We start from the raw sequence: 144,179 nt of genomic DNA, 5'->3' as shown, positions 1-144,179 counted from the left end.
TTAGAGAACAGATCGTAATATTATATATAATATTTATATATAATATTGTTCTATCCAGAAAATTTTATTCTTTTATATTTTTGATCGAATTTTAATATAATGTAGGTAAAATTTAAAAAAATTGCGATTCAAATGGGAAATGCTGCTAAAATTCTTACCACCATTCCACGTGGTCACGATTTGTGCAGTGACCATTTTTAATGTTTATTTGTCTATATTTAAGGCTTTAAATGTTATTATTATAATGTAATTACATGATGATACAAAATGGTGAAAAAGATAAAAAAATTTGCTACCACCTCTTTAGTCATTTTATTTCAAATAAAATGAATTATTTATCCTCTAGTTGACAGATTTGATTGGATTTGTATTGTGATTTATTTAAATGAATCGTTCACCTTGATGGATCATTGTGCCTATAAATCTAAAATAGTTTGAAAAATCGCAACCCGCTTAAATAAGTTGATAAATATCAACAATTTTATTAAAAGGTAAAATTAAATATATTTTATAAACCGTACGTTATTATTCGTTCAATTAATGGCACTATAGTATAATCAATTGTTTTCTTGCGTAATCTTAATTAGAGTTCTCTTTGATTTAATTATCTTTCAAGTTTTGAAGCGTTTAGAGCTAAAAAATGAATGATTTTGTTTCGTAGTATCACTAAAAGTATACATGTAATACATATTAACAGTAATATAAAATAATTGCTTTTATTTTACCTTCAATTAATCTTAATTTTTTTTGGGGACCACCGAACACCGACTCGTCAATTATTCTACGACTCAATGCAATCAAGGAAACAATACAAAATTGCTTTATTATGGTTTAAGAGGTAAATGAGTCAAAGGATTCACACGGACAACTCATTAAAATATGTCATAGGATTCTGTGGTTGTCTGATGACGGTGGCAATTTATCACGAGGCAGCATATAAATAAAAATATTTGTTTTTCATTCGTTAATTTAAATAGGGTAGGCATTGTTACAGATTGCATAATATGAGTTATAATTTGTATATCTTCAAAATTATCTGTTTCATATCAACTTTCAGTACCGACCCAAAATATTATCAACTGTGAACATGTACAGACAAAAAGAAAATATTCTTATCATTTATTATAAGCTCTCGTGTTCATAATATCATTTATTCACTATAATAATTATTATATAAGGTTTTCTATCGCAAAATACAGTCCCATTTTTAGTATTCATCAATAATAAAAAACTTACTAAGCCTATATCGTAAGCGTAGGTAAGTAAATATTTTCTCCATTACGGTTACTATATTCCATCTTGACTAGTAATATATTAAAGTTGTAAAAAATTCAGTGAATATGTTCACTTCATTTTATGACGTCGCCAGCGAGCGGCTCAAGCTGCAATCAACGGGGATTGAGAGTCGATATCAAAAGAGGAAAATAAACTGCGTCCCGGACAAATTACTGACTAAAACGACGTCACAAGTGTGCAGATTGCATCGCTTTCGTAAATTAATATTTTGTGCCTATCAAAATAGACTGTAGGATCGTTGTTCATACTAATATAAATAAAGTAACACGAACAGCAAAAAAATAGAATCAGGACCGGGATAACGTGATTTATTAAGACACGGAAATCAGATTAAAACATGGTAGCTCAACTGTTGAGAATTTTTTGAAAATTAAAATAAATTTGCTCTGTGCCCATCTCGAGAAGCAAAGCAAACTCTTCCTATCAGTAACCGTACAAGTTAGCCACTAGACAAACGAGGTAGTCAAGAAACTTTTTTATATCAGAAAATATATGGCTATTTAGATTGTAGGCGATATTAAAAAACTTTACCTTCAATACACGCGACCGGAATCGTACTCATATAAGACATTGATGGTATTTATACATTTTTTCGTTTACATAATTAAATTAAACAATTTTATTTGTTAAACGTCACACTATAAGCTCAAAAATACAGACAATATAAAAATAATTTATACTGTTTTAAAAAAAAATCTTAATTGTACTACGTCGTTATTATATCTATCTCTTAAGTTTTTTTAGGAAATTACATAAACATTCATTACAAAATATAAGGACTACACGATGATACAGATATTAGATTAACATAATGGCTACCAAATATACCAGAAGTAATTAACAATATTAATATTTAGTAAATGTACTTTGAATAGGCTCTTACGTCACTTCATAATTTAATTAAACCTGATACTAGCACCTGTCCAGTGTAAACAGTCGAGAAGAACGGATAAATAATAAATCAGTTGCAATTTTTTAGAATTTCCAAAACGAAACGTATAATAAAAATCACTCTTCGTATTTGTCTGTCCGCTCTCTTAGCTTAAATTCTCCGAATCTATCTGTCTGAAGCCTTATATTCTCCATATTATTCTATTGAACGAACATACTTCAAATTTCGAACTCATAAATGTGACCCAATATCGAACGTATAACTTAATTAATTGGCTTCGGATTTCAGAGGTTGATTGTTAATTGCAAATAACGAATTTTTTAGACACGTATTAAATGAAATAAATGGGTTCGTTAATTTATTTACCCTTTTTTATTTTAAACTGCATCAATGAAACAGGTACTTTACTTCTTTATTTACATAAAAAATTATGCATTTCAGGTATTTTATATTATTATTATATAAGATAAACAAAAAGTAAATAATTTTTTATAATAATATATATATATATATATAATACTTTATTAACTGTAGAAAATGCATCTTTACAATACCACTAAATATCAAATAATATAACTTTATCTGTTTTATAGGAAAATGTTACCAAAAATATATTTATTTGTAACGTAAACATTACGGAACCTAACAAATTTAACTATATGGTTCCCACCGGATTAAACCGAATTAGTCTACAGTCAAATATTGCAGCAGACATTTGTGAAAGATGTTAAAATAATATTCATTGCGACATTTAAAGCGTTTCCACGTATCCTTTGACTGACGATTCTAAATGGCTGAACGAATTTGTGTAGTTTTGCTAAGAATTCTCACAGAGCACACTCTAGGGAAGGTTAAATATCCAAACGAATTCATTTGAATATATTATATAAAATTGTGCCAATTCGCTTTTCTAACTTAAATGCAAGTTTCAAAATTTCATTGCTAACATTAAGCTATTTAACATTGATAAAAGATTATTGAATCTATGTTTTTAAATTAATTCTTAGTATTATTGATTTTTAAAATAAAAGTCTTGCAGATTGCAGATTAAAGTTTCCATATTAAATTAGTTAAGTAAAGTACGAAATTCAATCTCTTAGTTAAGTAATCCATTAATCAACAACCAGCCAGCAGATTAAACTCAACGTTTATTATGATTAAGCCAGAACTTATTATTCGAAGCAAGTAAGAAAACAATAAAATAAAAAATATAATCATAATCGCTACAGGAACAAGGCTCTGCAAATTGAAAAAGTATATTATACCTTCAGAAAGTAAAAAGTAATAATTGAAGTGGTTCGTTTTATTAGCCTCATCGGCCATAAACGCGCTCAAATGAAATATCCATGACTTTTATTGCTTCCATAATGCGATGAAAAATTCACAAAACGGGATTGCTTTTAAGGAGGTAACGACTTCAGACGTACTTGGCGACAATTGAGAAATTGTTACAATAAAAGTTCACTACCAAATGGATCTAGACAATGAGTGTATCAGTGGTCTTATATAAACAAATTATGATTACATATATTAATATTTATAGCAGGAGCCGAGGTTTATTGACTAAAACAACTGAATCTAAAACGAGAACTACTGGTGGTACTAAGAAATACTGGTGGTAAGGCTTTTAGCAAGCTCGTCTGGGTAGGTGCCACTCATTCATCAGATATTCTACCGCAAAACAGCAGTTCTTAATATTGTTTTGTTCTGATTTTTAAGGGTGAGTGAGCAAGTGTAATTCTGTAATTGCCTGTGCACAGGGACATAACATCTTCGTTCCCATGGTTGGCGATGTGAGCGACGGTTAAAATTTCTTACAATGCCAATGTCTAGCGTTGGTGACCATTTCCCGTCAGGTGGCCCATATGCTCGTCCACCAATCTATTAAATACAAATAAAAAAAAATCTAAAACGAACATCAGACTGGGACAAGTATTAACGCATTTAGTGCATGGCGGTGAAATATGTATATGATGAAATTCCGAACAAGTTATTATATATATTACATATAAGTATATATTACATATACCTTTTTCTTTAAAATAATAGGAGATGAAAACATAAGCGTTTTCATCAATCATATTCTTTACTTGTCTATCCATGCAGATAAATTATATGCATCGAATACACCACTAAACATTGGGAAAACACAGGCTCACTCATCCTTCAAACTGAAACACAACAATACAAATAATAGCTTCGCGGTAAAATATTTTTATTTGATTATTGAGTCTTTACTACATATATAAAGTATGCAAGGCGGCTTTATCACTTACATAATCTCTTCCAGGCAACCTCTATAAAAAGAAACATATTTTTGTTTTTTTTGGCAGGAACATTAATCGGGCAATCAATTTATAATTAAAATTTCTTAAATACTTAGAAACTTATATATGAGAGTGGGGAAACCCTACTATGTAAAAAGCGAATTACGAAACCTTTAAACCCGCCTATTTCTCCTCGAATTATCTTAACATGTCATTTACTGACAACGAATGAAAAGTTTACTAATTACTTTACTAACGAAACTAAAAAATAGCATGTGATTATTGTATTATTCAAAATATCGTTAATGACACTTATCACATTCAGTCTTTTAAATTATATTTTAACATCTTTGTAAGATGTTAAAGGTAAAAAGTAAAAAGTCAAAGGTAAAATTACTTTAAAATATCTCAGCTTTAATCCTACGAGATGAAAATGGTATGTATATTAATATCGTAAATCTAGAAAAGCCCTTAAAAGATATCGTATCTTCATATTACGCCTAAAATTTTCTATATTTTTCAGTTAAAATTTAAATTTCGAAATCACGTTCTATATTTGGGAGAAGAGAGGGTATTTTATAGGGAAAAATCAAACATTTTTATATCGAGATAAAATAAGAAAAGACATTCAGATCTTGCAGTTTGTACCTGTAACTCATTGGGTCATAAGGTTACACTTAGTATTTAAGAATGTCTAAACATAATCATTTAAAAGGATAAAAATTACTTTCTTCTATCCAAGATTAAATAAGGAAAATTATTCTATTTAATTATTTTTTATTTTTAACGGAGATAATTTAAAGGTATAATAATTGTATAATGATAAATTAATAGGGCTTAATATGTGCTTTGGATTTCATACCACACATTTATTGAAATCAGTTTCTATCAACTGACGTACATATCAACCTGGTTTAATACTTAAATAAAAATAAACTTTTTTCAATTTTAAATTCAGTTCGAAATTCGAATTCGAATCTTAAATTCGTCACAGAAATCAGATACATTCATTTGAATGGCAATTTTTTCAGCTGCGACGAATTTCAAATGAACGTTAGTAGATGTCACTTAGATATTCGACCGTGGCCTACAATCGTATAGCGAATCTCCTCATTAGGTTATATAGTTCTATAGTTAGTATAGGTAAATAAGGTAACCTAATTTTATAATTTATAATTATAGGTATTTATTTAACTGCACCTGTTGTTGTTGTACATCTATGAAATTTTTAAAGGTCAAATTAGGCCATTGTTTTTTCCAACATTCAGCTTATGATAACTATTTTCTACGTTCAAGTCCGCTTATAATTCTCCAAGCAATCACAACGGATATAAATGAAAAATATTCAGTTATATCGGTCGTGACAGATCAATCTTTTTCTTTAAAAAGTTTATATACCAATAGTAAATATTAAGCCAGATATAATAATATTGATTACAGTTTCATAGATTATTATATACAATTAGGAATTACAATTATAAAAATAATAATTAGATACAATATATACAACAATAATTTTTATTATAAATTATATAATAATAATTAGTTACGTTTAATACTAGAGATATCCAATAATTAATCATGACGTCTATGACATGGCACCGTGAAGTCGCTCGCTAACACCAGTTAAGCCAGTTCTATCTGAACTTTAAGCTTTTATAACGATATAATCAAGTGTACTAAAATTCATTAATATTCCATACATAAATAAATAAAAGAATATATTTTAAAAATTTATTACTTTAATACTTTTAACCAGTTTAATAGATTACATAAAAATGTTCAAATAATTCAGTTTTATATGGAATTTATTTATTTAGATAAACTTAAACCAAGTTACATATTATTCTATAAATGAAGAATTAAATTGTAATAATTAAAAGGGAGTAATTAAACGGCGTCCTTTCTGTATTGCTTGGCAGCGGCATACAACTTTTCCTTGACATCAGGGTAGCCTTGCAATAAATCTTGCCAGTCTTTATGTCTTAAGAAAACCATGTCAACCACCTGGAATCGTAAAGACAGTTCGATTCTTCAATCATTATCTTTCGCTCACGTTTGATATATTATTACCTTATTACATTACATAAAAGCCGAGATGGCCCAGTGGTAAGAGCGCGTTAATCTTAACCGATGGTCATGGGTTCAAACCCGGGCAAGCACCACTGAATTTTCATGTGCTTAATTTTCGGCTATATAATAAATATTGATTATAATTTTTAGTTGCTTACAACTATTTTACAATAAAAATAACAATTGACTGAAAAGTCGGATCTTGAATGTTTAAATTTCTGCTAGATAAATAAAAAAGTGGTATAAAAAATAAAGTGATGTCGAAAAAGCATTTACCGTTCGAGAGAAATACGAAAATTGAAACGGCGTGTTTGGAAAAAGCCCTGGTAACAGTCCAAAATATCCGTTCGTATTCAGCACAGACAACATTTTCCTTTCACCACTGTAATGAAAAAAACATCAGTGACCGTTGAAGCAATACATGTACGATTTTGTAGATTTACTGATGAACGCTCTTCAACTGCCGTTTCTCCTAAATACTTATTTAAATCCTGAGCCTGATGCCCAAGACAGAACATTTTGCAAGAGTGAGGCCACACGGACATTGCCAGTGTGTTACGTCGTCACCATGATTTCAACGCATCGATTGCTAGACGATCATTGCGGTGTCACAACGCCTTGATACCTGTACTACGTCATCGCAGCGATCAGCGTGTGGAGTGTTTCATGACAGTCTTGAACATTATAAATAATACAGCGCTACACTGCGTTGCCACTCCGACGCTACGACGCCCCGTCCCCGCTACGAGGAAGCCAATTCTTTTAAGAAATTGTCACTTTATCGCAATCGAATTAAAACGTAAGCGTTGCCATTCAATCGTTTCCATATTCTACTAAAACAACAGTTGCAGTTCCGTTGAAGTTTGATAAGTCATGTATCGTCACCATTACAGATTAATAGAATTAACCACCTGGTCTCCTTATACGAGCGCCGCGTTGCATCGTCAAACGGAGTCGCAGCGCACCGAGTGCCATACTATGGAGATTTGTATGAAATACAACGGAGATTCAAAGCTAATCGCAATGCAGAACAACGCACCCGTGTGGCCTCACTCTTAGTATTAATTTTCTAACTAATTGATCTCGTACTCGTGACGAAACCTGCTGAAAGGTGTTCTGTCATGCGACTGTACCTATTATGTACAGCAGTGAAGAAGCGGCGTGCAATAAGTAGAATATAGTAAGGTTGTTAATATTATCTGTGATAGTCCAGCAGAAGTGCATTTAAGATTTGACAAGACTTGTAATAAACGTTCTATATTTAAAATGCATAATACACAATTAACTTAAAATAATGTCAGTGACAATTGAAAAATTATCTTTGTAAATATTAATAAAATAATGAAAAAAATGTATACGATATTTCGTTGAAATCTAAAATATAAAACATATATGTTCGTATGTATAACAATATAATATATAAAGCTATCAACGTAAGGAATAATATTATATTGATTGATTCTATCGGCTTATAGTCATTAATTTTACGGTTATTATCAAGGGTTCAACAAAGCAAGCTATTAGAGAGACTATCGTAATATTACATGCTTATGAACTGATACGACATTAATAGAATTAGTATTGAAATATTAGAACGAGAAGAAATATGAATGCTTACTTTTTATCGGTGTACCACTTTTCAACCTCACCTTCATGAATAAAAACCATGAAGGAAAATATATCACCCTCCTGAACAATGTATTTACCTATAACAATATTACGCGTTATTTAAACTATACAGAACAAAAGTTTTTTTCTTTATAGGCCGCCCTATGACACATTGGCGATGTAACAAATATTAACCGTTCCTACTATGCCAATTCCGCCCATGCGTCACCAACTTTGGGAACTAGATGTTATGTCCCTTATACATGTACTCACCCTTCGCAACGCAACGATACTAAGTATAGCCGTTTGGCGGTAGATAAGTAGGTGATACCTAACTCAGACATTGGACTAATTGAATGAATTGAATTAACAGACAAAATTGTAATTATAATTTAAATATTGTATTTTATACGGAAATTCATAGAAACAATAAACTACACAAACAAATAAACTTCAATAAAATACGTATTATTACCTTAGAACTTGGATATATGTATGTAAAAATTTGTTATTTCAAAAATTTGTTTCATAATGTTAATTTGCGAATCTATCATTAATAAAATTAATTTATTACCAGGAAAAATCACGACTCTTCGTAATCTAACAACCAATTGCCGATTGAAATATTCTGGAAGATCTCGGAATAAGGGAGCCGAGTTTAGGTGGTGTATATATAACGATCCAAGTAAGTCTTCGCGAAGACAATTTGGAGCTTGATGAGCTAATTCCGGAAGCCAATTACCTTAAAAACGTTCAATAGAGATATAATTATGAAAATAATATGAAATTGAAAGTAAATATTTCTTGTCATCGGCTTTTGGAAGCATCGTCCACGTGCTTATTAATGGCAAAAACGAAGCCAATCTAATTAGATTTTGCAATTGCTATCGCAATGTTCATCATAACCAAAATCAATTGTAATCGCAATCAGACTAATAATACGCAAAAGTGTAAAACAATAAATTACGCGATGTTTATTTAAAATATTATAATAATCTATATTTATAAAATCCTTTGAGCTGATTGACAATCAACACACGGCCAAAACTACTAACTACTGACTACTGAGTCTAGAAAAATGATATTTGAAACATATATTTATTTTATAACATAAGCATCTGTTACGATTATTCTTTTAAAAATGTTCTTTTAAGGGGGAAAATGGGAGGAGTTGCTATCTGTATTACCTCTCTGTCTTTGCCATAACTGCTTCGTATATTCGCGTACCGATTCCAAAAGAGCGGGAGATAAGCCACTATGCCGAAGACTCGTAATTAGTATATTGACGTCGTAATCGTACGCGTAAAGTTCTCGAAACTTCGTGTAAACAGCACTAATAGCTACACTAAGTATCCAAATTTCTGTCGGATAAATAATATAGTTGATGAACAGTTTGTAGTAAATTTGTTGCAAGTTAAGTGCAACTACCTGAAACAAAATACAAAGTGATAAATTGATCGAAATATGAAATAGAATAAGTTTTTATTGAGATCCATAAAGACACGTAGCCAACAAAATGTGTATAATTATTCTGTAGATGTGTTCGTCACTAAGCTACTCCAAAGTGACTGGAACGATCATGATGATGTTTTTCGTGTGTTAGAATGTGTTCCTGGATGGCCTTAATTAGACCCGTTAGGTGGCGCTGCGATCGCTAATCAAAATATTTTTAATAACAAAAAATAAAACTCCTTATTTCACTCTTATGATGCAGATAGTATGTATAACTTGCTTAATTAAATCTTAATCTGCTTAAAACTCGACTCAACTTATATATCTTATAAATTTAAAAAAAAAAACAAAAAAATAAATTTATAAAATAAATGAATTACCCATCCAATCATGAAAAAAAAACTTATATTTAAGGACAAACATACAAAGAAAAATTCTCGATTTTAGAACTAAGGCTTTCGCTGGCGTATGCAGAACACTTCACGAAAAATTCATCTCCATTGCATGTATATTTAAGGAACGCATAAAAGACACCTTAATACAAAAAATAATTTTCATTTATTAAAATTTAGACGAATAATTTAATGCAACATGATATCATCATACTTACGATATCCACTTCCGTATGAGTGTATATAATTATAATGTACAACATAGCAACAATGTAATCCGCAGTCCATTTTATCGGTACAAGAAAACTAAATTTGTTTTTATTATTTTCTTCGTAGTTCCTTGTTATTCGAGCGCATCCTACAAATAATTTAAAGTAAGGGTAAAACAACATCAAACGCACTAACCAGTGTAAAATAGCTTACTTATTTTTTATTAAAACACATATTATATATGTATTATAAAACTGAAGTCGGTGACGGATTCAGCGACACCTTTATTTCATCAAATGTTAAGATGTATTTAGATATTAAAACATAAATCCTTAGATATTAAGGTAGGATCTTGATATTATATCTTTGAATGCGACCATTAAATTTTGATGGTAAAACTTTGCGCAAGCCCGTCTGGGTATACCATCAATACATAATTTTTTTATCACTTAATAACAATACTCAATATTGTATTTAATTTTAAAGGCTGAGCGAGCAAGTGTAATAACACGCACACAGGAGATAACTCCTTACGTGTTGTTCGTTCACATGTTTGATGGCGCATTGGATTGTAAGGAATGTTTAATATTTCTAACAGCATCAATATTTATGGGCGGTTGTGACCACTTGACATCAGGTGACTTGTTCCAATTAGGCTTACTATTAAATTAAAAAAATACAAGGAAAATAATCCAAGTTAGTACCTCCAATCCTTTGGCTAGGTGAACACCATTCGCTGTAATCAATAGTTACATTTATATGTGACGGTACAGCTGGTATATCAAAAGGAAACTCCTTGCCTAAAATCATAACTTAACCTTAATCTTGAGAATTCTGCTTGCATTAGAATGACTGTATAGTGACAGATCAGCCTTAAAACGTGACCGTTCAGTACCTATTAGTACTATTTAATACCATTGTTTAAATATTTGTTACCTATGTTATTAGCACTAAACTTGAGTTAAAAAAAAGCCAGCCACACTGATGTCAACCGACCATTTGTGATTTCCTCATAAGAGCTCCGTATTGTGCATTTGCCTTTGCACAATCATTTAGTACCTATTTGGTACCCGAACATATTTTTTATTGGTTTATTAAATCAAAAATAAATCCCCTCCCCCCAACGCACGGGTGAAAACTAGTTACTTAATATAATATCGAAACCGAAAGTCCTACGGTAATGATCAATGATGGAGAAATTAATTTTATAATTATTACCTCGACACGCCACATATATCCAGCCGCAGGTCATGCAATGAAGCAGAAGGGTCACTATTATAAATTTTAATAATATTGGAGCAATTGTGCTCTGAAAAGCCAAAAACAATGGCTTTACTCATAAACGTTGCTTAGCGGCTGTTTAGTTAAACACTGATTTTGCTCTGTTATTATTGATTTGACACTCGAAGGAAGAAGACACAGCATTGTTTAACTAAACACCGCTTGTAAATCAAGCCATAAGTGATTACTAGTATCATTAACTTTCTATCTATAAATATTTTAGAATTAATTGTAAGCTCTGTTTCTTTTTAAATGTATATCTTCAAAGTATTCTATTTATTCTTATCATGATTTTTAAATAGAACGATTTTTTGTATAATCTCTTACATTGTAATATAAGGAAATAATAGTTACACTTTTGTTATTTAATATAGATAGGCAGTCTGGCAAATGTCCAATCAAGTGGCCAATTTGCCCGTCTGCCTACATATTCTATTAAAAAAAATGATAAGTGGTTAGCACGGTGCATAGGCATCGGCACTGCAAGATATATTAAGAATCATCAACACCGACAATGTGCCACCAACCTAAGAGAGCTAAGATTTTATGTCCCGTGTGCTTATAATTACATTGGCTCACTCACACTTCAAACTGAAACAACAAGGCGATAGAACCGAATATTGCGGGCTTAACCACGGAAACCATTGAATTTTCATGTAGTTAATTTGTATTTAATATATTTCAAGCTTGACAGTAAAGAAAACGTCGTAAGGAAATTTACTAATGGTAGATAAAAAAATCCCACATGAGTATCCACTAAACCGCATTGAAGTAGCATGGTGGAATGTATATTTTTTTATAGTATATAGGCAGGCGGACGAGCATATGGGCTACCCGATGGTAAGTAATCACCAACGCCCATAGACATTGGCATTGTAAGAAATATTAACCATCGCTCGCATCGCCAATGAACCACCAACCTTGGGAACTAAGATGTTATGTCCATTGTGCCTGTAATTACACTGGCTCAATAAGCTTCAAGCCTTCACTCCACAAAAAGAAGACAGCTGTTATTATGTTACTTCAGTTTTATATGATATCAACGCAGAAACTCGATTATGCTGTTTATATTTTTATATGTTTAAGCTCCTACAGGAGTGATATGATAACTATGTGACCAAACTCCTAAAAAAAATTGATTAAAAAAACACCTCAAATCCCTTGCAGAAGTGTTGATGAAAATTAAAGAGGAGGCGCAGTCTTAATAGCCTCGATAAACTATAAGCTCTATAACCAGTGAAATATGTTGTTATAGGTAAAATGAGAGATACGGCATCTACATAAAATTGCCACTTCTTCAGAATACCCCATCGTACAGGTACATCTAAACATTTTCCTTGAATCACTAACAGATCGGTCTAAAAGAAAACAGGTAATCAATATTAATTATTAAAATATGTATTATATTTGACCTTTTCACTTTGAAATATAAATAAAAATGCAAAAAATAAAACAATTAATACGAACTGGCGATCCTTAAAATATAAACGTAATGCTTACTGAGAAAAAATCAGCCACCATGTGAAGTAAATGGACGATATCCAAAATCGTGAAAAAAAATAGCATGTCCATATTTTTATCGTCAGGCAGCGTTATTAAAAAAAGGACCAAAAAGGCTGACACGACCGGACCAATCATCCATGTAAGGTACAAAAATCGAGAGTACCAAGTACCAGATCTTGCCTTCATTCGTTCTTTCATCCACTTTTTTAAAAACAATATGTTATTATTCTTTATATTATTAATTTAAATTCATAAAAAATGGCTACAAGATATGTCTTCTCTTAATATATAAAATTAATGTTTGACGGGCCGGTTGGCGTGGTTGGATACTTGCCTTTCACAAAAAAGGTTATGGGTTCGATTCCCACCCAGGACAGACATTTGCGTGCATGAACATGTCTGTCTGTTAGTCTGGGTATTATTATCTATATAAGTGTGTATTTACAAAAGAAAAGTAGTATATGTAGTATATCAGTTGTCTGGTGTCCATAGTACAGGCTCTGCTTAGTTTGGGATCAGATGTGGCCGTGTGTGATAGGTCCCAGAATATTATTATTATATTATATGTTTAATTCGATATGCGCTCCTAAATTATTCATTAGCTTTGAGACAAAAGAATTGTATATTAATTGTCCTCCAATATAAACGTTTTATTTAAAGCCTTTTTGTGCGGAGTCAAGGCAGGTATCTAGTTTATTATACAACAGTTTACCAAAAACTGCAATATTTTGTACATATTTTTTGTCAAAATAAATTAAAACTGACTTCGGACAAACTTAGGGTTATTTCTATACGGGTGTTCATAAAATACGTAAAAAACATTCATATAAATGTATACATATGTAGTTGAATTAAAATCTCTTTTGAAGTTAAAAAGTATAACTTACCGGAAATTTGATAGTTTTTCGCCGTCTGAGTAAATACCTTATTGTATTATAAGGATTTTCTATTACTATATTTTTAACAGACATATAATCGTATTTTGCTTGCGGATTTTTGGCAATATTTTCCCTACCCTAAAATCAATGAACATCACTTTATAATTCGTTCATTATTAGTAACAACACTATTTATACAATATTGAATTTTTAAGATACGATTAGTAACTTTGCTTATAGTATGAAATAAAAACCAAATTGGCATATAACAGCCTTACTTATAAACTTGGCTTAGCCGCTGTAAGTTAAACTTTGATTCGTTCTTTCTGTCATTGTTTATTTGACATTCGGAAAGAGAAAACAGAGCACAGTTTCACTCTAATGACCAGCTAAAAACGATTATAAGTGCGAACTTGAATAATTTTTTTTATTGCGCTTGGATGCCATCTTCCTCATCATCCTACTAGTAGTCAATCAAACATGAATATAGAGGTCCTTAAATAATAAATACAAATTTATAAAAACATTTTAAAACTTTCACCTTGTCACCGATGATTTCCTGAAAATCTTTTATAGGTATCTGTAGAAGGTCAGCGTATTCAGTGGACTCGGCTGAAATACGTAGCGGTCTAGGAGTAGCTTGGTCTAACTGCCCAAATATGGAGCCCTATGATATAATATTAATATACAAACTTAGTTTTTATAAAAAATATTTTAAGCAAATGGGCATTTTATGATCATAAATTAGAAAAATACCAAATTTTTAATCAAATTTTAATCAAATGTTCAAGAGATAGGAATAAATGTTTAATTATCTAGTTTCCAATTTAAAGTATGTAAATTTAAAATATACCTTCGATAGTATAGCTAAATCTTCACCGTCTTTTTTAATCATAATTTTTCCTCGGTGAACGATGAAAACGTAAGGAGTAAGATCCATTTGTCTAACGATAGTTTCGTGTGGAAGAAAATAAAGTTGGGTGGAAGCGCTAGCCAGATCTCGTTCAACGCTTTCGACACCGCACAGGAGACTGTCAGTAGCCTCCACGGCCCTGATTACAATAAAAAGTTATAAGTGAAATCATTTTAAATATGTACTTTTTTATATGTAATTTTATAACAAATATATTTTTCAAATAGATAAGCTGACAAATGGGCCTCCTGATGGTAAGTGGTCAACACCAACACCCACAGATATCGATACTATAAGAACATTTCTTACAACGTCAATTCGTCAGAAACCTTGGAAGCTAAAAAGTTATATTTCTGGTGCCTGTAGTTGGTGATAGAATATATGATGAGTGCGGCTTAATTAAATATGGAGAAAATAAGTCTTCTTTCTAAGATGAGCTCCGCCGAGAAAAACTCGAAAGGAACAGCAATTGTGTATATGAAAACGACTCCGTCTCTTCATTCTATATCTATGTATATATAGGATAAATTTACATAAATCGGTTTCCCATTGCCCAATTATCTTTCCAAAACATACTATTATATTATTCAAAAAACTAATGCTCTACTTACTTTTGAAAGAAATAGTAACTCAAGTCCTGTCTAAATATAACGCCTATGCGTTCATTCATTAAGCTCTGTACGTTTATTCCTTTTGTTCTGTAAAATAATGATTTCTTATATAATATAATTCTTATAAAGATATGTAATTAAAGAGATTTAACTTAATTACCAACAAATTAATCAATTACAAGCATTATATTATATATAGATGTTTACTTTACCTTAACCACCAATATCTAAAATGGGCTACCGCTCGTTTGATAAGTTTGTTATCAACTCTCTCCGCTTTCAAGAATCTTCTCAATTGATTTACTCCATGTTGGAACAACGTATTACCGCGATAATTTAATACAAGCAAAGTTAAAGAGTAACACATAACATACCTAGAAAATTTTATTTTACATTAATCTTAAGATTGAGATTAATACACTTCGTTACCGTTTGACCGATCACCACGAAAATTTGCACATAATGTATGTATGTTTTCATGGGAAAGGATGTTTTATGAAAACCACATTGTTACTTTGTAACTGCGATAAACCGCCACTAGTTGATACTTCAGCAATCAACTTTTGACTAATCGCTAAGATCACTGGCTTATTATACACAGACAAAGTTAACTGATTTGGATTAATTATAGGTAATCAAATATGGGCCACCAACCATAGATAACGGTACTGTTAAAAATAGTAACTATCCCTTACATTATAGTCATAGTCAATGCGCCATCAATCGGGCATTGTGCCTTTAGTGAAAGTTACATCCACAGTATTAATGTCTTTTGGCCAATATTAATGGATAGACGATACAAATACTATTTTTGACTGCTAAAAGGCTATTCATGTAAGTAACAAGCTGGGTCGAAATGTTTCATTATGAATTGAATTTCAATAAATAAAAATATAAACACAGTATATAATTATTTCACATCCAGGTCTTTCAACAATAATTTCTTACGACCATTTACCAAATTACAAAGCATAAGCGTCAATTTTAGTTTACAGAACATAATTAATATGAATATAGGCTGATTAATACTTAACCGAACGATTTAAATGTATACTTCTTTTTTTTATTTGAGCCGAGATGGCCCAGTGGTAAGAACGCGTGAATATTAATCGATGATCGGGGGTTCAAACCCGGGCAAGCACCACTGAATTTTCATGTGCTTAGTTTGTGATTAAATTCATCTCGTGCTTTACGGTGAAGGAAAACATCGTGAGGAAATCCGCATGTGTTTAATTTCCCTGAAATTCTGCCACATATGTATTCCACCAACCCGCATTGAAGCAGCGTGGTAGAATAAGCTCCAAACCTTCTCCTCAAAAAGGGGAGAGGAGGCCTTTAGCCCAGCAGTGGGACATTCACAGGCTGTGACGGTACGGTTACGGTTATTTTTAGTATTATTCGCACTTACCAAAACATACATCCAAGTACGAAAAGTACGCATCCTACTCCGAGATGTTCACGATTTATTTGAAACTTTCCTAGATTAAATCTCATAAAACCGCTCTGAGCAAGGTTTAGACTTTCAGCGTAAACCTAAAAAAAAAATTTGAGTTCTAAAAATAATTCGACTCGAAAACTATGCTTTTTAAAATGGTAACCTAAATTACAAAAAAAAATAGATAGTCAAAAGTTGAGTCGAAATATAAATAATATCAAATTATATAAAATAAATAGTTATAAGAGTGATATTTTACCATATGTAGCTGATATGTAGTTGGGTTTTCGGATAGTGGAAGATAATTTGGCAACCAGCAATGATTTCGACGTGACATTCTCTCAAGAGTATAGTTTTCGCCCCATTCAAAATTTATACATTGACTTACGAAGTAGTGAGCCGAGCCAAGCATGACAAGTACCGAAACGACCTGCCACTTCACTATCTGAATTCATTATATATCAACTTAAGTAAATAGGAATGACAAAATTACAAATAATGCCTAAACATGTAAAAAATCTTAAAAAGATATCTTCAAATAAATTTGAGCCCAATTGACCCAATGACTATAATATGTCAATTTTAATCGAAGGTTGCGGAAAAACCTCTTCAAATGAAACTACTGAATTTTCATTTGCTTAATTTGATTTTATAATTTTCTTCGTTCTCGGCGTTAAAGATAAAGGTCATGACAAAACCAGGATGAAATTCTACCACAAATAACTTCTCCCTAAGAAGAGAGGTGATCTTTGCCCAACAGTGAGACATATACACGCTGTTATTTTTTTCAATTATTTTTAATTTATTTAGTTTAAGAAATAAAACAACAACCAAATGTCACATACCATTAAAACTGCAAAACTTATGTTTGGCCTGTCGGCTAAATAATTAAAATATCCCATGATAATATACATATGTGCGAATTTACTAATTGTGTCCAATAACATCCCATTGCTTTCGTTGATGGTTTTTGTGGTAAATAAATTAATAATTTGATAGCACGGCAAACATCCGATGAGATCGAAAACAAAACCACGACTGACATAGTGGATAATAGTTTTTTGTAGGCTTGTAATTAATAAGCCTCGTTCATCGTAATAACCCATCTGTCGTAGGAAAAATAAACATTATAAAGCTAATATATATATATTAAGGTGATGACAATGTTTGGGTCGTTTTCAAATCAGCGGAACCATTTAATTTAATTTATTCGATTTTCAAAAAGGTGTCAAATGCTTAATAAACTACCGTAACCTAACGATTTTAAGTCTAACGGTATTTTCACAAGATTTGAATCCTATAAATTTTATCAAACATTGTCTTTATAAATTAAACATTACGATACAATAATAAGACAAAATCGTTACTAAGAAATACTTACAAACATTTTTATACCAACATCGACGAGTGAAATAAAATCACATATCTCACTTAACATCTGAAATGGCATCTTGATAACAGCTCCACTTCCACCTTGTAAAGTTTTAATTGATAAATAATATGATTGTGTCAATTATTTAAAAATCGGTAACTTTGTTAACTTAAATGAAATTAAATTTAAATTGGAAAAATACCCTGAACAGAATTTGTTGCAATGGAAACGGCTACGACAATTGCGCGAAATAACATCCAATGGTGCATAAAGCTGAAAATAGAAAAAAAAGCACTAAACAAAACCAAATTTAAAATTTGAAAAAAACTTTGGCCGTCTCGGGACGCCGGGATATAAAACACCGAATGGTTACTCAAATAATTTATAATAGAATAAAATCAATAAAAAAATAAATAAATAAATAAATAGAATAAAATCAATATATATGGATTCAATCAGATAAAAACAAATGAGATTAATTTATAAGTATTATAATTATATATAGCAACTTAGCGGTGCTATGGAAACACAATATATAGCAGCGACAGATACGAGAGGGTCATCAATTTATTTATATACCGTTTGCCATTACAGCATATATACAACTTTATTTAATTTTTTGAATACGTATTGTTTGAATAATTGTGTGAATTTATCCACATTATCGTATTTATTGTATATTGTATTCATATTGTATATTTGTAATTTTAGTATGTATTGGTAATATTAGGTCCTTATATATGAAATTAGCGTTTTGTTGTACTGACCACTTTGATCTAAAATATCTCCTCTTTGGTTAAGAACTCCAAATTCAAATTTATAAATTCATTTAGCTGGTGCATTTGAGTTTTGAAAACAGTCATTCATTTGATTTTTCCTCATTATTTTTTTCTTTGGCGTCACTTATTACCGCACAATAGAAAACATGAAATATCGGTATATTTACGAGTACGAGTTCTACCGTGGCACCAGTGCTGCAGAAACATCTCGAAGGATTAATGATGTGTACGGTGCTAGTATGACAAAAGAAAGCACGGTACGTTTTTGGTTTCAACGTTTTCGTTCTGGAAATTTCGACCTTCAGAACCAACCCCGTGGACGGCCGGAGACCAAAGTGGAAAATGAAGAATTAAAGGCTATTGTGGAAGCGGATCCATCACAAAGCACTTCAAAGATAGCATCAGGCTTCAGGGTAAGTGATAAAACTGTATTAATCCACTGAAGCAAATCGGGAAAGTAAAAAAACTTGAACGATTGGTACCTCATGAATTGAGTGAATCGAACTTGCAAACACGCGTCGACTGCTGTGTTACTTTGCTCAACCGACACAATAATGAAGGTATTTTAAATCGAATCATTACTTGTGATGAAAAGTGGATACTGTACGATAATTGGAAGCGCCCGTCGCAATGGCTGAACCCTGGAGACCCAGCCAAACCCTGCTCTAAACGAAAATTGACTCATAAAAAGTTACTTGTGAGTGTTTGGTGGACTAGCGCCGGTGTCACTAACTACAGCTTTCTAAAATCTGATTACGGCAGATATCTTTTGTCAGCAACTGCAAATTATGAAGAAAGAACTAGCTGCTAAACAAACGAGATTTGTCAATCGCTCTAGGCCACTGCTGCTCCGAGACAACGCAAGACCACACACTGCACAACAAACACTATGTTATATGAGCTACAATTGGAATGTCTGCGACATTCACCGTACTCCGCGGACCTTGCTCCAATCGGTTAGCATTTTTCCGGCATTTGGACAACTTCTTATAAGGAAAAAAATTCAACTGCGATGCGGCAGTCCTAACCGCCTTCAGAGTTTATTGATTCTCGCCCCCTCGGTTTTTTTAATAAAGGGATCAATGAACTACCTATGAGATGGCAAACGTGCATAGATAACAAAAATAAAAAACGCCAATTTCATACGTACCTGGACCTAATATATGTATGGATCTAATATAAATTTTTTTATTGATAGATGTGTATTTTTAATGACATTTACTTATTAGTTTGTTACAGATATATGTTATTTTCTTTATTATTATTACATGCACCACCTACCTCATATTTTATGATTAATTTTTTACGCCGTTGGTTGCCTGGAAGAGATCCTTATGTAGCGATAAGTTCGCCAAAGTTGTATGCTACTCATAATTAAGTTTTATCCATGTTTTGTAATTTTTTTTTTAATCTTTGTGGTGTACAATAAAGGTATAAATAAAAAAATACTTTATCCCGAGACGCGCCAATTGATATTACACATGAAAATAATTACATATATACATTTTTGCTTAAACTATGTTAGGATCTTGGTAATAACCCTTACTTACCTTGATGATGGATTTATGAAAGCATAACCAATTTCAGGTTTTTCTGTTTCATCGGAAACCTTTGGCGTACTTTTAGGTATCTCTGGATTATTAGATTTTCTTGCATGAAAGATATGTTGTCTAAGATTTTTTTGATACTAAAATTGTAAATATACTAATATCAAGTTTAAAATTAATTTCTCTACGTACATTGTACAAATTTTATTTTTAATGTTATCATGATTATCTATAGAATACATTACCTTTTGATGTTTTTTTATATAATCTTGAACTATAGCATCAATTCTTGGAGAAAATTCTTCAATGGTGTGCTGAAAATGTGCCCATTCGTTTGGATAGTGTTTAAGTATATTATTAAAATCTTGAGTTTTTATATACAAAACCTAAAAATCAGTTATCAACTGCTTAAAAATTAAAGGATTACATACTTTTTATAATTTTTGTAATTCAAAATGTATATAGTTTTATATTTTTTAAATCTCCAGACACTTACTTCGCATTCAGTGTATGCACTTAAGGTTCTCAAAGAAACGGTACCAAAAAATACTCCAAAAGATGTAAGCAATTCACCAGGATAGTACTTTATTCTTACTAACTCACCCTGTTCGTCTGGATATTCACATAAAACGGAGCCCTTAAAAAATACACCTGATAAAATTATAAAACTCAAAAATATATATATAAAAGAAAAAACTAACTTGCACGATCCATGAGACGTTTTTACATAGTAACCCGTAAAGAATAATCGTCGAGTTCTTGGGGAGTACCAAAAATTTTCCTTTATAAGCTAACTCTCGTATAAGGGCAGGATCAGCAGATATAAAAGCTCTTGATTCCTTTATTACTCTTTCTGCAACTTCGCCATGAACTTTCCAATAAATATCGTAAGGTTCATTCTTTAAAAAATTCGGATGCATTACATCCATACCATTATAATATTTCCAATGACATATTAAATATCTATTTAAGCGCTTGAGTAAGTCGGGATGTATTTTATGATGTGTGTAATGGTTTTTAATATTTGCCACAAAATATTGATAATTACATCTATCCCTATATTTCAAATATAGAGATGCAACCAAATCGGTTTTACAATAAATGTAAACTATAAACGAAATGTAGGTGATTAAAAGTGCTGCGTAAATGTCCATCAATGTGCTTGGAAGGTACTCATAATATAAGAATTCTAAAGTCCATGCTAGCGCAACAATAAGCGGATGGAGTCCTTCGAAATCACATCTGTCATCAGATGTTCCTTTTTTACAAAATACTTCGCCATAAAAATAAGATGTCGTCAAATTTTGATTGTTTTTGTCAATCATAAAAATAAAGTAGCTCATGATATAAACGAAGGAAACGTTTATCAATGTGATTTTATAACAAACATCGTAAACTGGATTCTTATTAATTTCCCATTCAGTAAACAAAACGTATATCTTGATTAACCGATTAAATTGACAGGCAGCATAAAACTGGGGTAAGCCACAAATTAGTACCAAATTCTCTATCCAAACAGTCGATAGAACATCTAAAACGAATCTTGTACTTTTACAGCGAGCGAACATTACTGTAGCGAAATTATCTGTGATGTTTTCATTTTTCACTACAGAAGTCAAAAGTGATACTACGATATCAAGGATATAAACGAGGTCAGTCCAAAATTGGAAAAACTTAAACCACGTAGGTATGTCATTTCTAGTTATGTATGGAGGATGCAATAACAATACCCAAAAAACTGTAACAGATACGATTTTTTTCCATATTCGACCAAACGTGGAATCTGGTACGAAAATCCATGGAAATTTAACATTAGAGAACATGGAATTCATTTGTAGCTGTATATCACTGCACAGCACTAACTGACCAATATATTTTGCACAATGATAAACAGTGTCTTCTGCTGGTAATTCACATTTGTCGCCTTCTTTCTTAGAAGATCGCTTTTTCCAATTGGATACAGCGTCAGAAATTTCCCACCAACGTCTTTTAACCCACGCGATTCCTTCGTCCTCTGCTCTATCTAATCCTCTAACATGTTGCTTACACGTGTACAAAGTATGAGCATGCCTAATTCTTTCCTTTGTCAAACGCAATATCATACGACGATCTTCTGGATATTTATGTAATGAATTCAGAATATCAACACGAGCTATAAATAAAACTTCACAATAAGTCAGACAACGAACAATAACTTTTCTCTTTGAAGCAGGGATAAAAAAGTTAATATCACCAAATATTGTCCCACTCGTTACAGAAATCAAGGCTGTCGATGCGTCATCCATAGAGATTAGTTGTACTATACCAGATTTTACATAATATAAATGCGAATTGCAATGTGGTCCGGTGTACAATCTTTCACCAGGCAGCTTATAATCAAATCTAACGTATTCACTAAGCCATCGTTTAAATGGAGCTGAGGATTTTCTTAAAGTTGGGCTATGATAAAAAACTGACCAAACTAGATCTTGTCTGATGTCAACCCTCAAATATCTGGGTAACTCTGTTATTACTTCCGGTATCCAAGTTATACCATTTCGTTTGTGCCACATAAGTTGATAGAACTTTTTAACCTCAATATAGGCTTTCGATGTTGGATTACGCCGTTGTGTTTCCTCAATAATTCTATTTACATGTGGATAATATATACATATTCTTCGAAATTTTAATAGCGCCTCAGCTACCATTTTTGGAAATACTACAAAATTTAGTAGGATATTTCCTCCAATTAACAATATGCTAATAATTATGTATTCTAATAAGGTTGAAGGTTTTATTTCATCAAATTGCCTATTAACAACATACGATAAAATCATGGATCCTCCATAAACGTACGTGGAGAAATAAATGTCAGTCTCGTTCAGCTAAAAAATAAAGTTAATGAAAACGAAGAAAATGTAATACTTCGTATTCAATACATAAACAACTATTACTTACTTTATGAGTCACGTGAGCCCGCCAATCATATACTCCAGTTTTACAATTTTGACAAAGACCGTGATATGTCAGTAAAAGTATAAAGCAAGTAACACAATTTATACTTATTGCTAAGATTATTGTAAATCCGCAAATTATCCAGACAAATTTATGAGTTGTTATTAAAGAAAAACTATCTGCAACTCTGTATATTCTAAAATAAAAAAGCACTTAAGTCCACTAATTTATATATACATTACTATTATCATTAAGTATACATAAATAACTTTATTTATATATAATCAAGAATAAAAATAAGTTATTATAACTAATAAACTTACATAACGAATTCAGTAAATGAAAGTATATTTGGCCATATGTCAACTGGGGAACAGACATCTTCAGCCATAATGCGATAAAAAGGAATTAAAGACAGAATATCAAGTAAAAGCAGGAACGCTGACTTTGGCAAATATTCCCGTCTCATAGCTTCTTCAGTAACTTGTCTAGTTAAAACAGATATTATCAGCATTTTAAAACATATTAGTTTTATCTATTTTCTAATCAGTCTAGCAATTTTAATAATATGTTTAATTGTCGTGCACTTTTTTGTTTATTCTAAGTTCATGATAGAATTTACGCAAATATAAGCTTATACATTTTATAACAATAGATACATATTATCTTAAAAAGATCAAGCAAAATATTTCTGTACCCTTATTCGAATTTCATCAGTTGATATGGTGGTAGGGCTTTGTGCAAGCTCGTCTGGGTAGGTACCACCCACTCATCAGATATTCTACCGCAAAACAACAATACTTGAAATTGTTGTGTTCCGGTTTGAAGGGTGAGTGAGCCAGTGTACTTACAGGCACAAGGGACATAAAATCTTAGTTCCCAAGGTTGGTGGCGCATTGGCTATGTAAGCGATGGTTGACATTTTTTACAATGCCAATGTCTAAGGGCGTTTGGTGACCACTTACTATCAGGTGGCCCATATGCTCGTCCGCCTTCCTATTCTATAAAAAAAAAGAATAAATTCACTTTGCGATTCAGAAGATTAAATTACCTGTGAAGCATATGAAGAAAAGTATCAAGACCATAAATAGTATCACAAAAGTACAAATAGAGCATCTTAATAAACGCCAATTCAGGTACTTCTTCCATCGTCTCCCAGCAGTACACAATGGGGTAAACCGACTGAATAGGACCCTGTGAATTACGAAATACAAAAAAGAAAAATATGTAATCATTATTTACTGATCATACGAGAAAAAAAATCATCAAATCGTTTATCGAATCTTCTTTCCATGGATACTTCAGATTAGGAAAAAAAAAATTATATTGATTAATTCAATAGATATCTAAAGCAAATCATAGAAGATTACAGTATTTTTATACAAAGTGAATTGAAAAATTGGGCGTGAAAATATATTTATTAGCAGTTTACTAGAATGGCTGCCAAAAATACTAACATATTATGTAGTATTTTTCATTCACGCTCTGTTTGCCATAAAACGTTTTGCCTAATGGATTCGCTAGACATAACAATAAAGTAAATATTGAACATGAAGTAGATTCGTGTTCGTTGAAAATAGTTGGGTAGTAATATGCCCGGCAACCAGAAGAGCCAAATATATATATTTATATTATAGGTAGACGGATGCGCTATCTAACCGTATCGAATAATAGGATGGAACGGCAATCTGACAAGATTGTAGAATGTGTAGGCGGACGACCCTTAACGTGCCTTTAGAGGCATGGGGGTGCAACACTGCCAATTTTCAAATTACAAAGCTGCTCCTAAAGTATTTCTTGGCGGAAAAATCCAATCACTTATTATTCATATTATTAGGGCTGACCTGGAGCTGACACCCTACAAACTATCTATAAAACCAACGAGGTCGTCCATTACTATTCGGTATTTATATTTAGTATATAAATGTGCCGTTTTAGTTATTAATAGAACATATTAATTGCCTGGTCTCTGTATCTGTAATGAAGTAATTATCGAACCTGCCGAATAAGACAAAATAGCAGTACATTTTTACTAAAGTCATCGTCATTCGATCCAATTATTCTATCAACAATTATAGCTTAAGGCTACAAAAAATCAATAAGTACAAAATAATAATAATAATAATATCCTGAGCCATTATTCACAAACGTCCATCTGATCCCAAATTAAGCAGAGATTTTGCTATGGAAACCAGACTGATATACTACATATACTACTTTTTTTTGTAAATACATACTTATATAGATAATTATACCCAGACTCAGGGCAAACAGACATGTTCATGCACACAAATGGCTGTTCTGGGTGGGGATCGAACCCACAACCTTCGGCGTGAAAGGCAAGTATCTATCAACTACGCCAACCGGCTCGGCAAAATATAAAGGATTACAAAACGACAACATTTAATTACTTACAATAGTTGTTTTAATTATGACTACAGCAATTACGATACTCCTGAAGACTGGGTGGAAAGGCATGAAGAGTACATTACTCCAGCGTATAGAAGATTTTTCTGTATCTCCTTCTTCATATTTTTCATCGAGGTCACTTGAGTTCTTTTGATTTATCATAATTTTTTTCCTATAATAGAAAAAGTAAAAAAAGTAATTTTATACCAGTTAATAAAACCGACTAATTTCTATTATTGAAGTAAATTCAACGATTGACAGAATAATGAAACAAAAAAAATATTCGTTGACATTGATTACATTAGAATTTTCTTTTTATACATACTAAGTTAAGCCAGTATGTTTACATTACATAAGTACATAATATAACAAAGAGAAAAGAAACATTATGCTTCATATAGGGGAAGTTTATTTAGATTACATTTAAAAACCCGATGTAAATTATATCAAAAGAGTAAGTATAATACTACGAATTATATGCATTATTAGTATGTTGTTTGCAATGCGGTACATTTTAGGTGAACATTAAAGGTAGCCTGCTTTCTACGAGTATGATCACAAGACGCTACGACGCGCGACATGGCTCCATCAAAAGCGGGAGCACGCATTATCTTAATTAAACGCTGAAACGGTAGGATCTTACTCACGCGGCTTGTTTGACGAGCTTGTTTCGAGCAATCCTTCATCAAAAAATACCACCGAACTTTGAATATATATTTCAAGATGTGATTAAACATGTACTTAATCTTACTTTACACTTGTAACAATAAGCTCTAATAATAATAGAATTTATTGCATTTTATTTAACTATTCATAAAAAAATATTCCATAAAAACACTGTGATCACACATTTTTAATCATTTTACCGAAGCTAATGTTTCTCTCGTAATATCTCATGTGTAATGAAACTATCAAGAGTCTATTTGCCCATTTAATAAACGAGGATCGAGCGCCTGTCGATGTCGATATAGTAGAATCTAACTATAAACACACAATTTCATTTTAGCTGTAAGTGATTATCTAAAATCAATTTACTCTTGTGGTATATAAAAGTTATTTTGACAAATAATAATAAGATATTTTACAATATTATGAATCATTATGCAAATAATAAAATAAATATAATATATATAAAGTATTTATAAGTTTATAAAGCCTTTTTACTCAGTAAAAGCATTGTGTATGATACAAAAGCGGCTCCATAGAGCCATCAGTTCATGAAATAAATTGTTCCCGATCTATAGCGATTTTTTCACTACAGAATTTGTCCAATCACAAGGCGCCATTATGTTACGAGTAATAGGCGTATTACCTCTCAGTATGGATGCAGAGGAAATAGCGCGATCTCACGGCTGATTGCCTACGAGTTATAGAAGATTTGCGATGTATGCCTGCGATGGAATTGAAGGCGTTAAGTGGATAGGTCTCATTTTAATATTGATTGGAGGCACTTTACGCTCAGATATTTTGCTGTGTCATCCTGTTTGAAATATCTATCTTGAGATTGTACGTAAGCAAATTACACAAATATTTGGTTCGAGAAGAATGCAAATAGACAAAATTTTAGCTAAACAGGAATAGTTTTAGCCGAATTCGCTGAATGTCGTGGACACAAGCATTGTTGTAGCAAACGTGGACACGATTTCCATTACCCGCTATAATTTAACAAACAGCAGATATTTGCATGGAATATTATTTCGTATCGGTTTCGGTCCCCGATTTTAATTGAATTAAAGTGAATAGTGCTATTAATTATGTTCTGTGCCATAAATCAGGAGTGATTGTACAATAACGTTCACATTCATTGCTCACTCATTGAACCACAAACGTGTATGATGATGATTGTATGATGATGAAAACGATACCAACACTAGGCAATTTGAAAATATATATATGCTATCTCCCACACTCTTTCTTTTGCATATCAATGATATGCTCTCCCTTGGGAACATACATTGCTATGCAGACGATAGTACAGTGCATGGTGGATACCACGGACGCGCAGTGGCTGGGCGGGCGGAAACTGAGGAGAGGCGGGAGAATCTTGTCATTGAACTCGATAGGACGTTAGAGCTCATCGCCAAATGGGGCTCTGATAATCTTGTTGAGTTTAATGCCAAGAAAACACAGGTATGCGCTCTCACGGCGAAAAAGTCAACATTTTCCCCTCTTCCCTCCCTCTGTGGTACTCCGCTGGTGATGCAAAGCAAAATCGCCATGCTGGGAATTGACGTTCGCTGCGACCTTAGTCCAAGGGATTACATCGAGGCTGTTATAAAAACAGCTTCACGGAAACTCGGAGTTCTGAACAAGGTGCGGCGATTTTTCACGCCACAACAACTGTGCTTGCTGTACAAAACACAGGTACGGTCTTGCGTGGAATATTGCTCGCACCTTTGGGATGGCTCCGCTAAGTACCTACTTGAGGCCTTGGACCGGTTGCAGCGACGTGCCGTACGCATTATTGGCGACGTAAAGGTCACAAACACCCTTGAACCTTTACAATTGCGTCGTGAGATAGCAGCACTGAGCGCTTTCTATCGACTGTATCACGGCGAGTGCTCTGAGGAATGATTCTCTCTAATTCCCGCTTCCCCCTTCCTTCTTAAGTCCACGCGAGCTGGTTCTCGATGTCACCGCCTAACTGTGACATCAATTCCATCGCGAACAAAGAAATTTGGCAACTCCTTTCTTTGTCGCACTTCCAAAAAATGGAATTCCTTACCAGCTCACGTGTTCCCTTCCTCTTACAACCCGGGTTCCTTCAAACGAGGCGTGAAGAGGCATCTTGCGGGCCGGCAAGGCGAAGGCGGCTAGTGCAGAACGTTTTTCCCGTCTGTACTGGCCGTCGTCGCGTTTGGACTCTACTACCACTTATCATCAGGTGGAGTAGAGTCATTTGCCCTCCCGGCGAATATAAAAAAATAAAAAAAAATGCGAATAAAAAAATCTTTATTTTAACCATTTAACTTATTTATTTGAGTAAATTATCACAAGTTTATTCTATTCCTAGGTAATAGGGCCTTGTGCATACCCGTCTGGGTAGGTACCACCCACTCATCAGATATTCTACCGCTAAACAGCAATACTTAGTATTGTTGCGTTAAGGTTTGTAGAATGAGTGAGCCAGTGTTACTACAAGCACAACATAACATAACATCTTCGTTCCCAAGATTGGTGGCGCATTGGTGATGAAAGGAATGGTTTATTGGTACATCGCCAATGTCTATGGTCGGTGGTGATCACTTAACATTAGGCGACCCCTTTGCGCGCCAGCCTACCGATAACATTAAAAAAAATACCTGAGCCTAAGCCTAAGCTAAGTTAAGGAGGATCAAACGATACATGAAATCACTTTCACGTTATATAATAATAATAATAATATCCTGGGACATTTTTCACACACGGCCATCTGATCCCAAATTAAGCTTATACAAAGCTTGTGCTATGGAAACCAGACAACTGATATACTACATATACTACTTTTCTTTTGTAAATACATACTTATATAGATAATTACACCCAGACTCAGGACAAACAGACATGTTCATGCACACAAATGTCTGTCCTGGGTGGGAATCGAACCCACAACCTTCGGTGTGAAAGGCAAGTATCTACCAACTACGCCAACCAGCTCGTCATATATATACGTCACGTTATATATATACAGTAGCGAAACTAGACAGCACGATTCAGGAAACTGACAGATTTTATTACCGCCATCTTTCGCTATCGGGTAATACACGTTATTATACAACAATATTTATTTAATAAAAATTAAAATGACTATTTAATAACGTTTTCAGTTTAAGAGTACTTCATTCCTTAAATTAAAGTGTTATTAGGTATATTTTGCTTGTAATTACAATTTTCCTCTAAATACTAAACTTAATGGGAACGGCTTAAATGCTTCCAGAATATTATTGAAAATACCTTACATGATAATAATAGATATATGTCTACCTTATTTATAAACTTTGCTTAGTGTGTTTATAATTAGAAACTAATTTACATATCTCTCTCTCTCTCTCTGTCATCATTTATTTGTCATTCGAAAGAAGAAGATAGCATTATCAACTATTTATATATATATAGCATTCAACTAATTAATCTTTAATAAATTGAAATGAATAGTTATCCTCTATGCGTTCCTAAATCATTCATCAGATGATTATGACATTTTTAGAGTTCTGCGTTAAGTCCGTGAAGGTTATTGGTCCAAAATATAGTTTTTTTCTCTCTTGTTTACTCGTCCTTGAAATATAAATATTTGATGCAGACCCTTATTCTACCCATACAAAGCCAGGACTGGTTGCTAGTTAATTGTATAAAGATATTTATTAACAGTTCAAGATATTTAATAATTATATATTACATAAATAGTTTCCCATTTGAAATCACAAACTTGTATAATATGAAAATAACATTCTCGGAAAATGGAATTCTTATTCTTAAGAAAATGCAACGCTTTCTTGGTAACTATGTATTTTTATGTCGACTCAACCGTGAAAAGAGCAATTTACTAGCATCCTTTAAAACAACCTTACCTGGATTTTGGAGTCTCGAGAAGTTGAGATTGATTTCTTTGTAACTTTGTCAAATGCATCTTTTAACTTTGTCTGTTGGTCTTTATACGATAAACGGACTCATTGGTCTAGTAAGCTGAACGTTCTGAGTTCAAATATGAACTCCTAAGTCTGTTTGCGGGTTTTTTTCTTAGTTTCTAATTTATTTGTTACTTTGTATAAATATCCGTACAAATTAGCTAATCCATATATAATATAAAGCCGAAAGAGTTAGGTATTCTTTAATTAATTGTTAATTATTAATTTATTTTTTATGCATTTTAAAACCGATGTATATATTAATGTTATTTAAGTCCGGTAACCAGTACGAAGATAACACACGTATTCACAAACAATACTTCAGTCGGTATAGAAGCAAGTCTTCGTTGTATCCAGCCTTTTCATTCACAAACAATATTCTATAAGTTAGTCCAATAAGTTATTCTTCGCTATAAGGAGATACTTTGTCAAATACCGATCTGGTAGGCTATTCTGTAAGAACAAACTCGAAATTCATCACAAAATAGTCGTGATAAAAGTAATATTTATAACATTTCAAGAATACACGCAACAATGTAATGAAGTATGAATGTAATGAGTAATGAAGCGAGTTCATACAGAATAGCACTGCTGCGATTGGTTCATTTGCTTTGGTTGTTATGTTCACATCGATATTTGTTTAACAGATAATCGTATGAAATAAATATAACCTAAATTCAAAAGATCCATTTTCTTGAATAATAAAAAGTATCTGAATATTTGTAATTTTTGTGAATTGATATTTAATAACAATTATAAAATATTTGCCTCAAACCGAGCTCATATTAATTTTTAAATCAATGCTGCTGTAAATCCATTTCGTTATTTTTTTAAACATACGACCTTATTTATAAACATTGCTAGCGGCTGTTTATTTAATCGCTGATATCGCTTTTTCTATCATTATTTATTTGACATTCGAAAGAAAAATACACAGCATTATTAATTATAAACTCGATAAGCTACGTTTATAAGTAAAGCCGGTATAGATTACCAAGTAAAACGGCAATACACATCAACTTTCACTTCGACGTCTTCCATCGATACAATACGTGAAGTAGGTATTACATATATTTGGTAGATAAACTACTGGCACATCCTTTGTGATCCTATATTTTATTTACCAAGGCCCTATAATAATATTTTTAATCAATCATTACATGATATAATAATATAGGAGAAAAGTAATTATAACCGATACCAAACATTAAAAATGAGAATACCAATACTAGTCTAACTTTATCTTCCATAAAGTGATAAATCAAGTTCCATAAAATTCCACTTTGTGGAACTACCTAACTTAGATTGACTTCTTTGAAAAGTTCAGATCAACTTTTGAATTAATCCAGAAGTCATCTTTAATATACCTTTTACCTAGAAAATCGTGTTTTAAATTATTTTGGTGGACCTAATAAATTCATTACAGTTCATCTATTTTGATATAATCCTTTGTTTTAATAAACGAAAATAATTAAATAATTTAACTAACAAAATAAAATATAAAATGTATTTTATATTTAATTGACAAACATTGAGTTTTGTTTATTAGATTAGTAGTATATAGTAACTATTAAATTAATATTTAGTTTATTTTAGAACAGAAAATAAAACACAAATAATAGTTTAAATCAATAACAAAGTATGTAGTGACTACAGGAATTATGCTCACTAAATGAATACTTATAATAAAAACATAAAAATTGCTACTATACAAAAATAAAACCTGGAGAGTGAATTCAACAAAATATAATGTAACAACAAAACAAAATCAATGTCTACATATAAAACAATTGAGTAAATTACACGTGCGCGCTATTCCAAAGTTAACAACAGTCGCTTACAATTTTCATTCACTTTAGAGCTAAGTAACAGTGCTATTTCATTTTAATGTTCCTAGAACTATTAAGCCTCTGTAAATACGTAGCACTAGCTTAACTTATTTTATTATTTAAATATGTTTATGTTATCTTGCTAATATTAAAAAGTGTATTTGCACACCCTTAGGCCCAAAAAATTTAGCAAATTCAACCAAACTTTAAACGCTCAGTAATGTTATCGTTAAGTAGCAAAAAGTAAATAAATGCAAAGTTTTGCTTCAATTATAATTATTCAATTTTAGGATTTTTTAATTCCATGAGCACAGTTAGAACGAAAGATGAATACTAAAATGTCCTACTAATCATCTCTAGGCTCTAAACGGTAATACTTCGTATTCCAATATGAAGTAAGTAAGTAAGTGGCCATGTACAATTACAATTTACAAGCTAGATATCGTCTTTAGCAGTGTAGTGTATGGAGTAATTAGTACCCCTAAAAATGCCATAATGTATAAAAACCTTATTAATGAGAATCATAAAAAGGAAAAATCCTAAGATTATACTTTCAAGAAGGTTATATATATTATCTTTATCAAAACAATATTAAAGCAATCCAATCATTTTTTAATTTACACTTAATTAATATTTTACAGGTAGAGCGAACCCAAGATACTGTCTTATAATGGGCGTCTTACAAGAAATAACATTAAATTTGCATGTTAATCGCCTATTGGAGCGGACGTCATAATTTTCATTAGGATGAAGTTTCTCGACTCTTTAATGAAATTCTGAGCAGGGCTTAATATATTTCTCTAGTTCTTTCATGAAGAAATATTTAAATGAAAGAATTATGAACTTACGAATTAGTTAATTTCTCAATGAAGAGTTGAAGTTGAAGATTCAAATACTAATTAATACACAACAAAATCGAAATTGCTATTAAACAGAGAAATTTTAATACTTTTTACAACTTTTACAAACTGAAGTAAATTGCAATTTCGCATTTATAATATTAGTTAGGATGTCTAAAGGCTTAAATAAAAAAAAAAGTAAAAGATACATGAGCTAATTAGGATATCTTTTACATGTGCATTTAGAATATATTAAATGAAATAGAAGTGCTGTTAAAAATAGAAAAACAACACACATATCATATAGGTTAAAACAAACATTGCATATCCGATGTATCGTTAGCATAACAAGTATAATCGGATTCCCAAACCTCACACCTCTAGTCTTGTAGACGCAAGTCCTTTACAAGAAAGCAAAGGACAATCCTTTTGTAGGTAGACTACCTACTTATAAAGACAAGCTAGTTAGTTATTATCGATTTCACATCATTTCAATCGCAGGTTCGACGGTAATCTTTTAAGCTATGATCGTACCTCTTAGTATCTTTAAAACTTAGATATTAAGGGGTGAGGTATGATTACAACCTATATATATATTTCAAATAAAAACTATGTAACTGTAATAGTTTTTTTTAACGTGATTTGTTATTTTCTTAAGCCACAATGCAAACGGAAGAACTGACTTCTCTCCTTTATAAAATATTTAAAGGTCTATTTTTCTATTCAATTCTATTCAAATGGCTTCGTTTGATGCTACGTAAGATTGTTTTTTTTTAGCAATTAATCGCTTTGTAAGAAATATAAAGTTTGGTTTATATACTACTACGCCAATATGGAGTGAAAGTACGATTCCTAAAAAAATTCTCTATAAAAAAAAAACACAAACACAGACTTACATTCAATGAAAACTTTACATAATTCAAAAAAAAGTTTATACTACTACGTACGTGTGATATGACTATTTCTTCCTACCGCCAATACCGCGCTACCGATCTAATTTTCCGAGTTTTAAACGAAGATTGTATCGCTTGCGCAAACGCATAATTTATACTTACTACACAAAATACGAGACGTGATTTCTATAAAACGAATGGGATAGGGCCAATTATATATTCAATTTAAAATTTAAAAAGTTGTTATTATTCTATGTAGGATTATTAAAATCATAAACGTTTAAATTCGATTTCATTAGTTATACTCGAATTTAAGGGTTCCTTATATTATATGTTCAAAGAGCGAAATTATAAAGTAAGCTGGCGTCTTAAATACTTAAATTTAAATATTGTAGTCGTAATTTAAAGCGTTATAATTTTTAGCAGAAAAAAATTATAACTAAGCAATATCTATTACGTACCTTAGTTGCTAAACACGACTTAATAAGTGTGTAAGTTTACTCTTATATACCTATGTCAATTTTACGCATTAAAAAACAAACCCCTTCTCACTCAATCTTTCGAAGAGATCTGATATACGCTTTTGATAATTAATTCTTCCTTAAAACGTACTTAAGTACGATCTGTCCAACAAAAGTTATAAGTGGCCCTTATATCCAGCGTTATGTTAATGAACAAACGTTTGGCGTCATCCCAAACTTCGATGCTAGCGCAGTTTATACTCAACAACCCGAAATGCCTTTTAAGCGAAAAGCGAAGCTTCCAAGAAGCATTAGGAATAATTCCATGAAGATCCCTGATGCTACCAAACATGTGCCAAGTCGTTTTTCGATTGGTCGTAAGTGTCATTTTGCTATGACTTTTATCGTGTCGTTTTCACTTCATTTTCAAGCAAAAACAACGGGAAAACGTATAAAGTTTTTTAAATAGTAATATAAAAATAAGATAAACATATATAAATAAATATATTATTTAGTTGGTTTCTTGATTATAAATGAAACTAAACACAAATACATTTATCGCTTTATTATTCAATCAAACTTCATATTCGAATAATTGTCAAGAACATTAAAATTAACAGACCCATTAATTAACCAGAAATTAATGAATTTCTACTATAAAGATTATAATTAAAAAGCTTAACAATATTTAATTAAAATTTAAATAAATTAATTGAAATATTCTTTGCAAAGCTTCGTGATGTGATGAGAAGCGACAGCAGCGCGACGTGGCAATGAGGCGACGTCATCTCCTGTCGCGGGTCGCACATTGAACGCTTGCAATCTACTTGTTCCCGGCATAATACGTCCTATTACCCTATTTATTCAGAAAATGAAAGCTCAAATAAACGAAAGCAAAAATTGTAATCCATTGAATTACGCACTTAAAAATATTGATCGTACATATTATGCGACACAAATACTCGTATTCCTTTCTAATTTCAAATTACCGTTTATGTTTTTCAAAACGTAACGTACCCGTAACCCGTAACAGCCTGTGAATGTCCCACTGCTGGGCTAAAGGCCTCCTCTCCTCTTTTTTTGAGGAGAAGGTTTGGAGCTTATTCCACCACGCTGCTCCAATGCGGGTTGGTAGAATTCACATGTGACAGAATTTCAGTGAAATTAGACACATGCAGGTTTCCTCACGATGTTTTCCTTCGCCGTAAAGCACGAGATGAATTATAATCACAAATTAAGCACATGAAAATTCAGTGGTGCTTGCCCGGGTTTGAACCCACGATCATCGGTTAAGATTCACGCGTTCTTACCACAGGGCCATCTCGGCTTTTTTTAAACGTAACGTAATTGTGCAAAACATATATAAAAATAATAATATTCTGTCTTATTGCCTGAGATTGTTACCGGCCATTGTTTTGTTTTAGTTCTTTGCTCGGGGAATTATAATTCCGAGAATCTACTGGAAATGCTACTATAGATCTTGCCATTATTCCGTCTGTTCATTATTTATATTATATCCTATTTACGATTTGACTTTTTGATTGAGGTTTATATGAAAATATGATATAGACTTAATGAATAAAATATTTATATACAATTGTTATCAAATAATTAAATAGGAACAACTTACATCGAATGCTAACCAAGCAAACAAGAAACTTTTTTGTACTAGATAACTTAAGTGTGTCTGTGTTATACTAAACCAGCTAATAAAGGTCAAATTTTGGAAAAACATATTAAACGACAGTACAGTACAGTAACAACCTGTTAATGTCCCACTGCTGGGCTAAGGCCTCCTCTCCCTTTTGAGGAGAAGGTTTGGAGCTTATTCCACCACGCTGCTCCAATGCGGGTTGGTAGAATACACATGTGGCAGAATTTCAATGAAATTAGACACATGCAGGTTTCCTCACGATGTTTTCCTTCACCATTAAGCACGAGATGAATTATAAACACAAATTAAGCACATGAAAATTCAGTGGTGCTTGCCCGGGTTTGAACCCACGATCATCGGTTAAGATTCACGCGTTCTTACTAATGGGTCATCTCGGCTTCTCGGATTTGCTAATAGCTCTGCTATATTATGTGCTACAAACAATTCTTCATTAATATATATTTATTTACAATACAATCATATTTCGTTAATTATTTATATGTATTTTAATTTTACGTCCAACTTTCTAATAACAACTTCGCCGACATTTAAAACGCCATTTTTTCACAAATCAACAATGAATACCATAGATTATACAAGATCTTGTGACCAATGATATCATATGAATTCAATCCTCCTGTTATTGGATTAGGCTATGGAGATAAACGACAGTATGACATGGTAATGAAGCGCTAATATTTATCGAACTGCAATGCTATGTAAGAACTCACTTCATTACTCGAATAAAATAAGAAATATTGACAACCGACTTATTCAGTCAATCGATCTATTAGTAGTTCGACGATTATAATATTTTAATGCGTGTAATCTTGAAATGTTATGCTTATTATGGTCAATATCGTATACCATTTTCTGACATTTCATTACCGATTTCTGAGGTGTATCGAATTTGTTCTTACAGGATATTTTAACATAAATTTGCAACTTTTATTACTATTACTATAATTGGTTTTTTTTTTGTAGGCACAGCAATAAAGAAGAGAGATAGCGTTTACTAAAGTATCCCTAATTTCAAGAATATTAATAACATAATAATTCAGGAAATTATCCTTGTGCTTGATTCAATTTGCCTTTACAGTTACAAGAATCGATGCGTTCATTTGATGTTCTGATTGAAAGTCGTTCCTTTTTGTTTAAAAATATTCGAAAATTGTAAGTTAAAGATTGTTAGGATAAATTAGGCCACCTTTGCACATGCATTGTACTATAACCTAATATTAAATTGAATTCCATAAAATATTTATATAAAACTTGTATGCAACAAAGCGTTCCTATTCTGAAAAATATTTATCATATTGTTGGATACTTACGTCCTGGCTATCTATTCTCCTTTGTTGAAATCCAAACAATTATATTACAAATATCGTTGTAAAAAAAATGTAAGGAAAAAAGTATTAACATAATTCCACACCTTATCATACAAGGTATTTTCAATTCCGGCAACAAAAAGTCTATTTCATAGTAGACTACTTGAATGGCTGGTCCATTATCATCTCTCACGACCAAGTTCTTAGCGCAAGATTCCCCGGCTCTTACGCTGACACATTTACCTAAAAATATTTAAAAACTGTGCCACTAAACTGAAATTGTAACAGCTCTTTTCTTTTGATCGTAGACTTGATACATCAAAAATTTGCCCAATATGAAGAAAATTTAAGTAACGTATTTTTTTTTTAATTGGAATAAACTCAAATCTTTGCCATAAATTTTATATTATTAAAATTGTTATTTGTCATGAGTTTATTAACAGTATCGTCGTGTAATTTTCTATATATTTTAAATTAATAATATATGTCATTATTTGAATTGTATATTAATTTTTTATTAAAATATTTTTAAGTTTTCTTAAACGACACAGATAACTTAATTTGAAAAATGACTCAAAACTACTTTTATCCTGTACATATTTATACAGAACGGCATTCCGTTATTATTTTACAATAATGAAGTTAAATTAAGCCTCATATATAAAAATGGATTTAAGAATGTATAAAAAAACACTTAAGCCGAACATTTAATTAAATATCGGGTTATATAATATTTAAAAAAAAACTTACCGACAATCTCATAAAGAACCATGATGCCAATGTCCTGCAGCGACTTATGCCATTTCAGGATGTTCTCAACAGATCCAGAATATACGCGTGTGCCAGTTTTATATAGTTCCTATTTTAAAATTAAAGTATTTATATAAGGAAGGTTACTACATTAAAAAACGACTCATTGCTTCCAGATTGTAAATTCATCTATATGCTTTTTTTATTGAAATTCGATTATCTGTCATCTTCATACTTTTACCGTACTATCCGTTGTATTCCGTAAATAGCAATCCAATCACAACTTCCGAAATACGTCTCATAGACAATTCTATTGTCCGTAAGCATAACGTATTTCGGGGACTCCTAATACGGGTTAACACAATATCTTAAAAGGGACTTCCCAGCTGAATATATTGTAACTTAGGTTTAAGTTAAAAAATAAACATTTTCTTTTTTATAGTAACCGGGAAATAATTTACGGAATGTATTCTTAAATATTAGTATGACTAAGAAACACATAAACATGATTATAAAAAGTATTATTTGTCTCATTTCATTACTATAAAATAATATTAAATATTTGCGTTTCAATAAATTTTTAACGCAAATATTATTAAAATATGTATCATAATTGATGATGATGGAAGTAACGAGTATATGGAATAAATCAATTACCAAAATTAATTTATCTTTAATTACTTACAGAAAAACTGTTATACGAAAAAACATTTTATTTGAATAGAATGTGAAACTAAAAATAAAATAATTAAAATGATATACAAACAAATCGATATTAATTTTGTTTTATGACCCTATTTAAATTTTACTAGCCGAAATGGCCTAGTGGTTAGAGCGCGTGAATCTTAACCGATGATCGTGGGTTCAAACCCGGGCAAGCACCACTGAATTTTCATATGCTTAATTTGTGTTTATAATTCATCTCGTGCTTGATGGTGTAGGAAAACATCGTGAGGAAACCTGCATGTGTCTAATTTCATTGAAATTCTGCCTCATGTGTATTCTACCAACTCGCATTGGAGTAGCGAGGTGGAATAAGCTCCAAACCTTCTCCTCAAAAAGGGGAGAGGAGGCCTTAGCCCAGCCGTGGGACATTAACAGGCTGATACTGTATTTAAATTTAAATGGATAAATTGTGATAAATTGCGATTGAGCTACGGACGGTGAGATAGTATTTGAATATCAAATACGTAATGGAGGTATCACTTATAATGCTGCGCAAAAGTCCCCTCTACTGTTCAGGATAATATTTAGATTAGTTGTTTCAAAAGTGGCAAAATTTCATCCCACATATGGACCTTTCCCCACGATGTTATCCTTCACCGCCACAATGGAAATTAATTATAAACATATATTTATATTCAGCACAAAGTAAACGACGTGGTGCATTCCCGGATTTGAAACCGCAATCTTTGCATATGATTCGCGTGTTCTATCCACTGCACCAAATCGGTTACTGTCTCGCTGTAATTTGGTTAAGCTAAAACAACATTTCACACCATCAAAGTATTACAACATTTATATAACTTGTTTTAATAACGCTATCAAAAAATGGGAGCTATAAAACAACATAGTTGACGGTTGTTACACTCAATAACTGTGTAAAGTATGAAATAATTTAAAAGTCCCGCATTGTACATAAACTCGTCCGTTCCAATGCTTTATATGAAAGTTTCATTCGATGCCTGAACTAACTTGAACAATGTTGTAGGTTTTCAATTAAATAGAATGTTTCTATGTATTTGCTAACTGGTTGCAGTTATATTTTTTTTCACGCAGTATTTTTCCGAATCGACTTAAAAGATTAAAAGGTTATAATTATATTGCTCGAAAAAGGCTAAGCCGATTTGGATGTTTACAACTTTACTCTATTGAAGTTGACCCCAGGTGATATTATATACATATATATATTTTTTTTCTGTGAATTAATATTATTATTCATTGATAGCACCAGCTGATACAGATATTGTTATAAACAATTACAAAACATTATAAATATATAATCGTACCAAATCAAAATAAAATAAAATTTTACTTTAAAACCCTGGTTTCTAAAAAAACACTTTGCGTGCTGTTCATGATATAATAAAGTTAATTAGGTAAAATTCCAGAAATTTGGGCATATCGAAATCGGTTTAGTAGTTTCTGTTATATTTTCCAAGTGAAGCAGCTTTTAAAGCGATTAACGCTCACCTGCTGGCGTTTGACCACCTCTTGATAGTTAGTTTAGTGCAACTATTTATTAGTGATAAAATAATCAGAAATTGTATGATAGAAGCATTTACGCTTTTGATATATATATATTACGTCCTTCGGTCGAGATTTTTGCAAATATAAAAGGTAGGGGTGAACCCAGCGGCCGATCAGCACGTGCTTATTGACTTGCTGAGTTTTTGCATCTGTGTTAGCAACATAAGTGTGCGTACACTTATGCACTATTATATTTTCTACGCAGTTGACTAGTCTCCCTTAAATAGGCCATCATGGCCGAAATCACTCATCATAATCACATATTCAAAATGAGAATCGAATACTTATTTCTCCTTTAATAAGAATACATTTATAAAATTGCGTTTTAATTGTTGAATTTAAATGTAAAATATATATAAAAGTTTATACCAATTTTTTTCCTAAAAATACATAATATTAGTGCTGGCAACACATTCTAATGGGTACGTTTGCACTAAACGACCGTTACATTTAATTTGTGTACATTCATGAGGGAAAACGAGTGTCGTGTCGCGTATTTGTATTTTTAACGCGATGTAATTACACGAATGGAAAATGGTTTTGGAGTGATTGCATTCATTACTTTGATAATTTTATTATAAAATCTATATAAAATATTATTAGGATTTCGTTTTAAAATCAAATCTGTTACCTCAGCTATGGTATGGTCTAATCATTTTTTTAACAATTAACTTGTATCTTTGTAATTCTTGTTCTCAAAAGTACTTAAATGAATGTTAAATATATTATTGATTTCGGTTGTAAGCCATACAATATGCCATATGACCCACAAAATATAACTAAAATTCTTCTACTTTTCTCCTTAATAAAACTAATATAAAAGAGCACTTCATCGAACCATAAACTATTGATTACCTTTTTATATTTCCTTCATAGCTTATTAAGTATTCAATGAAAAATCGGTACCCATAGAGCCGTGATAAAATCATAGCGTTAACGCGACAACGATCGTTCGATGAAAGCTGCTATAGTTTTTTAAAGACAAAACGTTGAACGGATATTGCATCGAGCGCCTTACCGGCTGCTCCACCAATGGACTAGCTTTATTTACTACGACAAAATCACTCACTATTACTTCTAAGAGAACCAAAAGAAAATGTGCTGCGTTTATTTTTAATATGAGCGAACTGTTCCGTTGGCATTGTTAGCGTGAGATCTGGATACGACGATATTTTATGAGCATTCTATTTCCTTATTGTCCGATTTAAATAATAAAGCCACTAAATTTCAATACAGTTTTACAACAATAGTTTGCGAAGTGCTTACTGAAACAGGATGATAATATTTTCAAAAATGTTTTTGAAATGTAATTTCTTTGGGCGAAATGAAAGTATATCAAGGTCAAATTGGAGTGAAAAAATTCAAAATTTCAAAAATTCTACCGCATTTTTTTTATCATGGCGGGTGTACTGTATATGCACGTGTTCTATTTCTTATTTTATAATTACAAGTATATTGTGTGAAGTGACGAAAGTGTTAGGGCTTGGTCACATATATATGTCGAAGGTCTGATATTGTTGGAGAACATGGATCAACTAACACAGAGTAGAGCTCCAATCTAGCGAGTGGGATCGATGATCTTAGAACGTGGCCCACTGGATGCAGAAAGAAGAGATTGTGGTATTGGTACACCTTTAGAGGTAATAAATAATAATGTCCTCCAGACCGCTTTCGGCCACGGCGGCCAATCTCAAGAGAGATTAGCCAACTATGCAGGAGATATTATAGTGCACAAGTGTGTGCGCAAACACAGATGCACTCTTTATTCCTTAACTCTCATAATCCGATGGGACGGCAATCCGACACGTCCGGAAAGAGTTCAGGACGCAGGACCAACGGCTTTACGTGCTTTCCGAGACACGGGAGTGTACACACTTCCAACTTCCAGACTCCGGGCTGCTACTGAGAATTTTCTGTCAGAAAAAACGAATAACTTTTTATTGGCCCGACCTGGGAATTGAACCCAAGACTTCCGGGTCTGCGGCCTTATATCAAGCCACTAGACCAAGGAGGCAGTCTCCTTTACCTTTACATTTAGAGATACCTAGTGGACTACGATTGGCTAAATAATATACAGATTATGTTTTTACTGTGTGTAAAAATATCGTTCTATGACAGACAATCCGCGGTATTCACATTTAACAAAGTGGCAACTCACACTGTTAGGTAAAAGATTTAATTAAGATCTTAGCACCGCCGCATAAAGGACGCTCTGACTTAATTTAATTTATCGCGCATAAAGCTAAATTGAAGCAGTTTTCATACAGCTAATTAGTTTGAATAGCCCGGACAGGTATATTAATTTTAATTAATAAAATTTAACAACCAGTTGTAATTCTAGACGACCGACGTTATGTTTTACGAACATCACAAATAGTTGTAAACGTAAAATGGAAGAGTTTTACGATATAACACTTCGGTTGATAATTAATAAATAATATTTAAAATGTATATTATATATTTTTTTACTACCGACCTGTACGTTAGTTTACGCGAGTCATAAAAAATCGAATATAAGCAGTTTTACTTTTCATGTGACAGCTTTCTGGGTTAGGACCCCCTTCTGTTTTTAAAGAAGCTTGGAACTTGCCGTGGAGTACCGGCTTAGAATAGTACTCCCCCAATCTCATCCCGTGGGTGTCGTAAGAGGCGACTGAGGGACGGGGAAAAGGGGGGATGGGCAGCAGCGTCCCCCCTCCCATAAACATCTTACCCCCCTACTGCGCTCGCCAACACGCCTGCCCAGCGCGGCGAGTATGGGCAAACCCCTCCCTTAATGGCAGATGCGCCCAAAAAAAGGCCCCCAGTTACCGGCAAGCCCGCTAGGCCCGACCAAGGTAGCGGTCGCGGTATCGGTTTTTCCTGCCATGGCATACGGTGCCGAAACGTGGACACTAACTGCAGGACTAGTCCACAAATTCAAAGTCGCTCAGCGTGCTATGGAGCGAGCTATGCTCGGAGTATCTTTAAAGGATAAGATCAGAAATGAGATTATCCGGAAAAGAACCGGAGTCACCGACATAGCTTGCAAAATTAGCAGGCTGAAGTGGCAGTGGGCTGGTCACGTATGTCGTAGGACCGATGGCCGTTGGAGCAGACGAGTCCTAGAGTGGAGACCGCGAATCGGCAAGCGCAGCGTAGGGCGCCCTCCAGCCAGGTGGACCGACGACCTTAAGAAGGTGGCGGGCACCAACTGGATGCGGAAGGCGGAGGACAGGGAGCTTTGGCGCACCTTGGGAGAGGCCTATGTTCAGCAGTGGACAACGATTGGCTGTTGATTGATTGATTGGAACTTATTCCCCTACGCTACTACAATTCGGGTATAAACAGGTAGCAGATTTTCAGAATCATGGAAGTTTACTCGCGATGTTTTACTTAGCACGAAATGAATTATAAATACTTGCCCGTTATTTTTCGGCTAGGATTCATGTGTTATAACTCGGCTCTTGCTATTAGAGAAAACAAACTTGGATGACTTGGCGATTGCGCCATGGTAATGAGAACTGTATTCGTTTAGACATGAGTTAGTGAAGTTTTAGTGAAGTAGTTTATAATATAATGTATCTGATATTATTATTAACGAATGGATCAAACTTGAAAATATTGTTAGTTTATCTATTTGAATCTGTTAGATTCACATTTCATTACATATTATACCGCTAAATGATAATACTTAGTATTCCGGTTTGAGGGAGTCAGTTAACAGGCACAAAGGGCCATAACATTTATTTTTCAAGGTGCACGCAATTACGTTATAATAAATGATCAATATTTCTTACAATGCCAATGTATATGGACGGTGAAAACTTACTATCAATTGGACCAATTGCCAGCCAGTATACTTTTTATAAATAAAAAATAACAAATCGCAATGGAAGCATACACAAGAAATTACTCATTTCGATAACGATTTCGTACAATGTGCATTTTATTTTGTTCTCAGACAATTGATGAAGGATCTTAGAAACCCAGATAATGCGGAGGAGTCTCGGATACAATCTTATAGCCAATAAGATGAAACTAGCTGCTCTCAAAATGTAATAACCTGATAATGGTTGGTAGTGTTCAATTTCCTCAATAAGGAACACAAAAGAGAAAAGTTGAAAGAAAGACAATGATACACTTACTTTAAGTTTCTCCCCTCGAGTTTTAACTTGATACTGTACCTCGTTCTTCAATAAATCAATTTCCGTTTGTTTCTTCGAAGGCTCTATTTTAGAAATAGAAGTATGTTTTATTCTACACTTACGAATTTATTTTTTACAAAGGCAACACTGAATTTTACCAAGCACTTAGTGTTAGATGAATCGGTGGAGCTTTTTTATGTTACTCTAGATGTGCGTGGGTGTACACCCCGATGTATGCGATAATTAATGATTTTGATTTAATAAAATGTTAATATAAATATTTTTAACTTAACTGGTCAATATAATATCTATATAATGACAAGTTAAGAAACTTATTTAGCCGCCATAATACAAAGTAAATATTAATAATATTTTTCATATTCTATAGCTATTATATATAATATATATATAATAGGCTGTCTATGTCTAGCTATGTTCAAGTTAATTTTTAAGCACAACACAGCTTTAAATAACCTCAATAAAATAAATCTGAAAATAGCGTAAAATTTTGATAGTGATTTTTTAAATTTAATTATTGCATAGGTATTTCTATTTATTTTGCATACTTTTATTTAACTTCATCCGTTTAGTACTGATATTTAGTACAGATATTTAAAAATTAAAAAAAAAGATTATAATGTTGTAAAAAAGGAATTAACTAATTCATTTTTATATACGTTTCATAATATATATAAATTTCGATGTATAAATAACTATACACCTAAATTGTATCCATTGTCCTATTAGAAGTTGTGTAAGTACCCTCATTTTAATTAACCATCCTGTCCACAGCCTTTGAAACTTCAGCCTTGAGGTACCGAGGGGTGAAAACAGAAACTTTGTCTTTACAGCTCTGGGTCAAATGTAATGAGTTCTTTGTAACTTTAAGGTTTTTAAATCGACTCATTATAATTTTATATTGTAAAATTACAATTAGTCAAATTAAAAGCTTTTTTGAATATAATTTCTCCTTTATAATAATTTATTATCACTGTCCCTTTTATAAAGTATTTAATGTTTTTGATACTTTGTAGACTTGCCATATAAAGAATGCACACATTTTAAAATGAGTATTGGTAATGTCGTATACATTTTCAATCATAAAACTTTGTCTAACTATAGTCAATAGTTAATTAGTTTTCTATATACTTTCCATAAAATAAGCAATAATTTTGAATACTTTTTTCAAAGTAGCTGTACGTTGAAACAAATTTAAAAAATCACTATCAAAATTTGACGCTATTTCAGAATATTTAACGGAAAAATATCAAATTATCCTTACCATCTTTACACTTTTTCTGTGGTTGTTGATTTTCAACTAAACGTGGTTCGAGTGTTGTAGATTTTAGAGAATCTTCTGGCTTCTGGTAGACTTGGGAATAAAAAACGAGTGTATATTATCCACACGTCTATGTTTATTCAACATTTTTCCGATATTTTTTACTTTACTCGAAATGAAATCAAGTAAAATAAATTAACTGTATACGGTGAATATTAAAACAAGGCAATTACTGGAGAAATTGTACTCATTAAATTTGAGCTTTGTTCGAGTAAAAATATATAATTATTAATATTTAATCAATATATCAATCTCTTAGCCTCAATAGCTGAACGATATAAACACCTTTAAATGTCAGTGTGATGTGAAAGCCGAAAGTTCGATCATGACCACTAACGCTATTGTCACAAAGTCTTTACAAGCAGGCTATTTTTTTAAAACAAAATGACTAAATCAGACTTATTTATAGTAATGGCTCTTGGCTATTTTTATTCAAAATCAATAAAATAAAGAAACAAACGTGAGGATACTCAAAATGTGTTGTTATAAAACCATGTTTGAAGACACTTCTTTCATCCTAAATGAAACATGCAACGTCTCAATATATCATTTTACTGTTGATAAATAACTTTTTATAAATTTCCGGAATTCCCCTAACAGCGCTATCCTATGTCACCAAAATGTAAAGAAAATCCATGTTCAAAGGCTTAATAACACAAAATGCCAACCGTTCGGAATCCTTTGTGGTGCATAGCGTTTATTTTCGGTCCTTTCGACTCCAATGAAATTGCGATTCTGGTAATCGCTGCCGAATGCGTTAACAGCGATTGGTTTAAACTCTTTATGCAATTGTCCTGACGAAAATACAATCCTTATAATAACTTCTTACATGCTCGTAATTATATGAAGAAATATAATTGATCAAAATGAATATATATTATACATATATATATATATATATATATATTATACTTAGTTACTATATATATATATATATATATATATATATATATATATATATATAGTTTATTCAAGAATACAAGCACTTTTGGATCAGCTTTTTACACGATTTATGTATACAGTAATCAACGAATACTGACTCCAAGCTTCTTTATCATTTATTTATATAATTATGTACAATATAATAAATAAATATTATTATAAGTAAATTTTATCAGTTTTAAATTTATAATTAGATAATTGTAAAATGGTCTCCTAAATTTTATTTAAAAATCGAATATTGTGAATAAAATAAACAGTTTATATAAACATACAAGGAAACTTGATTTTAATTATAAAAAACTAAATATTACAAAGGGTTTAAATATTTAAAAGTCAAAATTCCTTTTGGAACTGTTATGACTAATAGTAATTAATATTATCCATTAACATTTACATTGTATAAAGATTAATCACATTTCATATTGCCATTCCTTTGACAGATTTTAATTAAACAGCCTCACACAAGCCTTAATATGGAATATAGTAACAAAAAAATGTCATTTTATAGAGAATAACTGAGATGTAAATTGAATCTCCAAAAATAGTACTTAGTTATTAAAAAATTAAATAATTAAAATAAAATACAGGTGATTTTAACTTTTTAATAATACAGAGTAGGGAAAAATGTGTTCTAATTTACGACAGTAAATAATAAGCTGGATTTTAAAAGGAAAATACTAACATTTTAAAAGGAAACACTAACATATTATAAAACAAAGTTCCACTGTCACGTCCTATGTGTCTGAACGCGATAAACTGAAATACTGCCGAACAGATTTTCATACGATTTTAACTTTCAATGGCCGAAGTTCATATGGAAGGCTTAAGTGTATAAATTTGTAAATGTTTGTGTAAATTATGACGATGATTGTTGATGTCAGAAAAAAATATCATAACCGGGAGCTGTACTACCGTAATTTTATTGATCTACGCGGTATAAAACGTATATCATATGTTTATATACTATAAAAACATACATACGTTTTAAGTAAGGATAAGGGTATTTCTCCCCAAACGAAGCCGGAATGGGTGAGCTAGTATGAAATAAAATTTAATGACTTATGTTTTATAATTATTATTACCTGTAGCAATGTATCCAGCGCTGTTATCTGTATATGTCGCCAAATATCGAGGATCAATTCCAGACATGATCGGAGCTTGTGATTGAATTATCTAAAATCCTTCTCAGGTTAAATTTCATCCATTTACGTACTCTTTGCACAAATTAAATATGAATATTATGAACAACGGCTCAAATTCAATTTGTGAACTCTTGGTATTATACTACTATAAAGTATTTTATTTGATAATTTACATACATTATAATATTTTTAATGTGGTATTGAGAATTATTTAACAATCAAAATAATTCTCATGCTACGTGATTCACTTTTTCTTTTCGTATAATTGAAAAAATTATATCGTTTTTAGACTTTCTAAGTAAAATAAGGTATTGGAATATATGTTTTAATGTTACATACATTTGCTGAATAATTTGGCTCTTGTAGTTGAACTAATCCCGGCGTGCCTAAATGCATATTTATGTTCGGTGTATCGGAATTATAGGCTCTGTAGTAAATGTGTTCAGGCCTAAAAGTTTTCAATTTAATTTATCCGGATAAAAAATATTTACCAATACACAAACTTTTAAATATAACTGTACTGTTATGAAAAAATTTTGTTGTAAAGGTGAAACGTAATATTTACATAAAAATATTGCAATAAAACAATACGTTTGTTTATTCAATATTTATATATTTTATTTTATTTAACTTATTCCTCTAAGCCTTTAAATAGTGTTGGAAAGTTACTTCTAATTTTGGTGAGAGTAAAATTTTAATGTTTCGTTTGTGTCCAACGTAGATTTTTGTTATGAAATACACCCATAGACATTGGCGCTGTGAGAAATATTAACCATTCCTTACATTGCCGATGCGCCACCAACCTTGGGAACTAAGATGTTATGACCCTTGTGCCTGTAGTTGCAATGCAGACTACTGCTGTTTGGCGGTAGAATATCTGATGATTAAGTGGTTACCCTTGCTCGTACAAGGCGCTGCTACCAAGTAAATATATTATAAAATTCATGTGTTTTAACTACTAGGCCATATTTGCTCTACAATCATAATTTATAAATAATTCAAATTTTAAAAATAAAAAAATTGTGTTTATTACTTCAAAATGAAATATTTTTATATTAATCTATTAATTTATATAGATAAAGCCCATATTACCATCTTATATTTTCAACGAAAGATAATGTCAAAGTCTAAGCCCCCAAGAGTCTTACAACCTCACAATCCCCCGGCTACTTACATAGTAATATTATTTCCTGTACTAGTTGCTGAAAACGCAATCATTTGATTTCCCTCGGGATATTCTGAAAAACGTTGATTTTACGATACAAATATTCTAAGGTATTTTGTTCCTTTTTGTCTGAAACTTTTTATTATTTTATATCATATCTTGACACCTCCTCTTAAAAACAAAGTTTTCTTTTAAGAAAATAAGTCATCTAGTATTATTTATAATAATTATTTGAATTTGATTCTCAGAAAAATTATAGTAGCCATTTTACATGTACCACGTACTACACGACTACATATAAAATAATTTTATAATTAATAAAAAAATACATATTTAATGTAAAATAGAAGCCCTCACTAACCTGTGCCTATTCTTTTTTCTTTTATAATATATCGATCCATTTTAACAATATCAAATTAATATTTATCATCAATTTTTTTTTAATTGAAGATGCTTAAAAATCTTATTTACGCGCCAAATTTTACTTTTTTATTTATACACCACACTAATGGCAATTGCACCGTATCTGTGATATTTAAATTAGATTAAATTTTTATTACGTAAAATATATAAGTAACCCAAGAATAAAATTATTTATTTAAATACCCTAGTCAATTATAATTTGTGTGTGATACTAAAATATATTGCATATCGTTCAATGTTTTTGAGTTTAATTTCTGACTTTAATGTGTAAGAGCAGCTCTTACATGATCTTCTTTTAGATAAAATATGTAAGTACATAATATTCAATTTTAAAACATTTTCTTCGTAAATGTATTCAGTATTGTCAATATCAACTGACAGTGAAAAAAACATATAAATTATGAACTGACATATATCAGTGTAGCCAATATAAAGATCCTCCTAAATATTGGGGTAAAAAAACTATTAACATCTTTTTGGTGGGTAAAATAGTACAGGGTTTTTAGAGGCTGTGATTTTTAAAAAGACACAGCAAAAGAGATGGTTCCTAAATTATTTTCATCTCAATTTATTATTTATTATGCTAATTATAGAAATTCTATGTATCTTAAATTCCAAATTGCAAGCTAATAAAATAAATTGCGATTTATATAATAGACACCCTCATCACCACCACATCATTACATCGTTATATTTTTGGATTTTTATTCATAAAATTTTTAAATTTAACCTTCGCTTTTTATATATTTACATATATTTATTTTATATTACGTAATATTTGTGTTATAGGAAGTAAATCTATAATTTCGAAATTCCCATTTTCTAAAATGTTAGCTTAGAGGGTTTTGGGGAAACGTCACAATGCTGAGTAAAAGTTTAAGTGCTGGCTACACTGCTGTAAAGTCTTGTTTATTAGTCATTTTTATTTAACATTTTTGTATACTTCAATAAAATATAAGATACTTCAGATTATAGTAATGAGATAGTATTCTGTATATCCGTTATAGTATTCACATAAACTCTCAATCTTGAGATACAAATATTAAGTGTTTATTAGGAAAACATAATATAAAATGGAGCTTCAAGACACGTACTATAACAAATCTGAATACGTTGAAACTGTAAGGAGTAAACACTATGTTTTATTTTCTAAGCTTCCCGAATACTTATTGTAAAAAATGCTTATATTACTACCGATTATTTTTACGTGTATATAATTTTTAAATGAAAAACATTTCAAATCAAATTATAGAAATAATTGCAACGTTATTTTTACATTTATAATGAAAACAATGGAAGCATATACAGAAAAACTTTATATTGCTTTAAAAATATATATATTTGCATCATATTTTATTTTACAGGCTTCAGGAAACAAAGTAAGTAGACAGACTGTACTCTGTGGATCCCAAAATATAGTATTACATGGAAAAGTTATAGTTCAAAGTGATGCAATAATCAGAGGAGACTTAGCTAATGTGAAAACTGGGAGATTCTGTATCATCAGCAAAGGTTCAGTTATTCGGCCACCTTTTAAAAAGTTTAGCAAAGGGTAAGTGTACGATAAATAAAATAATCATACACTCCATCATACATCATTACTAAATGGTAGTGGCTTTGTGTATACCAGTCTGGGTAGATACCACCCATTCATAAAATGTTATACTGTCAAACATCAATTACTACTATTGTTGCGTTCCGGTTTGAAGGGTGAGTGAGCCACTGTAACTTCAAGCGAGAGTCGTAACATCTTAATTTCCAAAGTTGGTGGCGCATTGGTGATGCAAGGAATATTTCTTACAAAACTCAAAACCATTTAGTAAAAAATTGTAGTGATTAAAACATACATATATCATTATAACAAAAAACATGTACATTTATATATATAAAACCTAATATTTTATATAATACCATCTAAGTCCAATTAAGCAAGCCAGGATTAATTGCAATGCTTCAATTCATTCATATGACTGAAGATAAATTTTAATTCCCTGATAATTTAAAAAAATCCAGTTATTTGATTATTATTTAGGAAAACATTCTATAATTAAATAACTAAATTGTTAAAAAATATTGTAATGGCATTGAATAAAAGCCTGAGTTTTATATATATTATGTTTTTGTTTTTTGAAACATATAGGCATACTATATACTATTTTGACCCACTAATTTCAGTAGTATTAGGACATTATTTTACAGATTTAGTATGCTAGTTTAAAAGCTGATTTACAATTTTATAGTGTTTTCATTTTAAATAGCTATATCAAATCCTATAGAAGAGTTTTAAACATTTTTTCAGGGTTGCATTTTTTCCTCTACAAATGGGTGATCATGTTTTTGTAGGGGAGAATACAGTTGTTAATGCTGCCGTTGTGGGTTCATATGTTTATATTGGAAAAAATGTTGTTATAGTAAGTAAATAAGTTTACAGTAACATAATACTAGCAATAATTAAATAATAATTATATATTTATAAATATTACACCAAGGTCAAGAATGTTATATTTTATGTTACATGGATTTGTTCTGAGAGATCTTCATCAAGCATTTTATTCAAAGAAGTAAAATCCAGACAGATGTAAAACGACAGAAAAAATGTTAGTTTCAAAACAATAAAACTTTGAAATTTCTCTATCAAAAAAATGCTACTAGAGATGTAACTTTTAATAACAGAAAATCCTTTATTCATGGAAAAGAAGAATTTAATTAATTATGTGTTTTTCTTTTTTTACTGAATCAAAATATCATATACTATAAGTTTGAAAAGAGTTTTGTATTACTTTCTGTGTACTAAAAGTAATTTAAGTGATACCTTGTATAATAAGCTTGATCTTATTTAGCATTAATAAATATACAATTGTTGACCATTAGTAAAAAAAATGTCTATAAGGATATATTTATTTAATTCAAAGGGCTTGAATGTGTCTGTCTAGTAATTTATTGTTGTTTTTGTTTTTTTAATTATCATAATTAAATATTAACTTTATAAGATGATTATCTAAAAAAATAAAAACTTGATTTATCAATTGATAAAAATAAATACATTATATTAACATAAATATTAGATTAGTTGTATTTATCATAAGTCCAAAAAAAAAGGCGTGCTCAGTTTCCATACTCCAATGAACATATATTATATAGCCTACTCCAAATTTGTGAATTTTGTATAATAATAAATAACAAGCTATATATACTGTTTATTAATTGTAGGGTAGAAGATGTGTACTTAAAGACTGTTGCATGATCGAAGATAACTCAGTGCTACCAGCAGAAACTGTTGTTCCTTCATTTGCAAGATACTCTGGCAACCCTGCAAGACTCATAACAACACTTCCCGAAGCAATGCCTGATTTAATGACTGAATTTACAAAAAGCTATTATCAACATTTTTTACCAATAACAGTAAATTAAGAAATACTAAGTTTTTTCAACATGGAACTGTCAGTTTTTTTTTAATCAATAATGTCAAAAATATTTAAAAGTTAAGAGATTTTGTGATTTAAGTGTTACTTTCATTCAAAGTATTAACAATTAATATATTTCACCTTTATAAATTATCAGATAAATGTTTGTTATAGATTATAAACGGCTAATAATTATAATTTATATTATGAATATTATAGTCGTCATGAAATATTTATAACAATAAAGACTAAGTAAAGGCTTAAATTTTATCTTTTATTTATTTCAAAAGGGACTAAGTAACCTTTATATAGAGCAGTAGGGTCGGCGACGGTATAAATTTATTTTTATCCTTTTTTATTAAAATATATAATGCTGATAAATGATCTGCGGTAGGTGTTATTATAGTCAAGCTTACATTTCGTTAACAATCACAATTGATAATTCACTAAAAATTTAAAAAAATTGGTCTGTCTTATTACAAAACTTAGAAAAAATAATTAAACAAAAAAAACATGAGTTTAAAATGTTAATCAATAATACACTTCGAACATTTTGTTCAAAATAATAAACTCTTTTTTAAATTGATGGCCAAGGTTTTGTGTTATCTATATACTATTGTTATTAATCTGTAGTTTGGCCTCGATTTGATGTGTCAAGAAAACAAGTGCGAGCTTGTCAAGTTTGGTCTTTTCTGATTGTAGGTATAGTTAATTTTGTTGTTAATTATTTAATTTACGTTATAAATGGCTCCTATTCGAATTGTTTGAATATATTAACACAATAAAACCATGGAATTCCATTATACCGATCTCGGTATGCAATCTGAGCATAATATAATGGATGGTAAGTGCTTTGTACTAATTATTGGAAAATTAATACATACAATATTTATATTTATTCAATAAAGTTGTTCCTTTGAAGTTAAACTATATTTTAAATTGTCGAAAAATAAATATTACCTTATGTACAAAGTAAATATTCTCTCACAATATATGGATTTGCTTCTACCCGAAAACGTGTATGATTCGTGTCAAAACACATAAATAATATAATATTTTTGAAATTATGCGTTAAACAATGAGAATTGCAACGCTTCATAAAATTTTAAGTTTAGTTTAAGTTATAAAAACATTGTTAATACATATGAAATATGATTTTAATAAAATTTATGTAACTTATAACTGAGAAACTCAAATTTAGCACTTCTTTGTCTGAAGAAAGATGTATTTTTCACTATTTATAACATTACTTAATTAATAACTAAGCTGCATTTTCTGTTCAGTAATAATAAATTATAAAAATTATATTTATAGATCAATTCCAAACAAAATATTCACAACCATATATTCTGCGAAACCAAGAGGCAGAATATGAGGTTCGAAGTACAGTACTTGTTGATGGTGGTGACCGTTACGGTGTTTCAGCCACTGTATTTGATAAGTATGAGGAATTGGTATGGATGGGTAATCAAGGGGTAAGTAATGATACTAGTCAAGAAATGTAAAATCAATATAAATTTCATTAATTAAACTGTTTATTAGACATTTTTTTTTATAATTCACACTTAATTGCTAAAAATTGCCACCAAGGTTATTAAAATACTAACCAGTAATGTAAAGTACACATAAAAAATACAACAGTTTTCTCAAATTAAGGTTAAGAAAATATTATTATAAAACAAAAATGATTAGGAGTGATACAGTGAAAGAAAACTTATTTGCTTAAAAAAAATTCATTAAATAAAAGACAAGAAATAAACAAAATCCTAACTAATATTATAAATGTATAAGTGAGTTTGTTTGTTAAACTTTCACATCTTAAACAATGATCATTATGATTAATTTATTATTTAAGGGGCACGTAACATCTTATTATGGACCAAACTTGCAAAAATATACATCATTCCAAATTCATCAATCAGAGGAAGTAAGAGACATTCTGACATTAGAAAAAGGTATATATTGTCTAACTAAAACAACATTAAGACATCAAATAAGAAGAGGCATACCTCAGCACACACATAAGTAAGTTATGATTTATGAAAAACAATTGAATTTCAATGCAGACTTTTGGGAGGTTTAAGTCTCAGATTTATTTTATTGTAATATAGAATAACATACTTCATATAATATCTGCTATTTTAATCATATTTTGATGTTCGGGGTTTAGTTATTAACGCACAAGGTGGTTGGTGAACTTGTCCAGATTTTAAATTAAAACTTTTAATGAAGTTCCAAGTAGTCTAATGCTAAATGCTATATAATTGTTTGTATAATATGCTAAAGATATTTTAAGTAATTTTCAAAGATAATATTTAAATTGAATAAACTGAGAATATATGTGCCATTAATTGAATTTCTCTTCCACAGATCCTCGAATATGACAGATATGCAATGTCTTTTTCAAGTAAACTCGCACAAGTTTTTAATAGGTGGACACCAAGACAAACTTTTAGAATTAGATATCAACAAGATGACTGAAACTGTGATAGTAAGATCATTTATGATATTTATATTTATTTCTTATTAATGTGAAGTTAATTTATGTGTAGGGTATTTTAATTAGGAAGATGAGCTTATTTTTTTTTATGATCTCAAAAAATCATATTTAAAATATAAAAATTACTGGATTAATTATTATCTGCAAAAATGAATTTTTTACAATTTTTTAAAGTTCCACCAGTTCTTAAATTCTTTTCTGGAGCGACCGATCGTGATCGACGCGTGACGTCACATCGCTCAACGTTGCTCGCTCGCTCATACAATTTCGTCTGTATTTTCGCGTTATTCTTGATTTTATTTATATTTCGGTTAGTATAAAAAAAACAACCTTATAAATTTTTATACAGTACCATAGCATACTCTCTCGTAACTCATAACTCGGGAAAAATACTTTTTCCTTATATATATTATCAACAAAAACAAGTAGATATTTTCGTGGTGAGCATTTTAACGTAAGACATTAGTAGTAAAATTTGTCGTATTTATAAGTTTTTAGTTTGAGGATCAAGTAATTAATTTTTACAGGCTAGGATAGTGTTGTCATAAGAGTTTGTATCGATGAAAAATGCATTTCAACGTTAATCTTAAGTTTATTGTTAATTTTGAAGATAATTTGTGAACAACGCCGTATCGCCAATGGTATACGTTGAAAAAATCCTTAATGACTGTGACCCATTGAAATTGATTTTTACCATATTATGTTACGGTGAAAGTTAAATATGTCGTCTAATATAGTACGTATACAAATGAAATCAGATAATTCTTTATTCAAATAGGCTTATAAGGGCACTTTTGAATTACCATGTTACGTTATTGAATTAAATGTAAAGCTACCACCGGTGATCTTCTACCGATGCGCTGAAGCAGTTGAGGCTAAGAGGTCACCTCTTAGACTCAACTACAACAAAATTAGCAGTTAGTCTGGACATAGAAAAAGCCTTTGATTGGGCTTCCCAGGAAATAATGCAACTGGATCACCAATTTTGCCAGATTGGACCATCAAGATCATTGTCGACGGTGCATGCTCTTACTTAAAATTTGTCAATTCTGGTATTCCGCAAGGCTTTGTGTTATCACCTACTCTGCTTCTTCTGCATATTATTGACATGTGCAAATTAGCAATATTCAATGTTGGCAGACAACAGCACTGTAGACGCCTTACGATCTAATTTATATTTTAGAGACGGCCGCGCTAATATTTGTCAGGAACTCGTCGATGTGTATAAACTTGTGTCTGAAATCACAAATGCTTATTAACCTAAGTCTGAGATTGGGGCCAACCCAATTTGGTACAACTGAACCCCATTACGATACAAGTTTGAGCTATGACTTCTAAAATGTCACCTTTTGTCATACCCCTCATTTTGAGAATACCACCTCGCTGCCAAATCCAGTATCGGGACGTTAGGTTCCGCGGTCTATTGGAATGTGAAGCCAAATTAGGCTCTAGAAGCTTTTTTTTTGCTAAACAAGGTAAGACAGTACTTCACATCAGCTCCTCGCCTAAAATTCTACAAGGCAAAAATTCAGCCCCACATGGAATACTGCTCTCATTTTTGGGTGGGAGAGATGGCACTTTGCATCTTCTATCGCATCTTTTATGCTCTGAGGAACTGTTTAGATTTAATCCCAGGCGCAGAATTTCACCACCGGACATCGCGTCTAAATTCTAAATTACATCCATACCATCTCGATATCTTGAAATCCACTACTACAACGCCATTTTTAAAGCATTTCCTGACTCGCACAGCCACTCTGCGGAACCATATTTCTCGGCGACTTTTTCGAACCGCTATGACATAGTAATCTTCAAGAAATGAGCCTATTCAATCCTTAAAGGCTGGCTACGCTCCTGCAAGTTCTTCGGTGTTGCAGGTGTCCTTGGACAGTGGTAATCACTTTCCATCAGGTGAGCCTCCTGGTTGTTTGCCCCCCTTTTATATAAAAAAAATGTCTTCCAGTAATAATTTATTTCATTACAAGGAAGCTCCCACATCGCTATGTGACCAATGCCATAGTATGTTTGCATCCTTCACATTCGAGATTGTTAATTTTATTTGCAGTTTCATCGCAAGAAAATTTACTATTATATGACGTGGCTGTGTATGTTTCTTCCAGTAACAGTTTATTTCATTACAAGGAAGCTCCTCACATCGCTATGTGACCAATGCCATAGTATGTTTGCATCCTTCATTAATTTTTTTTTCAAGATTGTTAATTTTATTTACAGTTTCATCGCAAGCAAATTTATGATAATATGACGTGGCTGTGTATCGTAACTATCGCGCCCCGAATTGTGTATGTAAAATTAAAATATAGGAAATGTATATCATATTCTATATCGATATTATCTTCTATCGAAAGCGTAAAGCACTTGTATCTCTACACGAAGAGTACGTACGGACTTATTACCGATCACAGTTATGATCAATCTGCATTAACAAAAGATTAAAATAAACAATAATAATAAGCTCACTAATATATTTCGCATAATTTGTGAAAGAATCCGCAATCATAAGATCGACTTTAGGTAGATTATATGTTAGTCTACGTGAAAATACTGCTCCTATTTTAGTATAAAATAATATATTAATAATTGTATATTATTTATAAGTGAAAGAACGTATTTGAGGTGTCAAATCACAAAGAGGGATAAAATAAATACGAAATTATCAACGCGCGTATCGCAAAAGAGTCGCCCGCAATAACGAATCGGCGAAATGACGTCATAGTCAAAACTCGGACGGAGCAGAAGTTATACGAGAGCGCCTTAATTGATTTTCTTATAAAAAAAAGTTTACAGGATATAATTATAATTTTTTTCACACATGTTATTATAATCACTAAAGATTATTTTCGTACAAAAAAAAAATTTTTTTTTAATTTATATCTTACTAATTGAAGAAGGAGTAAAGATAAACAAACCTTGATTTAAATATTCCAAGCAAATTTTTAATAACTCTGCTATATTATATACTACAAACAGTTCTTGACTAATATATCTCCAATGCTAATAAGACCCATTTAAGTCCTTAAATCCACTTCCATTTGATTTCTATGATTTCGAAAACAAAAACCAATTTTCAGAACGCCATTTATTTAGAAATCCGTAATGAATACCATATATTATTCAAGAACTCGACCAATCACATAGTGTCAATTCAATGTCATGGTTGTTTTGTCTTTACTCCTGCTGTGTACAATTATGATACTCACTGGTTACTCTTTCTGAAATAAGTTAAGGGGCAAAGATAAAATGTTTGTCATCTACATCCTCATCAGTCGTTCGCTCTTGACAGAGTGGTCGTGATTGACGATGACGCATCGTTTTTGGCTAATGTAGCCCCCTCTGATATGTGTCTCTGTAAACAAATGTAATAACAGGAAACTAGCATTGCCAATAAACAATAAACCACACACACACACATATATATATATATATATATATATAGTATTCAAACCTACTACGGGGCAGTATATATTCAGTATTCCGAAAGAAAGGCTTTGGTAGTGTTATACCTTTCCTCGGAAAACACTAGAAGCCGTTATGACTGTGCCTGATCACTCTGGGTTAGTTGGGATTGTCGTAATATCAGACTATGAGAGTGAGACAATAGAAAATGCCTGTGCTTACGAACCCACGCCTGCCCTATATTATAGTATGCACAGTTGGTTAGTCTTTAAAGACTGGTTGGTATGATCCAAAATTGTTTAGAAATTCATTCTAAATATTCATTTATATTATAATAGTTTTATTTTTACAGAAAGTACCAGCTGATGGATGTGCTGTGCTGCGGAGTGGAGGCGGCTCGTTAGTTGCATGTGGCAGCGCAAGTGGCATGGTGTCATTACGAGATATACGAAACCCCGGTAAAGCGGAGCATACGTTCAGAGCACACACAGCCTGTCTCTCCGACTTGGACATGCAGGGGAATCATTTAATTACATGTGGATTTACTCAATCGCAAGTGTTCATCCTATTTTTTATATATATATTTTATTATAATGGCAGAAAAGTGAATGTACTATGCTGTGTATCTGGTGGTTAGTGGTGGCCTTCACTCTTAGACTTTTGTCAATGAATCATAGGAGATATTCATTATTTCTTACATTGTACATGCAAAGTCTACTATGTTAACTAAAAAGGTGTTTCTTTTTTTTTTTTTTTATAGAAGGGGAAGGTGGACGAGCATATGGGCCACCTGATGGTAAGTGGTCACCAAACGCCCTTAGACATTGGCATTGTAAGAAATGTCAACCATCGCTTATAGCCAATGCGCCACCAACCTTGGGAACTAAGATTTTATGTCCCTTGTGCCTGTAATTACACTGGCTCACTCACCCTTCAAACCGGAACACAACAATATCAAGTATTGCTGTTTTGCGGTAGAATATCTGATGAGTGGGTGGTACCTACCCAGACGGGCTTGCACAAAGCCCTACCACCAGTAGAAGTAGTTCTCTGTAATTACATTGGCTCAATCACTCAACAAACCAGTTTACGGTTGACCTACTAGGTTAGTAAGGCTTGAACAGCCCTAACAAAATTAAAAAGAGAATAATTGATTTTGCAATGAAAACTTCGCATAGAATGTAATTTAACAGTTGAAAAAAAAACTTTAGCATTTTTTTTTATAAAGAGTGAATGAAAGTAAAGTTAATATAACATTTATGTTTCCCAAGGTACTCATACCGTCAATCTGTCCAATAATTAAATTTAAACTAATTTTTTACTTTTAGACGCTATGGCGATCATAAACAACTGTATACCAATATTGTTTTGTCGATTTTAATTATAACCAACTAGTAAGAATAAATAAATATTAGTGGAACAAAATGCTTCATCTACTATTTCACCAAAAAGCTTAGTTGGCTTAGTTTGGGACGAAATTAAAAGTTGGATATATGTACGTCGACGAACTTGCTCGATTAGGCGTTACCGATAAATATACCCTGGTGTCAAGTTGCATCGCGATTTGCGTATATCGATTACGTTAAAAATATTATTATAATATATGATAAAATATATTTTGTTATAATAAGCTAAAGGTTCTCTGAGTGTTAATAAAAAAATCTTATAATAGATAGTTTAGGAACAAAAAATTAATAATTACCAAAACACAGAGACCTTTGCATATTTATTTTTTATTGTTTTTAAAATTTTTGAAGCGAAGATTAATAGCATTTTACGATTTAGATTTAAATAAAGTTTCTATCACAATTATTGAGAAAAAAGGTTTTAATGCTACTAACTAAAAACTGTGGTAATGAGGCCCGCTTTTTTAAAACAACCCCCATAAAAACTCAGTGGTATTTGCTTGGATTGGAACCAATCTTCGGTTAACATTTGTCACTGGCCCATTTCATCCATCTTAAGTAACGCTAATTCAACCATACTTACTAATTACATATTTTGAGTACTTTCATATTAATTATTGGCAATTTTAGGGCAACCGTAGCAGTACCGGAACCGTATGTATTAGTATGGGATGTCAGACGAGTTAAAGGCAAAGCAGCTTGGTCAATACCAACCGTGTCCCCACCGTTGTTATTGCACTTTGTACCAGCTGTTTCCGGACGGGCTGTGGCTTTGGCTGGAGATGGACATGTTACTTTATTCCATGTTAATGAAGCCCACGAGTCCGAGTACCAATCTGTATTTCAGGTTGGTTCAAGTAAAATATAGCGAAACAATATATCCTAGACCCTATTTGAATAAGGTTTTTTTTTATTAACTTATGCACTATACAAGATAACAAAATATAATGACAAAAAAAGTGTACACTGAATTGCTTATCTCTCAAAATAGATTTCTCAGATTCAGATTCCTAGACACCCAAGTTCTATGATACTGTATCTACATACAGTTTCAACACAGTAATATTTTAAATAAAAAGTATTGGTACAAAACAATTAAAAATATTATTTAATAAAACGCGTACCACATACCAAATAATATGTATATGTTTTATTATATTAATTGAAATTGAAAGCATGAACTGTTCTAATCAAGGATTATTAAGTAATAATAATAATGTCCTCCAGACCGATTTCCCATGGCGGCCAAACTCAGGAAAGATTAGCCATCAAACAGTGTTGACCCAGGTTTTTATCTAGAAGAGCTAATCTAAGAATAATTCTTCGTAATTTCAGGTGAATACTCAAACTTCTCAATGTAGTGTTATGGACGTGTCTTCCACTAGTCAAGCTCTCGTATTTGGCGATCAGTCGGGACATCTACATCTGTTCTCGGCTCAGCATAACCATGAACCACACTTTAACAACTTTTCTAGGTAACATTATGTGATTTATATATATATTTTTTTAAATTTATAATAAATAAGCAGATGCATAAAATAACCTTCCTATGTATACGATATCTTATCTGGGTTGCTTGACGGCGCAACAATACAAACTAATGATGGTTGGCGGCAGAATATCTAATGGATAGTGGTTTCCCCAGACGGTCATAAACTATTATTTTTTTTAAATTTACAATAGTAAACATGGCCACTGGATGCTTAGTTGTCATCATCGCTCATAGACATTAGCACTGTAAGAAATATTAACCATAGCTCACATTGTCAATACACCAATCTTTGAAAGACACTAAACTGTTGTTGTTTGGTGGGAGAATATGTGATGAGTGGGGACCTAACCAGGCTTGCACAAAGTCTTACCACCAAATAAACTCTTATGATTGAGCTATTGCTTACAACTATACCAATGTTTAATTTCTAGCTCAAAATTAAATTTATACTTCTAGGGCAACTGAATTTGCAGACCCAGTGCCAGAACTTCCAGCTGTCGGTTTTAATGATTCAACATTCCATTTCTCAACCGTACCGTTATCACCTCTCGCATCCGGCTCGAGGTGGTTCAACGAGCTGCCTCCGGACTTCTTTAAGAAAACTTACAGGTGAGGTATTTTAAAGTAGTAAAATAAGTAAATGATTTCTACTGTTAATATAATTAGTATAAACTAAAATAACTAATAACTGGCTCGTTGGTCTAGTGGCTTGATGTAAGGCCGCAGAACCGGAGGTCCGGGGTTCAATTCCCAGGTCGGGCCACTAAAAAGTTATTGGGTTTTTCTGTCAGAAAATTCTCAGTAGCAGCTCGGAGTCTGGAAGTTGGAAATGTGTACACTCCTGTCCCTCGGAAAGCACGCAAAGCCGTTGGTTCTGCACCTGAACTCTATCCGGTCGTGTCGGATTGCCGTCCCATCAGATTATGAGAGTTAGGGAATAGAGAGTGCACTTGTGTTTGCACACACACTTGTGCACTATAATATCTCCTGCGTAGTTGGCTAATCTCTCTTGAAATAGGCCGCCGTGGCCGAAATCGGTCTGGAAGACATTATTATAAACTAAAATAACATCACTGTCTTTTGTTGAAAGTATAAATGTTTTATAATATTAAATGTCAGCCTGGGGGTTGTTTGTTTAAAAGCGTTACTTTATATAACATATTTAATCGCATTTTCAGAAAGCCAAAGCCTATCGATCCTGAAGTATTAAAAACAATGAAGATGCAAGGTCCAATCGGTTACGCACCGAATCCAAAGACCCATAGACGAAATGAGGTAAAACTCATGAAATATAATTATGGTAAAAACGTACAAAGCTACAAATTCTCTATTTTACTATTTTCCTACAGTCATTACATGAAATATTCAATGAAAACAAAACTTATAAAAATTGCTTAGTTGGTAATGTACACAATGCTGTCTTCTTATTTCGAATGTAAAATAAATAATAAAATAATCTGAATCTATTTATGTATGTATAATTTAATAAATTTACATAGAAAGTTTAATAATTTCAAAATTATTCTTAAATAATATGATAATTATTTATTCACATTTTATATGGGTTGGCACATTTTGATTATATATTAAATGTAATTATAATTTTCACAAGTTAATTATATATATATACTCTGCACAATTTTATAATTCTATATGATATTTTTATATAAATTTATAATACAGATGCCGTATGTCGAAGATAACCTAGATAATGTAAAAAAGAACGACGCTAGTATTAGTATACAGCCGATACCTAGACATTATTTAAAAGTAAGTATAGTTTTATTATTACTTAGGAATTAATGAAAGCAAAACATTTTTAAAACAAACTTTTATGTGAAATGCATTGTCATTGGAAAATAACCAATGTGAAAAATTTCAACTCCATATGTAAAAAGGAAGTGGGTCTAATTCAACTCGCAAGATTTGACCAATAAATGTTGCAAGTAAAATAAATGCTTGTAAAAATAATGTAATATAATATTGTGAAAAATTTATGTATTAAAGAAGTTTACTGTAATTGTTCGAGTTACATTTATCGTCTAAGAGTCGAGCTGAGATGTTGAAAGAGTTTTCAGATATCTAACCCTATTTATTAAGCCTAAGTGGATCAATAATATTTAAGTCACATTTATATGAAAACCCCTTTCATCGTTTCCGGTTTTACTTCAGCTGCCATAGCATATTTTTTTACAACTACTAAGATAATATATATCTCCAATTGTATATCTCATTTTGGGAACGTTTTAGAAATTCGCATCATAACGAGACTTACCCCTTACCCCTCTCCCTTAATTCGACACTATTTTAGTCTAAAATGTTTTCCATCTAATGATGGGATAGTTCGGAGGTGACTAAACCTCAAAATTTTAATCATGAATATCTCGGTAACCATGGGTTTTCGCGGGTAGTGTTACAGGGGGGTTGTACACCTCCTACCCCCGTACTCCTCCAACCCATTTCCCACCCAAAATCGAGATGCTAATTTCTAAAGCCAACCCCTAATTTTTTCTTACTGTTTAGTGTAATTAAAGCAAAATAATGCTGTATTTATATAGGAAATAGGATTATAGTAGACAAGGGGGTATATTTAATTAACCATTCAATTTATAATTTCAGATAGAAATTCGATTCAATAAATTGTTGCCAAATGACGAAGACGTAGTTGTAAATAAAACTGGCTTACCAGGCTTACAATCGACTATGCCTAATTCATACTGCAATGCAATGTTACAGGTATTATTTAACATATAATTTTAAAATTGAAAGATAATAATAATAATATCCTGGGACATTATTCACACACGGCCATCTGATCCCAAACTAAGCAAAGCTTGTACTATGGAAACCGGACAACTGATATACTACATATACTACTTTTATTTTGTAAATACATACTTATATAGATAATTACACCCAGACTCAGGACAAACAGACATGTTCATGCACACAAATGCCTGTCCTGGGTGGGAATCGAACCCACAACTTTCAGCGTGAAAAGCAAGTGTCTACTGGTGGAGTTCCACCAACCCGCATTGGAGCAGCGTGGTGGAATAAGCTCCAAACCTTCTCCTCAAAAGGGAGAGGAGGCCTTAGCCCAGCAGTGGGACATTTACAGGCTGTTACTACTGGTGGAAGAGCTCTGTGCAAGCTCGTCTGGGTAGGTACCACCCACTCATCAGATATTCTACCGCAAAACAGCAGTACTTTGTATTGTTGTGTTCCGGTTTGAAGGGTGAGTGAGCCAGTGTAATCACAGGCACAAGGGACATAACATCTTAGTTCCCAAGGTTGGTGGCGCATTGGTGATGTAAGCGATGGTTAACATTTCTTACAACGCCAATGTCTATGGGCGTTGGTGACCACTTACCATCAGGTGGCCCATATGCTCGTCCGCCTTCCTATTCTATAAAGATAAAGAGACCAACCACGCCAACCGACCCGTCAAAAATAAATTCACACTATTGAGAAAAAGCGATAATATTTTCACTGCTAAGTCAGAAATAAGTTTATTAAAGAAATGTACATATATATATATACAATTTTTTTAATGCAAAAATTATTGAATATTTAACGACAATTACAAATCTGTGCAATTGAGCGATTCGAAAGTATCTTCATTATCTTGACATTTGCTCAGCTTTTAAATCGATTCTACGTCGCATACGCATGAGATTTGTTTAATCGTGCGACTGTCTGTCGGCGATAAATATATATTTATATTATGTTCAAACGTTACATTGTTGTGAAATACTTGACGTGTTTGCTTAAACGGTTTGTGAATTTCAGATTATAAATCAGATAAATTTAATATGCAGGTACTATATTACATGCCACCATTGAAAGCTACACTACTGGCGCACACATGCGCGAAGGAATTTTGTCTCAGTTGCGAATTAGGTAAGTAGCGGATTTTTTTTATAGTATACTTAGACGGACGAGCGTATGGGCCACCCGATGGTAAGTGGTCACCAACGTCCATATACATTGGCATTGTAAGAAATGTCAACCATTGCTCACATCACCAATACGCCACCAACCTTGGGAACTAAGATGTTAAGTCAATTGTGCCTGTAATTACACTGGCTCACTCACCCTTCAAACCGGAACACAACAATACCAAGTACTGCTGTTTTGCGGTAGAATATCTTATGAATGGGTGGTACCTACCCAGACGAGCTTGCACAAAGCTACCACCACCAGTATAAATATAAAATAAATGCTTATAGTTTGGTAGCTTGTCTGATAAAAATGTACATGATTTGCCCATGTGGCAGGTATTATTTATGGTGATAATTTTATCATAAAAAATTAGTTAATGAAGGTTATGCTTTGTTAATTGGCAGCACATTAAATTATTTATAAACGTGCGCTGTCGTCTCACGCCTGTAAAGAAAGTCGGTTGAATTGAATATCGAGCCTCAAATAAAAAAAATGTATGTTTACAAAGTTTTATGAAAATATGTAGCATAATTTAATATTCTATTTTATATATTAAAATTACTAATATAAATTAGAATAATCGTATAACGTACTTTATTTTTGTCTTTGACGTCGCACTTTTTTTTTTTTTGTATTTTGATATAATAGGGTATTACATCCATTTTTGAAGTGTCTCAGTTATATTCCTTAGTGCTTCTACTGTAAAAATTAAAAAAATTATTTATGGATATTCCATAAAAATGCATTTATATTTTACAATGTATTATAACGTTTGTTACGAAAATAATATAAAGCCTATATACGTTGAAAAGTTGATAGTTGGGATTTTTAGTTTACACAGCCGTATGACGTAATAATATGGCGGCTATTATTTTGTGTTGTTCAAAAACAGATTAAAAAAACTGAAACCATTGAATTTGTTGGATAATGAACTAAAACTATTTTTTACCTAAACTATCGCAATAATATATTTTTAGTTTTTTTTTATCTCAAATAAACTAAAATAATATTATTAAAATGTTTAAAAGAATAGCTTAGTGATAATGTAGATTTTCCCGGATTTTCTTAGTTTTCATGATCATTTCGGCCATCAGAGGCAATTTGAGACAAATTAGAGAAATGATTACAAATTTGAATCGCTGCAAGCGAAAAGGACGTGTGACCCGAATCCATGAAATAAATTCGATTCGTGTCAAAACGAGCAAGTCGCCCTGACCATGCCCCGTGCGCAGGCTTCCTGTTCCGCACGCTGGACACGTCGGGCGGCGCGGCGTGCGAGGCGGGCAACTTCCTGCGCGCCTTCCGCACCGTGCCCGAGGCCGCCGCGCTCGGCCTCATCCTGCCCGAGCGCGCCGAGCCGCGCGCAGACCTCGTCGCGCTCATACAGGTACGCGGACACTGCTGTCTCGCTCTTTTTTTTATAGAATAGGAAGGCGGACGAGCATATGGGCCACCTGATGGTAAGTCACCAAACGCCCTTAGACATTGGCATTGTAAAAAATGTCACCAATCGCTTACATAGCCAATGCGCCACCAACCTTGGGAACTAAGATGTTATGTCTCTTGTGCCTGTAACTACACTGGCTCACTCACCCTTCAAACCGGAACACAACAATAACGAGTACTGCTGTTTTGCGGTAGAATATCTGATGAGTGGGTGGTACCTACCCAGACGAGCTTGCACAAAGTCCTATCACCGGTCTTAGTCTCTTGGATCATGATTGGAGCGAGAGCAGGTGTAGGATCCTTGGTATGTGTAAAATATTTGAAAGTGCTAAACGATAAATTCGTTTTTAATACTAACTAGTGTGAAAGTTAAGGTCCTATTTTAATTAAAATAACTTCAAATCAATTAAATAATGAATGTTCACATTTATTACCTCTCTCTTATAATATATAGCTCACGAAATTTTTTTGGAATTTTTTGGAAAAATTTCAGAGTTGGAACCGCTTCATTCTACACCAGATACACTATGAGATACTAGAAACACGTAAAAAAGAAAAGGAATTGACCTTCCTAGCACAAAAACCTAGTCCCCCCAAACCTCGAGTTAATAATACAAGACAAATGAACGGACAGTACGAGTATCAATATAATAACGATCTCGAGTTCTTGGGACCGTCGGAATACGAAGATGAGCTGGACGAGGAACAGTGGCGTAATAATCATGATGAGGGTATGTGCATATTTATTCTGTACTAGTAATTTTTACCAAAGAGTTTAATAGAACAAATGAACTAAATCGAGCCTTGGGTGACAACAGCCAAGGACGTATGAGAGTTAAGAGCTAAAGATGATGTTTGTTAACGGCGAAGCATGCGTCTCTGAAGCTAATTCTAATTTGTATTGCTTCTGCGCTTTCGTACCATCTGCTTTGTATACATCTTGTGTACGACAGCTGCTACTGTCACTAGTAAGTAAGCAATATATTATATATATTTTGTTATTACTTCGTGAATATTATTAACGGCCTTAGAAGGGATAAGACCGATGTATATGTCATACCATCTCCGGAGGTGGAAACGACGTCGGACATGAACGCATGCGCTCCGCTAAGCGCCTTTACCGTTCCGGCAACGTTCTAGGCCGAGGTGTGTTCTCATAGAAGACACCCTTAGGATGTTATTCTCAGTGAGCGCTCAAGTGGGCTCCCATTTTTTCGGATGAATAACAGTACACTACTCCACTGACCGTTGACCTTGACAGTCATTGAGGCCAACACTTAACATAATTAAAAAAAAAAGCAAATGAGTAAGTATGCATTAAGCTTTCATTACTTATCTATATATTACCTCCACTTAGTGTCCAAATGATGTCGGTGAAACAATCAACCGCGGTGGGAGTAAGTACAAGAACGTCAAATCTTTTTTCTTGCAGTGTTTTTTAGCACACAGTACCGATTCCACATGAACGGGATAAAGTTGAGTGAATTGGTACAAACGTCCACTAAGCTGGAGTTGATTAAGATAATAAATAACGGGAGATGAGCAGTGGTACATTAATGAGATGTTAGCGAATTTTTGGTACACCATTGTAATTTTACAGGTACGGCCGTAACGAATCATGTTCAAAACGAATGTAAGGATGTGCAGAATAAACAGCAAGGTGATAACGAGGAATCCGAGATATCGCAACTATTCGCCATTGGTCGGCAACAAGTCAACAAATGCATGAAGTGCAATAAAGAGGTTTGTATACTTTTTAAATAATAAGGGTGGGTATAAAGTAACGGTGTATATATCGATTTCTAAATTTAAATCGATTCGATTGTTTGTGTGGGTAGATCGAATAGTTTTTGGCCTTAATGGAAATTATTAGATATTTTAATGATTTTATTTCATTTTTAAAGAATATTAAGATTGTTCTTTTTCGTGTAATTAGTAAAACACCCATTAATAACTTTCGTCGAGCGAAAATATTGTGTTAGACGTGGAAATGACATCAGCCTAAGGATTTGGAGGATACCACTGTCACATTGCTAGGGTTCGTAAACAAAGGAGCTATTCAGGCTCGAATATTATTTTTATATAATTATAATAAAACTTTATTATTTCTTATGAAAAAGTTTAATGTTCTATGAAATAGTAAATTCCCATTTGAGTGAGATGAAATTTATTTATATTGCTTATATAAAATTGTTTTTTTTTCTCTCTACAATAATAACTAATGTCAGGCCACTGAGAAAAAGTTTTCCTGACTTTATATAGTAACTAAAATTTTAGCATATTATCTATTTAATTGAAACGTAATTTCTTTATAAGGTCGAAAACATTTCGATAACGATTCATGATTTGACTTGATTTGTTTTGGGAATAATTATAGCGAGTGTATAAAAATATATTTGATATAAATATAGTAACACAAATCAGAGCCAGAGCTGCCTATTAAGAATAACACGATTATAAAAAAATATTACATTTAATTCTAAATAAAAAATGACTATCTTGCTCTACAAAATGAAAACGCGAATTCTATCCTTAAAATTGATATAACGTTTTAATATAAATGTGCTTTTTTATTATCAGGAGGATCGCGAATGTAGTATTGGCGTTTGAGCTGTAGCGAAGAGAAACGACAAGTTCTTAGAACCGATTACGTCATAGCAAGGGACCCACGATAACTGGATATGTATGTCCGCAACCTGTAACAGTGTAGACGAATATAATAGTCTGAAAATGACGAGCGTTTTCTTTTGATCGTGTTATTTTTGAGTTGGTCGCTGTATACCCTGTATTTTTGTTTTTACTGTTTTGTTGTTGTTTTTTTTTAAATTTCGGGCGTTATAATCTTTAAAAACATCGATCGTACACTCATGCATCACTCCGCCTGCGATCGCGTCTCAGAAGTGGGAACACCGTCTAACCGTAAGAAATTAATGTTCTTAAAAAAATCGAACTAAGAACAGTCGTCGCTATCTTAATATGCTATTTTTGCTAACGTGTTTATTTTTACTAACGTATATTTGTACTAACGTGGAAAAAGAGAGTAGAGTCGGTTCGCCCGTCGCGGAGACCCCCCCGAGCGGGTATCGGCCAATATCGGGTACTCCACCGATAGATACAAATACTTCAAATAGTTCGAAGTGTTCAGGTGACAGAGCGAGCTAACGGGCGTGCCCGCAGGAGGAGCGCGTGTCGGCGGCGCTGGCGTGCGCGCTGGTGTACGCGGCGGCGCGCGGCGGGTTCGCGGAGCTCGTGCGCGCGTCGCTGTGCGCGCGCCGCACCACGCCCGCCTGGTGCGAGCGCTGCGGGCGGTTCACGCCCACCGCGCAGCACGGCCGCGTGCTCAGGTACGCCGGCGCGCTCACTGCTCAGTGCTCGTACATCGTCGTGTACCTGACCTTTCGTGTGGCAAACGTGTGTATAGATATCGCTGGTGGTCGAGCTTTGTGCAAGCTCGTCTGGGTAGGTACCGCCCATTCGTCAGTATACTACTATCCGATATTCTACCGCAAAACAGCAGTACTCGGTATTGTTGTATTCCGCTTTGAAGGGTGAGTGAGCCAGTGTAATTACAGACACAAGGGACATAACATCTTAGTTCTCAAGGTTGGTGGCGCATTGGTGATGTTAGCGATGGTTAACATTTCTTACAATGCCAATGTCTATGGGCGATGGCGACCACTTTCCATCAGGTGGCCCATATGCTCGTCCGCATATTCTATAAAAAAAAGTAGATCTTTGGAGCAACTTTAAAAATATTCGTAGGCGATTGGCTAGTTCCTATGTGATTTGTCATTCGTAAATCAATGCTTCACGTGTCATTCGAGTGACTATTGTTTGTTTTTTGGCACTCAAACGATAACGTCCTTGACAGAATATAAAATAAATTATACATTTGTTGCATTAAATTGATCCCATCCTACTTTCCAGGTTGCCACCAATATTGTCGATCAATTGCGGCGGTGTGAGTGCACATGAAAAGGCTTACTGGGCGAAGGGTATCCAAAAGGATATGGTAAATATATTTCTGTAATTTAATAAACTAATTCATTTAAAAGTTATTGAACCCTGTTTGGTTTTATTTATGGATTTGTTCTTGGTTGATATTTACATTGTCTACGTAATTACTGGTGGTAGGGCTTTGTGCAAGCCCGTCTGGGTAGGTACCACCCACTCATCAGATATTCTACCGCAAAACAGCAATACTTGATATTGTTGTGTTCCGGTTTGAAGGGTGAGTGAGCCAGTGTAATTACAGGCACAAGGGACATAAAATCTTAGTTCCCAAGGTTGGTGGCGCATTGGCTATAAGCGATGGTTGACATTTCTTACAATGCCAATGTCTAAGGGCGTTTGGTGACCACTTACCATCAGGTGGCCCACATGCTCGTCCACCTTCCTATACTATAAAAAAAAAAAAAAAAAAAAAAAAAAAAAAAAAAAAAAAAAATATATATATATATATATATATATATATTGAAAAGCCCACAAACACATAGCTAGCCAGCTAGCTAGATAAATAAAAACTAAAATTGGTTCGGAAAGAAGATTCTAAAAAAATATATCAGTATTTGTATATAATATTTAAAACGTGATACCTAGATGTTCGTAAAATATTTCACCATGTAGTACTGTATTGGTAATTTACCGGTTGATTTATTATTCGTCTAGGCGGAATTACTTTTGCTCACAATGTTGTATATATTTTTAGCCTGAAACATCGAAGAGAGCTGGAATCAGTAAGCCATGTCGTTATGGATTACACTGTGCGAGACCTGGCTGTCGATTTAAACATCCGGAGAGGTATGACAAAATATGTACTGATATTGCTTGCCCGCGGCTGCACACGCATGTTTAGGGGGGGGGGGGCGAACACGCGTGCGCAGTTACTTTAAGGAAAAGGTTTAGATATTAAAGTTTTTTCACCGCGCTGCACTAATTCGAGTTAAGTGGATTACATATATACATATAACAATGTTCTTCGTTAGATATTTTCTAATAAATATATAAAGATAGAAAAATAATATACAATTTTTGTTAATAATATGACTAGAAAACAATATAACAAATACTTATTGAATTATTCTCTTGCGCTCATCGTGTCTATTTTTAATCTGTAATCGTTTTTTTTTTTTTTTTTAATTAATAGAAGTCCTGCTTAATATAGTTACTAAGTAATTTGCTTGGATTGCATTTTTATTAATTTATTACTCTTAATGTAATATAATTATGGTAAGGATATTGTAAACAAACTCGAATATGTATATATAATAAGGATTCGTGGATTGTGCTACCTCAAAATATATAATAATATTTTTATTAAATTAATTTAACCTATTTAAAACGTAAAAAGCCGAGATGGCCTAGTGGTTAGAACGCGTGAATCTTAACTGACGATCGTGGGTTCAAACCCGGGCAAGCACTACTGAATTTTCATGTGCTTAATTTGTAATTATAATTCATCTCGTGCTTGACGGTGAAGGAAAACATCGTGAGGAAACCTGCATGTGTCTAATTTCACTGAAATTATGCCACATGTGTATTCTACCAACCCGCATTGGAGCAGCGTGGTGGAATAAGCTCCAAACCTTCTCCTCAAAAGGGAGAGGAGGCCGTAGCCCAGCAGTGGGACATTAACAGGCTGTTACTGTAAAACGTTCTGGCTAATAGTACCTAATTTTTTAGCTATTTTTTTATAATAGTCTACAGAAATGCGTGTAAAACTGTATATATCTTCAGAAAAATTGAAATCGAACCGTACACTACTATTACATCCATATGATCCATATGATCTTAAACACAGAAAGTTTTTTTTTAAATCTATAATATATATCTACTGGTGGTAGAGCTTTGTGCAAGTTCGTCTGGGTAGGTACCACCCACTCATCAGATATTCTACCGCAAAACAGCAGTACTTGGTATTGTTGTGTTCCGGTTTGAAGGGTGACTGAGCCAGTATAATTACAGGAGCAAGGGACATAACATCTTAGTTCCCAAGGTTGGTGGCGCATTGGTGACGTAAGCGATGGTTTACATTTCTTACAATGCCAATGTTTAAGGGCGTTGGTGACCACTTACCATCAGGTGGCCCATATGCGCGTCCGCCTTCCTATTCTATAAATATATATTTATTAAATAGTAATCAAATATTATTCTGTAGGTCAATATTAGCACCGCAGTGTCATTCTCTAAAGAATTCAACACAAGAGAGCAACTGTGTGTTACCGCATCAATTACACATCCGACTGCAATCTGATGGCGAAGTTATCATAAATGACAAGGTTAGTTTTTGTTTTTTTTTTACCCCTTCTAAATGAAAAGTATTACAACATTCTGCCATATTATTATTATTAGTACCTGCAATATTTTTTATGCGAACTTTTATATTAACTTTTGAAAATTTATTATATACATTTTTGATGGATTTTTCTAGACTGATTCATCGACGGATCGATTACCTGATTTAAACAAGCATAAGAAGAAACCAGTCACCTTGAGATCGGAGCAAGACTACCACCTGTCCGCGGTGGTCGTTTGTGTTGAAGATAATCCTAAGAATTTAGTGTCGTACGTTCGGATACCGGATAAAAAGGACGAAGCTAAATGGTTCTTGTTCAACGATTTGAGGTAAAATTAATTAAGCTTAAGTATATAATTGTAAATGATATCTTAAAAAAGTTGATATTATTATCTAAACAATGGAACGAATTTATTTACCACATTGATAACATAGAATTGCTGTTTTTATAGATGAGTGCGTTCAAAAAAACAAATTAATTCTTCAAATCATATTTATAACAAAATGACGTCATAAAGTTTTACTTTTCCTAATGATATGATCGCGTTATTAACAGTGTGTATGTTTACAATTCCAGCATAGTCCAAGTGAGTCCGGACGAAGTCGTTCAATTCAGCAGCTGGTGGAAGTCCCCGTGCGTCCTCTTCTACACGAGCTCGCGGGTGATGCTTCCTAGCGACACTGAAACCTCATAGCCGATGCTTATGTATGGGCCGAACAATCAGGGGTCAGTATTTAACATTTTTTCATATTTCCAGTAACAGCCTGTTTATGTCCCACTGCTGGGCTAAGGCCCTCTCCCTTTTTGGGGAGAAGGTTTTGGAGCTTATTCCATCACGCTGCTCCAATGCGGGTTGGTGGAATACACATGTGACAGAATTTCAGTGATATTAGACACATGCAGGTTTCCTCACGATGTTTTCCTTCACCCTCAAGCACGAAATGAATTATAAACACAAATTAAGCACATGAAAATTCAGTGGTGCTTCGTAAGGTTTTGAACCCACGATTATCGGTTAAGATTCACGCGTTCTAACCACTAGGCCAACTCGACTTTTTTTTTTAATTTAAATTTGTTAGTACCGATTATTTTCTATAGAATCCACATTCTGAACCAGCGGTAACGCTTGTCTCTCTGAATTAGTTGATAAATCTAGTCTAAATGTTTTATATGATCTTGATCTAAATATATTTTAATTCACAGATGCAATGGCCCATACGAAATGAACGGTGTCATCTACGAAGTACCAGCCGAAGAGACCTACTTAATACGATGAGCATATTATATAAAGTCTGACAGAAACTAATAGTACGAAATGTTAAGAATATTCTGGAAATAGGTTAATAGATTATAAAGTAATTACTAGAAAAATGGAGTATAGCTTATGAAGTAATAATTATATAGATAACATATATATAGTTAAAATGAAAACGAAGCAAAACCGCGATTGGACGATTTTGCCGAACTAATTATTACACGTTTGTGATTTGTTGATGACGTTAACAAATATTGCGTTTGTTAATGTGATATTTTTATAAGTACAGGACGATGTTGAATTCGCGGTTTAATGATATTGTATTTACTTTATCCGCACTGATTTAAAAATAGAATTATAATTGATACTGTTACTTAAACATCCATAGTTTCGTTTACTACAATATAATCAGTGGATGACAAAACTTTATTATAAAAATGACAAATTTTCATTTTACAAGTGACTTTTTCTGTAAATAATTCATTAGATAATTAATTATCAGATTCTAATTATTAATTTTTACTTAAGCGTAACGATATCGCGTTGTCCGACCAAATATTTAGTGTATTCAAAAAAAACACGCATTCTCACGTGAGTTGAATCTCATATGATAATATTTGAGTATTTAAAAAACAATGAATATGAGTGTGGTTCATTATTGAGCTTAATATGGTGGTCGGTCAACGCAAATATTTACTTTATTCATATGACATTCAATTAACAAAATCGACAAATATACACAGATACGTATTTGTGTTCCTTACAATATTTGTACAGATAAAACGATAATAAGCAAATTGGTAATGTGACATTGTTTTGTTCAGACGATAAATGAAAATACATGTACATACATACAAAATCAAGTTACACGAAAATATAGTGTCCGTATATGACGATAGAGCATGATTTGGCGAAATCAAAAGCACATTGAAAACGCACTAGTTCGAATCGCACTTTAATTTTCATATATATACTCCATTTTGCTAGTTTGAAAATGGATTTAATCTGAGGTTAAACAGTTCGAAGATGTTTTTTCGCGCTTCAGATAATTTATTTTTTTAAGCAAATTGTCGTCTCGGTATATATTTTTATACGGTCATAACGCCTTTTATATGAAGCAATAAACATTTTATATAAACAATATGTTTTATACCGATAAACCGAGTCAACGGGATTTGCTAAAATAAATATTTTTTTATTACACGATGTATACTATTTGCGTGTGACTATTTCGCCTCGGAGCGCTGAATGTTTTTTAAATTATCGGTAAGTGAGAGTTCCATTAATCTAAGGCACAAAGAATGGTAATATTTTTAAATATAAATTATTTAACGTAGGCAAGCTAGAAATGCATAATTTTTTTTTTATTTGTTAAAAATAATTGTTATATATTTAAAGCCACGCGTTTTTAAAAGAGTACTTAAAAACTTTTCTATGTCTTTGTCCAATGAAAAATTTGTGGTTTTTTTTTTTTAAGAATTGATAAATACTTTTTTTACCAATCGACATATCTTACGAGATTCTAAATTAAATAACTCCTTCCATTCAACATTGAATCTTCTGTCTCATTCTAACGTATTACAGATTATTTTTGATAGAAAAGGATGTCTGTACGTGATTTACTGTTAACGTAATGTATGAAGATATGTATATATGTCAAAATTTGCATCCATTCTGCTTAATAGTCTCAATCCATATGAATGAGACGCAAGAACTATTTGTAGTAATTGGCCTAAGATACTAAATTTGTTTAAACGTCAATTAAACATTAACGGCTTTAGTTATAAATGTTGTTTTAGGGAATTATTAGTAAAACATGCTATCTTCTTCTTATGTATGTAAAATCAATGATGACAGAAAGAGAGAGATCAGTGTAAATATATATAAATATCCTCTAAATAATGTTTACAATTAAAGTCGTAAACGTCTGTTAGTATTATATGTTTATGGAATATGTTTCTATCAACATTATCTTCGGTTGTGATACCTCAAACCTTGCATAATTTTTTTTTTATATTTTTTTATCGACTGATTCGGTTTCCCGCTTGTGACGCTATCAGTACATTTTCACGTATAAATTATTTTTCAACATTTCCATGGTGGCTGGTTATTTTTTATAAGAGAAATAAAATCTTAAAATCTGATTGATACGCTCGTATTATTTGAAACTTTCGTTACAGTATACGACAAACGTTATACTTATTATGTACTTCTCTGTAACTAACATATATAGAAATATATATGTTAGTTATATTCTGTAAACTCACTTCGTAACTTAGTCGTGATTGGTGAAAACCAACTTACGATGTAACGTTACGTTACGTAACGTTTTGATGCGTATATCTTATATATGGTGTAATAATTGTGAGTTTCATCAACTCGAAACTTGAAAAAAAACCAAAAAGGATTGAACTTTTAGAGCGTGTGTATTCATTATTGCGGATTCAAAACCAGGTAGTGATCAATTTGCGTTTATTTAATATATTTTATAATTTACATGCTTGGCGGTGAAGGAAAACATCGTGAGGAAACCTACATCTATTTATTGATATAAGCTTATGACGCAAATCCGCATCGGAACAGCGTGGTGGAATAAGTTCCAAACCTCAAAGGAGAGAAGGCAGTGACATGTGCAGACACATGTGGGTGACGTCATATTTGAAAGGTGCCTAGTTGGCTTGGTGGAATAGTATATAGAAATCCTCATTTAATCTTATTCTATAGCAAAATAAAAATGATATGTATAAAAATAAAACAATTTATTAATTAATTTTAAATGAAAATAGCAATAAATTATTCATTAAACAAATTTCCAATGCAGAATAGCCTTTCCCGGCTTCCATGCCTCCGCACAAGATTTTGAACAAAACGCAGCGCTTAGAATAATATCTTCAGTAGCTTCGATTAAGATCAATTTTCTGAAATGAAAGCAGAAATGTCATACTGGTGTTAGAAAACTTGAATTAAAAAAAAATATTTCTGGTTCAAGTGCTTGGCAGTGAAGCAAATAATCATGAGGATACCTGTTTTAGATGAACAATGTATGAGTATGCCTCATATGTGTTCTTCAAACCCTATTAGAAGCGACCAAGCTTCAAATCTCAAGAGGACAGGAGGATTTAACTCACCAGCATATTCAGGGCTGGATTTAAAAGTCTGCAGGCTCCGGTACAACAAAAAAATGGAGGCCACTAATTACTTTCCAAATAAATTTAACATTATTTTCAGTTTTAATAATTTATTCCAGAACAAATTAAATTATTTTTCTAAATATATGTATGATCATAATATACAATATAAAGTAATAGGGAGAATTTTCTATTGTGGGGGCCCCTCTTTCGTCGAGTTACTGCTGTTACGTATAATTATATTTATGATAATGTATAAATAAGAATGGACATATTGATGTCCTCATTAGACAAGTAAGCACTCCTAACTTCCAGGGCTGCTGCAAAAATACTATTTTTTTTTATTGGCCTGACCCGGGGTTTGAACCCAAGACCTTGCAATCAGCGGCCTGATAAGCTAGCCGCTAGACCAAAAATGACAAAAAATATCTTTAATACATAAATATGAATTGCAAAATATAATTTCACATTTTCCAAATGAAATATAATAAATGGTACGTACTCAACACAAAACTCATAATAGACGAAATCAAATATAGGCTTCTTACATCGCACGTTCTCGCATCTCGATAAAGGCCCATTACATAAATCATCCCTTATAAATCTCGGTAAGTAATCAAAATATTCTTCAATAATATCCTTTGGTTCGCAGCCTCCTTTTCTTTTGGTACTCAATATTAGATTATCAATTTCATTCGTTCTTTGATCATTTGAATTATATTTAACATTATTATTGTTATTATTAATATTAAAACCGTTTAAGCTTTCTTGTATATCTCTTATATTATAGTTATTTTCAAAGTTATCAGTATGATACACATCAGTATAAATACTAATAGGAGCTTTGGTAAATTTCTTCGCAGATTCATTGATAATTTCATAAAATTTTCTTTTAGACAGCTCGAATAAACTCGGTACGAAGGACGAACCTTTATCAAAAATATGATTGTATTTCGTTGGAAAGTTTAAGTCTAAATTACATCCTGTTAAATATTGGTTTAACTGCAGCACACATCTTGCCGAATGCGATCCTTGATGCTTTAGTGGACTTAAGCACCTAGAACAAACAACATTTTCCTTATTGCATGCTATTGAATTATTTTTCTTTGCTTCCTTAGTTCACAATTTTCAAAAAAATCACTTCACTTGGTCACCAACGTTGGTTAATATTATTCGTGATAGGAGGACAATTGTTTACCTCTATTTAAATATTACACAAAGCAAATTAAAATAAAAAAGTGGGCAGTAGTCAAGAATATGACTATCATAAATTAGAAAATCTTTCAATTTAAAAACGGTTCTTTTAACCAGCTTACCCTATGTCTAGACTTCTTGTCTGTTGTCCTCTAAACATATGATACCACAATGTATACGGTATAGTCTTCAAACTCGAGTTTCTCCAAAACCTAAATTCGCAATGATAGTAGTTATATACAGGTCTTTGAGGCAACCATTGTAGTGCATTGTCTGAAAAAATATTTAAATCATTTATTTCTATATTTATTTATTAGGAGTGCATAACTGCGGAGGAGCTTATTGTACGGGTAAGAAGCCATAGATATATTTATAAGAATGGATTATATTATCCACGCCTCCAAAATCTGGTTCCCGATGATTCCTTCACCTATATTTCATAAACACTCGTAACAAGCGTAAGCGCTCGAAAGACATACACGACGAACTCTCTTGAGTTAAAAAATGAAATTAGAGATATGATTTCCTCGTGAATGTAGAAGACTCATTAACATATCTCTCTTTGCAATATAAATATATGATAAAAAAAAATTAAACTCACAACTTACCTCATCACTCAAAGTTGAACTCCAAACTAATCATATTAGGATACACAAGGGAACGAATGCCTAATTGTTATCAGTAAAACGTTTTTTTTTCTTTTCTTTTTTATTATTATTTATTTTTATTATTAATTATGTATACAGCAAATATAATTTAAATGCTTATATGAAAACAGATTATGACGCTTATATATAATAGTTACCTATCTCTTCCAAGCAGTCAAGAGGTAAATTAAGCGGAATTTCGATAATATTACTACCTTAAAATAATATTATGTTTTATTACCGTAAAGGACGAGATGAATTGTAATTACATATTAAGCACATGAAAATTCAGTGGTGCTTGCCCGGATTTGAACCCACGATCATCGGTTAAGATTCACGCGTTCTTAATAACCTTGGATTATTAAATATATGTATATCTTATTACAATTAAATTTATTAGCTAATTTAGTATTGTTTATGTTATGTTTAACGTAATTATTCCATTTTTTATGTAAGAGGGGCCAACGAGCATTATAATAAGCTCGTTTGCCCCCTTATTAAAGTATAGCAAAAATTAATATCATATCTACTAAGTCTTATATAATTGTACAATATCAGGGATTTTCGTAACTCGGTGCTGTGCAAATGGGTCAAACGGATCAATGAGGAAGCGTTCGGCTTGATTTATAACCGCTAGTTTGTTATCGGAAAACATAGCTACAACTGTTTCCTTCGGTTTACGAGCGACACTAAATCTAAGTATTGGGATTACGAAATTTGGCTAATTATGAGAAATGTGGTGAGGATTGCAAAATTCATCTCTTTGAAGACAAAGTTTGATAGAATTTATAATTTCAAACTTTGTATACTAATTTTAATTATAATTAAAACTATATTTATTGATTAGTTATTGTTGTTTAAAATTGAAATTGGATAAGATTTTAAAATATTTTCAATAATAATTACATTATATTTTCTTATTTATTTTACACATATTAATGTTAATAAGCTCCACTTATTACATTTTCACTTAATATATACCTACAATTGTAAGAATAGAAGTTTATCTATATAAATTAAACCTAGTTAGGTAAAATATACCGAGTACCTACTAAAACTTTAAATATTTTATCTTAAGATTATTAAATGCAATTACGGATTCGGTTATGAAAGTAGAAATTCATATACCTAACTATGAAGCTAATACTATTTATATATAAAAAAAACTTGTTCTTACCTGTAAAATTATTGTAAGAGACGATAATATGTCCAGCAAATTACTTTCGTATTGTTTTGTTAGTGAAAAAACTCGGCACACTTGTAAATACGCAACATAAACCATATCAATAACATGATTACCACAAACCGAAAGATAACGAAGCGTCCGCAACTCAGCTATCCTTAACGGCAGTTCGCGGAGTTCATTCTCGTCCAATATCAAAAATTTTAAGTTCCTCACATCGCCGATATCGTCGGGGATATATCGCAATCTATTGCCACTAAGATCCAAACACTTCAAACGAGTTAACTTCGATATCTCTCTCGGCAGCTCCGTAATGTCATTCCCGCTCAGATATAAGCTTTCTAGGTTGTTCAGTTTACCAATATCGGTTGGTATACGAGATATTAAATTTTCCTTTAAATAAATGTCCGTTATCTCATCCTCCTCGCCTTGTAGACGCTTGAGGGGAAATTCAGTAAAGCCCCTGTAGTTCCAATGTAGTACGCTATTTGTGATTCTTCTGCAGTCCATCTTTATGTTGCCTTTGAGCGAAATTTCCAAAAACGTAATACTTTCCTAAAACATTCTTTAATATCGTTGAAATTTTCTGGACGAAAACATTCGAAATTTTCCTTAACGTTTGTTTAATTTAGACACCAATTATTTATATATTTGTTTTTTATAAAATAACGTTGTAACATTTAAGATATTCGAATGCAAATTGCGTTTACGATTATGTTTTCGTGTAACACAAACCAGACGAGTTCGTTTCATTCCCGTCTGTGTAAGACTGCTACAGCATTCGAGGTTAAAGAATTATTTTTAAATCTAGCAAGGCCTTTTATTTAAAATTGCGTGCATCACTATGAGTTTTATCAAATATACAACATCTTCTAATACTTCAATCCTTCAAAGCTTGGATGGAATAAATATTCTTGGAAACTCATACGTGATTTTGCAAGGTTTACGAGTTGTTAGTGATTACGTCTGGGTATTATCTTCCGTATATTCAGAACTAATACCAAACATCTTACTTTGGGCTTAGATTAAATTCTAGCATGCAGTGTTGGAAACAAAGTTCAATAGCCGAACTATTAATTCTACAAACAATCCTAAAAAAAAATCCACAGAAAATTAAGAACAAATAATCAATTTTATCAATAATATTTAAATATTTTTTTATATATTTTATGTACAAAAATATCAGATTTAATTGAAACATGTTGGTTTGAAATAAAAAATGGTATTAAATAAAAAAATAAAATTTTAAATAACTCCATAAATAAAACAAGGTCACTAAAAAGTAAATACGTGAAATAAAATTTAGCTACTTATATAAAAATTGGGATCCAATAAAAAAAAATGCTATATTGAGTACAAGTGTTTGGCTCGTATCCAAGTATCGCGATTGTACCGGGTCGAGGACAAGTCATGGCATAAACAATGAAAATAGTCGAACATTACTTTTAGCCCCAATACACACTACAGTAGTGATTACCAAACAGCCTCGGGGTGGATATCATTTTACTATTGGTCTTTATTAAATGACTGACCGTTTAGTATACTATTATGTATGCTGGGACTCAAGTCTTATTCGTGGATCTTAAACTTGCTTGAAGTTAAATTTTTGTCATAACTGATGCTTTAGATTATATAGCAATTTTTTCGAGGCCTTCGTTTATGAACAAAAAAATTGGTCCAGGGTCTAGAGTAGTATATAACAGCCAAAAAACAAATTGACATAGATTAATTATTAGGCCTTAATTATCAAAAAAAGTAAATGATTATTAATACAAAAAAATTAAGATTTCCGACGCATGACGTTTACAAAAAAAAACTATTTTTGTAATCAAACATTTTTTTTAAATCGACATTTTAAAATATTAATTAAACGTAAAGCAACCCGTTCAGATTCTAGATTCTCCCGAAAAGTGGCAACAATTCTTCCGAGAAATCATTGAATATTATAGATTATTTCTTATTTCATTTACCTTCTTATTTCATCAAATAATATAACAGATATAGTTTATAATATAACTTTATTGAAGATTATTTTAAATACGTTGTCAATTGTACTATAAAAGTTACAGCAGAGGTGCGTAAGAATAATATAAGATCACTTGCAATTACATAGGTATGTACCCACATTTATATTACACACTAAGTTACAATCAGACTTTAGAGTTTTTAATTATATTTAAAGTAAAACATGAAAAACAACACAGTGAATAGAAAAAGCTATGAAAATAAATACGTTATTGTTAACTAAAAATATTTTTTAGAATGGCAATACTTTGAACTTATAATATAAGTTAAATTTGAAATTACAATGAATTAAACATGATATCCGCTGCCAGAAAAGGAAAAAAGTAAGATACATATAACAACAGTCGAGTTTGAGATAAATAAATTGAACTAAGCATAGATAATAAATAATAAACAGATAAAAAATACAATTTATCTTCTTAAGTTTACATTTTCGAAAAAATATTGGTAATTTTCAAAAAGTACATTTAATTTTTAAATAGAAATGAAATTATAAAATTAAAATTAAACTATTGCTATTATATAGGAACATACACAGTTTGGAAATATTAATATTTCAAAGGTAGAAGAACTAAGACCCGTAGCTAGTATAAAATTTTTAATCACTAAGAATTTTAAATTCAATTTAACTTCGTAGATGAATATTTTATATCATAATTATCATTACAAGAAACATTATACATTTAAAGAAATATATCGATATGACATTTATTGGAATAAATATAATTAAAAGTATTTAATCTTAAAAATGCATTATTAAGAGGTTCTTTGACTAGACACTTTGTTTCTTAATATTCTAATAAATTACAAGGATTTGATCTTATATATAAGAAAAGGGATAGATAAATACCACGTATGAAATTCATATCAATAATCACACACTATTAACCTTCTCATCGTTCAAGATTTGTCAAATCTTAATTCTGGTCCACGATTTTCGTTCCTTAAAACCAGCTTAAAAAAAGCGGGGTAAGGATCATATATATACCCTATATATTTTATATATATACATATAAGAAAATTTTACATAAGGCTCAGAATTTTAAACAAAAGTTATGAAATACATTGTCTATATATTTTTCAAAAAAAATAAAATCATCTATTAAAATAATAACCTCAGATGAACTTTGGCTAACGATAAGCCAATGATAAATGCAAGTTTAATTAAATTTGTCATATAAAATCTTATATATAGCTCGGACTACAAGTTTCCATTGTCGGGATCCGGAAAAAACCCGCGTTCGTTATGCTTTCAGTTTCAATCCGGAAATATATTTTATCTGGATTTAGCATTCGATTTGGATAGTTGCGATATGAATTTCTATTAAACAGAGTTAATGTCAATTAATAATTAGCGTTTAGTTGTTCCATTAATAAAAAAAGGATTCATGATAATAAAAAAATCTAGATTGATTATTTTTTTCAATATACATATCAAGATGTTCATTGCATAAATTCAATTGAAATTTGATTCCAAATACGTTTTTCGATATTAAAATATCAGTTATTTTGTTTAAATAAAAGAATAGAAACATGCTTGTATGACAAGGTGTGAGTCTGTCATCTCACTAAAATTTATTTAGATGCATCCGGAACCGAATTGTTTTCGGTGTCGTGTGTTGAATTTTATAAAACAACATAATATTTCATTGAAAAGCACTAACCGCTTGTGCCAAAAAAAAAACGTTCGTGAAAACACGTGCATGATCCGATTTCTTCCTGATAATTAAGAATCAAATGTCGATGTAGAAAAAAAAATAACAGATCGTTTGTGCATTGAACACTCTGGCTTACAAGTTCGGATTACCAACCGGATAATTGGGGATGTAGTTCGAACCTAATAAGTACATTGATAAATATATATTTTACATCTGGGCGTGTATTAGATATAATACACGTTGATGTGTTGAATGATTTTATTAGGCACATTTTGATTTAAATAATAATGGGTGCTTTTCCATTAGCTTTATTTCACATAAAAGTTTATTAACTTTTATTCAAACGCATTGATAGATATATGAATAGACTCTATTTTAAGCGAGCATTATTTGTTATATGAATTTCTATTTTGAATATTTTACTGTCAAGAAAATATTATAAATAAATACATATCGTAATAAGTTAAATTTATATTAAATAACTATTTAAAACGTTGTCATATAAAACGTTTTGTTATAATTAGTGATATATTTTAAATAGAAAAAGTAGGTATTAAGTCTTTTTGCATAAAATATGTATTGAAGGTCAGAAATATCTTTGTTAAAAATATATTAAACTCTCACTTCCAACGTCCCAAAGAATATCATTTTGAATTAAAAAAAAAACTAGGATGTTGAAATAACAATTTATAATTAACTTATTCACGCACAACAAATTGGGTTAATTCTAAATTTAAAATACCTAATTTTAGATTAAATAAAGTCGAACCTCACCGCAGAATGCGATCGTGAAATGCCAGAAAATGATATGCGACATTAACATTAATAATAATATTTAAATCATACTAGTATCGAAATAGCTCTACAAGGCGGCTTGCAACATTTCGCGAGTGAGATACGAAATTAGATCTTACAGAATAGCGCTGAAAGGTTAAGATTTGCATTAAATTTGTGTACGAGTTCGTACGAATATTTGCTTTCAATATACCAACAAGTAAAAGAATTATATCAAGACATATGAATCTTCGCTTATATTCGCGGATCATCGCTCCCATGTCACGTGTAGTACTAATTGCATGAAATAAAAGAAAAAAAAATATTAAAATCTACGGATAATCCTGACCCGTCGACCTTTCCCATCTCCTTCATCATCGCTGTCGAATGATGATTGCTTGCTGCCCATCATCAATGCTTGGATCTCAGGGTTTAGGGGCAAAGCTGGGTAAGATGAGCGACGTACCATCGGGGCTGGTCGACCTCCTAAAAATGTCAATTTTAGATAAATTCATTAAACATTTGTATACTTTCTTCTGATGAATCAAAGTGGATTTCAAATCTACATTAATTCGGTTATAGGTTCAAATGATCGGTTGAACAATTTGTATTAGTAATGTGAATATTTAATTCGGTCCGAGTTTTGCTATTGTTGATCTTTCGCAATGTTTCAAAGATTGCTGAAACTATTACTAACATCTCAGTAACGAAATATTATCTTTTAATCGTAAAATTATCTTCTATCTATTTTATTAGTTGATAAAAATTGGTTTTATATCTTAGTTTCCATTAACGATTAATAAAGTACTACAACTATAAATGCCTACAGCTGGGCTAGCGCCTCCTCCCAGTTTTAGAGAGATGTTTGCAGCTAATTCCAGTACACTGCTTAATGCGGCTTGGTGAGTACATATGTGAAAGAATCTTCTGCACACTTACACTCACTACGATAGGTGAATTATAAAAAAAAATAAGCAGTAAAAAGTCATTGCTGCTCACCCGGATTTGAAATCGTGATCATTGGTTAAAATTAACGAATTCTATGCTGCTACTTCTTAGAAAAGATAAGTTATTACAAGAAAACACCATTTTTAAATATTTTTAAATATTCTCTTGAACTAAAGTTGAACATAATATTATTCATTGAATAAAAGTTTATAAAGACAATATATAAAATTATTTATACAATCAAGACCGATTTCGGACACGGTTGCTTATCTCAAGAGAGATATGCCAACTGCGCAGGACATATTATAGTGCACAAGTTTGTTTGTATTCCCTCACTCTCATAATCCGATGCAACAGCAATCTAACAAGATCAGAAAGAATTCAGGCACACGACCAACGGATTCATATGCCTTCCGATGCATGGCAGTGCACACAATTCCAACTTCGTGACTCCGTGCTGCTACTGACAATTTTTGACAGAAAAGCCCCATAACTATTTTATTGGCCCGAACTCGGCTTTGAACCTAGGAACCCGGGATCTGCAGCTTTATATCTAGCCACTAGACCAGCGAAGCCATCATACATATAATAAAGTATATTTTAAATACTTACATTTTTATCGCTATTAATTACAGTCCGAAACAAAGCACTTCGGTATATTGTTTTTGTTGAAACACGCAAATGCCTTTTAATGCCCGCGAACTATGAAATTATGAACAATAAATAACACATTAATAAATTTGCAAACCTATTTCGAAACAATTTACTCTGTGGTCTAATACAGGTATTGCTTAATTTAATAAAAAACAAGGCATATTATTTTTGCAACAAAACGTACAATCGATTAATACACGTAATACTGTTAAATGTTAATTCCCGCGAACAATGATCAATAAATAACAGATAATAAATACAAACCTATTTCAGAACTATTTACTCTGTGGTCTATTACAGGTATTGGATAATAATTGTTTAACAAATGCTTTGATTAACCATTCGGAAAATTCGTGTTTAACAGACCAAGAGGGACATGATTTGAATTAAACCTAATCTGCTGTCTTGTGTACATATAGCAAATAAAATTTGGCTAAATACTTTAATTTATAATATAATTAAAGTTTATATTTTAAATATTTAATGAGTACAAATTAACTAATAAAATTGAATTATCTAATAATGTAATGGTAAATAATACTAATAGGTACTTGTCTAATAGCAGCCTTAACTTATAAAAATCAAATAAAAAAAAATTAGATGAAATAGATACCTATCTAGTTCATTTTTAGTGCGCATTTACGCTTTTGTCTAATTCAAAAAGTCATATTATATTTATGTCTTTGTTTGCTAAAAAGTATAACATTTCAATCGGGTCGATACGACGAAGTTGAAGTTTAGAATTCCTATTCCCATTTTCATGCGTCCACGCCTATGAACGTCTTCTTTAAGTTTTAAGTCTCTAAAACCCTTAGCAACTAAAAATATATCTACAAATCACGAGCGAGTGGCAAAATCTTGCCACCATTCGGCAGAATGCTAACAGCATTTATCCTTTAAATTGCGATTCCGTTCCTCTTAAAGAAAAATGAACCAGCCCTCTTGTCGCCAGTGAAGCAATAAGACGAGGTGTTTTATTTTTAGGAAAAGTTTTTGCTACTAGTCTTTAATAAATAACTGAGGTTTAATTTATGATTATCACCTAAATTAATATTTAGTAAATAATATGTTTCCAAATTTGAAAAAGCTGGCATGCAATGAATACTAATAAAAACGTTATATTTATAATTTAAGTAGATTGTTTTGTAGTTATTATTACGTAACTTATACAGCGCTTATGAATTCCATCGAGTCAAGAAACCTTTTCGCTGCGTCTTTCCGCGCACGTGCTCAAAGGCGATTTAACATGATTAATCGATTACAAGCAATAAACGTGCTGTACATATTACATTGCTGCTTCAACTTATGTGTAACATTATTATGTATTACCAATAACGGTAATGTTATGTATAAACAACGTTTCAATAATTATTCTCAATTGGTTTATATGAATATAAATATCTTAATTCAATATTCAGCTTTCTACCCCAATAAAGTAAAAGGAAATATTGATAAAATTATACATATGTATATACACGTAATAACTTACTGAATCGTTATTATTATTCTTTATATATATGTATATTCTCGATTCTGTGAAGCCATAGCCATAGCAAATATATGATGCAAAAATTGTGTTGTGTGAAAAAAAGAAATACCAACAAAAAAGTGCAAATTTTAAACCAACCAAATAGACTAATCGGAATGCATACTAAAGCAGTTCTTATCATCTTAAGCAAAAGGGTGTTTTTTAGAAATTTATATAGTGTGTGAATATTCATTACCTGATGCTTTTCAGTCGTCAGACAGACCTTGTAAAGAGAAAGAATGAAAAAAGACAGGATAGATAATTAAAACATCGAATACAGACATTCAACAAACATTTAAATAGTTATTTAATTATTACATGGTCGAGTTTATTGGAGACAATGATTTTGATATTTGATACTTTGGTTACAACACGTTGTTCTAATTTTCAGTTCTTTTTTATTTGCTGAAGTAGAGTTGACACATAATAATTGAATGAATTATTTTCAGATAATAGGCAAGTTTAAAAAGACGTAATTTTTTTTAAAATTAGTTATTAGTTAATTTTAATCTTATATTGTTCTCATTCATCATCCTCCAATAAACTTGATTTTGTAATAAAATATTTACAATCAATTTTATGTAATTTTGAAATTTATTGCATAATTATAAAAATGCATAACATTTAAATATGTAAATAATATACATACCAAATAACTTGGCAATTGATTGTCTCTTAGCTGCTCTGGGTTCCGAAATTTCACCGATGGAAGCTGGTGCAGAACTATCACTTTTAGTTGTCTTTTCGCTTAGGTAAGAATTAATCGAATCTCCTCTTGTGTAAGGCTTAATTTCACGTCGACTTTTAGTCTCATCGTCTGATGTCACCACGGACTCTGCGATTTGAAACAGCTGTAGACCAAATTTGCTCGACTCTCTTCGTAACATTTTTTTGTTCGCGAACTCTGCCAACGATTGCCTTCTCTCGCCATTGGGATTCAGTTTTCTTCTTGCTCTCTCTTCTTCTTTCACTTTAAGAACGTCAAGTAAGGCGTTCAACAACAATATGACTAGAAAAACTGTTATGCATATCACTGTTACAGCATTATTTTCGGCTTCAATATATTCGCGTTTCATTTTATAATTATGCGGCTTCTGTGTAAATACTTCTAATGCGCTACAGGCGTCTTTCAGATATAATGGGATCACTTTTGTCTTCACTTCATGTTTAACGCTTGAAATGTTTGGTTTTAATTCTGGTTGTTTTTCAACGATCGTTTTGGGCTTCGGTGGTTCCTCTTCAATCACATTGTTTGTCGTAAACCACATGTTAACACTGTACAGGCAATAAAAAATTACAGAGAGTATAAAGAGTAATATCTTATGCTCGCTCATGTTTACATCGCAGTACGTGATGGTTTGTTTTGACAGCGGTTCGCGCGTGCGTGATGTTATTCGCGTAGAATGCGATGCTTTTAAAAGTTCAAAGCTTACATTGATTTGTGATTATTTATTATTTTTATGATGATTATTTATGAGTATTTTCAATGCACTGAACACGCGCGACGTCAGGTCTTGTTTTGTGTAAGGTGGCCACTACTCTTTGCGCATGTGCGGTTTTTCAGTTAGCTCGGGCGTTGGGGTCGACTTGTTTGTAGTGAATTCTATCCGTACGTAAAAGCACACGGAGAAATTGTATAAACAATTCATCGATATGGAACCGTAACTTACTATATTATAGTGATTTCTCTTGGGTATGAAATGCATTTGTTTAATTTACGTTATCTGATTTCCTCGTCGTTCGTTCATTTCTTATCAATTTTATTTGGGAGCTTCGCAATCAGTGTTTGCATCCTATAATGTCATAGATAAGAGCTTAGTTTAATTAAATGTTATCTTTATATGAACTTATGTTAGTATAAATAAAATTAATAGTATTATTTTACAAGTATTATTTGTTTTATATAAATATAAATACCGTGTTACATTACAGTTCATACAAATAGGTAAATAGTGCCGAATTGTTTATGGATATACATATTTTATATCATCTTTGCGGTGCCAAATATATTATTCAAAGTAGATTTATTGGACTTATTTGGTTATTCTTTTAAGCTATGATATTTAATTCCCTTGACATATTAAACTATTAAATCTGACATTCATTTGAATTCTAATTACCACGATGGACTTGATAAAGTGACATATGTGTTTATTTTGTGTCTACCGTCAAATGTTTACTCGAAACTAATTTAGGGTAAAATCTAAATCGATTAAAGGTAGTAACGGCTAAAATCTCATTTACAAATGTATCTTTAAAATAGAATAATTTATTTTTAGTGAGTTCATGCATATTATATTAATTTTTTTTAAACCTTAAAAAATGTATTCAAGAATGAGATGAGAAAATCTTGTCTCATCTGTTACTTCATATATTTAAAACTCTAAATAAAAATCTTAATATGAGGAGTTTGCCCAACAGTGGGCCTTATAGGCTTATCATTTATAGTCTTTACCTTAGATCATAGTAATTATTATTTAATGCTGTGCGATTTATTTATACATCAAAATATTAACATGTAGGTCTTCTCTCTAAAATTTTCGATTCTTTTTAAATATGTTTTTATAAGACATTATGTTACACTGGTTTTAATTAGAAATATATATGTATAATTGTATAGTAGGTATGTTTGTACTGTGCATCGCTATCAAGCGCTTTTATGCGAAGAGCTTAAAATAATTTTTTACTACATTAATGCATGCACAGATTAAAAATTTTACGACTTCTAATAAATAATATTTATGACGATAACAGATTAACGAATAAAAACATATAAAAGCTTCCCGGTGATAGTTTTATGTTTTATTCACGGAAGATGATATATTTTTATATTTACTCTAATATACTCATATATATGTTATATAAGTTAAAATACTGTTATATAATAGTATATAAAATATTTTTGTGAAGCTTTTATCTTTCTCTTTTAGCTATTCTAAAGGTAATAAGGTAATGTACCATACCATCAGGCCACTTTGCCATTTGGTGTCCCACCATTCTGAATGGATTAGAGTAAAATTATATTATTATTATTATTTATATTGGCCGGGAAGGCAAATGACTCTACTCCCCCTGATGGTAAGTGGTAGTCGAGTTCAAACGCGACGACGGCCAGTATAGTCGGGAAGAATGCTCTGCACTAGCCGCCCCCGCCTTGCCAGCCCGCAAGATGCCTCTTCACGCCTCGTTTGAAGGTAGCCGGGTTGTAAGAGGAAGGGAACACGTGAGTAAAGAATTCCATATTTTGGAAGTAGTGGAATTGATGACACAGTTAGGCGGTGACATCGAGAGCCAGCACGCGTAGACTTATCAAGGAAGGGGGAAGCAGGAATTAGAGAGAATAATTCCTCAGAGCACTTGCCATGATACAGTCGATAGAAAGCGCTCAGCGCTGCTATCTCTCGGCGCAAATGTAAAGGCTCGACGGTGTTTGTGACTTTTACGTCGCCAATAATGCGGACCGCACGTCATCGTAGGGGAGCCATCCCAAAGGTGCGACCAATATTCAATGCAAGACCGGCACTTATAAGCATTTATAAGTACTTAATTTAAAAAAAGTTATACATGAATAAAGTTTACTATATCGCTAAGTGAAATAAAATAGAATATTCCAAAGTTATTTAGTAAGTACATATAAAACATTATAATAAAACTACTTCATTTTATATATACTTTTTAATGTAGTTTTTTATTGTATTATATGTTTGAATTTATATTGTTTCTGGACTCTTATATCAAAGTAATTATTAATAATTATTACCCATAGGTAAGATTGCTCTTTTAGCAATAAAACCGCTTTCGTACATTAATAGTTTTTTTGTGTGTTTATAACTATATGTTTCTGTAACTCTTTTGGTGTACAATAAAGCATATTATATTCTATTCTGTTTTATTCTATAATATGCAAATTGTGCCGTTTATATTTAGCTATTATTATTATTTTATATAAGTAGACATAAATTCCATTCCGCCTTACTGTGACATCAATTCCATCGCGAACAAAGAAATTTGGCAACTCCTTTCTTTGTCGCACTTCCAAAAAATGGAATTCCTTACCAGCTCACGTGTTCCCCTCCTCTTACAACCCGGGTTCCTTCAAACGAGGCGTGAAGAGGCATCTTGTGGGCCGGCAAGGCGATGGCGGCTAGTGCAGAACGTTTTTCCCGTCTGTACTGGCCGTCGTCGCGTTTGGACTCTACTACCACTTACCATCAGGTGGAGTAGAGTCATTTGCCCTCCCGGCGAATATAAAAAAAAAAAAAAGTAGAGGCAAACGGGCAGGAGGATCACCTGATGGAAAGTGACTACCACCGCCCGAGGACACCTGCAAGGCAGAATGGCTTGCAGGTGTGTTGGCGGCCTTTAAGGAATGAATAAGCTTTTTGCTAGAAGATGACAAACCGCAGGCCAAAGCTGTTCCCACAGAGTGCTTGTGTGAGGTAGGAATGCCGTTGTGGATTTCCAAACATCAAGATGGTATTGATGGAATTTAGAATTCTAACTGACCTATGATATTTCACTATTATGTAATAATTGTTTATATAAACAACAGCACTTTCAAATTGAAACAATATGTACAAAATGGTTAAATAATTTCACGCAAGCGAACTCCATTTTATGCTTAGAATTATAGAACCATTAATGATTTAAGCTCCGTACACTTAGCCGTGTTTTCATTGAATTTGTAATTGAATTCTCGTAATGCAGGTCACACTTGCGGTTATGAATGCGACCACGTGTTTCGCTTCTTAAATGCAAATGCAAACGTAGGTATTGCTCCGTTTTATTAACGTCTTAATTGAATTATACGTCAGTAAGTATGGCTTTTTACACAGCTGCGTCCAAAAAAGGAGTGTAATGTTGTCAGGAATCATATATGTATGTGTGAATTTATTTATTCCATCATATTTTTTTAATGGATGAACAAATTTGGATGTATGTCGTTAGAATCCTTTTTTTTCTCGATGGAAAAACATATTTATGTGTTTCCCCCACATGAGGTGGGGGGGTATGTGGGTCTCACCGGCGCTGAAGGCGCCGGAATACCCACTAAAAAACCAGCGGTACCCACTCAGTCTTGTCGGGGGACGTCACGGGATCGCTTGCGCATACTACCTTTCCGACGGTTGGCCCGCCTCTGCGGGCCTCCAAATCCTAGGGATTGTCAGGGTACAGAGACCCCCTAGCCCCGGCGACACTCACGGCGGGAGGAGAAGATGCGCATAGCGCCGACGTCTTCTCCCCGGTCTTCTTCGGCGAAGCGGGTCAGCGGAGGCACTCTCCTCGCACTCCTGCTCCGCGGCCTCCTTCTGCGACATGACATTTTCGCAGAAGGAGACTATCTCTATCCAGCACCTCTCGCTACCAAGCATGGCATTTATCACGCTCAGCAGCGAAAGGTTTCCGCCAATTAAAGTCGCCAGGGAAATGCACTGAGGCCCCCAAGCGGCACACTCGGCTTCATAGTGTGGCATGCCGTGTCCGTAGGCACACCACACTCGTGGCAGGAGGGCGTTACCTCCCGCCTGACTATTCCGTGCAGGTACTTACCGAAGCACCCATGTCCAGTAAGCACCTGAGTCAGTCTGAAGGTCAGTGTGCCGCCTTTTCTCTTTACCCAGCGACTCAAGTGGGGATGTCGATAGAATCCTTATATTATCTCGAGTGACGCTGACGATAAAAACATTTAATTAGAGCAGTCGTGTGTAAGTTTTTATATATGTATGTATATACATATTTATTTATTGCGTTTTTACGGCCTTAGTGTCCGTGTTTTTGATTAAATTACAATAATAATAATAATAATCATAGAAGTTTAGGTTTACACTTTTGTTGATTGGTAGGAAGTTCTTTAAATATTATACTGAATTTCTTGTAGTACATTTTAAGACCCAGACCCAATAGGTGTTCTTAAAGTTTACTGGTAGACTTTTTTAGTATAAGTAGGTAGACGAGTATATGTACCACCTGATGATAAGTGCTCACCAATGCCTATAGACATTGGCATTGTAAGAAATGTTAACCGTCGCTAACATCACCAATGCGCCACCAATCTTGAGAACTAAGATGTTATGTCCCTTGTGTCTGTAATTACACTGGCTCACTCACCCTTCAAAGCGGAATACAACAATACCAAGTACTGCTGTTTTGCGGTAAAATAACTGATGAGTGGGTGGTACCTACCCAGGCGAGCATGCACAAAGCCCTAACACCAGTAATATCTGATTATTTGTAACTTTGTTGCACTCCAGTTAACTAATTATATTATACACGTTGCAAAGGTACACTATAAATAACCTCACAAAGCATTAAAGGCCTGCATAGGCAGACTGACTGTTGGGGCGTCATAGTATGATAGCAGCATGCGCAAGCGATTCTGTCGCTCCCCTCTAAAGATGGAGAGGGCACTGCTGGTTTCGAGTGGGTATTCTGGCACCCAGTGTCTTTGAGTTCCACTCTACTTCCGCTCTAAGTGGAATGAAAGCGTAGATGCGTTTTTAAGCCAAACAAAATCTGATTATTTATTTATTTATTATTAAAATAAAAAACAAAAAATAGGTACACAATATATAGAAAGAATATACAAAGTTACATGAAATGTGTGAAGTTAATATATAAAATAAAGAAATAAAATATCAAAAAGCTATTTATTACCTTATCGTATCTAATAAAATAACAAGTTAAATGAAACAGAGTATTTATTAAATGCATTTCTAAGCGCCTACGCTGCAAGAAATGCAATATCACCAGTTTGCGAGTTTGCGATTAAAAATATGTTTCGATATTGCATTCCGGTAAAGGCAAAGTTGTGATCCAAAAAGTTTTCCATTACCCGCATCGCCGCATTTGGTTGAGCATTACAATTTGCAAGGCGTATAATATTTCAATTTCACTTAAATCTGAATCAATTTCGTAGCAATATATCACTATTTTATTCCAATAAAAAGTAACGATGTGCCTCTTTGATTCAATTAACGATTTTTCAGGTTACATTGCAACTTAGAGATTTTAATATCATAAAAGTTTTTGTAATGAAGATCTAGGAAGCTATTATGAGAACAAGGATTTAATACTTCACGTCACTTACATAGTTTATAGACAGATGGACAGAATTATTTATGCATTCATAATAGTATTATAGTTATATATTAATATTAATATTAATTTATTATACATTAATATTATATATATTAGTTGTTTAAGAAACTGTACCATAATCGATAAGTAATTTAAAATATAGTATTGTTAAGACATCCCTCTAACTCCTCTAGACTTCCATTCGTTGTAACCGCTTGCGTCAATTATTTCGCTCAATAAGCAGTTTTATATTCGCTTCAGAGATGGGCCCCGAAATGCTCCCCTAACGCATGCCTAATGAACTTGAATGGCTTTGTTACGAGATAGACACTTTTATTAGCTTAATTTACATTTTAAACCTTAAATAAAGGTAATAAAGTCCTTTATTTACGTAGTCAGAGATTGCACAGAATGATACTTATCAATTTATGACTTAAAAGGATTTATCTTGAGGGAGTCATTGATATAATATTGGCGATGCGGAAGTTTTTGCGTCAACGCTTATTTTACTAAATTGTTTAAGCAAATCAATTTTGTTCTGTAAAATTTATTATTTATATATGAGAGACTGTAGCCTAAGTATATAGAATACCTTTTTAATTGCCCCAGGGGATCTGGATTCTTACTCGCTAAAAGCCCTGCGATGACATCGTTCAGAAAGGCTACGGTAAAAAGTATTGAAGTAACATATACTCCCGTACGTTTTGAATGCTGGTAAGTGTTTTCGAGATAATTGGCACATTCAGAAGCTCTTTCCATAAATCGAAATTTTAATATTAGAGGAAGTTTAAAGTAAGAGTACCTAAATGTACAATGATAAAACTAGACAATAATATTTTAGAGCAAAACATTTTTCTATTTTATTATTATTTTATTACGTCATCGACTATCTTAAGACGTCTTCATTATATTGGAATGGTTATTAAAATAATCAATAGTTATTTATTAAGATTGCGTCACGATGGTTTTTACCACCGCCTAAAAGTGGTGTTTGCCAGGTTTCGAATATGTTAACTTTGGTTAAGAACCACGTATTCTACTCATTCTGCCATCTCGGCTATAATAACAATTAAATAGGTATAAACACTTATGTATGATTATATACCTGTATATGACAATTGAAAATTATAACTTTAAGTTCATATTCACCATTTAATGGTTTAACAATTAATTGATATTAACTTCATCATGTATTATGTTCCGATGATGTTAAAAAACAATCTGTTATACTGACATCAGAATGAACTAGCATGTTAAATACATATTCCGGTCAAAATAGACACTTAATCCAACAATATTTCACATAGGGCTGAAAATTCAGCCCTTAGCCCAGCAATTTTGTAGCCCAACATTTACAATCTGTGACTAGCTGTTCGGAAAAAATTAAAATAATATATTTACTTACTAATCTGCGAAAAATACAAATGTTTACATTATTGGGCACTGCTACCACAAACCAAGAATATAGGGCAGATTATATAGTAAACAGCCTAGTTTAGCTGCTGGTGTATATTGTTATGATTAAAAGACGTTGACGACTCTACAAGAGTCGTCATTGGAGGTAACTATAACATAAATATATAAGTTTTTTTGTTCCAAGAAATTATGACTACTGTCAGAAATACATATATTTTTAGTTAAAAATGTGATTGAAAATCAATTGATGTTCATAATCTTTTTTATCGAATCAATCTCTTGATTAAACGTTCACTTCATCGTTTGGAACGGAAATCGTCTTGAATAGCCAATCGCGAGTCTTTGAAATGGGGATTTTTCCCCAATCAGAGTTCGAACGCTTCTTTAGGTTGACACCCCACCTATTTACCTGCTTCGCTTCAATATTCGTAATTCAAAAAGTAATTTCTTTCAATTCAAAAAGTAATTTATCGTTGCGTTATCTATGGTTTACGTAAAACTACTTTTATTAATGTTTGTTTTTGTCAATAAATAGTAAAATCTATTAAGCCAACTTACGTGATTAAGTAAGAAACATCTAAATACACACTTTTTTCATTCTTTTATCAGTTTTGACGCATTCTGTCACTTTGACGCTGACTTTTAACAATTTTCTACTATGTAATCCGTGCAGTGACGGAGAAAGAATACATTTCACTGCCCCTCTCTTTCCCATGGGTGTCGTAAGAGGCGACTAAGGGATATCTGAGCGACCATCTGCTCATCTGGTGGTAGGATGCTAACATCCGCCTGGCTTGTTACCACCGTACGCATGGTGAAAAACTCGTGAAGTGGCTTGCAGCCGCGTTTCGAGGTCAGCCAGCGTACAGCCAGAGCCCGAGCGAGTATTGCCGCGATGGGTGTTGGTCCGGTTGGAGACGGCTGTTGAACCAATGCCGGGGCAAACTGTATTGACCTGCCGGTCAGGGAGACCCGAAGAAACGGCTGTTCCGCTGGCCGCCCGTGGCATAGTACAGGGGCCCGAGCGTGCCTAACCAGCTCGTGAGGCTGCCCCACCAGGCCACGCATAATCTCGGGGTGGACCGTCGTGCCGGTTGGTGACCGGTAGGTGGGGTCCCGGCGGCCACTTCCGGGGGGGTTCGGGGGCCCTTCCGTCCGGCGGGTCAGTGTATTTTTCCTTTTGGCAACCACTTGGGGAAACACGCCTCCACACTTTGCCCATCCCTATCGTGGCAATACATCGCTCGCTTCACGTCTCTTTTCCATTTAATTTCTCCCAAATGGCGCAACAAAAAAGAAATAACGGTCGTACAGCGGTGCTCACCCCCACCATACCCTCGCTGTTTGAGGTCGAGTTCTCTAACATCCGAGGACTCCACACTAACCTCAACGCTGTCCACCACCATCTCGAGACAGCACGGCCAGCAATGTTGTTTCTCACGGAGACACAAATACTCCGTCCTGCCGATACCAGCTACCTTAATTATCCCGGCTACACGCTTGAAGAATCCTTCAAAGCGAAAGCCGGAGTATGCTTGTTCGTCAGGACGGATGTTTGCTGTCACCGACTGCGCTGCTTGGAGGACCCCTCCTTCTCCATGTTGGTGGTACGTGTGGACCTGGTTCGTCAGAGCCGAGTCTACGTGTGCCTCTACAGATCCCACAATGGTGACTTGGAGACAAGCCGACTATTTGACCATCTTAGTCGGGTGGCAGATGCTGCGCAAGAGCAATTTCCTAACGCGGAATTGGTGTTTTTGGGGGATTTTAATGCTCACCACGAATCCTGGTTGAAATCCCTCAAAACTGACCATGCTGGAAGGACTGCTCATGCTTTTGCTCTTACACATGACTTGACCCAACTGGTTGATCAGCCTACCAGGATCCCAGACATTGATGGGCAAGCACCTTCTCTACTGGACCTTCTGCTGACTTCTCACCCGGTGGAATATCAGGTTGTGGTTCAGGCTCCTCTTGGCTCTTCGGATCACAGCCTTATTTCTACCAGAGTGCCACAGGCCAAGCTGCCGCCACTAGCGGTATGCAAACGTCGCGTTTGGCACTATAAGTCGGCGGATTGGGACGGTATGCGCGATTACTATGCGTCGGTCCCTTGGAAGGAACGTTGCTTCAGTGGGAATGACCCGACAGCTAGTGCCGCTGCTGTTGCTGGCGAGATCATGCTGGGAATGGAATACTACATTCATAGCTCAGATCTCGTCAGTGGGAGTACGCGTAACCGTTGGTTCACTCGTGAATGTGCCGATGCTGTATCAGCTAAGCAGGCGGCATATCGCAAGTGGATCAACGGCTGCATAACCGGGGCATCTAACATTGACTCACTGAAAGCAAACTATAATAAAAATTCCAAGTCCTGTAGAAAGGCATACACGAGAGCGGATGCACAGCGCATTGTACAGATTGGTCATGACCTTGTTTCGCATCCTAGGGGCTCCCGTAGCTTCTGGCGTCTGACCAAGTCTGTGCAAAACAATTTCTGCCAACCTTCGCTGCCACCGCTCAGAAATCCGGACGGATCGCTAGCTCACAGTCCGCAAGAGCAAGCTGATCTCCTGGCTAAACTCTTTGCCGACAATTCCGTCATCGATGATTGTAGTGCACTGCCACCTACAATACCTGCATGTGGCCATACGATGCCTGACATTAAAATCAGGCAACGTGATGTGCGTGCGGAGCTGCAATCACTTGATGTACGGAAAGCTAGCGGTCCCGATGGAATACCAGCCATAGTGCTGAAGAAGTGCGCAGCGGAGCTGTCTCCTGTGTTAACGCGCCTGTTCCAACTTTCTCTCTCTTCGGGAAGTGTGCCGGAGGCTTGGAGAAGAGCTAATGTGCAAGCGGTTCCCAAAAAAGGGGATCGGTCTGACCCGGCAAATTATCGGCCAATAGCTATCACCTCAGTACTTTGTAAGGTGATGGAACGGATTTTAAACAACCAACTGATCCATTACCTAGAGGATCACTGTCTAATTAATGATCGTCAGTATGGGTTTCGACCAAAACGGTCCACAGGTGATCTTCTAGCGTACGTAACACACCTCTGGGGTGAAGCTATCGACAAGCATGGAGAATCGTTGGCTGTCAGCCTCGATATCTCCAAGGCTTTCGACAGGGTCTGGCACAGAAGTCTTCTCTCCAAGCTACCGGCATATGGTCTGCCTGCTCAGCTATGCACCTGGATTGCCAGCTTCCTACACAAGCGTAGCCTTCGTGTTTTAGTAGATGGTTGCGCTTCACAATTCTATGTAGTGAATGCTGGGGTCCCCCAGGGATCTGTGCTATCTCCCACACTCTTTCTTTTGCATATCAATGATATGCTCTCCCTTGGGAACATACATTGCTATGCAGATGATAGTACAGTGCATGGTGGATACCACGGACGCGCAGTGGCTGGGCGGGCGGAAACTGAGGAGAGGCGGGAGAATCTTGTCATTGAACTTGATAGGACGTTAGATCTCATCGCCAAATGGGGCTCTGATAATCTTGTTGAGTTTAATGCCAAGAAAACACAGGTATGCGCTCTCACGGCGAAAAAGTCAACATTTTCCCCTCTTCCCTCCCTCTGTGGTACTCCGCTGGTGATGCAAAGCAAAATCGCCATGCTGGGGATTGACGTTCGCTGCGACCTTAGTCCAACGGATTACATCGAGGCTGTTATAAAAACAGCTTCACGGAAACTCGGAGTACTGAACAAGGTGCGGCGCTTTTTCACGCCACAACAACTGTGCCTGCTGTACAAAACACAGGTACGGTCTTGCGTGGAATATTGCTCGCACCTTTGGGATGGCTCCGCTAAGTACCTACTTGAGGCCTTGGACCGGTTGCAGCGACGTGCCGTACGCATTATTGGCGACGTAAAGGTCACAAACACCCTTGAACCTTTACAATTGCGTCGTGAGATAGCAGCACTGAGCGCTTTCTATCGACTGTATCACGGCGAGTGCTCTGAGGAATTATTCTCTCTAATTCCTGCTTCCCCCTTCCTTCTTAAGTCCACGCGAGCTGGTTCTCGATGTCACCGCCTAACTGTGACATCAATTCCATCGCGAACAAAGAAATTTGGCAACTCCTTTCTTTGTCGCACTTCCAAAAAATGGAATTCCTTACCAGCTCACGTGTTCCCCTCCTCTTACAACCCGGGTTCCTTCAAACGAGGCGTGAAGAGGCATCTTGCGGGCCGGCAAGGCGAAGGCGGCTAGTGCAGAACGTTTTTCCCGTCTGTACTGGCCGTCGTCGCGTTTGGACTGTACTACCGCTTACCATCAGGTGGAGTGGAGTCATTTGCCCTCCCGGCGATATAAAAAAAAAAAAAAAATATGTAAAATCATAATCGACATTCACTTAAAATGCATTTTCTATTATTTTGAAAGTGCTTTTAAATATTCTACCTCAACCTAATTTGAAAAAGAGATGAGATGCAGCGCCCCGTTTCGCTTCGTATCCCATGGATGTTCAGCTCGGAGCCATGGAAAGGAAATTTTTCCCCCAATTTGAATTCGAACGCGGCCTTAATGAGAGAATTGAGATCGCTATTACGTCTCTCAATTTCAGTCTTATTGAATTCGTTTCGAGCAAAACTGATACAGATTGATAAATTCCAATTTACGCTTATTTTTATCAAAATTGATTATGTTTTTTGTTTAGGAAATTTATTATATAAAATTTATTTTTAATTTATACAAAAGATATCGACAAATTTAAACGAATGAACAAATGACAATTTTATTTTGGATACGATTTGCATAAAATCCTTTCTTAGTGACCTCACGTCGTGAAAGTTACTATGGTAATTTTCAAGTCAATCGGATCTATAGTTACAGAGATCTATGGGGCTTCTTAGAATTGGTTAAAATTAAAAATAAGCGCAAAACCGCTGACCCATTAGAGTCATCAGCTTCGCTTTAACTATTTGAAACTAACAAGGCAAATGAGTCAAGCTGAAAGGTCCTTAAATAACTACACTCAAGTTTACAAATATTTTATATAAACAAAAGGAAGTTAACAAATAATTATAATTAGAAATGATAGTCTAGCGAAATTTAATCAAACGGACATAGTTTTTGCTTACAATGTGTTCTCTTCGAAAGTCGGTGGCAGACTGAGCTCTGCGCTGATTGCAGTGATGCCAATTCCTACAGAATATTCCCCCTAGAACCAACTTCAAATTCCACTAAATATCGATTAAAAACCCCTAAATTTTTTGTTACACACTCGTTTTGAGAGGTAATTTCAAAAACAAATTAAAAATAAATTCATACAAGTATAATATTGCTGTTGTATTTATGCAGGTGCATTTTACACATTTAAATACATTAATTAATGACCTAATAATATTAATGATGATAACAATGAAATTAAACGATTTTTATTTTTCATTCTATCATAAGCCCGGACCTCCTACGTGTTGTACCAGCACGCTCAACGGGAGCTATTATTTCAATCTCAATATATTAAAGTTTTTTGATATTTCAGTTATAGCCACGCTTGGAGCTTATATTTGGATTAGTTTATTGGTTGAGTTCGAGGCCTAATATAAATTGTATAGAGTCGTGCGTTTTTTCAAGGAAAAACAAAAAAAAAATCTTGAATAATAGACCCCTAAAAATCCCACTAAATAAATGTACCCCCTAAAAAACCTACCAGACGTCTTGAATCCCTCCAAATCTTTGGTGAAAACCCCCAAGTTGGCATCAATGGCTGATTCACTGACTTTATGTTGTTACGTCCCAAAAACACTAGAGTAAAAAGATGGCCTTACCATCTCTTTATATTTTAATATATTTAGGGACGCTATTATTTATTTAACATAATTCTAAAATCACATAAGTTTTATCTAAATCATTTTACAATTAATTAAAACGTCAGGAAAATATAATATTCAATGTCGCGCTATGAAGTAGTCAAATTCATGAGAAATTTAATTTGAAGCTATTTATCATTAAACAAAAAAACCTTTCTTTATATTGATAATGATTAATGGAATTTGTAAATGAAATTATGACAATTATTTTATAATAAATCCACTGTAAGTAATATCTCTGCGGCGACGTATATATTTTGATTAATTAAAACTATAAGCAGTTTATAATTCTTGCTTCATAAATAATATCAATAATTATTTGTATGTTACATACCGTAACAACCTGTAAATGTCCCACTGCTGGGCTAAAGGCCTCCGCACCTCTTTTTGAGGAGAAGGTTTGGAGCTTATTCCACCACGCTGCTCCAATGCGGGTTGGTGGAATACACATGTGGCAGAATTTCAGTGAAATTGGACACATGCAGGTTTCCTCACGATGTTTTCCTTCACCGTCAAGCACGAGATGAATTATAATCACAAATTAAGCACATGAAAATTCAGTGGTGCTTGCCCGGGCTTGAACCCACGATCATCGGTTAAGATTCACGCGTTCTTACCACTAGGCCATCTCGGCTTTTATGTTACATACACACGGTGTACGGTGTATGTTTCATACACACAGATAATTATAGATATGTAAATTTAAAAACAAAATTTTAAAATATATACCAGCTTAATCGATACATATAATAAATTTGTAACTGATCGCTGTCTGTACATGGAAGATGTATGAGTAAAACTATTACCGGGTGCCTTTATAAACGCGATAGAACCCAAAACGATGATCGTTAGAATTGTGTCGAACATTTATTCGATACAATTGCTATAAAATAACGGATCTTCCAATATAATTTAAACTCAGATCTATATGAGGAATCATAATTAATACGGTTCAGCTTATGCTGGAATTTTCGGTTAACTGTCCTAATATGTTTTAAGGTTGACAATAACATTTATATGGTAATTAAAATTTGTTTTAAATTTTTTATAAAATATTAATTCTTAAAGATATCGAGTTGACACCATAGACAATTTTAGTACTTTTTATAGTTTTGAGTTGAGTAGGTTGTTTGAAAATCGTCACGGTAGCATGTGAAAGCGACCCCGTGGCGCTCCTCGTCAAAGCGGAAAGGTACTGATATTTTTTTAGTGGATATTCCGATGTTCGGGGCGCACTCGGCGCCTAGGACACCGGCGAGCCCCACACACCGGGGGGTATGTGGGGCTCGCCGTTCACTGTTCTCGTGGGGGAAACGCGTAACGCGTTTTACCAGCGTCAAATAAAGGTTTTGAAAGTACTCATACATACATACATATATACGTATTTATTTTCGGTTTGTAAATAATAATAAAATAATAAAATTTCCTGTGAAGGTATCGTTTGCAGTCACAACAAATAAAGCACAGGAAAAGACATGCAATTATGTCGAATAGATTTGAGGGAATTCTCTTCGTGTATGATTTCAATTGTATGTTGCTCTATCTAGATCCGGGTGCGTCAAAAACAGAATAAATACTAATATCCCACGAAAATAAAACTAAATATGTTGTATATACTGAAATATTATAAGTCTGCTCTTAGTGATTTTTTTAATTATACGCGGGTGAAACACACAGCTAGTATTTAATAAAATACCAATAACTTTGTATTGTAATGTCTGATTCAGGTTGCACCGCGATCCTCATTAACTGTTTATAAGTTCGCGTAAGCCAGGTCTCTCATCTTTCATTTGCACATAATCCATTACGAGGTCGGTAAATTATGCTCATAAGAATCATAAATTCATTGGTTAAGATTCTCGTGTTTTATTCACTTGGTCATATGTATTAGTTTTTTGCTAAAACTTTATTTATCTTAAATCGTACTATAAATAAAAAAGTTTTTTTTTAAATAAAATAAAAAAGTAATTTCAAATCAAATAATTCTTTATTCATATAGGATTATAATCATTTTTAAATTGTCATCTTACATTATTTAATTAAATGTAACTTCTGGTTCGGAATGTAGATTCTAACGAGAAGAACCGGTAAGAAACTCAATAGTTACTCGTTTTCATCCTTTAAATTACAGTCAATTAAATACAATTAAAATGCATATTAGACTTGGAAATAAACATATACATTTATATAATCTTGTGTTGAGTAACGCCTTATTTATTATTTTCGTTTCAAATTAAAGAACTGGCAAGATGTGCTTCATTTAAAAGAAATGCTTTCAAATTTCTAAAGCGAAAATTGTAATAACAATTATGAACTAAATTTAGCATGAAAATATCCTATCTGATGAGACACGAAAGTCGTAATGTTTTTCATTAGAACATTTAAATACACCTACAATCTAAAGTTAATCTCGGCTAAATATCCATGGAGAGCTGTTGCGGAGTCTGAGAGTCGTGGGTGGAATATACTAATAAAAAAGAAACAATTAAGTCCGTTTGTTTTAAGCATTTAAATTTATTCATATTCATTTTTAGATCTTAAAATTGCTACGTATAGCTTGTTCTGCTTCTAAAATGTAATCTAATATGTTTCAAACTACATTTATATAATAACCTTAATAACTAATATATATCTTAATAATAAAACAAATAAATTTAAAATTTTACCAATATTAAGAACGAAACTGTCAAGTCGTAAAGATTTATTAAATATATACTTCGCAAATTTTTAATATAGCAGTCATATTAGATGCTTAATTTTTGTTTTACAATGCAAAAGTAAACTTGAAAACATTTTGATTTTGAAATATTTGTAACTCACATCATAAATGTGAAAATGTTATAGCGCGGTAACTTCTGCGCGTGCATTGTAAACTTGCGCGGCCCGCTTTTTGAAAGACGCCGACGACGCAAGCATATCTACAGCTGTTGTGCGTGTACTAATGGATATAATGAGCGATGACTTTATTCACATATTTGTTGAATTAGTCAAGCCGAGAGATGTGAACATCAGATGAAATTATCTAGCGGACGAACGTTCCAATTCAATTACACGCGAGAAGCAGGATAGAAACTATGGACGATCGCATCAACACTAGCTTTATTTAAATCGATACCGAACTCCTTTTAAAATTGGAAAGGTCGCAAAAAATACTCATGTTAAACAAAATTGTCGTCGAATATTAATCAATATAAATATTATGAACTGTTCATTTAACACTAAAAGCGACTTGCTAGTATTTTCACCTTCAACCAAAGGCCGTGTATCCAAATAAAGTACTATTTTTGTTACTATATAAAACACATGTACCTTCTGTCTATTTGCTTTGGTTAGTCTGTGTCACTACCTATCTCTTTCACAAGACACGGCAATGTCATGAAACGTTAATTATATATATATATATATATATATATATATATATATGTGTGTGTGTGTAAAACAAATGTGTATGTGTGCTGCTGCTGAATGTTTTTTGTTGGTTTTGTTATGGTTTAACATTAAGCTAAACTTTTTTAAAATCATTAATCCTAGTATTCATTTATTTTTTTATGTTCTTAGTAATCATTTCTGTGATTTTCATTCAAGGTCGTGTACGATACAGATAAAATAATTAACGTATTTATTTAAATTAATTCTCCGATATTAATTTCAACTACGGCAATACTTTAAGTATAGAAAGAAGTTATTTTGTGTATGTTTGTTGTTTATTATGTCTATGTTCATATATTTTGTTAACAGAGAGTGAGAGTTGGTACATCCTGGCTGGCCTAGGCCAGTCAAGGTACGGGCCTCGGGATTGCCCCCCGGGGTTTGTTAACAGAAACTGTGTAGTTAAGGTTTCATTTATCGTGCAACTAGATGGCGTTAGTTGTACTTTAAATCGCGCTATCGTTTGTACTGAACGGATCCTTATAGTGTGAGGACTTTTTATTTGGTATCAATTATCACAATTACCGATAAATTCACCAAACGGCTAAGTAATTATTCTAATTTTTTAGGATTATTGTACGCAGATATATAATGCGGAGAGCTTAATAAAATATCAGATGGGGCTTAGTTGGGACTCATGGTCGTTGGCGTAATATGGTATAGAATCTCTTTGCCAGGTTGATCACAAACAGTAAAATTATATAATGCTAAAATGCCAATATTTCTATCAAAGCAATAAAAATACTTACATTTTGCTTTACATTTGAGACTTGTCACACTTACTCCTTCCCTGACGTAGACGCTCCCTAAAAACAAAACGGATTTTACGCAAATCGCAATTTACGCAAAGGAAAAAGGGTATAGAAAAGGACAAAACACCGGTAAAAGAGGATTAAAACCTCCTCTATGAAACGTATGGAAAATATTGTTTGACAATTTAAACTCATTATGATTTAAAAAAAAAGGATGAACATTTGTATTGTAATGAATAAATACTAGTGCTGACATTTTTTGTTGGCGAGTTTAAAGTGTCATATCTCGAAGCAATATTAAAATAAAAAAAATATTTAAGATTTTAAGATATCTTTGTTACATTATAGTTAGCATTGTACTTATATATTGTTAGTCCCTTAATATATTACTATAAATATATTATATTTTTATAGTAATATATATTACTATAAAAATGTAACAGACAAACAAGCGGAAATGGCGAGCTTATAACAACATAAAAGATGAACGAGAAGGTGCTACCAACCCAGGCTGGCTTACAAAAGATTTTCTGCTCCTAAACAAATGCAAAATACAAAATTAACTAAAATATTAATTGTAAAAGCAATATTTTATTGGAATTTAGCCAAGAGAAACCGCAGGTATTAACTAGTTTCCAGAGTTAGAACGGCGAGAGTTAATTGCGGCATCGGGAGTAATCTACCTATATTGCGATAGAAGTTACGCCAAAACATTTCAGACATTCTAGCTTAGGCTTAAATTAGACGTTGGAAATATAAGGTATTTTTATAACTGTAATTTCCTAATATTTAAACTTTAAAATCAATTTAGGTAACAGTTTTGTTCCTTAAATGTTTTTTTAAATATATTAAAAAAGTTTATTAATTATATACCTAATTTTATAGATGGGAGAGATATTCTGTCTTTCTGTTACGCTTTGCATGCTAAAACACAGATCTGGGTTTGATGGGTAGGAAATAATCGTAAAACCAAAGACTCTATAACTAACATTTGCACCGCTCTAATACGCGCGCAAAAAGTAGATTTTTTATATAAAAAAATGAATATTCTTATTCTGTTCAAGTATAGATGTCAAATAAATTGGCCAAATTAACTAATTTTGTAATAACAGCGATTAGCCTAATGAGCGTCGTCACAAACAAATTTTACGTTGAAATCGCTTAACTTGTGTGATTAAAATTTTAGGGACGCGGGATGTTACACGGATTTCGAAAGTCACAGCAAAGTTATAACAATAATGTATGTTGAAGTCAATTTATTTATTAATGTTTCTTAACTTTTGTCAACTTGATTTTCTCACGGAGACTATATTTATTCAATTCCATTTATATTCTTAGTGAACTAGAACTCGTTGAAAAACATATGTTTAGTTGATTAAATGCTACCTAGCTACATAATATGTCAATTCACAATTGTACAATACAACTGCACACGTAATTCGTCAGTCCAACCATATTTGTAGGTCTACATAGTCACACCATTCCTTATATGCATCCATATTTGTATCTACCATTATTCTTTTGACATTTCATTATAAACAAAATTAAATCCATTAATAGAGAACCGTGATCAAATACGATGAGATAAAAAAAATCAAATGTTTATATATTCAGTAAGACTTCAATATGAAATTTAAAAAGGTTTTACGATAAAAGAACTCCGAATAACTTACTGGCATTATTTGTTAATTAGTAATAATCATTTTAATATGTTTGCAAAATACTTTACGTATTTAACGATTGTTTGTAAAAGAAATACAAATTAGTAACCTATTTACATAAGTTACGATTGAGTTTATTTTTCAAACTGTTGCTATTCCTGCAAAATTACCTCATATTTGTCAAATAATATACACATAAAGTTTGATACGAAGATAAGTTAAAAATTACGATTACGATTCAAAGTCGCTGGCATCTCTGGAACCTGTTGATAATTTATGAACTCTGAACTCATTATGTGTAAAAAAGATAACTCATTTTTTAAAGTATAGTAATGGTTTGTACATATCACCTGGTCTAAGGCGGGGCATTCCTTTCAAGAGATTATGGAGTTTTTCCATCACGCTGCTCTAATTCACAGACACACTATGCTATCCTCATGATGTCGTTCTTCATAGCCGAGCACAATTAAATGTTAACAAGTTAAGCGTATTAAAAATTGAACACAATCTTTGGTTAACATTCACGTAATCCAACGGCTACCTCACAATTAAAAAAAAACAACTTTAAACTTTTGTACAACGAATGTTCAATAATGCCATTATGTTCTCAATGATATCTTTTTTCTTTAAAGAAAATACTTTATTAGAAACAGGATATCATTATTGATATTAATAAATATAACACGAATGTTACAACTTAAAAATATTGCACGGAAAATTTTTAATATCCGAGGATGGCGACGGTGTTTAAAATAATATATGTGCTTGATATTTCGTACTAATACAAAGTTCATGAATTATTCGTTAAAATAAGCCGCTCTCTCTGCTAAGTGTGTTCGTAAATTGTCCTCAAGGGAGGTTTCGTAATATGTTCCATCTTATAAATATGTAAAAAATTCCGATTCCCCCCATTTCATGCCAAACCAATTACGTTCTGGTTTCCTTATGAAGTCTGTTCATGTTTTCTATTAAACCTCTTTCAGTTATCTATTTAATCACCATTTGATAAAAGGTGCTACTGATTGTTAATATTATTATGTCAATTTCCAAAGTCAGTTAGATAAATTAAGGAAATAGCAGTGCGATTCTGTCAGAACTCGCTTCAATATATATCTGACCCGTAAAATGGTACAACCGATATACGGTTACAAGATATTGATGCCCGTAACAGCCTGTGAATGTCCCACTGCTGGGCTAAAGGCCTCCTCTCCTCTTTTTGAGGAGAAGGTTTGGAGCTTATTCCACCACGCTGCTCCAATGCGGGTTGGTTGATGTTGATGCGTGTTTCTTTAAATGTCATATGTTTTATAGGTAATATTGCACATATGTCATTTTACGTTCGTATTTTGCGATGAGTTTCGTGTTTGCTGCTTCTTAAGTGTAAGAAGTTTTTTAAGTTTAAAAAATATGTAGATTACCAGTCTTACTATTTCATTACTTTAATCAATCATGTGCATTATATATATTTAGTAAAAAGTTTGGCCGGTCGTGACGTAGGACAGTGCAAAGTTCTTAGAAAAAATATTTCGTTCAGGAATAATATTTGGGATATTTCTATTTCAGTCTAAAGAGCCTCTTAGCAAGCTGATTCTAAGTAATCGAGGATTGGGTACTTAAGACATTGGAAGTGCTTTTAGCGTATTGCAATTTCCAACCTTTTTTTTTCCGTTATAAATAATCTCAATGATGTTTTGTTGTCAACTTACGTTTTTTATTATGGTTTTTCATTTTTTTTTACGTGAATCATCTATTTGTGTGCCTTAAGTTAAGACCTACTCGTATTCCGTTACGGCATACGGCATGGTCATCCCTGTAGCCGCTTCCTATTCCCTTATTTGTGCATGGCTCGTATTCTAATTAACATCTATATATTATAATATAATATAATAATATATTTCTTTTATTAACGAAAATCTTCGATTATATTTATTTCACTTCATATTCAATTAATTGTTTAGCTTTCATTATAAATTCTTTCAATAGCCATCAATTTTCCAAATCACTAACAGTAGTAATTTTGCAAACATACTGATGCCAATAAAATTATATTGTTACCGCTCCTTTAAATGTATGTAAAATATTTGGATTTCAGCAAAAATGAAAATAATTATTATCATATATTAGTGTATGTTATATAAGGCAAATTATTTTGTTAACGAAGGAGGACACTTAGAAATATTTTTTGCGAAAATTCAATTTTAAAAGCGGGTTATAAACAATTGGTCAACGTACCTTATAACTAAGTAATATATTGTTTTAACGTTACGCGGTCGAAGGCTCTGTTGTTGTGCTAATATTTTTTTATTTACACTAATTAATTACTAAAGTAGGATGAGACTAATAGGCTCGAAATATATCGATGACCCTTAAAAGAATTCCGAGTAGGAACCTTTTTCCGTACCTCAGAGACCACAGATGACTAAGTAAATGTTACAAACAGACACACGCACATATAATAAATTCATTTATAAAATATTTAACAAAATTTCATATATTGAACGTAAACACGGCCAACTTTCAGACTCCGATTTACTGATCCAATAAATTTTTAATGGTCAGTAGACATAAGTTAATCACGAGGTGAATGGACTGTAAACATAATATTATTAGGCTATTAATTTCACGCCATGAACCTAAGAAGTCACCACAGTACGCTAAGCACTTTCTATCGACGTATCACGGCGAGTGCTCAGAGGAATTATACTCTCGCGTTTGGGCTTTACTACCACTTACCTTCAGTTGGAATGAATCTTCATATAGCCTTCCCGGCATATATAAAAAAACACACACATTCTATTCCTAACAAAAATAAACCGCAGTGTTATCGTAACTGGGAGCCAATTATACTAATTTATAAGGGTTACGTTGTGTATGTGTTCCCGATTCTATTCCGATCGAACTTCGATCGAACCGCAACTAAATCGATGTGTTAGTAAAATTTGAAAATGATTATATTTCGATTTGATTGCGATAAAGTGAAAATTTATTAGTAGAATTCCCAATTTCAAGTCATGTTGCAAGACCCACTATGTAATTTTTGTAATAACCTCAAAATGTTGTTCTATAAACATAAAGGTCAAGTTATTGGCACATGAAGTTCTAATAATATATTTCATTCACACAATATGGTATTTTAATATTAGCTTTGTAAATATATATATTTATTGTGTTAATTTTTGTATCATCGAAAATAAAAATACATTGCATTAGAGCATACTAATATATACATACAAAATACATATAATACATACAAAATATCATTGTTAGTGTATTAAGGTCTCTATGACCAAGTTGGAGTTTGGTTCAACGTTTTAAAGCTGTCACCTTAAAGTGGCTTCCAATCCTTGTCTTCCTCCATATTTTATGGTCAATAAATCTAAGGAAAGTCACCAGAATGAAATAATGTAGGAGCAGAAACATTTTAGAAATACTAAGCATGTTTAAGAGAAGTGTAATCGAAGATACATATGTACGTAATTGGCCTCACCGATATTTTTTAAAGATTATCGTTCAATTATGGTTTTTTTATATATTTAGGCGGGCATGTCAATAAAGGGGCGGGCATAAAATGGACCACCTAAACGTAATTTATCACCTCCGACCATAAACATCGCCACTGCACCACTAACTTGGGAAACTAAGATATTATGTCCCTTGTGCCCGAAGTTCCACTGGCATCCCCCTTCCAACGGGAACACAATATAAAGTATTGCTGTTTGGCGATATAATATGTGAAGAGTTAGCGGTACCTACCCAGACCGGCTTGCACAAAGTCCTATCACTTAGTAGATATTAATCATTAGATTGGTAAATAACGATGCGGTTCTTTACAAAGGAAAAAGATAATATATCATCAGGATTCAGGCGAGAACAAGAGAATATTCAAGACATAATACATTTTTTTGTTACGATCCTTAATCACTTTAATTTGTTATTTATGCAAATTATATTAATGCAAAACACTTTCGTATGTATTATTATATTTATTTAACATAAAATCGCGTAACGACAATTTATTTAAATATAATTTTATAGTTCATTTTAATTTTTAAACCTGATATCATTAGGAGAAGCGCTCACGACTCCTATTCAGGGTTGTCAACGATTTTTGGAAAAGTTAACACATATTATTATTTTCCACGTTGATTCAACGAATATCCTCATGCATCCTTGCAAATTATTTAAGATCGTCTTAATTGTAGTTGATCTTAGTCGATTAATAATAGCAGGGTCGTCAACTAACATTTGTTTGTCCTTTGTAAAACTCTTATACATGTATAACAAAAAAATAATACGTTTATAATTTAGGAATGCTAAACGTTTGGACAATATCATTAAAAATAAAATTAAATACTAATATTGCTATATTTTATACGACCTGTGTATATATACACGTGACAACCCTAATCAAAACGAAAGTGTGTTTCTCAAGGTGACCTAGTAAACTAGGTAATTATTACCTGGCGGGTCACAGCGATCGTTCAAGAGCTATTATCATGTCAGATCCGGGGTCACAACAATAGCGTGACCATTTGACCATTGAAACACATAATCATTATGTCATATAATAACTATAATTTGTGTTATATATGATTCGTCTATGAAGCCGAAATTTAAGGAAATAAATTACTTATTCGTTATAATTGTTTGATTTTATTATAACCAATGTCGAATAAAATCACATACGGAAAACATCGCAATCGTGTTCTTGGATTCACTGATCTATAAAAAAAAAACTAAAACACAACACCTTATTATCGCTTCGTGATTACTATCTAAATGAAACGACTCGAACAATTTCCAAAGTTTAAACGATTACAAAATTATTTTGTTCGTTCTAAAATAGAATAAAAAAAATTAAAACTCAAGATAGGGGTTGGATTTTTTTTTGTTCCTAGAACCGCTCCACCGGTGAAGTTTCAACTTCTTAAAACACGAAACAAAGGGGAGGATAAAAACAATTTAATGCTTGGTATGAGCTCTAAATTGTTTTTATTGAAAATAGGCAGAAAAACTGTCCTATAGTCCATCTGATGGTAAGTGATCAGCCCCCATAGACATTGGCACAGTATAAAATAATATCAACCTCTTACATCGTCAATATACGCCAATAGCCTTGGGAACTAAACTTAATATAAAATAGGTCTGTAAGTGTAATCGTAATTAGTAGTTGTTTGTAGTGGGGCAAAAACTTAGATAAAGTTTAAGAGAAGTAAATCTAGGTACATATATGAAATAATAGGCTTAATACTTACTTTCTGGCTATCCTACCGGCTGTTCTATCACAGGTCTTGATCGTGGATCTGGTCTTGTCTAGTGGTAAAAAAGACTTCAATTCTTATTTTCAAATGAAATCTGCAACCGACACGCAAAGAAGCAGCATGGTAGAATTACCTTTATACCAGTTCCTTTAAATAAAAGGAGAATTTGCTCAGATGTGGCACATTATGGAAGTTTTACTTTATACATATATATTTTTTTTAATTTAATAGTGTAGGTAGGACGAGCATATGGGCAACCTGATGGTAAGTGATCACCGGTACACGGACACTGCTGTCTCGCTCTTTTTTTATAAATAGGAAGGCGGACGAGCATATGGGCCATCTGATGGTAAGTCACCAAACGCCCTTAGACATTGGCATTGTAAAAAATGTCAACAATCGCTTACATTTTCAATGCGCCACCAACCTTGGAAACTAAGATCTTATATCTCTTGTGCCGGTAATTACACTGGCTCACTCACCCTTCAAACCGAAACACAACAATACCAAGTATTAGTATATAAACAGTAGTAGTTTCGCGATATGATATCTGATGAGTGGGTGGTACCTACCCAGACGAGCTTGCACAAAGCCCTACCACCCGTAAAAATTATTCAAAAATCTTGTTTGTTCCGTATGTGTGTAATTATTTGAGCACTGCGCATTCTGATTTTTAATTTGAGTTTTTTTGTCTAATGGGAGCATGAGTGGTTTTTGATGTAATTTGCGCATGTTGCTATTAGAAATTGACTAAACTATATAATGTTAAACAAGAATGAATCAGTTTTCTTAACTTTAATGATATGCAATAACTAGTGATCGCATATTAGTTTACGAAATATTTCGTAATAAATATGCTAATTTTCAATCGATATGTTCTTAATAGCTTTTTGTCTGCGGTTTATTTCATTAATATTTAAAATTTGTTATTTATTTTTTTATTTACAATTGGAATGTAGACAATTGAATTTGATTATTATTGGCTATTTTGAGATATTATTTATGGGAAGATATTGGCTGTAAGAAATATTAACAATTCCTTACATTATCTTCTTCTTCTTCGAGTGCCACTCCGACTAGCGAAAGTTGGCAATCAGCTTTGAATACTCCTTCTTGTTCTTCTCGAGGCGAAAGAGTTCGGCAGCACTCGCGATTCCCATCCATTCTCGGATGTTGCACAGCCAAGACTTTTTTCTGCGCCCAACAGCTCTCCTTCCGGCAACTTTTCCCATCATAATCAGTTGCAAAAGTTCATATCTTTCATGCCTAAGCACGTGTCTGAGATATGCTACTTTTCTCTTTTTGACAGTCTCCAAAAGTTGCCGTTTTTGGCTGACGCGTCGCAGAACTTCCACGTTCAAGACCTTTTTAGTCCAACTAATGGCCAACATAAGACTATATGTCCACATCTCGAAGGCTTCTATACGTTTTTTGAGGTCTTCTTTAATTGTCCACGCCTCGCATCCGTAAAGAAGTATAGGTCAGATGTAACAATGTAGGAGTCGTATGCGCACAGGTATCTTAAGTCAGAGTACTTTTTTTTAATCCAATCAAATATAATATAATATTTGGATTTTCATTTTGTACATCCATATATAGTAGTTATGTATATGATAGAATGATGAAACATGGAAATTTTTGAATGAATGTTGAATTTATTTAATGCTTACAATATCGCGACAACTTTAAGAATCCGTGTTCATGTTTTGATCAATCCTTTTTGTAAGTTGATATAAATTTGACGTTATGTACATAACAACGAATGGATGTTCATACGGTTGTAATGCGCTACGTGTGTCTTATTATGTCTCGTTTATGGTTCTTGTTTCGCGTCTCATGATTCGTAATATAGCATTACGTTACATTAATTATTTTTGCTAATCGAACTGGCAGATTTTGTAACCATGCCCCTATGTTTCAGTCGCGTTAATTTGGATTACAAACACCTATTTCACACAGTTTGCCGCATTGATTTACGTTTATAGTTTGAACTCTTGATTTCATTCTAAGATACAATAGTTGAATTTCATTCTAAGATACCTATATCTTAGAATGAAATTATAGTCTTGGTAATAATGACTATCTAACGGAAAACTAGTTAAAAAAGTGGGCGTAGATATGACTATATGACGGCAGTACGGCATATGACGGCTTAGGTTTTGCTGTTGACGCATAGACGGTATGAAAAGAAACATTTCTTACAGAGATGTCGTCGTCGTTAATTCAATAAACCATCCGATATTACGTGAGTATATAGCTATTTATTTATTAAAAGATGTGTCATAAATATATAAAAGATTGATATGTCACGGTCTAATTGTATGCCAAGGATTATTATATTGATTTAATACGCATGAATTATTTTACTGTGTTATATGTAGCCTTCCAAATCTATATTCCACTTTACATATTTTTATTAAAATCCATTTAACTTATTAAATTAACGTATAAATTATAATTATGACTGTATATGTGTGGTACGTATGTTAAGTATTTGCGTGTGCTTTTGTTGTGTGAAAACAATGTTTATGATAATATAATAATAATATCCTGGGACATTTTTCACACACGGCCATCTGATCTCAAATTAAACTTGTACAGAGCTTGTACTATGGAAACCAGACAACTGATATACTACATACACTATTTTTCTTTTGTAAATACATACTTATATAGATAATTACACCCAGACTCAGGACAAACAGACATGTTCATGCACACAAATATCTGTCCTGGGTGGGAATCGAACCCACAACCTTCGGCGTGAAAGGCAAGCATCCACCAACCACGCCAACCGGCTCGTCAAATAATATAAGCTTACATAAGTAAATATACACCTATGACAAAAGCGTGAAAAAATACATGTAATTCAATTTATTTTCTAATAAATGATGAGGCGTTTTTTTAGTGCCCAACTGAAGAAACTACGTAACAAATATTCATAAAAGTTATACCAGAAGGTGCAACGTGTATAATATTATAATTTATTATATTACTAGCTTCGCTTCGCAAAATCATCAGCTTATAATTCAGACTATTGACGTGTCAAGCGTATTTGTGATCTTGTTTATTACATAACATTTGGGGACCGAGTCACCCTCGTCCGTTTGAGAATACCCTTATTTCGTAACCCCACATGTGGTCCCTGGGTGGTGCAAATCAGGTGAAAATCTAACTAGTGGTAGCCCTCAGCCCTGGTTAGTGACCACCCACCGGACAAAGCCATACCGCCAAGCAATGCTGTTGTGTTCCGGTACGATGTCCGATGACACCATTCCGAGAGTCGGGACAGAACAGTTCCGTCCCTGCATAAGATCGAAACAATGCATACTCGAATCGCCACTTCGGGAGACTCGCATCGCGGAGTGTAGCGAGATCCGAGGCACAGTACACCGCTGGCCGACCGCATTAGGCCGCATAGATTTGGGGCCCAAGTAGTGAGCTAGCCACTCACAAAAGGCAGCCCCACCAACTGTCGACAAATCCTGAGGTTGCGCCATCGCGCCTGTCGGCGACCAGATGAGAGGGCATCCTTCGCAGTCTCCAGCCTAGGCCCCCATCAGTGTGTGCGATATTCGTCGTGTGTATCATCGTGTCTTAGCATCATGGCGTCACGTTCTACTTCCGACTCTCTACCTTTATACTCTGCAACAAATGGTCAAGACACGAAAAAAGAGAAAAATTTCACAGCGGTTGCACTCCCTCTCACTTATAGTGCACCTCAGCAACATTAGAGGGTTGCACTCTAATATCGTGCCAGTCCACTACCACCTTGAGACTGAGAAACCCCACCTCTTGTTTCTTACGGAGACGCAGATTGGTTGTCCGTCCGACGTATCGTATCTTTCCTACCCAGGCTACATACCCTGGAGAACAATTTTCAATCACGAGCAGGCGTATGCGTTTACTTTGGACTTTGGTAACTACGGATAATGAAAAAATCCTGTATGCCTGTGTCTATCGATCGCACAGCGGGAATCAGGAGACAACAAGGCTCACAGAATACCTCAGTGAGGTGGCTGACATGGCTCAACAATTTTATACACAGCCCAATTAGTGTTTCTAGGGGATTTTAATGCCCACCACAAGGAGTGGCTATTTCCATATCAGGACACTGACCATGCTGAGTTAGAAACGGGAAGGCTAGCATTAGCGTTAGATCTTACCCAGCTGGTCCATATTGCTACACGGGTACCTGACGTTGACTCGCATAAAGCCTATTGCTTGGACCTTCAGCTGACAACTGATCCAGACCGTTACTCAGTGTCAATCTCTTCACCATTAGGTAAGTCTGACCACGGGCTGGTGAAATCTGTATTCACAGGTGCACTCTCTATCCCCCCACTCTCTCTTAATCCGATGGGACGGAAATCCGACACGACCGGAAAGAGATCAGGCGCAGGACCAACGGACTTACGTGCTTTCCGAGGTACGGGAGTGTACACACTTCCAACTTCCAGATTCCGGGCTCCTACTGAAAATTTATCTGACAGAAAAACCCACTAACTTTTTATTGGCCCGAACTGGGTATTGAACCCAAGACCTCCGGGTCTGCGCCCTTACATCAAGCCACTAGACCAACGAGGCAGTTAAAAGCCTAAAGCTTATAGGTACAAGAAGATGCAGCGCGTTTATATTATTGCCGTGACAAGTGTGAATTTAATTTTCTAGTTGTATAAGTATTGTACGTTCTCTATATCAAAACTAACACTTTTATTAATCAATTAAAGATTTTAAAATTTACGAGCTGCCCGTCGTGACTTCATACAGTAACAGCCTGTGAATGTTGGGACATTAGGAAGGAAGCCCACTGCAGGGCTAAGGTCTCCTCTCCCTTTTTCAGGAGAAGCTTTTGGAGCTTATTCCACCACGCTGCTCCAATGCGGGTTCGTACTGCGTACGTTCATACAATTTTAATATGTATTTATAAATAAAAACTATATACTTTATTAATAATAATAAAAAGCATTATTTTTTTTTATAACACAGAATCACTATAAGGTAATATTTGTTGTATACAATTATCCGATTTGTATAATATTTTATGACGATTAAATCTCGATGAATTAATTTAATTTAATACGTATCTAAATAATTTTAATATATTCTAATTTTAACATGTATTGTTAAAGTAAAAAAAAAAGTAAATGTCAAAATTGTCAGTCTCATTAGTAAAACGAATAGTGCCTTTGTAAGGATTTTATAGGAAAAATATTTCAATTCATTTTTTTGTTTGACCTTTTAGCCCAAAACCTGTCACCTTTTTTTTTAAAGAGCGAATAAATTACATCGTATTAAAAATATCTCGTTTACATTCATGCACAACGACGACTTGTTCAAATATTTTAACTTTTTTAGGTTTTATAATATAAGGTTTGTTGTTACAATAGCAAGCAATACTATATGTAATTGTTTAAACACTATTCTATTTCATTCATTAGCTCCATAATCAGCTTCTAAATGTCCACTAAAGAACATAGTCTCCCCTAATTTGCACCTCTTCGAACGGTCCTGTGCCGTCTGCATCGGTTGCCTGCCGTCTTTTTTGTGTCGTCAAGACGACTGATCGACGACAGATCTCTTTTTTCCGAGTCTTATACTACATATTGTTTATCACTAGTATTTTCTTACCTAACCTTTTGTAAGTTAGTGTATTTTTACATTTACATTATATAGTAATCGCTGCCAATTGTGTGTTTTTTTTAATATGTAATGACTAACAACTAGGATAGGACACGGATACATACCAACGTAATAAATAAATAAATTAACACTAATAGAAAACAAACGTTAAGAATATAGATATTCCGATTGTATCAGGATTGAGTATCCCATTTTGTTTTTATTTCCGTTATTAATAGACACGTAAAGCCTTAAAGAAATACTAATAAAATTTTAAATTTTTAGAAATAATATACTTATAAATTTTTTTATTTTACCGCTCAATCTCAAGAGTTTTTTTCGTGATATTATCGGGACGAGATAATGTGAACGGGTTTTAGCCTCTCGAAATCGTCTGCTGCTCTGTAATGTTTAATCGTAAAACGATATAAAAAGCGTTAACAGGTTGGCCTTATGTTTTTACTATCAAATTAAACATAATTAATATTTAATTTATAATAGTATTTTTGGATAAACATTTTTTATAGTACATTTTATGATGTCTAAGGAAATAAAAATATATATGGAATATATTTTTTGTCGGTTACCATTTTATATAAACAACTAAATATCTATCGTTATACGACAAAAGAATGGTAAATATTGTACTTTAACTAACATGCTCATTTTTCTTTTTTTAACTTCTTTCTTTTTCTTTTTATAAACTGGTAGCTTAAAAGATTGCTTTATAACAAAATTAAAAAACATTAATTAATACCATTAATTTTTAATGATGTTTGTATTTTTTGTGTATTCTATTGCATTCTTCCAATAAATAACAAGTTTTTTTGGCAATAAAATATTTTTAAAATTTTAATACCTCACAAGAAAACGTATAGAAAAAATCTTATAACTAATTAATGTGTACTACAAGGGTAGGTCTAACAGATAACAAAATTAATTAGCCATTTCTTCCAAACAATCTAATTAATATGGGAAAAAATACGCAAATTAATATTCATCATATCAATACAAAAAACCTTCGATTACTAAGTATTAGATACTATGAGGTATAATAAAATTCATTTATTATATAATACTTGTCTAGAATTTTGAGAATGTGTTTTCGAGATACTAACTAAGCTCAAACTAATGATTTTGGTCACTACAGTTGTTTAAGCAATAAATTATATTGTATCTCTAATTGCATATTAAATGTGGGAAGATAAGGATTATGTAATATGATTTAACAGTAATTGTCTAGTATTGTACGTTTGACAAACCCATTTTATATAGCATTTAATAATATTTTGTTTATATATTGATAACCTATATATTATATATAAATTTCGAATCGAATAAGTGTGGAATATAAAAAAAAATCACACGTCTTACTTTAGCGTAGTTACTTACTTAAGTGTATTTATTATATAAAATGAAGTTTTAATGAAGCATGTAAAAATCATTTAATATATCGAAGCTTGGAGTTTATTGGACCCATCTGCTCCAACGCGAGGTGGCGAGATAGAAATGTGAGAAATTAAAAAATAAATTAATTTACAAAATTGCTTGTTTACTGTCATACATGAATTAGTTTTAAGTGGAAACTTGATTGGTGTGTGATCGAGTTAATTTGTTGTATTTTACATGTGGTGTATACTGTTTGTTTCCCAAATATAATAAAAAATAAAATAAAATAAAACGAATAAATGTTCATTAGATATCATTACATGGAAACTTATATAAAGTTTCCATACGCTGATTTAATTCACTACCGAGCACTTAATTTCCTAACATTTTAAACGCGAAAGGGAATATATTTATTGATTTGTTCGTTTCTTTGTTACCTTTTCCCGTTTTAACTACTCAACTGATAATGAAATTGACACGTTGTCAGAATTTTTTTTTAATGACGTTTATATTTTTTTGTGTATTCTACTGCATTCTTCCAATAAATAACAAGATTTTTTGGCAATAAAATATTTTTATAATTTTAATACAAAATCTTATTATATTATCATAATCCAACTCTCTCCTTAACTCAAATTAAACTCAGTGCTTCTTCCCAGGGTTTAATTCAGCAATTAATTTATTGATTTCACAATAAATAAAGCATATATAATTGGTTATTTTATACATAGTCAATGCGCCGCCTTGCTATCTAAAATGTTAAATTCCTTGTGTCTGTTACACTGGGTCACTCACTTTAGAGTAGTAATTAAGTTTTATGCAACACCAAACATCTACATACAAATAAGATTTGTAAAGTTCGTTCGTCGATATGAATTAATCAATATATTGTATGTGTAAAGAGTATAAAGGTCAGAGCCTTCGAATGTTTATAATCGTTATTTATTTTCTATGCACACATACACACATAATACTGGATACAGGATAATTTGACCCTGAACAACTAAATAAAACCAGAGCTTCACGCTTACCTAATCGTTTTGCATAAATTTAGGCAAATATCACATTCTGATATAATAATACTACTTAAAATGACAAAGACTATAAAAGATGAACTATTTTATTTTATATAATAGTTTGATACCTAATTTTATTCGAGCACAGATAATGATTTATTTTTAAATATTGAAGTACGATATATTTATAGTGGAAAATTTTTGATAGCCATTGAGAATATAATTTTAAGGTCGAACTAGAGTGCGCAGCACATATTATAGTAATGTCCTACGGACCAATTTCAGCCACGGCAGCATATCTCAAGATAGATTAGGCAACTGCGCTGGTTATATTATGTTTGTTTTATATTTTTAGTCATTTTAAATATCTCAAAAAACATATCACATTTCGTATTTATTAATAACGGGTATAATTTAAAAATAAATTAAATATATGTATACTTTTTCTCAAAAAGCCGAGATGGCCCTGTGGTAAGAACGCGTGAATCTTAACCGATGATCGTGGGTTCAAACCCGGGCAAGCACCACTGAATTTTCATGTGCTTAATTTGTGATTATAATTCATCTCGTGCTTTACGGTGAAGGAAAACATCGTGAGGAAACCTGCATGTGTCTAATTTCACTGAAGTTCTGCCACATGTGAATTCTACCAACCCGCATTGGAGCAGCGTGGTGGAATAAGCTCCAAACCTTCTCCTCAAAAAGAGGAGAGGAGGCCTTTAGCCCAGCAGTGGGACATTCACAGGCTGTTACGGATTACGGATACTTTTTCTATCTACTAATAGGCATTAAAGTTAAATGAATAATGCTTTCATTTTAATATTCCTTGAACATGTACGTTCAAGTTCAAAACAAGAAGATAGTGAATTCGCATCTTGATTCCGAACGTTACCTATATAAAGCCGCCGCCGAAATTTTTTAGTCAGACTGTCAATCAGGCCCGATAACCCACTTACAAAATGGTAAGAGCTTTAATTTGTCTTAGATATTAAGTTATTTAATACAATTTTATGATAACTAAATGATTATAATTGTCTTCAAACTTATTAAATTCAATGAAATGAATATTACATTTATATTTTATATTTTGTCATAAATTGTTTGATTAATTTAATTTCCATAATGACCACATGGCATGGTGGCAAGTATGTTGGCAGCTTTTCCTGATCTTATTTAGTTAAATATTAGTGGCGGAGTAGCTCTATTAATTATTGACAGAGTCGATCAAAATTTTATATTTAAGTAATACTTATTTTTACTATTTAACTCGTTTCAGAAATTCCTAGTTGTCCTCGCCGTCGCCGTGGCCTGCGCCGCCGCTGACGTTTCCCACGTCGTCAGATCTGACGAATCTCAAGCCCCTATCGTAAGATCCAATTACGAAATCCATCCCGAGGGTCACTTCGAGTACGCTCAAGAAACCGGCAATGGCATCGTCTCCCAAGCTCAGGGTGTCGTGAAGAACCCAAACTCTGTAAGTGCAAACTATAAAAATGTATAAATTCATCCGGTGAAAATTTCTCTATAATAGTATTTAAAATTTAAAAGGAAACTAGTAGATTTTCGAGTAATCACTTAAAAAAACTAACAAATATTTTACAAATTGCATTTGAAGCTCATACGCTGTAATTTCGATGTCAAAAGGGTCTTTATGCGTAATTCACAATTGATTAAATTAAATTGAAATCTTCAAAGAGTTATTTTAATGATTCAAATCTTGTTTCGGGGGAGAGGCTAAAAGCTAGCTAATTATTCATCAAATTAACCATAAATTTCACTTTGTTACAAGCAGGTATTACGAAAACTAATACATGAAATATCGATTAAAACAATGTTTATTATAAAGCGACATATTCTGTCAATTATTAAATATCTAGTCGAGAACTAAATATTTAATACTGGTTTAAATTAAAGGAAAATAATTAATAAAGGTAATTTTTTAACGGAGCTGCTTTGTATAATATTTACTACGCTGATGCACACATAAAGATACAATTAATGATTATATCATTTTGTTTTAGGAAAACGCCGCTCTTGAAGTTAAGGGTTCCGTCCGATACAACGCCCCTGATGGCACTCCCGTCAACTTAGAGTACATCTCCGACGAAAATGGATACAGGCCCACTGTAAGTACCTTAATATGGATCAATAAATATTGCATTCGGTCATTTAGAGGTAACTTTTAATTAGTCTTCTATTATATTATTAAAAAAGTAGAATCCTAAGACCGTACATTGACAAATTTTATTAAAAAAACGAGCGTAAACAAAAAGAGTACAGAGAGTAACAGAAAGTGAAATTGTTTTTTTAAATTATATTGTCATCAAATTGACATTCATACAGACGTAGTTGCGGGGACCAGCTATATACTTATACAGTAAACCTTGATCTTTCAATCATTGTTAGATTTGTATATCATAAAATCGAACATTATTCAAACGTCTGAAGTAAACAACTGGATTTTGGGTTCCAATTTTAAATAATATTTTGGATTATCTGATATTTTTTTGTATATTTTACGAAAATTGTTGTGTCGAAAATTTTTCTTTTGTAATTTTCATTCATCTTTTTCATTATTTCATTTAATTATTTTCAATATTATTATATATTTTTGATTATTTCATTTCTGTTTCACAGGGCAGCCACATTCCCGTCTCGCCACCAATCCCAGAGCTGATCCTCCGCAGTCTCCAATACATCGCCGACCACCCAGCCCCAGTCGTCACCAGGAAAACCGTCTAAGCTAACCACCATGACCTTACTACGATCACTGCTTTATAGATAGTTTGTTGGACAACATGATTTCAACTCATGTTTTTGTTTGTTTTTGTTTCTAGTATCGTAGAATGTAAGAAAAGATTTGATAATATAGTGTAATAAAAAAATTGTCTTATCTTTATTATAATACCTGGCAAGAACATTTTTAGGTCAGTAAGGCATATATTGCGAACTCAATATATTATTTAACATTTACATTATATACATTATAGATATAGAAATAAATACGAATATTTATTAAAGTAACAGAAGCCAAAACAACAGTTTTCAGATTTTTTGTCTGTCACGCATATACATCGGTGTAGCGTACATCCGAATGCTCCATGAGAACAATTGGACCGTGTTGTGAAGAATTAAATTTTATTTAAATAAAATGTGATTAAGATTTAAAGATCAACTTGATATAGTAAAAAAAATGAAATTTCTTAATAATAATTTGCGTTACAATTTTATTATTAACAGGGTTATTGTTAGTATCACATTGGTATTCATTTCATTCACTTTTCATTTAGTTACAAAGTTTCTGCTACCTTCTTGAAGTTTCCTTTTTTCATTTATAAATTACACAATTACATGAACAAATTTACACTCTTTGTCTGTAAAATTAGTCTAGTTCAATAGATCTAATTAAAGTTTTAGTCGTAAATCGAACGTAGTATCCGTAGAGGTAAGGTCATTCGAGCGAAGTAAAAATACTTTGCAGTCACAACGCTTGGAATCTTCAAAGTTACTCGTAGTAGCAATAACATGAATGGACATAAAACTCGTGTTTTAGTTAACCTACAAGAACGTATTAACATAATTACGAAATTCATACTTGACGTTGACTAAAAATATTTGATTAAACCTTTTCATTTCATAAGTATTTGTGTGATAGGAATCAGTAAGAACATCCATGAATGACATTTCGTCATTTATTTTATAGTTACAAGACAGTTTATTATTACTGGTGGTAGAGCTTTGTGCAAGCTCCTCTGGGTAGGTACCACCCACTTATCAGATGTTCTACCGCAAAACAGCAGTACTTAATATTGTTGTGTTCCGGTTTGAAGGGTGAGTGAGCCAGTGCAATTACAGACACAAGGGACATAAAATCTTAGTTCCCAAGGTTGGTGGCGCATAGGATATGTAAGCGATGGTTGACATTTCTTAAAATGACAATGTCTAAGAGCGTTGGTGACCACTTACCATCAGGTGGCCCATATGCTCGTCCGTCTTCCTATTCTATAAAAAAAGTGCACTTTTTATGTACTTATTAAGATTTTTTACTAGAAGAAAATATTTTTTTCAATAATACAAATTTTCTCGCCTTGTATTTAATCGTTTATCGTGACCTAAAACATTCTTGGCATAAGTTATTAATGAAGTTTTCCTGGTGGTGGCCATTATATACACTATTACAGTACAAGACAGATAAAGACAGTCTTAAATTCGTATAAGATAAAGAATTAATCCCAAGTTATTATATATATAGTATAGTTATATGTATATAATGGTCGTTATCCTAATTTTATTTTAAGTTTTTTGCGAAAATTGATGAATATTGAGCTGCAAGATTATATTTTTATCATACATTTATATTTGTAATATATATAAATTAATGTGAATCGTATTAAAACATTCTAATACGTTTTGGTTATGAAACGATATCCATAGGAATTCTCATGCATGTTTTGGTACAAATGATTATTATGTTAATATTTAAAGGAATGCGCCATTAATATGCAAACTTAATATAAAGTGTCATTCGAAAGACCTTTACGAGATGTTCTAAGCTATTATATGTATATGTATGTATTTTCTCACGAACCATGTGATCAGTGTTTAATATTAATTACGTTACGTTACAATAAATGGTGTTGTTGTTGTTTTTTGTACAATAAATTTCACATTGTGTGTTATAACAATAACCTGTAATTGCTTGTGAATTTGTTGGTGAGCACGCGAAAAGAAAACTTAATTTAAATTTAGTTTTATTAAGTTTTGCTAGAGCTGAAGTAGATAGATTTCACTGAATTAAATATATATCAATCCCGATTCCTGTCTGCACCGAAGAGCTTATCACAATTTGTTCCTTCAAACGAGGTGTGAAGAGGCATCTTGCGGGCCGGCAAGGCGAAGGCGGCTAGTGCAGAACGTTTTTTCCGTATTGGCCGTCGTCGCGTTTGGACTCTACTACCACTTACCATCAGGTGGAGTAGAGTCATTTGCCCTCCCGGCGAATATAAAAAAAAAATACAATTTGTTGAAACCTGCACGACTCGAAAGGAACCATTGGTCGTGCCCCTGTTGTTAAAATCGAAACGATTTTCTATTGGGTAGCAGATCTAGAAACTGTTTTTAGAAAGCCAATTAGTTTACTCCATGTTTTTAAGTCCTTTGTTTTTACACAGCGCTGTATGTATTATCGTGCTATTGTTCCGTCTTCGATATATTTACTATAAATTTATATTGTGTGCAATTCAACAAATACCGGTTGTTAGTTAAAACTGTTTAAATTCTTAATTGTTTTATTTTTTCATTTCTTCACAAAGCCTCAAATAGCAAATTGATAATGTGACGCCAACGTATCTCACACATATTACCTTAAATTTTAAAGAAAAAAAAATATTAATACATATCTTTGAATTATTGTATTTTATTGTAATGTCAGTGAATTTAGGATATTTAGAAATTGAAGACATTAAATTTCTGCTTCATTATTAAATACCGCGTATCATTGTTTAAAAAATATTAATAAATGTTATTAAGTATAGAGCGGAATTGAACAGGTACGACAAGATTATACGAAACAAGAAGATAATGAATTCGCATCTTGATTCCGAACATTACCTATATAAAGTCGCAGCCAAAATATTTTAGTCAGACTGTCAATCAGGCCCGATAACCCACTTACAAAATGGTAAGAGCTTTAATTTGTCTCAGATATTAAGTTATTTAATACAATTTTATGATAACTAAATAATTATAATTGTCTTTAAACTTATTAAATTCAATGAAATGAATATTACATTTATATTTTATATTTTGTCATAAATTGTTTGATTAATTTAATTTCCATAATGACCACATGGCATGGTGGCAAGTATGTTGGCAGCTTTTCCTGATCTTATTTAGTTAAATATTAGTGGCGGAGAAGTTCTATAAATTATTGACAGAGTCGATCAAAATTTTATATTTAAGTAATACTTATTTTTACTATTAAACTCGTTTCAGAAATTAATAGTTGTCCTCGCCGTCGCCGTGGCCTGCGCCGCTGCTGACGTTTCCCACGTCGTCAGATCTGACGAATCTCAAGCCCCTATCGTAAGATCCAATTACGAAATCCATCCCGAGGGTCACTTCGAGTACGCTCAAGAAACCGGCAATGGCATCGTCTCCCAAGCTCAGGGTGTCGTGAAGAACCCAAACTCTGTAAGTGCAAACTATAAAAATGTATAAATTCATCCGGTGAAAATTTTTCTATAATAGTATTTAAAATTTAAAAGGAAACTAGTAGATTTTCGAGTAATAAATCACTTAAAAAAACTATCAAATATTTTACAAATTGCATTTGAAGCTCATACGCTATAATTTCGATGTCAAAAGGGTCTCTATGCGTAATTCACAATTGATTAAATTAAATTGAAAGCTTCAAAGAGTTATTTTAATGATTCAATTCTTGTTTCGGGGGAGAGGCTGAAAGCTAGCAAATTATTCATTAAATTAACAATAAATTTCACTTTGTTACAAGCAGGTATTGCGAAAACTAATAAATGAAATATCGATTAAAACTTTTTATTATTTTCTTAAATTAATTCATTTAACTTTTAACTTTCTATTTATTCATTATAAAGCGACATATTCTCTCAATTATTAAATATCTAATCAAGAACTAAATATTTAATACTGGCTTAAATTAAAGGAAAATAATTAATAAAGGTAATTTCTTAACGGAGCTGCTTTGTACATATAACGTTTAATACGCTGATTCACACATAAAGATACAATTAATGATTATATCATTTTGTTTTAGGAAAACGCCGCTCTTGAAGTTAAGGGTTCCGTCCGATACAACGCCCCTGATGGCACTCCCGTCAACTTAGAGTACATCTCCGACGAAAATGGATACAGGCCCACTGTAAGTACCTTAATATGGATCAATAAATATTGCATTCGGTCATTTAGAGGTAACTTTTAGTCTTCTATTATATTATTAAAAAAGTAGAATCCTAAGACCGTACATTGACAAATTTTATTAAAAAAACGAGCGTAAACAAAAAGAGTACAGAGAGTAACAGAAAGTGAAATTGTTTTTTTAAATTATATTGTCATCAAATTGACATTCATACAGACGTAGTTGCGGGGACCAGCTATATACTTATACAGTAAACCTTGATCTTTAAATCATTGTTAGATTTGTATATCATAAAATCGAACATTATTCAAACGTCTGAAGTAAACAACTGGATTTTGGGTTCCAATTTTAAGTAATATTTTGGATTATCTGATATTTTTTTGTATATTTTACGAAAATTGTTGTGTCGAAAAATTTTCGTCTGTAATTTTCATTCATCTTGTTCATTAACTCATTTAATTATTTTCAATATTATTATATATTTCTGATTATTTCATTTCTGTTTCACAGGGCAGCCACATTCCCGTCTCGCCACCAATCCCAGAGCTGATCCTCCGCAGTCTCCAATACATCGCCGACCACCCAGCCCCAGTCGTCACCAGGAAAACCGTTTAAGCTAACCACCATGACCTTACTACGATCACTGCTAGTTTGTTGGACAACATGATTTCAACTCAAAAGAAAAAGAAAAGATTTGATAATATATGTGTGATAAAAAAGTTTGTCTTATTATTATTATAATACCTGATAATAACATTTTTAGGTCAGTAAGGCATATATTGCGAACTCAATATGTTATTTAACATCTATATACATATAATAAAATTTTAACAAGCGAATGTCTATACTTTATAGATATAGAAATAAATACGAATATTTATTAAAGCAACAGAAGCCAAAATAACAGTTTTCAGTTTTTTTGTCTGTCTGACTGTAAATTTGTAGCCGCATCACGCAAATACATCGGTGTAGCGTACATCCGAATGCTCCATGAGAACAATTGGACCGTGTTGTGAAAAAATTAAATTTTATTTAAATAAAATGTGATCAAGATTTAGAGATCAACTTAATGTAGTAAAAAAATGAAATTTCTTGATAATAATTTGCGTGACAATTTTATTATTAACAGGGTTTATTGTTACTATCACATTGGTATTCATTTCATTCACTTTTCATTTAATTACAAAGTTCCTGCTACCTTCTTAAAGTTTCCTTTTTTCATTTATAAATTACACAATTACATGAACAAATTTACACTCTTTGTCTGTAAAATTAGTCTAGTTCAATAGATCTAATTAAAGTTTTAGTCGTAAATCGAACGTAGTATCCGTAGAGGTAAGGTCATTCGAGCGAAGTAAAAATACTTTGCAGTCACAACGCTTGGAATCTTCAAAGTTACTCGTAGTAGCAATAACATTAATGGACATAAAACTCGTGTTTTAGTTAACCTACAAGAACGTTTTAACATAATTACGAAATTCATACTTGACGTTGACTAAAAATATTTGATTAAACCTTTTCATTTCATAAGTATTTGTGTGATAGGAATCAGTAAGAACATCCATGAATGACATTTCGTCATTTATTTTATAGTTACAAGAAAGTGCACTTTTTATACTTATTAAGATTTTTTACTAGAAGAAAATATTTTTTTCAATAATACAAATTTTCTCGCCTTGTATTTAATCGTTTATCGTGACCTAAAACATTCTTGGCATAAGTTATTAATGAAGTTTTCCTGGTGGTGGCCATTATAAACACTATTACAGTACAAGGCAGATAAAGACAGTCTTAAATTCGTATAAGATAAAGAATTAATCCCAAGTTATTATATATAGTATAGTTATATGTATATAATGGTCGTTATCCTAATTTTATTTTAAGTTTTTTGCGAAAATTGATGAATATAGCTGCAAGATTAAATTTTTATCATACATTTATATTTGTAATATATATAAATTAATGTGAATCGTATTAAAACATTCGAAGTAATACGTTTTGGTTATGAAACGATATCCATAGGAATTCTCATGCATGTTTTGGTACAAATGGTTATTAGGTTAATATTTAAAGGAATACGCCATGAATATGCAGACTTAATATTTATATATTAATTAATATATAATAATATATATTAATGTGAATCGAATTAAAAAAATCGAAGTAATACGTTTTGCTTATGAAACGATATCTATAGCAATTAATGAAGTCTTCCTGACGGCATTTCGACTACAGTGGCCATTATATTACAGTACACCAGCCGCCTGTCCCGACTTCCTATAAAATAAAGATTTTATCCCAATACTAATAGAAATATATTTTTTTTTGTAATAAGCAATATTTTTTTACCAATAATTAATTTAATAAGTAATGAATATATTGAAATGATTTATAGATGAAACATTTAAAAATGGTATCTAAGTATAAAAAAAAATTTGAATGACGGCAGCGGGGCTAACTACCACAAGCTAAGAACCATCAAGATGTTCTTAAGAATCTTCTTTAAAGGAGAAGAAATACGAACACACGCCGTTTATTTAAATAAGGGTTACACGCAAATACTTTTTATTCACTAACTCTCATAAACCGAAGGCAAACCGACACGACCGGAGAGAGGCGCCAAACCAGCGGCTTTATTATGTCGTTAATTATAAGCCGTATTTTATTTTTAGTTTTTTATCGAAAATAATTTTTTTTTTTACGCAGCAAGATTTTATTACATCATGAATTTAGGTCATTCTATGAAAAGGTGACATTTTTCGCGCCGTATGAAAACATCTTGGACTTATATCTTGAACACATATAGCGCTCAGAAAGTAACTTGCTGTATGTATATACAACTTTTTTTTTTACGCTGGAAAAACGCATTACGCGTTTCCCCCACGGGAACAGTGGGGCTCGCTGATGTCCGAGGCGCCGAGTGCGCCCCGTACAACGGAATACCCACTAAAAATCCAGCGGTACCCTTTCCGTCACAACGAAAAGCGCCCCGGGATCGCTTGCGCATGCTACCGCGACGCTCCGATGGGCGGCCTGCGTATGCAGGCCTCCATTCTCTATGTATATACAACTTGATCTATATATTTATATGTGACGTTTAATATTTTTATGTTATATATTTATTTAATATCTTTTTTCTTGTCGACAATACATGATATGTCACACTCTGTCGACTATCTAATGATCCCTTATGAAGTTATTTGAAAAAATAAATAAATAAATCAATTATTGTAACATTAGGTATATTTAGAATAAAAGGTTCCGAGCATTATTGGCAAAAAATCCCTTCTATCGATAAACACATAGACAAAAACTCATTATTGTCAACAGAAGTAACTTTTGTCCACGTTCATATTCAGAAATATTTCAAAACTTCTCTGGGCCTGGCATTTTTTTAAAATAAATAATAAAAATTATATAAAAAAAGCTTTAGGTGTGCAAAAATAAGCAAACTTAGAAGTTAAAGTACAGCTTAGTAATTTTCTACGTTTCCACCTCGAAATGATTTTTTTTTATTGTATATGTAAGTGGTCACCAACGCCAAGACATTATCATTGTAAGAAATGTTTACCATCGCTTTTATCGAAAATGCGCCACCAACCTAGGGAACTAAGATGTTATGTCCCTCCTGCCTGTAATTACACTGGCTCACTCACCCTTCAAACCGGAACACAATAATACCAAGTACTGCTGTTTTGCGGTAGAATATCTGATGAATGGGTGGTACCTACCCAGACGAGCTTGCACAAAGCCCTAACACCAGTAATTCAGTTTCAGATCATTAAACACAACAGAAAATGGTGCTACCGGTCTGCGAGAGTCATAAGTGGCATTAACATTAGCTTAATCGGACTCTTAAGAACTTACAAGTTCCAATATGCCAAGATTTCCTATAGCCAATGGTGACTAACAACAAGGTGGCCCATTTGCTCGTCCGCCCACCTTTTTATACATAAAATAACTCATGTCGACTATATTTTGTTAATTTTTCATTGTTTTATTTTGTGGGTTTCATTTGTTTTAATGGTACAAATAAATATATGACAAAGGTTGTTACAAAAATGAAAACCTTGTTTACTGCATTGTAGGATTTATAAAGTTGCATACGTGACAAATGTTAAAAAAACATTGTGATGTATTTTAATAAATTTTCTTGCGTTCAACTAGCGTAGATTCACGCCAGAAAAAAATCTAAGTTGTCATTATTATATTCCTGTGCCTCGAAAAGCAACATTGGTCCTTTTTATTGGTGGAAGAGCTTTGTGCAAGCTCGTCTGGGTAGGTACCACCCACTCATCAGATATTTTCATAACATCTTAGTTCCCAAGGTTGGTGGCGCATTGGTGATGTAAGCGATGGTTAACATTTCTAACAATGCCAATGACTATGGGCGTTGGTGACCACTTACTATCAGGTGGCCCATATGCTCGTTCGCCTTCCTATTCTTTAAAAAAAATAATAGTAACGACCGGAGAGAGGGAAATAGATGTAGTACAAACTGTGATATTGATCCAATTAATTCGACAAATATCGGTAGTTCGTTAAATCTGCTTAAATTGTCAATTACTTCCTTTTTTTTTCTTTCACAAAGCGTCAAATAGCAAATAGATTATGTGATACAGTAAATCTCACATAATATATACCTACATTTTTAACGAAAAAAAAAATAGAACTACATATCTTTGAATTATTGTATTTTATTATACTGTCAGTGAATTTAGAACATTTAGAAGTTAAAGACGCAAGATTTCTGCTTCATACTCAAATGCCGCGTATCGTTGTTTAAAAAATATTAATAAATGTCATTAAGTATAGAGCAGAATTGAACAGGTACGACAAGATTATACGAAACAAGAAGATAATGAATTCGCATCTTGATTCCGAACGTTACCTATATAAAGCCGCAGCCAAAATATTTTAGTCAGACTGTCAATCAGGCCCGATAACCCACTTACAAAATGGTAAGAACTTTAATTTGTCTCAGATATTAAGTTATTTAATACAATTTTATGATAACTAAATGATTATAATTGTCTTCAAACTTATTAAATTCAATGAAATGAATATTACATTTATATTTTATATTTTGTCATAAATTGTTTGATAATTTAATTTCAACTAAATAATGACCACATGGCATGGTGGCAAGTATGTTGGCAGCTTTTCCTGATCTTATTTAGTTAAATATAAGTGGCGGAGAAGCTCTATAAATTATTGACAGAGTCGATCAAAATTTTATATTTAAGTAATACTTATTTTTACTATTTAACTCGTTTCAGAAATTCCTAGTTGTCCTCGCCGTCGCCGTGGCCTGCGCCGCCGCTGACGTTTCCCACGTCGTCAGATCTGACGAATCTCAAGCCCCTATCTTAAGATCCGATTACGAAATCCATCCCGAGGGTCACTTCGAGTACGCTCAAGAAACCGGCAATGGCATCGTCTCCCAAGCTCAGGGTGTCGTGAAGAACCCAAACTCTGTAAGTGCAAACTATAAAAATGTATAAATTCATCCGGTGAAAATTTCTCTATAATAGTATTTAAAATTTAAAATTAAATTAGTAGATTTTCGAGTAATAAATCACTTAAAAAAACTAAAAATTATTTTACAAATTGCATTTGAAGCTCATACGCTGTAATTTCGATGTCAAAAGGGTCTTTATGCGTAATTCACAATTGATTAAATTAAATTGAAAGCTTCAAAGAGTTATTTTAATGATTCAATTCTTGTTTCGGGGGAGAGGCTGAAAGCTAGCAAATTATTCATTAAATTAACAATAAATTTCACTTTGTTACAAGCAGGTATTGCGAAAACTAATACATGAAATATCGATTAAAACAATGTTTATTATAAAACAACATATTCTGTCAATTATTAAATATCTAGTCAAGAACTAAATATTTAATACTGGTTTAAATTAAAGGAAAATAATTAATAAAAGGTAATTTTTTAACGGAGCTGCTTTGTATAACGTTTAATACGCTGATTCACACATAAAGATACAATTAATGATTATATCATTTTGTTTTAGGAAAACGCCGCTCTTGAAGTTAAGGGTTCCGTCCGATACAACGCCCCTGATGGCACTCCCGTCAACTTAGAGTACATCTCCGACGAAAATGGATACAGGCCCACTGTAAGTACCTTAATATGGATCAATAAATATTGCATTCGGTCATTTAGAGGTAACTTTTAATTAGTCTTCTATTATATTATTAAAAAAGTAGAATCCTAAAACTGTACATTGACAAATTTTATTAAAAAAACGAGTGTATACAAAAAGAGTACAGAGAGTAACAGAAAGTGAAATTGTTTTTTTAAATTATATTGTCATCAAATTGACATTCATACAGACGTAGTTGCGGGGACCAGCTATATACTTATACAGTAAACCTTGATCTTATGATTATCTGATATTTTTTTGTATATTTTTCGAAAATTGTTGTGTCGAAAATTTTTCGTTTGTAATTTTCAATCATCTTTTTCATTATTTTATTTAATTATTTTCAATATTATTATATATATTCTGATTATTTAATTTCTGTTTCACAGGGCAGCCACATTCCCGTCTCACCACCAATCCCAGAGCTGATCCTCCGCAGTCTCCAATACATCGCCGACCACCCAGCCCCAGTCGTCACCAGGAAAACCGTCTAAGCTAACCACCATGACCTTATTATGATCACCGTTCTGTGGATAGTTTGTTTGTTTTTGTTTAAAACATCGTAAAGCATAGGAAAAGATTTAAATATAGTGTGATAAAAAAATAATGTCTTGTTGTTTTAATACCTGGCGATAAAGATTATGTTAGATCAGTTTAACTCAATATATTGAACAAAAAATAGTCATGTTAACATTAAAAGGGAAATATTTAGAATATTACATATATTTTTAATCAATATATGTCTGATAATGTTATGTATTTGCGCAAAAATATAAGAGATTTTTCCAGAAATTGTGACGTAAAAGACTTAAGACGGCTTTATGAGTACAATTGATTTTTATTTTAAATCAATAATCTTATCACTTTCAAATGAAAATATATGATGATTTAAAAATTTTCTTCGCTTCCAGTTTGCCAAGAAATGAATGTTTTGCATTTTGACTTCAGTTAAAAAGTTCCATTATGAAGTTCGTTGTAAGGTTGGAAAGAAAGATAGAGTAAAGAACTCTAATGTTCCAAGTATTATTTATTAGATGACAATTCGTGATTATTACAAGTAATATAGTTGCCGTACTACCATTATTACACATGTGTATTCCACAAACCCGCATTGGAGCAGCGTGGTCGAATAAGCTCCAAACCTTCTCCTCAAAAAGGGAGAGGAGGCCTTAGCCCAGCAGTGGGACATTAACAGGCTGTTACTACTTACTACTACTTACTACTACCATTATTTGTGCCCGATCTAGAATGGTTGATGCGATTAAAAACTCTAATTCTAAAATTACACATATACAATGACGCCTCAACAAGGGGATAAAATGCCTGTGGTGAAGCAAAGGCAAGTTTTTGGACTGATAAAGAACAGGGACACATTACATATACACATACATACACACATACATACATTTATATACATTTACATAGATTTAGAACTCATGATCGGAATTCTATTCTCCCTTCCCTTACATCACCATACAAAAAGTAATTCAATAATTACTGCAGATATATTATTATGTACAACATTTCCCTTCAAAGGAGTGGGACATTATCAGCCTATAAACATATACAAAAAAGTTTTCTCTTCAGGATTTAAGTAACGCTTAAAATTGGGAAATAAATAATATTGTTTTATAACTAATATTTTGTATGCTTTTAAGATACATATACTTAAACAAAAAATAACGAAAAAATAGCCGTCTTCAATATTGGAATAAAAATATTGTTGTATTATAAATAAAGATATATTAATCAAGAACTGATAGCAGTGCATATAACAGATCTATTAGCAAATTAATATCAATATTCTTGTTTAGAATAAGAGAAGTGTAAGTGATACTTATCCAGTGGGCTTACGAAGTATAATATTACGGGCAACTAGCAAGTCAAACTTAAGAGTTTTGTGTAAAAAACTTATATTTTAATGTAGATTAGTTGGATATATTACAAGATATTGAAATAAACATATGGAAATGAAAACGCATGGGGCGAGTGCCACATTACGGGCGGTTAGACCGGCTTGACAGTAATTTCATTATAGTTAATTTATGTAAAATTGTCTAGACATTTTTTATGAACTTATAATAAAATCTTATGTATGTACAAATATTGTATAATCTGTTTAGATTTATTTTATAACTATTTATAATTTAAACTTTCCAATAAATAAATAATAGATAGGTAGCTAGTAGTTACATAAAATAATACCGGTAATTTTACACGAACCTATTTTTTTATTACGTTAGTAATATTATTATTTTTTACTAATATATGTAATTTTTTTTTCAAAAAGTTCTTAAAACTCGTTTATAGTGAATTAAATGAATGACATTAGAGAAAACTTAAAATTTATAAAATATGTCATTTCAAGTAGATATTGGGTGTTCCGTGGCAATGTAAAGCTAATATACTTATATACTAAACAAACAAAATACATACAAATTGCTTCATCTATAAGAAAAACAGGACAATATAAGGTTTTTAGGATAGGACATGTTATTTCATCAATCAAATCAAATCAATTAGGGCGAAGTGTCTTAAAAAAAATATTTTAATTTAAAATTAAGTCCAGTCATTACGTCGAAAAACATTCGTCATTGCATATGAATCGAGAAGGTAAACTGTCATTCAATAGTAAAATATATTTTTATTCTGTATCTAGATTTTTTTTAATTTAATTAATTATCTACGAACGAACCCTAAAGAAGCACTTTGTATGATCGTGATATTATTTTTTGAATTAATTTTACATTTAAATATTAATTTAGTCATTTATTTTGTCAGCTCACCTGTTACGATGCAGAATTATTAAGACTTATTTATATTTTTTATTATTATATTTTTTTAATAGACGTTAGTTTTTTTAACTTCCAATACCAACCATTTGACCTATTGCCTATAAAGGCAGCGCCTAAATCAGCGTACTTCAATGATTAAAACTCAAACAACACTTGAATAGGCTTTTATTTAAAAAAATATAAAATACTACTTTCCGCCCGTAGCTCGCACTCGCGTCTTGTATGTAAAATTTAATTTTGATCGATTGAGTAATTAAGAGATGAAAGCGCTAAGAAAACAGTCCTTTTCGCAGTTATAATATTGATAAGGATACAGGGTAATGACAAGCACGAGGGTTATATCTTAATATCGTAGATCCTCCAGATCTATTTCGGCCACGGCGTTCAATCTCAAGAGAGATTAGCCAACTGCGCAGGAGATATTACATTGCACCAGTGTGTGCGCAAACACAGGTGCACTTTCTATTCCCTAGTTCTCATAATCCGATGGGACGTCAATCCGACACGACCGGAAAGAGTTCAAGCGCAGGACCAACGGCTTTACGTGCTTTCCGAAGGACGAGAGTGTACACACTTTCAACTTTCAGACTCCGGGCTGCTACTGAAAGTTTTATTAATTTATTCGAATTTTCAATTTAACTAAACTTTATAATAATTCACCAACAAAATGAAGGTACATATAATAAATTGTTACGTCATTCATCACTGTCTTAAAATAAAGTTTTGGTTCGTTTATAATATGCGTTCGCGCATCGCAGGTGTCTGGGGCAGAATTATACCACGTATTGCAAGTTGTAATACGCGTTAGTTTTTTATGTTTATATACAAATAACATGAGTAATTTAAAATGTCTATGGCGAAACAAAGAAACGAAACAAAATAAGTCTCCACATAATTCCCTCACATAAAATCTTATGAAAGTATATTAATGTATTAAATCGTTTGATCTCATTCCAATTACAAAACAAATTTTCTTTGCAAAGCAATTATATATCTGAATATGCAATTCGGTGATGTATGTTGAACGTAGCCAAGATAACGACGTGACTTGTAATACATTGCAATACAAATTAATCTGTCAGACTGTATAGCCAATATATTTGACAATTGGTTATCCCTAGAGACACTTAGAACTTAAGCCATAATGCTATCTTGAGGTTGATAACAAACTTAGCCGAATATGAAGATGTTTTAATACAAATATATTTCAAATTTCAATAATAAATATAACATTACATTACACGCCTTTATTAACGAATATGATAACGTTTGATATCCTAACGTGTTGAAGTGAAAGTGTATTCTGAGAGGAAGTGGAACTGAATGAACAGACATTCGAACCCAAGGCAAATTTTATTTTATTTAAATTAATTATAGACATAATACTTTAAGTAGACTTCAACTAAACTACAGAGTAATTTCAAAAGAATATTAAAGTCACTAACGCCATCTATTGATGAATTTAGGTACACAAAATCAATTACAATATTTAAAAGAAGGGACCCACTGTATTGGGATATTTCAAAATCATCACTCTACTGGATAAATTCTGACACATATATCTAAGCTGCAGTTAAGCAGAGTCATAAGCAACAAATCATATCCTTAAATGAAAAGCTGTCTTTATGCTATTACCCACCACTTGATTAACATTTTTGGTTCTTTTGGTTAATACTTAAGGCCTTATTGCGTTAAATACATCAATTTTATCCTTAATGGAAACCTCTTTGTTCATCAGTGTTCTATTCATGGATTATTTTGATTTGTAGTCAAAAACCTAGTTTTTATAACGCACGCTGCGAATGGAATTTCGGTCAAATCATATTATAAATCAAAATAATGATGTATAATACGTATTATTGAAGTATATTCATAAATATTATAATATATATCTAAAACAGACAACAAAGAAACAAGCTTAAATATTTCGATTAACATAATATTTCGTGACAAGGTTATATTATATATGTATGTTATTACTATTACTATTATAATCATTATTATCGTCGTTTTTGTATCTTATTTATTAAAGGTGATCTAGTCAAACAAAATGTGTCGAAAAGACTAAAGTTTTCAACATCATGTAATCCCCTGATCAGCGTTGCGTCTGCTCCAATATAATAAATAAATTAGTTTTATGATAAAATAAGCAAAAAAAATTGCAATAAGCAAAATAATTAAATAGGCATTAAATACAAAAATATAAATGTATATTAGCGTCTTCGCTCGCTTCATAATTTAGGATTGTACGATCTTCATACAAATTTACATCCCCTTTATCACTACTTTAGGTGTTAAATTTTTAAAAACCTTTCCTTAGTCCTAACCTACTTTGTAAAAGGTACCCGTATGCCAGTCAATCAGTTTTTTGTATATATAATTTATATTGTAGATATAGTTATTCTTTTATATATAGCTTAGTATATTTTATACATATAAAGACTTTTACAAGCACTTGACTGATTCTACTGCGAATAAGAATCTTGTTAGGCATTAAGTATTGAGAGTTCCAGTATGAAACGCTAATTCGCAATTTTTTAAATTATATTTGTAATATTGTAACTGATAACAAATATTTTTTTACATGAACTGTAATTTTTTCCTTTGGTATGTGAAATGCTCTGCAGAATTTAATATATAATGACGTTGCTAAACCTACTAATATTATAAATAGGAAAGTATCGTTTTGTTTGTAATCGATAAAATCTGAAACTCCAGAGCCGATTTGAATAATGCCACACCATTTTTAGCTACTTTATCCAGAAGTAACATAGGCTATATTTTATTTTAGTAATATCCACTCTAACACACACAAAAGAAATCATCAAATTTGGTTTAGGCCATTAGGAGTTGAGTGAAATACACGTACAGAAGATTTATATATGTATATAAAAAATGCACTAAATATTTTAACAAGCATCATAAGGAAAATAGGTATTTTATTCCAATTTTATATAATCAGGTTTGATCACTTATTAACATTTTTATAAACTGACCGCATGTGATATATAAAAAACTAACCTTAACCTAAATGTTCACATAGTAAAAAAAACGAATCACATTGAAGATCAGAGCCTCTTTGTTGCAAAATAATGCAAATGTCGATACAAAGACCCATAATCAAGTGATTCCGACGAGTATAAAATGCGTGACGATAATTTTATAATCACAGTTATACATCGTCTGCTAACTTTGACACACATCATGGTGAGTGTGGGTTCAGGCCTTACAACATAGATTACACAGAGACATTCGACACGATTTGAAATGTCAAAGCTAAAATATTTACTGTCTCCTAAAATATTATTAACGTCCTTTATAGGGGCTAAAACAAAATGGGTGTAAGCGATGAAAAAAAAAATCTTATTTTTCCACCGTATATGTGATACGGTGGAAAAATCAGTATCATCCTAAATTTTTTTTATCATGCTTAGAATAAGACCTTCTTAGTTCTGCCATCATCAATTTAATTATTTATTGTGATCAAGTTATTTTATTAAATTTAAATAACTCTAGTTATTATTAAATCTCTTATTTTGTTTCCAGAAATCCTTCGTTGCAATCCTAGCCCTCGTGGCCGTCGCCGCTGCTGATGTTTCCCACCTCAACAGAGAGGAAGCTCATGCAGAGATTGTAGAACAAAATGCTGATGTCTTCCCTGACCAATATAGCTACAATTACAAAACCAGCAATGGAATTAGTGGCCAAGAGAGCGGTGTCATCAAGAACCCCGGAAGCGTAAGTACATATAATGAAAGGTTCAAAACTTGAAAAAAACTCCAGAATATTTTTTCTATTGCCTATTATTTTATATATATTATTGCCCATATTTAATATGTTGACCATGAAATAAAGCTATCATATGCTCACTCGACCTCGATGTGACTGCTTCGTTGGTCTAGTGGCTATATAAGGCCGGAGACCCCGAGCTGGGTTCAAAACCGGGGTCGGGCCAATATAAAATTATTGAATATTTCTGTTGAAAATTCTCAATAGCAGCCCGGAGTCTGGAAGTTGAAAATACACTATTAATATTATTATTACTATCACAGGATTTATGCTCAACTCTGATTCAGAATTTAACTTAATAGCTTAAGTTATACAATAAAAAGAGAGAAGGTTAATTTAACTAATAATCTTAACTCCATTGGAAATAGTAATATCATAAATTACTAATCAGTACGAAACCGAGGTTAAATCATATGACATTTACAAAGCAGATGAGCTTATAGCCGAAATATGTACATAAATTAAAATGTTCAACCTTGATATTTTCCTAAAGGTCAGGTCACTCTTAAGTTTATTTAAATTACAAATTCCAAATAACACTGCCTGACCGCGTGCTAAAATAACTTCTTTAATATAATTGTAATATCGGAAAACATTTAAGCTTATAAGTTGGAGCTTATTTATAAAGCTAACAGATTAATGTATTTTTTAATTATTTTATATCACTAGAGCTCTTTGAACAATTTATTTAATTAAGTTTCGATTGTTTCTTACAGGAAGCCGAGGCTCTTGAAGTCCAGGGCTCAAACTCCTATACTGGTCCTGATGGACAAGTCTACGCTGTGAGATACGTCTCCAACGAGAACGGATACCAACCCGAGGTAAGTTTGGCAATAAAATACCAGAACAGATCGAGAGGTTTTCAGAACTCAATCGTCTCGAAATCAAGACGTAATATTGACTTCTGAGAATGATTCTTTAAAATATTAATTTACTATGTTCAAATGATGTGCTCACACATCTTACGCAAACTATATGATACTGTTTAATTTAAATTTAACATCTTGGGATCTAAAGGTGACATGCCATATATGATAAGATGGAAAATAATCAATTATGTTACAAGACTTTGCATTTGACCTTTCAACTTTGCATAAATTGTTTGAATACCTATTAGATTATTATCTGCTGCCTTTTATGATAGAAGAATAAGTTGACAGTGACCTTTTACATTTAATTAAAAACGAATTTAATGATTTCGATAGTTTTGAATGTCTATTGATACGAAAATTTGCTCATTTGTTTGAGCTCAAGTCTTATTATCTCTCTTAAATATTGTGTTTTCTTAAACGTTTGATTTTGCTAATTTTATTTTATGTTACAGGGAAGCCATTTGCCCGTCGACCACCCGATCCCAGAGTACATCCTTAGGTCAATTGCATACAACGCAGCGCATGCAAAGGCTGAAGTCACCAGGAACTAATTTTAATACATAGAAGATTTAATTCTTAACCGCCATATTTGTTACCTCTAGTCGCCTATTAGTGATGGAGCAATAAAGTTCTTATCCTTAAACTGCATTTTAATTTATAACACTTACTTAATTCTTCACTAAATTATGTAATCACTATTTGACCACTCTTTTAGAATCTGTCATATTGTTCGCTTTTATCAATGAAGTTAAATTATTCTTTAAAAGATAATCTCTTAGCAGTCCATTTTTGAAAGTTTATGAGGAAATATTTTAAAACTTTCAATTCTAATAACATTAACAGTAATTACAGGCATAAGAGACATAACATCTTAGTTCCCAAGGTTGGTGGCGCATTGGTGATGTAAGCGATGGTTAAACTTTCTTACAATGCCAATGTCTATGGGCATTGGTGACCACTTACCATCAGGTGGTCCATATGCCCGTCCGCCTTCCTATTCTATAAAAAAAAAAAGAATTTTTCTCTATTGCCGGGATGGTGACTAAATAACACATGTGACAGATTTACTAGATCTATAGGAAATATTTCTTTTGTAATTCCATGTTCAAAATAATTTTATTTTTCTATGGTAATATGAAATACTTTCTTACCTCGAAAAAGTGATACGTAGAAAACTTACGAATTTAAAATATAAAACATTTAAACGATTTAATATGTCAGTATAACCATACATATATTAAAAATGTATTGATTTTAAGATACTTTAGAAACTTTCGTAAAGGTAATCTTCTGGGATAGAGAAACCGGCTATGTGGGATTCTTCTCTACTAATACACCTGCGTGGGGAAAAATTACGACGTAGTATCAATACGACACATTCGTGACCCGTACCGTACTGTGCTCTGCTTGCCATTAGCCGGGGAGTAGCTCATGCTATCAAATTACCTAAACTAAAACATAGATGGCGTTAAACTTGATTTACATTTTATAGCTTATAAAGTGTTAACTTATAATTTAACTGAAATTGAAAAATTGAGGAGAACATATATCAATTTGTATGTTTTGAATATTTTTTTTGTAGTTTTATTTCCAATGGTATACATAACGGTGAAGTTTCAAAATAGCTACAAAAGTATCGATGAAATATATTTTGTGAAAAAAACATATTTAATTTCTTAATTGTTTTACCATCTGATAGGTATACTAATAAAATACTTAACTTTTGATTTT

At 32.6% G+C, this 144,179-nt stretch overlaps 8 protein-coding genes across 11 annotated transcripts; 5 read left to right on the top strand and 3 right to left on the bottom strand.

Annotated features, from left to right (window-relative positions):
* Positions 1 to 6,345: 6,345 nt before the first annotated feature.
* Positions 6,346 to 30,458, bottom strand: LOC126773950 (uncharacterized). The gene is made up of 25 exons (XM_050495210.1): positions 30,400 to 30,458; positions 25,859 to 26,024; positions 24,495 to 24,637; positions 23,767 to 23,931; positions 23,447 to 23,639; positions 21,211 to 23,373; positions 21,006 to 21,146; positions 20,755 to 20,895; positions 17,657 to 17,917; positions 17,071 to 17,256; positions 16,785 to 16,909; positions 15,589 to 15,750; positions 15,377 to 15,463; positions 14,706 to 14,904; positions 14,394 to 14,519; positions 13,862 to 13,990; positions 12,623 to 12,829; positions 11,409 to 11,499; positions 10,895 to 10,990; positions 10,195 to 10,338; positions 9,324 to 9,560; positions 8,711 to 8,878; positions 8,147 to 8,234; positions 6,805 to 6,910; positions 6,346 to 6,462 (listed from the first exon to the last, which is right to left on the bottom strand). The coding sequence occupies exons 1-25, from the start codon at positions 30,456 to 30,458 to the stop codon at positions 6,346 to 6,348; spliced, it is 5,700 nt and encodes a 1,899-aa protein (XP_050351167.1).
* Positions 30,459 to 35,186: 4,728 nt separating this feature from the next.
* LOC126773948 (uncharacterized) lies at positions 35,187 to 48,017 on the bottom strand. Its single transcript, XM_050495209.1, has 7 exons — positions 47,951 to 48,017; positions 45,870 to 45,959; positions 45,366 to 45,469; positions 44,588 to 44,704; positions 38,211 to 38,319; positions 37,565 to 37,703; positions 35,187 to 35,334 (listed from the first exon to the last, which is right to left on the bottom strand). The coding sequence occupies exons 1-7, from the start codon at positions 48,015 to 48,017 to the stop codon at positions 35,187 to 35,189; spliced, it is 774 nt and encodes a 257-aa protein (XP_050351166.1).
* Positions 48,018 to 50,501: 2,484 nt separating this feature from the next.
* Positions 50,502 to 53,036, top strand: LOC126773864 (dynactin subunit 5). Its single transcript, XM_050495086.1, has 4 exons — positions 50,502 to 50,719; positions 50,963 to 51,150; positions 51,898 to 52,009; positions 52,809 to 53,036. The coding sequence occupies exons 1-4, from the start codon at positions 50,672 to 50,674 to the stop codon at positions 53,007 to 53,009; spliced, it is 549 nt and encodes a 182-aa protein (XP_050351043.1). The 5' UTR covers positions 50,502 to 50,671; the 3' UTR covers positions 53,010 to 53,036.
* Positions 53,037 to 53,682: 646 nt separating this feature from the next.
* LOC126773777 (PAN2-PAN3 deadenylation complex catalytic subunit PAN2) lies at positions 53,683 to 76,901 on the top strand. Of its 2 annotated transcripts, XM_050494924.1 has the most exons (22): positions 53,683 to 53,846; positions 54,317 to 54,477; positions 54,858 to 55,027; positions 55,373 to 55,493; positions 59,269 to 59,468; positions 60,953 to 61,169; positions 61,658 to 61,797; positions 62,271 to 62,423; positions 62,993 to 63,089; positions 63,498 to 63,584; positions 64,434 to 64,550; positions 65,633 to 65,714; positions 66,989 to 67,143; positions 67,696 to 67,933; positions 68,803 to 68,945; positions 70,380 to 70,546; positions 71,130 to 71,214; positions 71,911 to 72,002; positions 73,360 to 73,480; positions 73,633 to 73,826; positions 74,075 to 74,224; positions 74,702 to 76,901. In XM_050494924.1, exons 1-21 carry the CDS (start codon positions 53,792 to 53,794, stop codon positions 74,190 to 74,192), a joined length of 2,913 nt encoding a protein of 970 aa, XP_050350881.1. In that variant the 5' UTR covers positions 53,683 to 53,791; the 3' UTR covers positions 74,193 to 74,224; positions 74,702 to 76,901. The 2 variants fall into 2 exon arrangements, with proteins under 2 accessions (XP_050350881.1, XP_050350883.1); XM_050494926.1 differs by lacking the exons at positions 53,683 to 53,846; positions 54,317 to 54,477; positions 54,858 to 55,027; positions 55,373 to 55,493 and adding an exon at positions 57,880 to 57,897.
* Positions 75,898 to 124,708, top strand: LOC126773873 (larval cuticle protein LCP-17-like). Of its 2 annotated transcripts, none has more exons than XM_050495097.1 (4): positions 75,898 to 76,019; positions 123,213 to 123,410; positions 123,958 to 124,062; positions 124,574 to 124,708. In XM_050495097.1, the coding sequence occupies exons 1-4, from the start codon at positions 76,002 to 76,004 to the stop codon at positions 124,676 to 124,678; spliced, it is 426 nt and encodes a 141-aa protein (XP_050351054.1). In that variant the 5' UTR covers positions 75,898 to 76,001; the 3' UTR covers positions 124,679 to 124,708. The 2 variants fall into 2 exon arrangements, with proteins under 2 accessions (XP_050351054.1, XP_050351055.1); XM_050495098.1 differs by lacking the exon at positions 75,898 to 76,019 and adding an exon at positions 122,839 to 122,898.
* LOC126773827 (leucine-rich repeat protein soc-2 homolog) lies at positions 77,496 to 90,180 on the bottom strand. 2 transcript variants are annotated; one of them, XM_050495028.1, is made up of 4 exons: positions 89,142 to 90,180; positions 79,198 to 79,348; positions 78,384 to 78,938; positions 77,496 to 77,671 (listed from the first exon to the last, which is right to left on the bottom strand). In XM_050495028.1, the coding sequence occupies exons 1-4, from the start codon at positions 89,824 to 89,826 to the stop codon at positions 77,554 to 77,556; spliced, it is 1,509 nt and encodes a 502-aa protein (XP_050350985.1). In that variant the 5' UTR covers positions 89,827 to 90,180; the 3' UTR covers positions 77,496 to 77,553. The 2 variants fall into 2 exon arrangements, with proteins under 2 accessions (XP_050350985.1, XP_050350984.1); XM_050495027.1 differs by lacking the exon at positions 89,142 to 90,180 and adding an exon at positions 81,022 to 81,719.
* A 3,076-nt stretch (positions 124,709 to 127,784) lies between the features above and the next one.
* Positions 127,785 to 129,446, top strand: LOC126773947 (larval cuticle protein LCP-17-like). The gene is made up of 4 exons (XM_050495208.1): positions 127,785 to 127,799; positions 127,931 to 128,128; positions 128,730 to 128,834; positions 129,342 to 129,446. Exons 1-4 carry the CDS (start codon positions 127,785 to 127,787, stop codon positions 129,444 to 129,446), a joined length of 423 nt encoding a protein of 140 aa, XP_050351165.1.
* An 11,524-nt stretch (positions 129,447 to 140,970) lies between these two features.
* On the top strand, positions 140,971 to 143,085 carry LOC126773874 (cuticle protein CP14.6-like). Its single transcript, XM_050495099.1, has 4 exons — positions 140,971 to 140,994; positions 141,334 to 141,525; positions 142,293 to 142,397; positions 142,901 to 143,085. The coding sequence occupies exons 1-4, from the start codon at positions 140,992 to 140,994 to the stop codon at positions 142,997 to 142,999; spliced, it is 399 nt and encodes a 132-aa protein (XP_050351056.1). The 5' UTR covers positions 140,971 to 140,991; the 3' UTR covers positions 143,000 to 143,085.
* Positions 143,086 to 144,179: the final 1,094 nt, after the last annotated feature.

The sequence above is a fragment of the Nymphalis io genome, chromosome 15 (assembly GCF_905147045.1).
Source record: "Nymphalis io chromosome 15, ilAglIoxx1.1, whole genome shotgun sequence".
Classification (NCBI taxonomy): Eukaryota; Metazoa; Arthropoda; class Insecta; order Lepidoptera; family Nymphalidae; genus Nymphalis; species Nymphalis io.
The sequence above is the reverse complement of the archived record's forward strand: the minus strand, read 5'-3'. Positions and strand labels throughout refer to the sequence as shown.

What these genes read in the sequence shown, in the direction of transcription:
- LOC126773947 (XM_050495208.1), top strand. An exon ending in TCGTGAAGAACCCAAACTCT is followed by an intron (nt 128,129 to 128,729) that starts GTAAGTGCAAAC and finishes ATTTTGTTTTAG; the next exon opens with GAAAACGCCGCTCTTGAAGT. An exon ending in AAAATGGATACAGGCCCACT is followed by an intron (nt 128,835 to 129,341) that starts GTAAGTACCTTA and finishes TCTGTTTCACAG; the next exon opens with GGCAGCCACATTCCCGTCTC.
- LOC126773777 (XM_050494924.1), top strand. Translation starts at nt 53,792, where the DNA reads ATGGAATTCCATTATACCGATCTCGGTATGCAATCTGAGCATAATATA. An exon ending in TTGTCTCAGTTGCGAATTAG is followed by an intron (nt 65,715 to 66,988) that starts GTAAGTAGCGGA and finishes CCCCGTGCGCAG; the next exon opens with GCTTCCTGTTCCGCACGCTG. An exon ending in GCGTAATAATCATGATGAGG is followed by an intron (nt 67,934 to 68,802) that starts GTATGTGCATAT and finishes GTAATTTTACAG; the next exon opens with GTACGGCCGTAACGAATCAT.
- LOC126773950 (XM_050495210.1), bottom strand. Translation starts at nt 30,458, where the DNA reads ATGCATTTGACAAAGTTACAAAGAAATCAATCTCAACTTCTCGAGACT. An exon ending in CTACATATCAGCTACATATG is followed by an intron (nt 16,910 to 17,070) that starts GTAAAATATCAC and finishes TTTTTTTTTTAG; the next exon opens with GTTTACGCTGAAAGTCTAAA. An exon ending in TACGGAAGTGGATATCGTAA is followed by an intron (nt 9,561 to 10,194) that starts GTATGATGATAT and finishes TGTTTCAGGTAG; the next exon opens with TTGCACTTAACTTGCAACAA.
- LOC126773873 (XM_050495097.1), top strand. An exon ending in TCGTGAAGAACCCAAACTCT is followed by an intron (nt 123,411 to 123,957) that starts GTAAGTGCAAAC and finishes ATTTTGTTTTAG; the next exon opens with GAAAACGCCGCTCTTGAAGT. An exon ending in AAAATGGATACAGGCCCACT is followed by an intron (nt 124,063 to 124,573) that starts GTAAGTACCTTA and finishes TCTGTTTCACAG; the next exon opens with GGCAGCCACATTCCCGTCTC.
- LOC126773948 (XM_050495209.1), bottom strand. Translation starts at nt 48,017, where the DNA reads ATGTCTGGAATTGATCCTCGATATTTGGCGACATATACAGATAACAGC. An exon ending in CGCTGGATACATTGCTACAG is followed by an intron (nt 45,960 to 47,950) that starts GTAATAATAATT and finishes TTTATTCCCAAG; the next exon opens with TCTACCAGAAGCCAGAAGAT. An exon ending in CTCGAGGGGAGAAACTTAAA is followed by an intron (nt 38,320 to 44,587) that starts GTAAGTGTATCA and finishes ATTTTAAAATAG; the next exon opens with GAACTATATAAAACTGGCAC.
- LOC126773827 (XM_050495028.1), bottom strand. Translation starts at nt 89,826, where the DNA reads ATGAGCGAGCATAAGATATTACTCTTTATACTCTCTGTAATTTTTTAT. An exon ending in ATCAATTGCCAAGTTATTTG is followed by an intron (nt 79,349 to 89,141) that starts GTATGTATATTA and finishes ATATTTTTTCAG; the next exon opens with ACAATGCACTACAATGGTTG. An exon ending in ACAAGAAGTCTAGACATAGG is followed by an intron (nt 78,939 to 79,197) that starts GTAAGCTGGTTA and finishes TGTTTGTTCTAG; the next exon opens with GTGCTTAAGTCCACTAAAGC.
- LOC126773874 (XM_050495099.1), top strand. An exon ending in TCATCAAGAACCCCGGAAGC is followed by an intron (nt 141,526 to 142,292) that starts GTAAGTACATAT and finishes TGTTTCTTACAG; the next exon opens with GAAGCCGAGGCTCTTGAAGT. An exon ending in AGAACGGATACCAACCCGAG is followed by an intron (nt 142,398 to 142,900) that starts GTAAGTTTGGCA and finishes TTTATGTTACAG; the next exon opens with GGAAGCCATTTGCCCGTCGA.
- LOC126773864 (XM_050495086.1), top strand. Translation starts at nt 50,672, where the DNA reads ATGGAGCTTCAAGACACGTACTATAACAAATCTGAATACGTTGAAACT. An exon ending in AATCTGAATACGTTGAAACT is followed by an intron (nt 50,720 to 50,962) that starts GTAAGGAGTAAA and finishes TTTATTTTACAG; the next exon opens with GCTTCAGGAAACAAAGTAAG. An exon ending in TTTAAAAAGTTTAGCAAAGG is followed by an intron (nt 51,151 to 51,897) that starts GTAAGTGTACGA and finishes ACATTTTTTCAG; the next exon opens with GGTTGCATTTTTTCCTCTAC.